Consider the following 144,179-nt stretch of genomic DNA (forward strand, 5'->3'; position numbering starts at 1 on the left):
TTGGCCTAGTCCTGGAAGCTTCGACTGTTATGCCCAGATCTCTTGGACCCCAAAAGCCACCAGGAGTCTGAAGTCATATGTAAAAGCAAAGAGCCTTTATTCCAGCATGCTGTGGTCAACGGCGCAAACAAAATGGCGACGATCTCGAGAGTAACATGCAGGCTCTTTTAACGGCCAGAAAGGGGAGTTCCCAGGTGGGTTAGGTAACCTTCACTCCTGTTGGCACAGATCAAGGGCAGCAGTACAAGTGTATCCGGGCTCTGGTCCAGGGCTAGGTGCTCTCTGAGCTGGTTAAACCTGCCCAAACTGGTGGGTGTTCTTGAGGCTGCGTGTCTCTGGTCAGGAATTATGGACTCTTCAACCTGGTGGATAAGCAACCCTGTCTTCCTCAGGGCAGGCTGTCCCCGATTGGCCGTCTGTTGTTACGGGTGATGGTCACACATTATCAGAGGTGAGTTGATGGAAGCACTTTCTTGTGGGCTGTCTGGAACTGGAGTTCATGCCCAGGCCACTCTCCCTTAAAAATGGAGTTTCCTTTTCAGAAATAGGGTTTCACAGGCCTCCTCACATTGCCTTCTGCACAATCTAATCTAGTCCTGGAGCGTTTTCAGCCTCTGAGACTTGCTGCTGAATAAACTCGCTCTTTCAGCACTTTCTGAACTCTGAATTCAAAGTTGTCATTCAAAAAATGACAACGCAATAACTTCGCATTCTGTACCTGTACCTGTATGCTTGATTGCTCACAGACTTCCTTGAATCTGCTCTGTGGGAAAATGTAACCAAACACCCACCCGGTGTTTAATGTATATAATGCTAGACTGCTTGGCTGAAAAATACACCAAGATGAAGACTTGTCTGTGTGCCTTATTCCTGTTCACATGAGAATCCACGGAAGAACTCGGCTGTCTGGTTCAACTCAGCTGTTCTGGCTCAAACTCCTCTCCAAGCAGACTGATTCGATCTGGCCTCTCTCAGCATCTGACTGAATTGCTCTGCTTGGCCTGGTACTAACTGGCAATCTGCTCTAATCTTCTGGCTCTTTCTCATTCTCTGGCTCATTCAGTCTTCACCTGTGTCCAGCTGGTTCTCTCTCTACAGCCTGTCTCTGCACAACTGTCCTGGTAAAACTGCCTCCTCTCTCTCCGTCTTCCTCGGCACTGCCTCTCTTAAGTCGCCTGTCTTTCCTCTCTTTCTCAGGAGAGTTGGGTGTATTCTATTCTGTCAATCTTTCTCTCATTCATCACCTTTTCTGCCTCTCAATTAGACATCACTTTCAAACATGGGTGCTTCCTTCTACAAACTAACTTTACTTTTCATTGTTTACGATTAAAGGTGTGTACTAAGGGTGTATCTGTATTCCAGCCAGAGGTATTAAAGGTGTGAAGTGTGGCACACACCTGTAATCCCAGCACTCTGGAGGCAGAGGCAGGTGGATCGCTGTGAATTCAAGGCCAGCCAGGTCTGCAAAGCAAGTTCAGGACAGCCAAGGCTACACAGAGAAACCCTGTCTCAAAAAACAAATGAACAAGCAAAGAAAAAAAAACAGGTATGAGGTGTGTCTGCATTCCATTCAGATAACACAGACCTAGGTCTTTGGATGTGATCCCTTGCCAGAGCAGCGATATTCCTGGATTAAAATTCCTCTACACCACTTCCTTGCTGAAAAAAAAAATAAAAAGAAAAACAACAAAACAACAACAAAATCCAGTTAGATTACACTCCTTAAACTCGGCCCTAAAGTCTATCCCCTTATTTGGCCAATGACTCATTCCTGAGACAAAACACCAAGATCCAAAAATTTAAACTCATTGACCAATATGTCTAATCAGAATTTACCAACTCCCCCTTCTTAAAAACTCACTGCTGCAAAAGCAAACAAAAAACAAAACAGAACAACCCCCCACTACTTTCTGTCTTCCTTTGCAGCCCCCACCCCTTGGCTTGCCCCATCTAGGGTAATAAATCTTTGTACTGAAAACTTGGTTTCTGGGTGTGTTCAGTACTGACTCTAAGGAGGCCACCCTCCCTTTCAGCACATGCCTTTAAACACAATATTTTGGAGGCAGTGGCAGGTAGAATTCTGTGAGTTCCAGACCAGCCAGGGTTGCATAATGATACTCTATCAAAAAGCAAAAACAAAAAGCCTAACAAGCCAAAGCAATAACAAACTAGCGCCTGCCCCCCCTCCACCCCCTACCCACCCCACACCCACACACACACACACACACACACACACACACTGGTTTTAATTAATAAAATTAAACTTTTTGCCGACCTGGCATCAGATCTTCTCTCTAAAGTGTTTCAATTCACCGCAAAATTCACAAACATTATTTTTATCCCAGAATAAGGCAAAATAGAGGGAAAAATCACTTTACTTCTTCTCCAGATACATTAACTGGAAGTGTAGATATTATGGGATAGCTGAATTTGTCTTCATTGTTTCTTCACAGTTCCTTAGAGCTATTCTTTCTCACAATGCCCTCTCATGCTCACATGTTCTTCCTAATGATGCCTCTTTGCCTAATGATCCCAGTCAAAGGATCCATTTACATTTTTACCACTCACGCAACAAATATTTGTCACAGCAATGATTACAAATACAGTATTCCCAGCAACAGAAGCACCAAGCTCTAGTTTTCTGAAGTAGCCAACATTTTCAACTCACAGGGCACTTTATGTAGCATTACACTTCAGACTGACTAAGATGCCTCTGTCTCTCTTTGCCCTGCCCCCCCCCCCCACACACACACCACCAAATCTCTCTTTTCTGCTACACTAATCGACATTCTTCCTTCTCTGGCTGTGTGGCGGTTTGGATAAAAACAGCCCCCATAGGCTCATAGATCTGAATGCTTGGTCATCAGGGCCTGGAACTACTTGAGAAGGGTTAGGAGGCGTGGCCCGATGGAGAGGTGTGGCCTCGCTGGAGGAAGTATGTCTCGGAGGTGGGCTTTAGGGTTCAAATGCTTAAGTCAGGCCAGTTCTCTCCCCCCCCCCCCCGGCCTGTGTGTGTGTGTGTGTGTGTGTGTGTGTGTGTGTGTGTGTGTGTGTGTACAACATTTTCCTGCCTCTATTTCTTGTTTTAATTTTCTTCATAGCAGCTCATGTCCCTGCTTAATGTTTAACATGGCACACCTCATCTGACATACTTTACTAAGCTTGTTTAACGTCTGGCTTCCTTTATTACAATGTAAGCTTCATGAGTGCAAGAATTCTTTGTTGACTACACAGTCCCTAGGGCCTGCAATAGCATAAGATGCAACACTTACATGTTGTACAAATGAACGAACGCACATGACAGCTCCCATAGAAACCTCTACAGAGGGAGGTTAGTGACAGTTTCCATGAGAGTAGAGTCATAATGTGTATGAGAAACGGTTTGTGTTATAAATGTAGCTTGCCACACTTGGGTTCAAATGCCTTTGTCTTTAGTGTGTGTGTGTGTGTGTGTGTGTGTGTGTGTGTGTGTGTGTGTGTAGTTTAAGAAAAGAGAACAAACTACTTGGTGCCACTTAGGAAGACCCTTTGGACCTGGATGTGGTGACACACCTTTAATCCCAGCACTCAAGAGGCAAAGGAAGTTAATTCTCTGTGAGTTACAGGCCAGCCTGGTCTACAGGGCGCGTTCCAAGCCTGTCAGGAATATACAGTGAGGCCCTGTGTAGTGGGGTATGAATGAGATATGTCCCTCACAGGTTCAGATGGGTGACTACCTGGTCCCCAGTTGGTGCCTGCTCAGGTAGCTTTGGGAAGTGTGGCCTTGCCGGAGGAAGGGTGTCACTGGAGACAAGCTTTGAGATTAAAAGCCTTGCATCACCCCCTAGATTCCACTCTTCTTCCTGCTTGTGTTGAAGATGTGAGCTCAGGCCTCCTGCCCCAGCCTGCTGCTTGCTACCCAGCTTCCGTGTGCAGACAGACCCTCATCTCTCTGGAACCCTAAGCGCAAGTGGCCCTCCTTCTATAAGTTGTCTTGGTTGTGTGTTTTGTCACAGCAACAGAAAAGTAACTAATACACCTGTCTCAAAAGAATACTAGAACAAATTAAAGTCTCTAACATTCTAAATAAATTGGGGTTTTTGTTTGTTCGTTCGTTTGTTTTGCCCTCAACTATCTATGTGCCGCCAACGGTTTATTTTGAGTAAGTCTCAAAAAGTCAACCAGACCCAAACGCACCCCTGAGTCTGCCGAGGTTCTGATTTCTGACCGACACCCAGGCCAGGGAAGCTCTTCCTCCCAAAGGCTCCACCGGTGTGCATCTTCACTCTCTCTCCTCTGGAGCCACAGACAACAGGGCACAGTGACCACTTTGAGGACTTTAATCAGAGTCTTCAAACTGAGACAGGAAGTTGCTCCTGGCAACTAGGAAGTCAAAGCTGAAGATGCTCAAATCTGTTTCACAGATACGAGAAAGGCAACATTTTTATAAAGTTCAGAGAAGAGCTGGCTGTATCTGTCCGTGTGTTTATGATTTCCATCGGGGAAGTAAAGAGAGCTGGAAAACTCTTAAAATCTTTGTTTCTGTCTATCCCAACATTGAAGAAAAACACAAGAAAACAGAAGAAATTCTGCTGTGAGCTGAGGGGATTAAAAAACATTTGAGAGCACTTTATAAGGTATAGATATGGGTAAGATTTTGATTTTCGTAATATTACTTTTGTAATTAGGAAATATAATTGTAATAAATAAAAGTTAAAATTAAGCAAAGAATGGTTTTACTTTAAAAGGAAAGAACCAGTGAGAAAAGCTAATACTATCAGGAGCCTCACAGACGTGTAGGAGTAAGGCCAAAAAAACCCTGACACCCAGTGATCCAGGAATGGGAAGAAATCCCAGAGATGTTCAAAGGAAACAAAAGGAAAGTTCTTAAAAAGATCAAGAAAGACATAGTTGTACTGTGTAAGATAAAGACAATGGGAGACGTGTCTTCTCCATCAAGAACGCCGAGGGGGGAAGTGGGAAGGGCCGGAGGGAAAATGTCCTAGAGGAAGAAGAGGCTGGAAATAATGTCTCCCGCTCTAACTGAGGCTAGAGTTCCTGGTGGAGAGAATTCTATGCTGAGGTGGAGGCCTATGGGAACTCAAGAGAGACACAGCTACACGGAACACACTCCGGTTGAGTATAGGCAATGTGCTGGCACTTAGCTTCTTCTGGGCATTTTTATAGACAAATCTCAGTAGAATAACTTGATAGCATAACTTCACTGCACCACCACCACCAACAGCAGCAGCAGCAGCAACACCACCACCACCATCACCATCACCATCACCACCACATCACCACCATCACCATCACCACCACCAACATCACATCACATCACTAGGCGGCCCGTGCCAGCAGGGTGGAGAGTCATGAAGCCTGCATCTGGGAACTTCCTGCTCAGCTGGTAGTCAGCAGGGTTTCAGAAAGTCTCCTCTGCTTGGCAACTGCTACTGCTTAGGTAACCTTGGGGAGAAGCCTTGCGGATCTTTATGTTTTAGAAGCTTCCTGGGTCTTGTAAGTTTCATTTACTTCCTGAATCTTATGAACTTTCCTCTGCTCTCTAGCATGGAATGTTTCAATTTGAAAAAAATAGCCACAAAACCATGATGATAATGATGGTGGTGGTGGTGGTGATGTGATGGCGGTGTTGATGGTGGTGGTGGTGGTATTTCCATTTTATAAGTGAGGAATGTGAACTTAAATGAGACTCATTTGACCCAAGGCACTTGACTAAAATAGAGTCAGCAGTACCTTGGGAGTCCCCAAAAGCAGTTCAGGCCAGATTAATAAGAAAGATTTGGGGTTCAGAAAAACCTCTAATACTCGTGGTTAAAGTTTGATGTTTTCAAAAGTACAGATCAACATGTGCAAGAGACAAAGCAGATGGTGGAATCTATCCCAGGCGTCCACTGTCGTCCTCTACTGCAAGCACAGAGGTAACTGTCCAAGCACTAAGGTGGAAGCACTGTCAGCCATGGGAACTCTCTAAGCCTTTGTGTCGGGTTTTCATTGGCAATTGGTCATGTACATAGGCTTCTGGATGGCTGACCTCAGATACTCAGTCTCCAGGCTCCAGAGGTCAAAACGATGCTGCAGTGGCCCAAGGCCTGAGACATATCATTATGTTCTTGTCAGTCAAAATATTCCAAGGCTCAGAGGTTGGTTCTCACACAGGCCAGTCTTTTTTTGGAATGTTCAACATTTGAGCTAACCAAGCTTGCTGAGCTAACACTTCCCTGAACAAAAGAAAGGTTGACACTAGACTAGAATCTCACTATAAATCATTGCCACAGAGCTAGGAAGGCTATGCTTACAACCCCAGCTCTGCAGAGACAGAGGCAGGAAAGTCACAAGTTCAAAGCCAGCCTTAACTACCATGTAAGACTGTCTAAAACACACACACACACACACACACACACACACACGCACACGCACACGCACACGCACACACACACACAACAAACTGCAGGAACATAATTTGAATAATATTTTAATGTCCAAAGGAATTGGAGATAGGTTCAGTAAACCCTAAATAAACATAAGTAATAATGCAGAAGTTCCCAGGAAAATAATTGTGTGTTAAAAAAAAAAAAAGAAAAAGAAGAAGAAGAAGAAGAAGCAGTGATTATAAAGATCCAGACCAGGGTTAATAATTCAGTGAGCACTTACACCCTGACTCTACAAGGCAGTGGGGATTTAGCAATAAGTAAATAGGTTCTCTCTCCACTTTGGAGTTTAGCAAACACGAAGTGAGCTTCCACTGCTAGATATAAATAAAAGGCAGCGTCCCTATATGCAGATCTCCTTTTAAATAAGTCATGGTACACTAACACACTTCTCATTCATGGGACTGGAAAGTGAAAGAAATCAGTAGCCATGGTTTATTTATGTTTAGGAAAGCTATGTGGAGTTTGCCATGATATTCTCAAGAGCAAGATGGTGAGTGAGGGCATTGTAAGAAGATGGAATAGTTTGAGGAAAAAGAAGATGCTTAATAGGTTAATGTTACCTAAGAGATATTTCTAGTGTTGTTTAACAGGTAGCATCAGGGATCCTGTCATGATGCAAATTTCAAGTGCTTGGACAAGAATGTAGAAGACTGTGTGTGTGTTGTTTGTCTCTGACAGGAAGGTAAGGAAACAGAAGAAAGACACTTGAAGACAGAAAGATAAACTCTGTGCACTGAGCATGTGTTACATACACAGTGATTCTCACAGCCAGCAAACCACTGAGAAATGGTGCCGCCAAGTAAAGACGGACACACTGATGTCTAAAAGCACTAGGCGGCTGCTGAAGGGCCAGCAGCTGAAAAACGGCAGCGGATAGAACCCAAGTCTCCTGAGTGCAAAGTCCATGGTGCTCCAAGCCCCATGCGGGCAGGGCAGCTGGGTTCAGTTCAGATGCAGTGCGGAGATGGCCACAGGGTCCTGGAACATGACAACTGAAAAATCATTTCCATGGGCAGGCCACACAAAGCATAGATTAGAATCAACTATAGAGTAAAAATCACGGAATTTCAGTCTAGAATGAGCCTCTCATGAGTGATTTATATGAATATAAAGGGGTCACCAGGGGTCACCAGGGGTCACCAGGGGTCACCAGGGGTCACCAGGGGTCACCAGATCAGCTAATGCCAGTTTGTTTTCTCTTTCTCCCTCTTCTTCTTGTTTTACCTTCCCCCTTTCCTTCCCTCATGGTTCTCTTCCATGCTCCTTTCCTCCTTCCTTCTCTTCCTCCCTCCCTTCTTCCCTCCCTCCCTCCCTCCCTCCCTCCCTCCCTCCCTCCTTCCCTCCCTTCCTCTCTCCCTCCCTCCCTCTCTCCCTTTCTTCCTCTCTCCCTCCCTCTCTCCCTCCCTCCCTCCCTCTCTCCCTTTCTTCCTCCCCCCTTCTCTCCCTCTCTCTTTCTTGCTCAGCTTTTAAGACAGAATTGTGCTACATATCCCAAGCTGGCCTTGAACTCAGAGCAGCCCCCTGCTTCAGCCGCTGGGTGCTATGGTTATATCTGTGAACCACTATGTCTGGCTATAATCTTGGCCACAAGAACAGAATTGTGTCTGTCTGGGAGGTGTTACGAGACCCTGAATATATGGGTGGCTCTAAGCAAACTTCTGTATTCTTTCCCTGTCTCAAAGGTTCATTGTCCTGTCTCCTTGGCCTGATAAGGCAGTGTGCTCTCCAGGAAAGAGTTTTGTGAGCCAATTAAAGTAAATAAAAACATTTTAATGTCAGCCAGGAGTGGTGGCACACATCTTTAATCCCAGCGCTTGGGAGGCAGAGGCAGACAGCCTGGTGTATAAAGCGAGCCCAGGACAGCAAGGCTACACAGAGAAAACCTGTCTCAAAACAAACAAACAAACAACGTGACTGCCAGTGAGCTCACACCTGTGACTACTGTGATTATCTCTCCGCTGAGGTTTTTGCATTTTAGCGAAGAACCCAATTGATGCTGGTCCAGACCAGCAGGGGCAGGGGATGCTTGTCGGCACAGCCGCGTCCTGCCACTTGCCAAGTCTCACCAGGCCTGACCTACATTTTCTTGACAATTTGTTCCATTAAGTTATAACAATACCACCTTACGGCTTTTCTGGTCCGTGTCCATTAAATGAATCCATGTTGCTGCCTCAGCCGACTCATTGGCACTAAAAGCTAATTCACTTAGCAGTGCACCAGCTGGCTTACACAACCAACCTGTCAGAAAGCACACAGCATGTTTCCATATTTTTGCCAGCCTTTGGAAAAATGCTCTGTATGTGCGCGCACACGCTCCCGTGTGGAGGTCACAGGTCAGCTCTAGCTGCTGGTCTTCCTGTGAACAGCCCCTTGTTGTAGGCTAGTGGACCCTGAGCCTCACAGGGAGGGGGGATGGTGGGGGGCTCTCCTTTCTCTGTCCCCATCTCACCGTAGAGCGCTGACCGGAACTGCAGATGTGGGCCGCCATGTCCAGCTTCATGTGAACTCCAAGAATCTGAACCCAGGTGCTCTTGTGTGAGCCCGGAGTGCTTTTCCCCACCCCACCCCCCACTGAGCATCTCCCCTCTCTGAGCTGGTTAGGGTTAAACCTGCCACTCCCCCACCCACCCCCCACCCCTCCCAGGCCCCCACCCCACCCACCCCACCCACCCCCGTCCTTATGAAACAAGACCTAAGCAGCTTTGGGAAGGAAAGATTTGTTTGGCTCACGGTTTCAGGTAACTCAGTTCGGAGTCTCCTGGCACCATGGACCGGGCAGAACATGGTGGTGAGAGTTAGGAGTCTGTCACCAAGAGTAGTTCACTTCCCGGAAGACCAGAAGGAGAGAGGGCAGGGACTCAATGACCCACTTCCAGGGACCTGCTTCCTCATGTTAGGTCCTTCCTTATAATGTTTCCAGAACACCTGCCAGCTAGGGATCAAGCCTGAGCCTCTGGGGACAATGCTTCTTACCCAAACCATAAGTATAACCTCCTTCACTTAAAACAGACATGTAAACTCTAAAGAGCACAGGAGGAGAAAGGAGGGCACAAAACACAGAGACACCTGGGGCCAAAAAGCTTCTTATAATGTATAAACTAAGTCCACTTAAAGTTTTAGCTTTTGGGGCCCTGGAAGAAATACCTACAATTACTCCCAGGCTCCCAAACTGTCCATTCCAGCCCATAGTAAGTTCAGAGCCAGCACAACTCACTATCAAAGGATGTGAGAGGAAACAGAAACATCTCAGACTGACCAAATAAACAGAACAGCTGCATTCAAAGGGGTGCAGTAAGGACACCTCAGATCCAACAGCTCGGTGTTATTAATTGATCAAGGTTTTTATTGTAGATATGAGAAGAGAAGAGATAGAGGCATCTGGAAAAGTCCAGAGCAGAGAAAGAAAGCCGACTGAACACAGCTCACAGGCTGGATGTGGCCAGGGAGGCGAGAAGGAATAGTGGAGGCAGAGAGATCGCTGGAGACAGAGAAGAGAGCGCAGCTGTACAGCCATGGCGAAGGGAGTAAGAGACTATGAGGGAGTGAGTGGGAGGGAGGAGAGGGAGGGGGGGAGGGAAGGAGGGGGAGAGAGGGAGGGAGGGAGGGAGGGAGGGAGGGAGGGAGGGAGGGAGGGAGGGAAGGAGGGGGAGAGAGGGAGGGAGGGAGGGGGCATTGTGACAGTTTCCAGGGCAGGGGAAAGGCTTTACCTTTAAAAAGAGAACAAACGAAAGGGTGTGTGGGAGAAGGGAAGCCAGAGCCAGCGCAGAGACTTTGAGATATGTAACAGTCCTTGGGATGCTGAGGGAGCTGGAGGCCAGCGTGGCTTTTGATATGCTGATCGGTGCTACAAGTGTTCTTTCTGTCAGAGCTAAGGACAATGACTCCTTTTGGCAGATGGGAGTCAGTTTCACAACTTCCTGAGGATTGCAGGCTTTTATCTAGCCACCAGGAACCCATTAGTTCCCATTCGTAGTATATACGCCTATTTTTTGAAAATTGAGTTTTATTCATGTTTATGCGTGTCTCTTCGTGTGTGCTACACATGTGTGCCTGGCTGGTGAAGTCAGAGAAGGGCATCAGAACCCCTGGACATGGAGTTCCGGGTTCTGCCAACAGCCTGGGTCCTCGGGGAACACTGAGCTGTCCGTGCATCCCCGACACAGTTTACAACATAAACCACACATACCTATTGGATTACAGATACCACAGGTTAGGCTAATCGGGCTGGTAGCATCTCTTACTTTTGACGGCTTCTATGTGAATATTCTTTTGTCTTCTCGTTTGCATATGTTTATTATGTGGCGGCTTGCTGATGGGCACATAAAACAACTCGCATATGGACCACTCCTGTGAGCCTACAGGGCCGGTTTGATAAAGGCCTTGGAGAAAGTGCTTTGAGTGTTATTTTTAAGCAGGCTCTGAGGACTCGCGCTGTTTAAAGCCACTCCATACTCACACTCTGAAGACAATGTACAATTGTCTCCGTTGATTAATCTACGTTATCACGAGCCAGGGAAATGTCCCTCTGTGACTTCAGTTTTCTTTAAGCGTTTGATGATACTCTCCACTTGAGGAAGAGTTTAAGGCCGGCCTCAGAGACACGCATGATGGATGCATCCCATTACCAGGCTGGATGAAAGCCTCTGATTTAGCATGGACTGCCCCTGTCATTCATCACCTCAGCTCCTGAAGCCTTCAGCCTCCCATATTACTACTTAATTGAATTTATAAAAAGCATAATCTGCCTTTTTAATATTCTACGTGTTTTAAAGTGTGAGGTTGATTTAGGGGAAAGCCAAGACAGCTGGATGTCCCTCCTGGTCTGTTATTTGGTGTATATGCCATCTGAGTGTTTCAGGCAATTCGGAAGATAAGAAAGTATTCTTGTGTTTGGAGACAGAGCATGTCTAAGTTTCTAGATTCCTGCAGTTAGCGGTTAAGTATGGACACTTTTAATTTTAAAAAGAGGCTTGCATATGGATACTAAAATTAGGTTTTATAATTTAACATTGAATTGTGTACATTTACTTTATGGACTGTACAAGAGGATTCATAAAAATAAGATCTAATTTATAGCCACAGTTTATGTCTACAATAAATGTCGTTTCTCCCTTTTCTATTTTAAATGTGGACTGATTAGCCATAATTAGCCATTGCTACCCTGTCATTGTTCTTTCATTCCAGAATTAAAATTACTTCTATGTCACTATTTCCAAAGGGAAAATGTGGGACCCTGCTATGAAGACCAAAGCTTGCCATTTCCAGCCTCTGGGCTTGGCAGGAGACTGTGGACTGAGCTGGTTCTGAGCTGGGCCCCCTCCACCTAATCTGGGGAACCCTGGGTCCTCTAGGCAACCCTTTCTTGATAAACCTGTTCAGCAAGCACTTGGGGATTCCTGAAAAGACCCACCTTGTGCTAATAAGATGTCTTGGTGTCTTGGCTCTCAGCCAATGACCTTTGACTATATCTGGAGTTCTTCGTCCACCCATAGGAGAATTAAGTACTGCTTTCCCCCTCCTAGGACCAGGCTGTTTTGTTACAAGTAGATCAAGTCTCCGGGCACCCCTAACACCAGAAAATGAAACACATTTGACCTCAGAACCCCTCCCACTGCCCAAGGTTTATCTGTCTCTGACTCACAAAAATAAACGGCTCTCTCACTCCATTCCTCCACCACAACTGTCTGAGAGTCGTCATTTATTCTGGAGACGGAAGGCTGCAGAGAGTTTCTGGACACACAAGTCCCGCCCCTATCCCACTCCGCACCCCGACCTTGGCTTGGCACGAAGTGCTGATACTGCCAACATCTTTCTAGCTCCACTCTGCCCACTGCAGTGCCGCCCCAATAAAACTGGACTTCTGCCTCTGCCTCTGCCTCTGCCTCTGCCTCTGCCTCTCTCGGTTTTGGAGATCTGGGAGAGCCCCGCCTCCCACCCACCCCCATCCCCGACACCCCGACTCCCACACCCCATCTGGTTACTGGCTGTTCATGCTCAAATCAAGCCAGGCCCTCCATGCTGCCTGGCTTCCACAGCCCTGAACTCCTTTGACTCCACACTTCACCTTTTTCTGCCCTGGAGCATGCACTTCTGATTTCATGCTCGAAGAGTCGCGAGCTTTCCTGGAGAGTACCAACAAAACCCAGGCTCCTACCAGACATGGACCGAAACTCTCCTGGTTCTTTTAAGAACATATACCAGCCCTGAGCTTCCCAACCTCTCTCTCTCTCTCTCTCTCTCTCTCTCTCTCTCTCTCTCTCTCTCTCTCTCTCTCTCTTCCCCCCATCTCTCTCTGTCCCTTCCTCCCTCCCTCCCTTTCCCCCCCCCCCTCTCTTTTCTTGGTTTATAGATACAGGGTATCTGTGTAGCCTTGGCTGTCCTGGACTTACTTTGTAGACCAGGCTGGCCTCGAACTCAGGGAGATCGGCCTGCCTCTGCCTCCCAAGTCCTAGGATTAAAGGTGTGCGCCACCACTCCCCTGTTGTGCCCCAGTTGTCAGTCTATTTCTTTTCTTTCTTTCAAGATTTTTATTTATTTATTATGTATACAGTGTTTCACCTGCAAGTACACCTGAAGGCCAGAAGAGGGCACCAGTATTGCTGGTTGTGAACCTCCATGTAGTTGCTGGAAATTGAACTCAGGACCTTTGGAAGAGCAGCCAGTGCCCTTAACCGCAGAGCCATCTCTCCAGCCCTGTCAGTCTGTTTCTCAGTCTGTAACATAGAGACTTAAAGTCCTGTCTGGTCTGTAGATTGGCTATGACTCCTCAGCCAATGGCTGATCTGATTTATTTTAGCCTATTATGCTACACCGTCCACTCAACAAATCTGTGAGAATAATCTAGGGGGAATCCCCCCCCCCTCTTTCTGGACACTGAGGACTTATTATCTGTATTATAACATATGTGTTGCATACTTTATTAGAAACTAGCATAGCTATGTTACTTATAAAATTTCCCATCTGTGTATTTCCTCAACAGAAAGGCAAGCTCAGACATGAACTCCTGCCTTAGTACACTTGAGTATATGGCCAGCTTGCTTTGTTAACGTGTACCTAATATTTACGTATTTCACACGCATACTAGGAAGGCCCATTTCACGCACATGCCAACACATCATAGACACAGTGTCATTTCATCCAGTGGTGCTTTCCCCCTGATAAATGGCTTTGGAAGCAGTCACACATGCCTTCCAGCTCTTCGTCTCCCACACCTTGTGGAGTCCATCAGTGGACTTTTATAACCTGCCTAGGGGGAGTTGTCATCTGCAATGTGACATCACCAGCCATTCATCTTCCTCCCGTTCAGATCTCTGAAAGAAGACACCCCGGGAGCGTGCTCTCCCCTGGCCTCTGAGCCGTCCTGTTAACTCCTGTAGTCGCACATAAAAGAGCCATCTTGTGCTCTCATGGCTGCTCTCTGGAGACAAGGCCAGCAGCAAGATGCCGTTCTCTCAGCTTTTGCCACAGAGGATTCATGCTTGCCGCCAGCCGGCAGAAAATCAACTCTGTCAGCTCCAGTAAAGGTGCTGCTGTCCCCGGATGTTTCTGCAGCCAGGACACAACTCTGGAAATGAGGAAATGGCATGTGCATTTGCAACCTTAAACATATTATCATCCAGGGGGTGGGGAAAGAAATCTCTTAAAAGCGTTTGTAAAATAGCATTTTTCTGCCAGCAGCAGCATTTTATCACCAGTTGAAGGAATTGTCTCTTTAAATGCCTGCTTCCTTGAGAAGTCATGAATAAGCCAGTCCTGATGCCTGAGTGCATAAATTGCCCAGGATGTCTCTTCCAACTACCAGATTATTTGTCTGTACCTTGCCCTAAGAGGAGCCCTGGAAAAAGCACTCGCATTATTCTCTGAAATGCTCTGCCGCGGTAAGCTGAAAGACACAACACTCGATCAATGTGCAGCGGATAAACTACAGTGCCTACCAGTATCTTCAACATTTGCCGCTAAGTCCTGTTGCGACCAGAGCTGCTGACGGGTTTGCTGCCCACACTTCATTTCTTTCCTTCCCTGAAGGAAAATGTAAATTAAAACTCAGGAAACATTTCTTTTTCTAACACATGGGTCACTATTGACTATTTCACTGAGCATCCCTGAGACGGACTTTGTTCTGCATTTATAGTCCTGGGACCAGGTTCTTCCAGTGTGCCCCACGGTGCTCACAGGTACAGCAAAGGCCTGGAAGAAAGATGGGATATATTCTGGGATACAGAGTAGTGTGTCTGGAAAACCACACTGACAACCTAGTAACATGACTTTAAAGTATATACGAACATATATACATGTATATATGTACATATATACCTCCATAAGACTAAACAGGGTCCTTCTGAGACTGTGTGGAGAAGGGCATGGTGGAGCACACCAGAGGACAACACAAGGCAGCGTTTCTCTCAGGGCAGGACATAGAGGTAAAATCTAGGACGTGGATGAGACACCCTGGGCAACTTATGTACCCATGAGTGCTTTCTAGAAAGCCTAATATGGTGAGATAATGACTCCTCCTTCTTTATGTATGTATATGTACATGTTTCTGTGCACATAGGCACAGGTGACCTCAGGGGCTATCAGACAGCATTAGGTCCCCTGGAGCCGGAGGCACAGGCACTCGTGAGCCCCCTGATGTGGGCGCTGGGAACGGAACTCCGGTCCTCTGCAAGAGTAAGCAGTGTGTGCTCTTAACTGCTGTGCCATCTCTGGACCCCTCAGAATGATAATTTATAAGGATACTACATGTGAACTAGCAGAAAAAAATTTTACATTTTAAAGGCCCAAATGCAATACTGTATTTATTGCCATCATTCTCTGTCATGTTGCTTTAACAGTTCTCAAGTGCTCACGCTCAGAGTCTACGCTCATTGCATCACAGCCTGGCACCTCTGACGTCATAGAGTGACACCATTCTGCAGATCAGCTCTGGGCATCATTGGCTAAACCAAGCCAGCGTCTTTCTGCTTTACGCACTCAGTGTATCTCAATCCCTCGGCCAGCATCCAATGAGGGACTAAGGTGGGGTCACTCCCTCTCATTTGGCCTTGGACAACACAGGATGGCTACTGGACCCCAGTCAGCAGGTCCTTAGTAGCCATCATTATGAGGCAGCAAGACTCAGGGGGACACCTCCATTTAGTTTGGGTGAAAAAACAATTCTATGGCTTGATACAATCTTTAAAAACTAGAAGCTGCCCATGACTTCTAAAAGAGACCTCCTTAGCAGGTCTATATGAATAAAGAGCATCTTGGGGCAGGAGAGATGGCTCAGTGGTTAAAACCCAAATAGCTCTTGTAGAGGACCCGAGTTCCGTTCCCAGCATGCACCTTATGCAATTACAACAGCCTGCAACTCCAGCTGCAGTGGATCCAAAGCCCTCTTCTGGCCTCCCAGGCAGCTGCACTCGTGTGCACACAGCCTTAGACACACATGCATATACACGATTAAAAGTGCAAATTTTATTTTATTTTTTTCGTCAATGACCTCACACTAGGTCAGACTACAGGGCCACACTACACTGAGGATTGAAGTGGCCATGTGGGCTGACCAGGGCTATCTATGTGTGTTCCAGAGGCTCTGACGGACACAGCCGAGCACTAGCTTCTTCACTGTCAGGTGACATCAACCATGTGGTGTGCATTCTTGGGACATGGTCTCTTCTCAAAGCCTGCTAACTGGTTACAGATGTGACAGGAAGTGAAACTGGGCTCTGGCCTTTACGATCACAGAAGTAAAACCATGGCTGGGCTTTCGTGTCCAGGGACTGGTTTCACAACAGTGGCCTTCTGTCCACTTGCCCTTGGTAGGAGGGAACGGCTCCCAGACAAGCCGTTTTAGAGTCTAACGAGACAGGCTTGGCCACACTCAATATTCCCTGGATGTTACAATGCTCCCCTCCTCCTTTTTTCTTGCACTTACACAGAAAGCTTTTCTGTGGTTTTTAAGGAGCTACTTAACCCAGCACTTTCCAGTAAGAGAACAATTTCATCTTTTTGCTGAGGTTGAGGTGAAAAACATTCTCACAACCGCAAGACCTCGCTCTACGCCGTGCGTAAAGATGCTCAGTGCGGTAATTACTTCTCTAGATGGTGTGATAATGACCGCTGCTCTCTGAAGTAATTCTCTTTTATTCCTAGGCATGGGTTTAAAAAATATATATATGACGTCTTGCCACCGCACTGAGGAATCTGGCCTCATTTCTATAAGAAAGTCTAATTCCCATCATATCGAATTCTAGAAGTTTCTTAACACCCTTTAATTGGGAGTTTTGAAAAATTAATTCTTTGATGGGATACAACTTTCTAAGATGTTCAATCCTGGATGCTGATAAACTCTAAGGAGTTTAATAAAGATCTCCCCCACAAGACATTAAATATTTGTGAGCATTGGCGTTGCACGTGTCGTTAGCAATGTGCGTGCAGTGCAGTGCTTCATCTTGCCCATCTGCAGAGCTCAGGCCATTATGACAAGAGTACAGGCAGAGGCTGACAGCGGAGGAGTCAGACTGCCCAGGGGGAAATGAAGGAGAGAGATTTTATAGTCCTTTGATTTCCTCCCAACTCAGTGGGGCTTTGATTCCTAGTTTAAATTTATAAGATTTATTGTAATTCCCCTTGCAATAAAAACATGCTCATTTTTCAAGTAGTAATCCCTCTAATTAAGAATGGGGGAAGAAAGTCCTGAGATACAATGAAATGTAGCACTTTAAGAACTTTCAAAGAGTTATCAACGTAAACTGGCTGTTCTGGGCAGGCGATGATGAGTCCTCCTATGATTTGGCAAGACATGAGAAAAGAAAATGTCCCCCAGAGTTATCTTCCTTTGTCAGTGCCAAAGATAGAGAGTAGGGCCCGTATGGACATACAGTCCCAAGCTCATCCTGAGTCAACTACAAAAACCTTAGGCAGAACTTGGCTCTGCGTGGAAACTGATGCGCCCCAGATGTGTTGCTTAAATTGCTGAGGTAAGCAATGCCCTATAATTAAGGTCATTTTGCATTTTTTTAATCACTGGAGATGTCCAGGTCACTCCGAGTGTGTCTCTGGTGACCTTCTCCTGACCTCTGGCTCTGATGCCAGATTTCCAAACAAGGCATATTCAGTAGGACTTCACACTGTCCATCAGATAATGAGCCGCACGCCGTTTTCCTCTACAACATGCTCTGCACAGGTGCTCACATGCTCTGTGCAGGTGCTCGCCATCGGCTCAGTGTTGTAGCAAACTGATCCAGCACCACAAGAGAACTGAAAGTAAAGGTTCATAGCTCATCTCCATCAACTTTAAACATCAATCTAGACCTCAAATCATCTTGACTCTAAACAACTAAGCTTAATTGTAAGACTAAACTATCTGGTCTTCAACCCCATCAGAGACTTGGGGAGGAATAAACTGTAATTACCTGAGTAAACAGGAAGTGCAGGTTAGCAGCTTCCAAAATTGAAAAAAAAAAAAAAAAAAGACAGAGACAGTTTGCTGTCTGAACAGTTACCCAACACTCTCTATAATGTTGTGACATCATCTTCAGCCTTCTGGCCCAATATCTCTGACAGTCATATTTGTGAGGCAGGAACTATTGAGGATTTGCTTACCCTGTCGTGGCAGAGTTTGGCTGTCGACTCTGCCTGCATCCAAGCTTGCCCATTTTTAGGAAGAATTCTGTCTGTGGTAGAAATGAGGACATTTTGCCCAGTGGCTTGTTTGCCACGTCTAAAGCCATCTCCTTAAGGATGATATGATAGATATTGATTTTCAGTCAGAATTTTAGGCTCTCCAAGATAGAAAAGATGTTTTCTTCAAGGATCCCAAATACAAATAGTGAAATCACTGTGAATGTAATATTTATATAATTCCTGAATGTTTCATGGTTCTTCTTGCTATATGTAGTTTATTGTCAATATGTGTAATAAATACAAATGTATATGTAAAAAAAGAAATATAAATTTAAAAAGAGGGAAGAAAGAAAGTCAGGGCTCACAAGATTTCCAAAGAGGCAAGATAAATGGAACAAAGGGATAGAGCCGCTTAAAGAGGGAAGCTGTGAGGACGGCAGCAGGCAGTGAGCATGAGGGTGCCCAGGCGGCGCGTGAGGGTGTCCTGGAGGCGCGCGTAAGGGTGTCCAGGCGGCACGGGTGAGAGTGTCCAGGAGGCACGTATGAGGGTGTCCAGGAGGCACACGTGAGGGTGTCCAGGCGGCGTGCGTGAGGGTGCCCAGGCGGCGCGCGTGAGGGTGTTCAGGAGGCACACGTGAAGGTGTCCAGGAGGCGCGCGTGAGGGTGTCCAGGCGCACGCGTGAGGGTGCCTAGGCGGCGTGCATGAGGGTGTCCAGGCAGCGCGCCTGAGGGTGTCCAGGCGGCACGTGTGAGGGTGTGCAAGAGGTGCTGGCTGCTGCCTGGAGCTGCCTTTCATTGGTGCCAGAGACAGAGGGATCAGTTACTGAAAAGCTAACATCGGTGGTTTTCTATTTTAACTGAAAGATTAGGCTACATAATCGTTTTTCAGCTTTACACATCCCTTCCCATGATGCATCTGGTTTTAATCACATGCACACCCAATTTTGCACAGGCATAAGTAGTCATCCAAGACGACAAGAGGACACACGTTTACCTTACTGCACACACTGAACTCTGCCTTCTTAGTCTTCATGCCTTAATATGCTGGGATGGACTTGAAGGGAAACTAAGTCTGATTGTTGCCAGGGAGGGGACATACATTCTGACTCTGAGAGACGGTGCCTGTGGCCTGACACTGGCGTGAAGAGAGTGACTCCGAGGCTGCTAGGCGCCTTGTTTGGAGAGAGATGTCTGTGCAGAGTAAGGGGCAGGTGAAAGAACTGGGCTGCCAAGTGCTTACTACAAAGGGGTGTGTGTGTGTGTGTGTGTGTGCACGTGTGTGCATGTGTGGGTGTGTGTTTGTGCAAAACAAACCAAACGGAAGTCTCCACTTACTGAACTATGCCCTATGTCTGTCTGCCTCATAAAGGGTGTGTTTTAATGCAGGCCTGGCCCTCAGCATATGGTGAGGTTTGGCTGCATGCCTCAATTTTAGGGGTGTTTGTGCTTTTATTTCTTGTCTCCTCTCATAACATTTCTTGTTTGAACTTTCAGGTTTTGAATTTTAAAAGTATTTCTTATCATTATAGGGTGTGTGTGTCTGTGCATGCAATAGCACGTGTGGAGATTGGATCACTCCTACTTTTACATGTGTTCAGGGAAAACAAGCTTGCTAGCATGTCACACGTCACAACACTGGTTCTCAACTTGTGGGTCGTGACCCCTGTATGGTCGAATGGCTGGTTCATGGGGGTCGCCTAAGACCATCCTACATATCAGACACTTACATAAAAATTCATAACAGTAACAAATTACAGTTAAGAAGTAGCAACTGAAATAATTTTATCGTTGGGGGTCAGCACAACACGAGGAGCTATATTACAGGGTCGCAGCGTTAGGAAGGTTGAGAACCGCGGCTTCAGCCATCTCAATAAAACCCTGTATCCTCATTCACACTGAGGTCCAAGTGGCTGACGTCACCCAGATCAGTGGTTCTTGCTTATGATGGACATCAGGGGCCACATGAGGGCTAAGGCTCCCGTGGATGAGTCCCAAACCTGACCTCAGTCTGACTGGGAGGAAGTTCTTGACTAAGAACTGTTGACCTGTGACCTGTCATTAGAATTTGTGCTGAAGGCTCAGACCTGGGACAGGAGCTATAGGACCAATGGAAAACTCCTTAGTAGTCAGAGAAAGAGCTGCAGAAAGCTGGGCATCCCAGCCGCTGCTCTAGACTCTGTGCTACAACAATTGCTTCTTCAATAAAAGAAAAAGTAGAGTGATTTTTCCAGACTAGAAACTGTATTGGAAGTATGAAAAATATGAAGAAGAAAATAAAAACTGCATAGGATTAGAATTCAATATCTTAGCCAGCTTCCCCCTGGTAGATTATTTGTATTTTATATTTTTGTTTTGTTGGATTTATCTTTTTTATGACATTTTCTGCTAATAAATATCATTTTATTCTACAAATGTAGAGTATGGAAGGACCTGTATCTTGTCTGTCTCTATTCCCCTTCTCTCTGCACACACATACACACACATGCATGTACACACACATACACACATGCACACATGCATGCACACACACACATGCGCATGCACACAGTGACAACTGTCATGGTGGGTTTTATTTCTTGCTTTTTCAGTCACCTCCAAAAATATCTTAGGATAATTATGGCAAAAATAAAGTTGAATTATTAAATACAATTTGAATATTTCTTTGATGTTTCAAAATAGCTAAATGGGGTGAGGAGGTTGGAGACACGGCTCAGCAGTTAGGAGAACTGGCTGTGCTTGTAGAGAAGCCAGGTTCAGGCACCAGCTCCTACATGGCAGCTCATAACTGCCTGTAACCCCAGATTCAGGGAAGCCGCCACCATCTTCTGACCTCTGCAGGCACCAGGCAGGCATGTGGTGCACATACATACACACAGGCAAACACTCATGCATATGAAATAAACATAATTAAATACTTAAAATAGCTAAATGGCAATTTTAACTTAAAAATAGCTGTTTTCTAATAAACAAAATTTCTCTTACCATCTTATTTTCTTTTAGAAAAATATGCAACAAATTCAATGTGGGAGCAATCACAGTGGGTTAGGTTGTATATATTAGTATATATTGGATTAACCAAGAAAAAGTACAGGAACAGGCAGATAGGTGTTTGAGAGGCTTCGCCTTCCCTTTTACTGATATTTTTATTTTTCCCTCCCTCCCTCCCTCTTTTCATTCTTCCTTGTCTCCCACTCTCCTTTCTTTTTTTCTTTTCTCCTTCCTTCCTTCCATCCTTCCTTCCTTCTTTTCATCCCTCCCTTCTTCCCTCCCTCCTGCCTTAGCAATGTGTTTTGCTAAGATAGGGTCTCATTAGCTCAGGTATACCTTGAAAGCACTATGGCATCAAAGCTGGTCTTGAACTGGAATCCTCCTGCCTCCACCCGGCAGGTGTTGGCATCGTAGGCACTGTCACTGTGCCCAGGTGCCTTGCCTACTTTGCCTTGCATGCAGTTTCCATTCCTAGAGTCACATAGACTCAAGTGTGATGGCTGAGTTCCACCATTTACACCATATTTGGGGTAGGAGCGGGTAGAGGAACGGATAAGAGGGCTCCCTGGGGGAAAAAAAAAGAGGGCTCCCTGGCTGAGTGGCTGGCTGAGCGGGTGAGTGATCTTCAGAGAGAATCCCAACGCCCTGACTCATCCCTTTTTATTTCCGTCTCAAATGAGCCAGCTGTAGCTTCAGAGGAAGCTATAAAATGAGATCAATTGCCACCAAAGATATAACCAAAAATTTTAGAAAGAGAGGACAATAAATGTTGTAGAGGCAGCTAACAGTCTCTTCTCCCACTGGAATGTCTGACTTCATTTGAAATTAAGACTCGTTTGGCAGCAGACAGCAGGATACTTAATGATAAACGGCTTGCTCTGGTGTTATCAAGGTATCTTTATGATCTGTACATCAGTTTGTTTGTTCGAGACAGACTCTCATATAGCCTAGGCTGACCCTGAACTCACTATGCAGTTGAGGGTGGTTTTGAACTCCTGGTCCCAGTTCCTCCCTCTCCTGAGTGCTCCAGACTAACGTGTGCAGCACCTAGCTCGGCACTGAATACGAAAACCCCTGCAGCAAGCACTCTGCACCGAGAGCAGCTCAGCCCTGCTTTGGATTTTAAAGTACTTGCACTACCTGTTACTCTCATGCGCGTGCCCCCCCCCCCCGACCGCGTGAGGGAGGAGGTGATACATGCAGAGTCTGAGCTTAAGCTTTATCTGGCCCCAAAGCACAACACTCTTCATCATCAAGTGAAGCCTCAAAAGGAGACTCACACTGAGGGAAAGTGAAAAGAGGCGTGTCCATCAGAGCCAGCAGGAAGAAGCCTTGAAGTGTGTGTGTGTGTGTGTGTGTGTGTGTGTGTGTGTGTGTCCTCTCAGAAAGCACCATAAGGCAGATGAAACTGCTCCGTCTGTTTCTTCAGGCCCGACTATTGCAATTGAGGTACTTCTGAACTTGAAACCTCAAGTTAGAGTTTAAAAGCCTCCTAGCAGTTAGCTCACTAATTGAGTTAATTTAGATGCCAGTCCTGATAAGTCAAATCCCAAAGAAGAAATTTTGATCTGAATTAACCGGTTTAATTGTCTGCGAAGTCTAAATTGACCAAATAATTGCAAGTTAATCCTTGTATTTTATGTTGTGGACCGGTCCTTCGTCTGACTGACAATGGGCTGTTGTAGCCTCACGGTACTTGTTACGATGGTGGGTAACACCTTCCAACAGCGTGGGTGGAAAGGCCAGGAGACACTGGGTAGTGTATGGAGACACTGTTGCCCACCACTACCAGGCAGTGTGACTAGCATCCAGTGGGTGCCAGCTGCTAAGCATCCTGGGATGCCCAGAAGACCCCACCCCCAGCACCAGCTATTGAGAGGCAGGGCTCTCCTCAAACAGAACTTAAGGAAGGATGAGCTGGCTGTTTGTTTGTGACAGCCCAATCACTTCTTCGAGGTCTCTAGGTCGTATTTAAGATAGTCTCACTGACCCCGAAGACGAGCTGGGAACTGACCCTCTGCCACTTCACGCTTGCAGTGTGCACAGAGTCAAAGCGTGTCGTGGATAGGTCTGGGAGCACCTTTAACAGTTCTGTTTCCAGCCCATGTTTACTGGAAGGTTACTAAGGGGCTTTGTTTCTGAAGCCCATTTATTTCTTGTGGAATTGCAGCAGCCTTGGTTTTTCCTAAGTACTGTGCATTAGTTCCTGCTGCTGCCGTCTAGTGAAACATTAACGGGACACGCACGCACATTCTCCGAGATCGCCTGATTACTTCATTCATTTTTAACGAGCTTGCTGCGTACGCTTCAGGATAGCAAAGCAGAAATTGGATAACGTAATTCTTTCTGGGTGGGATGCCACTAAGTTTGGTTCTCAGGTGGGCTGAGGGCCGTTCAAAAGCCTTTTGCCCATATTTAACTCTTTAACTTCATCATTTCTATCAATGGGTTCCCTTCTCAGAATTTCTCTTTAATCAATTTTTGTGGCTGGAAACAACTATGTTTCCCTCAGCACTAAAGACTTTAGTAACTCAGCCTCGCTATAAAACTCCAACCTGAGGCTCCTGACAGGAAACATTGTATTCACATCAGTTTTTGAAGTGTAAAGGCGAACTGCTACATGAAATATTAATTTATGGCTCCTAGAATCAAGGTAATATCTTTAATTCAATCTATGTGCACACCTAAGTCATATAAATATATTATATTATTTTAAAATTCTCATCATATGGATTTTGAGCACATATTTTCATAAATATTCCACTAGTTTTTCCAGCTGTTGAGCAGTCTAAGCCCCGTGGCAGCAATGGTTATAGAATCACTCAACTAGAATGTTCCTTTTGCAGTGGGACGTGCCTCGGAACAAAGGAAAGTTAAATATCTCTTTGTTCGTGGTTGAGAAAGAACCTCAGCATCTGAGCGTTTTCTCCTAGCAGCTCTGCCCACAGAATTGAGGCCTCAGTGAAGACAGCAGTAAAATAATATCATGACTCCCGCATAACTCTTAATTGCACCGGAGCAAACCGTCCCTTGTCAGGTAGCGAACCAGTCTCTGTCAAGTTCTGGGAGCCCTCAACCAACTCAGCTTGCTCTCACGTGCTTAGCCTCTCATCCTTCTAAAACACAGCAAAGGCAGCAGTCCGCTGAATCAGCTGGCTCGGCTCATCAGCTTGGGAGCGGGAGTAGGATGATTGACAGCTGTTGTGTGCAGGATGATTGACAGCTGTCGTGCCCTGCTCAACTAGCCACACCGTTGCTCTCAGCCCAAGTGAACGGGTTGAAAACGAACGGGATGAAGTTACAGCAGCGAGTTGGTCTGTGGCCACTATTTTGCAGCTTGGCTTTTTTTTTTTTTTTTTTGTAAACGTGTGACAGGTAAGATGGTCTGGTCAGGCTGGCCACTTTGATTGCTTTAAGGTTTAAGGGCGCTCAATGCTACACCCTTCCACTAAGTCTCTAGAGGTGGAGGTTCAGAACTCAAACGGAAATAACAGATTTGTGTGAGTGAAGCTGGAATAGGGCGAACTGCCTGTGCCCACGACCAAGCCGGGTCCCCTGTCCTTTCCTGAGTTTTCCTAGACAGGTGCACTCTGCCTAGACAGGTGCACGGGCTTGCCAACCGTACCAGCTAGTTTTGTGACGACTTGACACGAGCTATAGCCATCAAAGAAGAGGGAGCTTCAACAGCAAATGCCTCCACAAGATCCCGCTGCAGGCAGGCCTGTAGGTCAGTTTCTTAGTTAGCAATTGATGAAGGAGGGCCCCGCCCACTGTGGGTGGTGCTAGCCCTGTGCTGGTGATCCTGGGTTCTACAAGAAATCAGGATGAGCAAACCATGGGGAGCAAGCCAGTAAGCAGCACCCCTCCATGGCCTAGGCCAAATAAACCCTTTCCTCCCCAACTTGCTTTTGGTCATGGTGTTGCATTGCAGCAATAGAAATCCTGGCTTACAAGTCTTGATCACAGTTCATCATGAAGGGAAGTTAGGCAGGACTCTGGAGGCAGGAGCTAAAGCAGACGCCATGGAGAGAGAGCTGTACAAAGGGTTCTTCCATGGCTTGCTTACTCTCCATGCCTGGCTCAGCCCACCCACCCAGCACCGGCACCACCCCTAGTGGGCTGGGCCCCTCCTGCATCAATCAATCACTAATAAGAAGATGCCCTACGGAATTGCTTATAGGCAATCTGATCGTAGCATTTTCTCAACTGACGCTCCTCTTCCCAGATGACCCTACTTCATGTCAGAGTTGACAAAAATACTAACGAGGGGATGTATCAAATAATTCCCAGACGGAGCTTTCTCTCTAGCCTTTCCACAGCATTGTCTACTGTGTGGGAGGAAGGATTGAAGGCAGGAAAAATTCAAGGGTGGTGATCGATCTCTGCCTTGAGTAATACAACGGTTACATAGTTTATGTGCCTGCGGTAAGACTTGGGAAACGAGGAAACATTATGGCCTGGGGAGGTGGCTCAGTGGGCAAAGCAGTTTGCATCCAAGTGCGATCTGAGTTTGGATCCTCAAAGCCTACGGTAACCTGGGCACATTAACTTGCCTGCGATCCCAGTACTCCTATGGGAGATGGAAGTGGAGCCAGGAGTCCCTGGAAAATTCTGACAGGCAGCTAGCTTGCTCCACCCAGAGGCCCTACTTCAAATAAGGTGGAAGGCAGGAGCCATCATCCAAAATTGTCCTCGTAGTGCTCCAGGCATGCCAGGTCACGCATGTGCCCCATACACACATAAGAACATGTACACGCATAACGTATAAACATCCTCTCTGGGTTGCGTCAGCACTTAAAAACCCAGTTTGCATGCTCGTCGGTCACTCAGATCAGCAGAGCCTTTTCTGCCTCACAGAGGTCATGTCCCACCATGGGACAAAGTTCTTATACCAGCCCCAAAGGTTCTTCCAAAACAACGTCTTTTTTAGTCCTCCAGTCCTCAGGCCCAGTAACCTGGCATCAGGCATCGCCTTTCACATGTGTAGTTTCCTCTCTGATGCACGCGCCGCCTCTCCTGTCCTCCAGTCCCTGACACTGACGGGGACCTCAGCCATGATGACCAAGCTTCCCTACAGCTACCGTGAGTCAGTCCATCATGGACAGATTTCTCTCATGTCGCCTCAAATGTAGCAGGTCTTGTGTCAAGGAGGGGAGGGTTATAGTACCCATTTGCTCCAAGTTTTTGACAGCACTCAGACTGATCCCAGCCAACGCCACAGCCCGCAGATGTATAAGCCAGGCAGTGAGAGGCTCTTTATGTCTTATTTAAACTCCTCTGATGGGCCAGTGACATGGCTCAGTGGGTAATGGTGACTGCTGCCAAGCCCAACATCCTGAGCTCAATCCCCGGGACTCACACGGTGGAAAGAGAGACCCAACTTTCACAAGTTGTCCTCTGACCTTCACACATATCACTGCTCACAGCTCTCTCTCTCTCTCTCTCTCTCTCTCTCTCTCTCTCTCTCTCTCTCTCTCTCTGTGTGTGTGTATGTGTGTGTGTGTGTGTGTGTGTGTGTACGTGTGCCCGAGCACATGCGAGCATGTGCATGTACACATAATTTTAAATAAAGCCTTGCCTGCTGGGTGTGGTGGCATACGCCTTTAGTCCCATCACTCAAACTGGCTTCTCTCAGCTTTTGACTGCATTGCTCCTTTGGGCCTCAAACTAACTCTCTTCTAATCTTCTGGCTTCTTCTCATTATCTGGCTCATTCTGTCTTCACCTGTGTCTAGCTTGTTCTCTCTTCAACCTGTCTCTGTAAAACTCTCCCGGTAAAACCACCTGTGCTCTCTCTGTCTCTGTCTCTCTGTCTCTCTCTCTGTGTCTGTTTCTGTGGGATAGGTGGCCACTTAGGGGCACCTCTGTGTGGTGGTGGTGGGCCACTCAGTGGCACCTCTGTGGGACAGGTGGCCACCCAGTGGCACCTCTGTGGGATGGATGGCCACTCAGTGGTACCTCTGTGGGAAGGGTGGCCATTCAGTGGCACTTCTAAAGAATGCTGTCAGATGGGTCTCCACCTTCACTCAGCAATATGTGGATATGTGGCTGTGTTACTTTATGTCTGACAAGAAATTGCCCAGCCCCGTCCTATAGATATGTAATTGTACCTCGCATCTGGTCTGTCCATTCTTACCACCCAAAAAGCCATCCGAGCGCATGGCATATGAGCTAATCTTCCGTCTGATCCATTAGAAATTCACTTTCAGTTAAGCCCTGAGATCAGCTTCATTCCTGAGGCTCAAAGGCTGGTGACATAGTTACATTAAAGGATTGAAAGTGTCCTCACCTCCCAAAGAGAAGAAATGGTACAGAGAAAAGGGAGGTGGAGGTGCCAGACCATAAGCCGCCATCGTGAGACAATGCTCTGTACTCTCTCAGAAATGCGCGATGACAACAGAAAGGAAATGAAAGGCTCAGAGCGAGGGATCCAGGAGTGAGCATTCATGTTTTCATGTATGCAGACATGTGTGTGCATGTGTGCTGATGTGTGCACGCATGTTGAGGTCAGAGGTCGATGCCAATTGCTGTCTACTTCACATACTGAGGTAGGAGTCTCACTTGACCCCACAGCTTGCCTATTCATGGAGTCACCCTGGTGGTCTTTGCCTCATGAGCCCTGGGACTGTAAGGGGGACTGCCCCATCGGTGCAGAGGTTGACAGCTGAACTCAGGCCCTCATGTCTGTGCGCAGAAAATGTTTCATCCACTAAGTCATCTCCCCAGCTTTCCTTGCTGAAGCTGGGCTCAATTTGAGGCAGAATATTAATGGCAAAGGACTCATTCGCTACCTCATCCTCAGTCCCCATGGGCAAGTCATCTCCTGAAAAGATAATATTTGAATAGATAATGACAATAAGTGAGCACTGGTCACCACACCACATGCATCTTCAGAAAATCTTTAATTTTAAACTAGTGCTTCAGAATCTGCAATAATCGTGCATAACCACATATTTGTGTCAATTCAATACTCAGATTTCAGGATCATTAGGTCCCCACAAGCCCTTCAAAAGAGAGCAGCTGCCATTTTGATTAACCCAGGCCAGGCAACACAGTGTCTAGATTCCCTCCCCCACTCTCTTTAAATTCATTGAGTAAAAAATAGATTGACGCGTACACCAGTTTTCTCAGGAACGTGCTTGAAGGTGAACTTGAGGTCACCTTAATGACTATGAAAACCACTTCTGACTGCCAGACGGGAAAACTTTCCCCAACTCTTTGTTTGAAACCGTGTCTTTGGGGGGAACTTTAACCTCTTTCTGACTCCTAATTAGCTTTTCCTCAGTGGTGGAAGTTCAGAGGAAGTGAAAATAGCAGGAGAGGTTGCCTGGGGCACAGGTTACAACAATAATGGGACGGTTTTCAGCTCATCCTCTGAGGCGATTCTGGGGATCAATGCAATTGTCTTTTAAGTATCCCTTAGATCTAGGCCTCCCTGGGAAGATGTTGATGTGTACCACAGCCTCGATTCCTGAGGTAGTTGGTTGATTTACACTGGCCCTGGCATCCCCACTCACAGGTGTGTCTTCAATGTCAAATTTCACAGGGTGAATCACTCTTCCCAGAACCTTCCTGGACAGCCTGCTGCAGACCTCTCAGACCTCAGGACCTTCTTGCAGTCAAGTATTTTTCCCCTCAGGCAGGGACATCTTCTGAGGTAGAAAAATAATCTATTCATTTGGAAAGCGACAGAAGGGTGACAGGCAGGAGACTTGTGTCTCAGAAGATCCCGTTCCGACGGGACTTCTTGCAGTGTTTTTCTCATTACTGAAATACCAACTCAGGTGGGTTCTTTCATTGAAGAATCAGTCTGTTCCCCAAGGTGAGTTTACGCTTTGATTCACTCATCAAGCGTTTACACAGGGCCTGCTCCGGACCAGGGAAGGGTAGTCGGCTTAAAGGATAATTTTATCTTTTGAAGAGTTGGCATTCTAGTCAGAGAGATGAATAAAACAAGAACAAAGCCAAGTCTGTTTTCCAGTAGTGAGGAAGCTGTGTGCGTGTGTTTGCTCGGCTGTTTGGTTGTTTGATTAACTGGTGAGTTGGTTGATCAGTTGGTTTGGGGTACCGGGGCCTTACCATGTTATGCAAGCTGGCCTCAAATTCCTCAAATCTATACCAGCGACAACGTGAGCGGTTGGGACTTGTAGTGCATGCTTCACTGTCAAGGACAGTTTATGTTTGGCCTCCCTGGTAAAGTAACAGTGACCTAAAGTAAGAGTGTAGGCACAGTCCTGAGAATGAAGGGGAGTAAGGAGGTCCTTCTCACAGGGAGGTCACTGAAAGGAAGTCTAAAAACCAGCAAGGGGAAAACTCCAAAACTTAATTTTTAGACCATAAAGAAGCCAGCATCCCTGCCTGAGAGTAAGAAGAGAACAGAGGACTAGGTGGCTGTTGTACTGGTTTTTCCTCCAGACTCCAAGCTCCTGAAATAATGACTCATGAGACTCAATTGCTATTTTACAAATACCTAGGCCATATAGCTAGGCTCGTCTCTGAGTAGTTCACAACTTAAAATAACCCATTTATTCTGCCACGTGGCTGGTTACCTCTGCTCAGGTACCATGTGTCTGTCCTCCTCACATCTTGCCTGGAGAACATCCTATCTGGCACTATCCCAGAATCCTCTCTGCCTGCCGGATGTCCCACCTTCTATTTTTCTGCCTCAGTTGTAGGCCATTAGCTTCTTACTGACAGGTGATACTTTTATACAAACACAAGAGATTCCTTCTACAGGTAAACATTTTAGCTGGGGAGGACCTACCTGGAAGACCACAGTCAAGAATTTTCTACAGTAACGAGGAGGCACTGAGTGATGTCAATCACATGAGTCAGGTGACAATACTGGTCAGTGAGTTTGAATACCTACTGCAACCTTTTTCTTTTATTCACCTGTAAAGTTCAGAGTGATATACAGTGGGGTTCAGCATCTTGGTTTTGTTCTGGTTTCCTTTCTGTTGCTGTGATAATAACTCTGGTCAAAAGCAACTTACAGGAGGAAAAAATTTAGTTGGCTTATCCTTCCAGGTCACAGCCCATCACTGAAGAATGTTATGAAGAAAACTTGACCAGGCGTTCAAACACAGAGAAACGCAGCTTGCTGGCCGGTTCAGGTAGGGTTGTGTTTAACTAGCTTTCTGATACAGCCTTAGATCACTTGATTAGGGATGGCACCCACAGTGACTCGGCCCTCACACAGCAATTAACAATCAGGACAGTTCCTCCACAGATATAACCAGTCCAAGGTAAACATCACCTAGCAAGGCTCCAGATTGTGTCAGTTGGCGATGCCCATGAGGCTAATGTTGGAGCAGCTCACACTGGACATAGTTTTTCCCTTAGAATCTGGATATGCCTCTCAAGTGTCTGATGACCAAGTCTGATTTTTGTTCTCATAGCAACAAATTAAAGGATGGCTGGAAAATTAATGGCCACGGCTTATGATGGTTTTATGATCTGATTAATACATTTAATATCAAAATACAAACTCAACCTACACCTTAGTATTTCAGAGGGGAACTTTTGTGTCTATAGGGCTTTCTTTCTGATCTTTTATTGTTGTGTTAAAATATAATTTTCTATTTATTTACTTTTAGCATTTAAAAAGTATTTATTGGTGTGTGCATTTGTGCATGCATGTGTGTGTGTGTGTGAGAGAGAGAGAGACAGTGACAGAGAGACAGAGACACAGAGAGAGACAGAGAGAGACAGAGACAGAGAGAGACAGAGACAGAGACAGAGAGACAGAGACAGAGAGAGACAGAGAGAGAGAGAGAGAGAGACAGAGAGACAGAGAGACAGAGAGACAGAGAGACAGAGAGACAGAGAGACAGAGAGACAGAGAGAGAGAGAGAGAGAGAGACGTGAACATGCCTGTGGAGAGCAGAACAGGGTGTTGGGTCTCCTGGACCTAGAGTTAGAGGCAGCTGTGAGCTGACTGAGATGAACTTTAGGAATTGAATTTGGCCTCACACAAGAGCAGCAATGCTTTCAGCCACTCCACCATCTCTCCAGTCCATGATTAAATGTTTAAGACTCTTTCTCCTGTTGTTTCAAACACAAATCAGTGTGTGTGTGTGTGTGTGTGTGTGTGTGTGTGTTTGCTATTTTTGAGTCATACCCCTTGTTTCTTGGGTGATATGGTTACTCTTGTCTCTTTTTGTCTCTTGGTGCATCCTTTTAGATTTTTCAAATCCTCCCAAATTCTTCCTTAATAGTTTTAGGCTGTGGCTGAGGTAACTTTGAGCTGCCATGCTCCGGACTGTTGTGCTGTTCCTTTAGAGGTACACTGTCACTCAGTAACTTTCTTTCTTCACTCTGAGTCTATGAATTTTAATTGGTAAATTGTCTCTTGGTAAAATAGTTTCAAGAAGTAACTTGGCATTTGGTGGCTTCATTGTAAGATTATTTACCAAAAAATGATTAAATTCCTTTATTGAAAAAGGAAACCTGTCAAGGAAGGAAAATGCATACAGAACTCAAACCACTACTTTTGAGGAAGGTACAAATCTGCTTAGGAACTTAACGTGACACTTTTGAGAGATTCCAATAATGAAAGTTGCAGAAAAATCTCAAAGTGAACTCAGCCTGCCCGTCTCTAGATGCAGTTCTAGCAAGCGTATAAAATGTTTTCTACCCCCAGGGAAGACTCTCCTCTTACACTCTTAGGGTGACAACCTTCCTGAAGGATGAAAACAGTCACTGAGGCGGGTGGCTGGTCTCATTGCTGCAGACTCTTGCACTCACAGAGCTTTCCACTTAATCTCTTCCTGAATTATTTTTTTCTCTACGGAAGTACCTGCTAGACAGCCAGATAACCATCCAAAATGTTGTTACACTTGTGGGACGCGTTTTATGACTTAAAAGTAATTTAAAAATCAATTCCCTTCACCATTTGCTCTGTGTTGCTCTGAGATGTGGTCAAATGGAAGAGCTTTCCTTGGCATTCAGTCTCCTCCAGCTGGGCCACCTTCCGCTCAAGCCTGGCTTTCAGGAGCATGGCTAATGCCTCTGGTATGCCTGTCTCTGCTCCCTACTCCCAAGCCTGTTTTGAACAATGTTAAAACTGTATTCTAAATTTCCCATTTTATATTCTTCCCAGGGTGTTTCTATCTTCTCTTATAGTTGTCTGTATTTTATGTTTCCTCACAAATATAAACTTAATGTATATATCATTTTTAAAAAATAGGAAAAGAATCCATTCTGCAAATTCCACTTGAGGTTTTAACCCAGAATGAAACAAATCCCCATTTACTTGAAATAGACCTCTTTTATTAGGAAACTCACTATTTCCTCTAAGTGAATGGCTTGAATTTTTCCTATATTGTTATTACAACATCTTAAAGGTGATTTGGATGCTGTATGTGTTTGGTTTTTTGAGGCAGGGCCTCTTATTTTCTAGCCACTACGAGCCTCACGTTCCGGGTGAATCCTTCTGCTTCAGCCTCTGCTGGTGCTGGGATCGTAGATGTGACCCGCGCCTGAAATGAGTAGCTTTCAATTTAATAAAAAAGAATGCGCTTGGCTCATTGTGAGGCTTTAGGTGAGACACACATGGAGTCGGAGCCCCAGCTTGCTCAGCGGTGGAACTGGGATGTCAGTCCACAGCTGGCAGGCTGGAAATGGAGACACAAGTGGTTCCAGGGCTGAGGAACACAATAAACTAGCGGGTTACTCCAAGCTGAGACGCGACCGCTGATTTTACAAGCTCCATCTACTGCTTGCCCACCCCAGAGTCTGGTTGACCCCTTGCATGGCTTAGGTTTACAAAAAATACCCTCTGCTAGGAGAAGGTGCTGCCATGGGGCCACCCCTGCAGGAAAGAACGGGCACGGTCTGGTGGTGGAACTGAGAGAAGTCCCAAACCAGAAGCCTCCAAACCGCAATAGTCTGTCTGTCTGTCTGACTATCTATCATCTATCCATCTGTCTATCTATCTCTGTCTTACCAAATCATTCTTTAAAGCCATTTTGGGAGTTGGCTTTTTTTTTCTTTCTTTCTTAAATCTAAGGACCTCATTAAGCCAAACGCCAGCAGTGTGTTGGCAGCAGGAAGAAAGTGGGGAAAACCTCTCGGTGTTTGATCATGAAAACCTTCCCAACAAAATCAAGACAAACACAGTCCCCTCGCACCACCCGTCCGCCTGAGAGTAACCGTGTGCCCGTTCACAGCATCCAGTCAAGAGCTATTTGCATGAATTCGGAAGCAGAGAGCAGCACCCTCCAGGAAGCTGGTCCACATCCACAGCTCTAGAACTATGACTTAATTAAATGCAATTAAGACACTGACACTATTTTATTAGAAAAGGAAAATGCTAACGCTGTCTCCCCTACAAATTAAAGAAAGAGACATAAGGACAAAGTCAAGTGTCTTTTCTAGTCTCAATGTCCATTTGTTTGCATGTGCACACGTGCGTTTGTGTGCACATGTGTGCAAATGTGTGTGTGCACGTGTGTGCAAATGTGCCACAGCACATATATGGAGCTCTGAAGAAAACTGCAGGAGTCCGCTCTCTCCTTCCGCTATGTGGGTCTTGGGGATCCAACTCAGGCTGTCAGGCTTGGACTGAGACATCTTGACAACCCTGAAACAGAAATTGTAACGAGTGTATACCGTCTACTAGTATGTTTATGTATGTGTTGACCCTTGAGTGTGTATCCCCACCCAGTAAGTCTGAGTCTTGTCTGGCCCGTGGCACCAATCTGAGACCCAAAAGGTGAGAAGCTGGACGCAGCAAAACTCCTAAGGTCAGAGGGTGTCGGGAGACGTCCGCTTCCTCTCTCGTTCCCGCCACAGGGACACCTGGCTCTGGGTCCCGATGGTGGGACGTCTGGGTCTCCATCCTCTCCTTCCCAACTCTGCCGGCTGTGCTCAGCACATCAGTCTGTCCGTGTCTGTAGTTTCATTTAGTTGCTTGACTTTTGCTCTGTTTCATATTTGGGGGGAAGGGCCAAACTTTATCTGCTGGCTGTTCACCCCTTGACTTAGCTTTTAACTCATTTCAAGGATTTTCAGGGGAGGAAAGGTGGCTGAATTGGAACAGCAAAAACTGCTTAAAATGGTGCTTGGAGCTATGCGCCTTCAGCTAGAAGCCTAGCACTCCTGGGAAAGCCCCTCCTCCTGGGAAAGCCCCGCCTCCTGGGAAAGCCCCGCCTCCTGGGAAAGCCCCGCCTCCTGGGAAAGCCCCGCCTCCTGGGAAAGCCCCGCCTCCTGCCCGGATGGAGGCTGCCTGATCTGTGTGAACAGCTTCGTGCCCATGAGGCGGATTCGGCTTGTTTAGCAAGACGCGCCCCCCTCATACTTACAGCTGGAGGATGCAAGGAAAGTTTTATCTGTCTTAAATATACAAATGTATGTGGCCACTACATTTTTGCTTCTGACTGGCCTTAAACATATGAATTTACAGTGTTCTGTTTATCTTGGATACAGATTATTGGCGTATAAATTGTTGGATATGGTTAAAAATCTATAATATCTGTAAAGTTAACTTAAACTCGTAACTTAGGGCTAGAACCATTATGGGCAGCAACAAATTAAACCAACCAAAGAAACAGGTCTCCAAAAACACTTTAAATTGGGATAAGAGTTTACATAATTTTTGTCCTATCTTAAAAATCAGGTTTATAGGCCAGACATGGTAGCACACACCTTTAATCCCAGCACTCGGAAGGCAGAGGCCAGCCTGGTCTACTAAGCAAGTCCAGGGCAGCCAAGGCTACACAGAGAAACCCTGCATCGAATCCCCCCCCCCAAAAAAAAACAGGTTTATAAATAAAGGGGAGTTTTAAAACTATGCTTGGTTAATGAGCTGTTAAAGCTACACCTCCATGTGTTCATATGTAAGAGCTTTTCTTTCTGGCAGCCAAACTTTATAACATCAAAATAATTCACTTGGAATTCGCTTGGAATTGTCATAAAGACACTGAATGGTTTACACTGTTAAAACTTGGTTTTGTCTTCTAAAAATTATGGTTATGTTCTGTGACTTCACTCTTAGAAGGGTACTTTATTTTAATACTGCAAAAACACACAACTCTGCAATTTTTCTTTAAGGAAAATTTTTGAAGTTTTACAGAAAATTAAAAACTGGATTTTTGTTTTCAAAATAGTTTTTTTTTAATATTTAAATTTATAAGGCTATAGGACATTTTAAAGCTTATCAGGTAATTTATCACAATGTCTTTATTAATTGTCGGAGGTTGGCCTGGTGTATTTTGACGCTAATTACTGCTTACTGTCTTTTAATGTGCCCCAAGAATTGCTATGTAACCTTGCTTAAAAGCTTATTCCTATTAGACCAATAAAAAGCCGACAGGTCTGGGAAGGCACACGGGATAGGCATGGCTAAGGCCTCAGGCCTTTGAGGACAGAGAGGATCTTGGGAAAAGAGACGGGATGGAGGAAGAAGAAAAAGGAGGGTTGCCATGGGATGGGAAGAGAGCCCCGTGGGCCCAGAGGAGGAGCTCTGAAGTTCCTCATGGAAAGAGATGGGGAACATTGGCAGGTATTCTGGGATCATGGATGGGAAGGTATCTGAGGTGGGGAGGTAAAGTTAGTTCAGAAGGTTAATATCGGCCCTGCTCTGGGTAAAGGCTTGCTCTGTGTTTTCATTGATTGTTATCGGGCTAGAAAATACAGCCGTATTAATAATAATTAGCCTAACAATAAACATTTATTGGGCCATATTTTTAAATTAACCACAACAATTAATATATGATCTTGACGAATAGATAAAATTTAAAAAACAATAATAACAACAACTAAAAATTAGGGTTACAGCTTAGCGCCAGAGACTAAAGAATTCCTATCTTACGGTGCAAAAGGGCGATGGCCTTGGGCATCTGACAAAGAACTTGAAACAGTTTCTCAACCAATGGGTCATACCACTTTGGCAGTCAAATGACCTTTTTACAGAGGTATCCTAAGATTGCCTACAAACTGGATTTTCATTTTATGATGGATGCCACAGCAGTTATCACAGCCCCACTTAGTGTCTTCCATGCCTCCACTCTCCTCTTGACTGTAGCTTACTCTACAGAAACGGCCAAGCGTCGAATAACCTCACCAGTGGTGGGCACTGTGGAGCGTCTTGATTTCTTTTCTATTGCTATTTACTCTTTCTGGAACATTCTTCCCAGCCCACGCTCTCCAGACTGGATAATTCTTGTGGCAGTTTGAGATGTCTCCTATATTTTTTGAGTGTTTGAATGTTCTTGTTCCTTGTTGGGCTGCTGTTTGGGGAGGCTGAGAAGGCCTTGCTGGGAGAGGTTTGTCACCGGAGGTGGCCTTTGAGGGTTTGAAGATGTGTGCCATTTTGAATTTCCTCTCTCTTCTCTGTCTTTGCAGCTCAGGTTGTTAGCCCTGGGAGTCTGCTCCACCTTCCGTGTGTGCGGATTGCTGCCGCCCCCCCCCCCCACACACACCACGACACACCCTCGCTCTTCTGGAACCACAAGCTCGAATTAACTCTTCCTGTATATGCTGCCTCAGACATCGTGTTTTATCACAGCACAGAAAAGGGACAAATATAATTCCTGCTCACCTTTGGGCATCACTGTGGGTTTCCTGTCTTCTCAGCCCCCCACCTCCTCTCCAAGTCTAGACAGGTGCTCTGTTGTTTGTGTCTACTGTAATTGCTGCTTACTCCTCGGTTCAGCAGGCATCAGGCGGGCAGGAAGGCATGCGTGAGAAGCCCTCTGCAGACTTCTGCGTTTCAGGCAACAGTTAGGATGTCCATATACCTGGTCAGCATCCTATGGCACAAACCCCACAGTCAGTGGTTAGCAAGACTCTTCTAGGTATCAGAGTCAATGAGGAAATCCTCCTTACAATCCAAGGAAGGCTGGCTAAGCCAACGATGAAAAAATCGTCTTACTTGAGGACAAGATAAGGAAAGGAAGGAATAAGTGTCCCCTGAACGATGACATATGTATTTCTGTCCCCACAAAGCTCAGCCTCCAGGCAGGAGTTCTAAGGCTTTCATAGCAGGGCCTGCCTGCTTGGCTTTCTTCTCAGGAAAAGTCTAACATTTTCTGTCTCCTCCTCTTTGTATCACCCTCTAGGCTGTGGGAGGGCAGGCTTCGCCTATCTTGTTATACACTTGCTGTTCTCCCACTCCTCTCTCCGTCCCCAATAAACTGCCTCCACGTTCCCTTCTGTACCTTCTTAAAATCTCTCTTTTTCTCTGTGTCTGTCTGTCTGTCCGTCTGTCCGTCTGCCTGTCTGTCTCTGTCTCTGTCTCTGTGTGTGTGTGTGTGTGTGTGTGTGTGTGTGTGTGTGTGTGTGTATGCCCTAGGAGACCCGAAAAGGGTGTGAGATTCCCTGAAGAGGGAGTCACAGGCACTTGTGCACCGTGAGTCCTACACCCCAAACTCAGGTCCTCTGGAAAAGCAGCAAATACTCAACCTCTGAGCAACCTCTCTGCCCACCACCCCATGTCCATTTTTAAAGTTATCAATAAGACGGGAGCCGACAAAGGGGGCTGTGTCCTCCAATAACAATAGGTGTCTCTACCTGTCTCCTCCCTCTCAACTGTTTCCTCACCCTCGGGGATCAGGGGACATTTGTCATACGTGTAAGCAGCACGTACCCACCGGGCTCTCTTGTCCCTGCTCTGAGAGCGGCACATGCTGTGCATGGAGTTTGCTCATGATTTGCTTGGCAGCATCTGCTTGAGGCTGCTGCTACCTCTGCTCTGAAAAAGCCCAGGAGTCTCACTGTGGTCCCCACCCACACAGAGCAGTACAGGCATGGCTGCTCTGGCTCAGGGAGCCCTGGCTTCTGACTCCATGCACAGGCCCTTTAAGCAGGAAGACACAGGATCAGCCTGGGGTAAACCAAAGCCATCGCACATGATCAAAGCGTGCACATTGTCATGCGTGCACATTGTCACAGGAGCAACTTTATGACGGGGCTTCAGCAGATTGAAAACAGATTGGCTATCAGGGTTTCTAAATACACAAATAAGTGGGCCATATTTAGGTTTTTCTATGAAGGCAGAGGGACGGAGGGAGGGAGGGAGGGAACTCGAGAGAGCGCACAGAGCCTTGTGGTGTCCTAGAACAGGCATTTGGGGAGAATGGCTGAGCTAGTGAACCTTGAAATGCTGAGATCTTCCTCTTTCTCCTGCTGCCGAGGCTCTGCAGGCAGCCAGGCACTGAGGCACTGTCAGAGTGAGTGAGTAGCTCCATAAACCAGGCCTCTGTGGCTGAACGGCTGGGGCATAGCATTCTGAAACTCCTTAGAGCGCAGCAGGCTTCTCTAAAATATTTATGGCAAGCAGCAACATGGCAAGCCAGGGCTTGGAAATCTGGAATGAAGGCTAAGAAAGCGGCTGCAAAGGGGCCAGCCAGCCCCATCATCTCTGGTACTCGTCTTAATGACTCAGAATTTCCCTTCTTTATGTGCAGAGAGCAGCCAGGGGTGGTGGGGTTTGGGAGAGGAGGTGAGACACCTGGCTGGCCACTGACAGAGTAAACCCTTGGGCTTGGGGGCAGGGCTTTCCGAAGGCTCTGCGAGAAGGTGCCCTTCCAGCGTCTCACTGGTCTGAAGTGCCTATAATGAAGCCTACCTGGAGACTCAGCTAAAAGAAGCTTGTCTGGTGGCGCACTCCTTTAATCCCAGCACTCGGGAGGCAGAGGCAGGCGCAGGCGGATCACTGTGAGTTCGAGGCCAGCCTGGTCTACAAAGCGAGTCCAGTATAGCCAAGGCTACTCAGAGAAACCTTGTCTCAAAAAAAAAAAAAAAAAAAAAAAAGTCCATCTATAAAAAAAAGAAGCTTGTCTGGTCCCGGGGATAGCCCACTTTCAGGCCCCCGGAGGGGAGCAGGGGAGCCCACGATGAAGCTCCCCAAACACTCTCACAGGTAAGTTCAGCCGCCAGAGGTCGGAAGCAGCTTCTGGGACTTCTGTTACTTTGGCTGTTATTTTGGTACTGAAAGCTTTCCTTCCGTCTCCTCCTCTCCTCCGTTATAGCGGGAGGCCCACATAGTTACTGGGATGGCCTGGTGGAAGTCCTGGTGAGCCCACTCCTGCCGCCTGGATTGCCTGGATCCTGGTGAGCAAGGGTACTTGTGCCGTGGGTCCCAGAGCCTTTCTTTCGTGGATGCTCTCACTCACAATACCCAGCTGAAATACAGTTGCCAGTGTGCAAAGCATGCAGACCCCAGCTGTGCCCGGGAGAACCAGATATGGGTTCACTGTAGGGTGTTCAATCTTTGAAGAACCCTCAGAGCTTGGTGTGATCCAGACCTGGGCCAACGGACGGCCTGGGAAAGGCGGAGCCGTCGGCTTCCCTCAAGACAGCATTTCCCACTCAACACTTACTTAGAGGGCAGACTAAAGTTGTTTCCTGATGTTGTGTGGCAGCTTTTCCCAAGACTGAAACATTCCTTCCTTCACGGAGGCTCCTTTGATAGAAATAAATAACCCAAAATTGTCTCAGGAAGTCCCGGAAGTGAACAGATTCACCAGGGCTTCTTCCCCAAGAGTAAACAGTTGAGACAGCTGGGAATCATTCCCAGACAAGACAAGCAGTTGGCCAAAGCCAACTGAGCCACCGGGAAAGGCTGCTCTCCCACCTGTTGAGCAGGCCATGCATGCAGCACGTCCCGGTGCCCAGCGTTGGGCAGGTGAAGAGCTATCCATTGTCACCGGGGTTGAGATGCCACTTGACCCAGATCCAACACCCAGTAACCTGTTTTTATTATCATTTGGTTTTGTGTGGTTTAAGATAGCGTCTCTTCCAGCTCAGGCTGGCCTCCAACTCACTATGTAGTTAAAAAGAGACTTTGAACAGGTGCGAGCCACCACACCTGGCAGAAACCTGCATTTAAATTTGGGGAGCAGACAGGCGATTTGAAACTATTGTAAAATGTTCCATTTCCTGCCTGGCACATGCGTGTGACCCCAACACACAGAGGGCTGGGGCTAGAAGATGGGTAATTAAAAGACCCTGTCTCAAAAACAAAACCTAACAAACAGGCTTTCAAATGCTCTATTTCAGACACAGTTTTTCTGACCTTGTTTTGGGGGTTTTGTGTTTTGTTCTGCTTTTGAAATAGGATCTCATGTAGCCTGAGCCGTGCTCAACCGTGCTACGTAGTCAGAGATGACCTTGAACTTCTGATCCTCCAGTCTACCTCTCCACGCTGAGATCGCAGGCATGTGGGGGGTGGGGTAAGCAACACCTACCTCTCCTCTAAGGTCACAGTGACAAGCTGGGCACAATGCCACCAAGGTTTATTCTGGGGAGCCAGTGAGTCGACTGGGGCCTCCTTAATTCTGTCCGCACTCACAGGTGAGGGGTTACTTACGGAAGTGTAGGTACTCCTCAGCCAGGCTGAAACTGAAAAGTCCCTGCCAAGGCTAAGCCCCCTCCCCCTCCCCCCCCCATATACTCTAGCCCTCCCAGGGACTCCGAGGCCATGTGCAACAGGGCAGAATTACACACAGCTGCTGAGCACAGCTGGGTCTGGGTACTCGGATGAAGGCCCCTCCTTCCGAGCATCAGCATCACCGGTCAGCAAACCCAGACGTGATCTTCTTTGTCGAGCAGCTGGACCCTTGAAGATGTCAGACATTGGGCTATGAGGATCGTCCAAACCGACAGCCATCATGCCTGGCTTTTGCTGCCTTGAAACACATCAGCATGCATATGTGCAAGTGTACGTGTATGTGTGTGTATGAGTGAGTGTATGTGTGTATGAGTGTTGGTGGGAGTGTGCATGTGGGTGCACATGTGTGTGAGTACAAGTGTGTGTGTGTGTGCCTTTGTGTATGTGTGCATGTGTGAGTGTAAGTATGTATGTGTGTATGTGTGTGTATGTGTGTGATGTGCCTGTGTATGTGAGTACATATGTGAGTGTATGTGTATTGTATGTGTGCATATGTAAGTATATGTGTATTGTGTGTGAGTGTATGTGTATTGTATATGTTTGCATTTGTGAGTGTATGTGTATTGTATATGTATGCATGTGTGAGGGTATGTGTGTGGATGTGCATGTATGAGTATGTGGGTACTCTTGTGCAACTGCATGTGAGTGTACACATGTCTACGTATGTGTACACATGTATGTGTGAGTGTGTGAACACATGTGTTTGCATGTGACTTTATGTATGCACGTGTCTTGTGTGTGAGTGCATGTGTGTGCACATGTGTGTACGTGTGTATATTCACATGTGTGAGTCTGTGTGTGTGTGTGTGTGTGTGTGTGTGTAATTTGTATCAGATTCCACACAGCTCTTCTGTCTTTCAGTTCTGTCCAGCTGTAGAATAGCTGTACTTTGTAAGAATGAATTCCCGCCTCTCATGCCTCTTTTTGGTTTACATATGTCCCCCAGGGGCAGAAAATTTGATTTTAAAGGCACTTTAGTGACCTAATCCAGTCCCTCACCAGGAGCTATGGCAGGTGCCCAGTGCTATGTAACAGGGCCTTGGCTCCCTGAGTTTACATTCTGACTCCGCCATTTAACGGCTGCTCCTTTGCCTCCTGCCCTGGCTCTGTTGTTTGTAAGCTTGGAGTGTGGGTGCCTTGATCATGGGTTGTTTCTGGAGAGCTAATAAAAATCAGTGCATAGAGCCTGGCCCATAACAGCTGCTCAGTAAAAAGGAGGCTAATGTGACTGGATTTCTCATGCCCTGTGTGCTGTTTCCAAGACAGCCTGCCGCCCCCACAGCTTGCAGGACAATTCTCATGTGCACACAAAGAGGGACTGAAGGAGGGACAGGTAGACCACAGGCTGGAAAGGGAGGGGCACACATGCCACAATACACACATGGAGGTCAGAGGTCAACTTGGTGGGGCTGATGACCTCCTCTGTCTTTATGTGAGTCCTGGGGAACAGACTCAAGCTGCCAGGTTCAGTCTTGCAGCAAAGGCCTTCATGGTCACTTTCCTAGATCCAGCTTTCCGTACACCCACACCCACCACCCACGGGATTATGGAAATAATCTCCTTGAAATGTTTTGAGTGGTGTCACCCAGTTACTGTTGTCCCCAGCCACATATGAGTGGGCTTGGTGAAGACGTTGACAGTGAGTGTGCGTCTGTGCATGTGTGCCGGCACCCCTGTGTGCCCAACAGCAAGTGTGCGTCTGTGCGTGTGTGCTGGCACCCCTGTGTGCTGCATTGTGAGTGTGCGTCTGTGTGTGGGTGCCGGCACCCCTGTGTGCTGGACAGTGAGTGTGTGTCTGTGCATGGGTGCCAGCACCCCTGTGTGCCGGACAGTGAGTGTGCGTCTGTGCATCTGTGCCGGCACCCCTGTGTGCTGGACAGTGAGTGTGCGTCTGTGCGTGGGTGCCGGCACCCTTGTGTGCTGGACAGTGAGTGTGTATCTGTGTGTGTGGGTGCTGGCACCCCTGTGTGCCGGACAGTGAGTGTGCGTCTGTGCGTGGGTGCCGGCACCCCTGTGTGCTGGACAGTGAGTGTGTATCTGTGTGTGTGGGTGCCGGCACCCCTGTGTGCCGGACAGTGAGTGTGCGTCTGTGGGTGTGTGCTGGCACCCCTGTGTGCTGGACAGTGAGTGTGTATCTGTGTGTGTGTGTGTGTGCTGGCACCCCTGTGTGCTGGACAGTGAGTGTGTATCTGTGTGTGTGTGTGTGCTGGCACCCCTGTGTGCTGGACAGTGAGTGTGTATGTGTGCGTGGGCGCTGGCACCCCTGTGAGCTCATTGTTTTGTTTTCCTGGGGACTTGAAGTGGCGAGCATGAGCTTCTAGCCTGTGAGAGTCCACACCTCTTAGAAAAGATACAAGTCACCAACCGCAGCGGACAGCTGCTTTACTAGAGGGCACCAAACACAGCCTGAACCAGACAATGGTGGCACAGGGCTTGTATGCCAACACTCTAGAGTCAGGAAGGTGGCAAGTCAGAGACCAGCTTGGGCTACTGAATGCTCTCCATTGACAGCCTGAGCTTCACAGTGAGATCCTGACACACACACACACACACACACACACACACACACACACACACACACACACTAAAATATAAAATAAATACAAGTTTACTGCTGTAGATGCAGACACAGACCAGCCTGTGTGTGGCCACAGTGCATTCCCAGACAGCCACTCATGTGTTCCTGTAGAATTTTCCAATGTAAAAAAAGTTCATATTATATTAAGCTATAAAAGGATAGGACAAAATTATGTATAGCTCACAGAAATTTTTAAATGCATAAAATGTGAGAGGAAAAATAAGTCTCAGTAGCAATAAAAGAATCATAGCCGCTGTTATTTAATTTTTAATATTTTGGCATCATTCAGGTAAAGTCTGTATCAGGGAGCAACATACATAGACCCCCTTCCTTTCAAACATGTGTCTCCTCTGGCCCTGGTTTTCTCCAACCCTATTTTGATATCTGATCTATTAATTCATACACACATGGTAATAGCTTAGCTGACAGCTAGTGAATGCCATTGTAAGGTATTGTTATCTTAAAAATGGGTTTCTGTGGGGGCAATGACTTCAAGAAAGTTCCCAACGCCAGGCTCTTCCAGAACTAGACAAAAGAGTTTATTCTAAAACCAACCTCTGCAATGACTTGGAGAGTTACAAGGGAAATGGGACAGAATGAGCTAACATGGAAATTCTCTCACATGATTCCTATTGGCATCTGTTGCCCCTGTGTAACTAGATGCTTAGGGTCTGTGTTGGGATGACCAAGGAGCTCCAAAAATATGCAAATGGAGGGAGCGGGGCCTGGGAAGGTGTCTTAGGGGTGAGAGCGCTCACCCACCGCGCTTGCGCAGCACCACCGCTCAGTTCTGAGCATCCAGCCTCAGCCTCCCGCAGCTCCAGTTGCGGGCATCAGACTCTGACGACCTGAGTTCGACCGTGGACCTCACGTGGTGGAGGGAGAGAACAGATTGCCTCAAGTGGTCCTCTGACCGCCACACGTGCACAGTAGCATGCGAGCACCCCTCTTAATATAAAAATTAGTACCGAAATAAACAAACGCCTTCTGTGCGGGGAGAGAGACCCTTTGGCTGCATCGCCCCCTCGCGGCAGCATTCGGGAACTGTCTGGCAACCAAGGTTGACCTTGCTTCCAATTTTTTCAGGCACCAAGGCTGTTCTGGGCCTCCAGGAAATAGCATCAGCATCCTGCTGGGTCAGCACCGGCCCTGTTGTAGGTGCCCGGTTACCCTTGACTGCCATGTCAGCAAGAGACTTGGAACCGTAACCCTGGGGCGAAGTTTACAGACCCGTTCCTGTCGGCAGTAAAGAGCTGAAGATAGTATGCTACAGGGTAGCTTATCTCTGGGACTGCTGAGTGAAGCTGGACTCATTCCAGAAACTTTAAAGGAAAAAAAAAATGCAGGACAAGGTTGATTGACTCTCAGTTACCATGCAGGAAGGGATGGCTGAGACCAGGGTAGACTGGGATCGAAGGCCACCCTGAGAGCTGGCCTCCTGGAGCTAGCGTGTGGGGAGAGATGGTCTCTGTAAAGAACATCTGGTAATTCATGAGAAGCACCCGGCTGATGACAGAGTCTATTCCAGCCTTTATGAGCCAGGAGTCCTGGGAGGCTGGGAGCACATGGAGAAGCCTGGAACATGTGGAGAAGCTGGGAGTATGTGGAGAAGCTGGGAGTGTATGGAGAAGCCGGGAGCATGTGGAGAAGCTGGGGCACCAAGTCACTGCAGCAACCCACTGAGGTGGATGGCACTGGCTCCATTTTACAGCTCAGGAGAAGGTGGTGCATGCCCAAATCCTCACAGCTGGCCAGTGCGGGAACCTAGGATGACTCCCTAGGGTCAGGGTGAGGGTGGGGGCCTCGGAGTCACAGGAGGAAGTGAAAGCCTTCATTTTCAAGCTGAGCGCCAATGTCAAAGCAAGGCCTGCCTGACAGAGGAGGGAGCCCCATGCTGAGGCCGCACTGCTCCCTGGGAGTGGGGTTTGAGATGGGGAAGAAACAGAGGGTAAAGGAATATAGGGGCCCTACCACCAGGCTACACACACACAGAGCAAAGCATGGCTTAGATGGGAATTCTAGAGCTCAGCTTCCTGGTCCACTTGCATCATTTTCTCCTCTCTGGACCTTTCTGCTTGTCTCCTTCAGTGCTTCTCTTGCATCCTTCCTTCTTGCTTTTCCTCTTCGTTACAGGGCGTTTCTCTTCCTCCACAAAGCCAAGGTGTACTGCCACAGCTATCCCATGTTCTTCTTGGGGTGTTAGGGAAAAGCAATCTGTAAAGCACCCCCATTCTCTCCCCCTCAAAAACCTCTCAGGGGCTGGGCTATAGCTCAGTTGGCAAAGCACGTGCCAAGCATGCGTGAAGCCCCGAGTTCGATCCCCAGCACTGCATAAAATGAGTGTGGTGGTGTATTGCTCTAACCCCAGACTTGGGAGGCAGAGGCAAGAGGATCAAGAGTTCAAGGTCACCTCTGACTACTTATCTAGTCGAAGGCTAGCCTAGGGTGTGTGAGACCCCCTCTCACAAAAGTCTCAAAACCAGATCCATCAGTCAAAATCCATTCCAGGCTTTGCACAAGGCACACTGCCTCCCTCACTAGTCCCCAGCCCTCCTCAGCCCAGCAAGCTTACTTCACCCAGAGAGAAGCTCATCCTGGGCTGTGAGGAGCCGCCTGCTGTTCCCTGTGGCAGCCACACTGATCTGGTTTTCATGTTTAATGCAAGGGGGCTTCTGAGACAGCACAGCTTTCAGGACGCAGGCATTCTGCCCTTTGCAGAGCAAATGCAAGCACACAGAGCAGACACAGGCTCTCCCGCCTTGCAGTAATTGTGTTCGCATCTTTACAGATGTAAGCAAACCATTTCTGTCAGGAGTCAAGAAAAATCTATATACATGGGCCTCTGGCCTAGAAAGGCCTGGATCATCTCCACTATTTTTGTCTCTTGGTGATTTCAAAATGAAAGGATGTCAACATAAGTTAAGGAAAGTGCAGTTCATCACAATTGTTTATTATCAACAACTTAATATTTTAATACACAAAAGCTAGTGAAATAGCACCGTCCTAGCTTCAAAATAATTACAGAATTTTTAAGCTGTCATCCTTCATCATGAACATCAAGTAGCAAGATGCATTTAGTAACCGTGTGTGTGTGTTTGTGCGCGCGCGCGCCTTGTGGTATATGTGTGCATGCTATGGTGTGTGTATGTGTATGTGTATGCACACTGTGGTGTATGTGAGTATGTGCATGCAGTATGTATGAGTGTGTGTGTGTGCACCCACATGTATGTGTATGTACTCTGTGGTGTGTGTGTGTATGTATGAACTATGTGGTGTGTGTGTATGTGTGCTCTGTGGTGTGTGTGAATATGTGTGTAGTATGGTTTGTTTGTGTGCATGTGGTGTGTATGACTGTGTGTAGTGTTTGTGAGTATGTGTGTAGTGTGCTGTGGTATGTGTGTACTGTGGTGTGTGTGTGTGTGTGTGTGTGTGTGTGTGTGTGTGTGTGTCAGGGTGTGTGGTGTGTGTATAGTGTGGTGCTTGTGTGATATGTGTGTGTGTGTGTGTGTAGGCATGCTGTGGTGTGTGTGAGTGTGTGTAGTGTGGTGTGTGTTCACGTGTGGAGTGGGTGCAGGTGCAAATGAAAGTGTCTTCCTCTGTTGCACTCCAGCTTATTTGTTCAGACAGGGCCTATGTCTGACTCTGGAGCCGCCCTCCAAATCTCAGGGATCCTCCTGCCTCCAGACGTGACAATATGTTGTCCTTTGTGTGGGTGCTGGGGGTCCGTACACCATCACACACAGTGCCGACTGTGCCATCTCTCCAGCCTAGTGAACAACTTCTGTCAGACCTTTCTGTATCGCTCTTCTTTGGAAACGGAACCAAACGTCTGAAATGGAAGCCTGTGTGTTGCCAAGTGTGTAGCACTGGGGATTGTGGATCCACGCCTCCTGCAGACAGACATTCTTGTCTCTGCGCATGAGCAGCTCTTCCCGCTTTGCCATCTACTCCAGATGGCTCTGACGGACCACGGCGTCTGCTAGCCTAAGAACACTCAGGCCGGGACAGTTTTGTCCAGCGCTCATCCCAGGCTGTGAGTCAAGCACCGCTGTCATGTTGTTCCTACCTGGTCTCTGTGCTTCTTCAACTATCGCGGGAACATGTTAAGTGAGCCTGAAAGACCCCACAGTCATGGAATCAGAGAAACACTCAAAACATGCAAACAACCCACATGTGTCAAGAGCACCATGCGTGTAGCTGGAAAAAGCCAGAACAATTTTAGGAGCGGTGCTAGATTTCCACCACAGTTTAAAATAAATTTTTGTGAGTGCACACTGGTTAAAAAGTTGAGAGGGCGACAGAAAATGTATATGGATCCTTCACCATCAAGAGGAAAATACGTTTTGTTAACTGCATAAGCACAATCACTGTAGTTTGCTCCACGGAAGAAAGTTGTGGAAAGGGAAGAAGTGGGATGAGCAACTCCAGAAGGAAAGGCTTAGCAGCCATCGCCTCAGGAGGGGTCCTGATGTGCGACAGTGATGTGGGAGCTTCATGCTTGTGGCATCGGTTTGCAAACTGACAACTACACTTTCACTGTGAGGAAAACATCAGAGGAATTCCAGGATCGGGGAGCTCTACAAAGCGCTTGACCAGTGCACCTCAAAATGTCAAGGTCATTGAAAGCAAAGTTCAAGAGCTGCTGGTGACCTAAGTCTCCACAGCGATGCCCGAGTCCCCACTCTGCAGGGCTTTTCTCTCTGCCCTTCTAGGCCCTGTAACACCAGCTTCTTCTCTTTGAACCCTCAGGATGCGCTGAACTTGCTTTTTCTCTAGCTCTTGTTGCACTATTTTTTTGTCTTTTGAAAAGATAGTTATTCCTGTTTGTGTGTTTATGTGTATGTGTGGGTGTTTGTGTGTTTATGTGTATGCGTGTGTGCGCCTGAATGTGTACATGTGTATCACGTGCACGCAGGAGCCATTGAGGAGCAGGAGAGGGTGTTGGTGACAGAGGCAAGACTGAAGGTTTGGTTAATCTAACATGTTTAAAAAAAAGAAACAGTGAAGTGACTCTTGCAAAATGGAAGAAAGATAATGAAAGAAAAGAAGTAAGGGAGAGAGAGAGAGAGAGAGAGGGAGAGAGAGAGAGAGAGAGAGAGAGAGAGAGAGAGAGAGAGAGAGAGAGGTGTCTCCTGTGTGGTTTCTGTCCTGACTGAACTCACTGACACAGTGTGTTTCCAGGAAGACCCCCCCAGAGATGAGCTTGGGAATTGATTGGACACTGCTCACTGGGCCTTACATGTTGGGATGCTCTTTGTCAGGGGCAACACTACATTAAAGCTCCACAGAACAGAGAGGTGGTTCAATCAGTCTCATTGGTCCAGATGACACAGCTCCCGAGGGGATGTTCAGGGAGCTGGTACAGACTTTCCTACACAAACTGAGACTGAAAAGGGACAACAGGCATTCTCTGTTACTGTCCCTTGCTTAGCCCCAACTACACTATATCAGTAATTATGTGTAGGTGTCTGGTTTTTTGTTTTTGAGACAAGGTCTCCTGTCTGGCCTTGAACTCCTGATCCACCTGCCTCTGCTTTCCACGGGCTGGGATTACAGGTGTGCACCATCACACCCAGACTGTAGTAACTATAAGACCAGGCAGTGTGTGACAGCCAGCACAGCACTATCTACTTTGTAGGGTCTAGAACCACCAACGGCCTAAGCTTCTAGGCAAATCTATGAGGGAATTTAGATTAGGCTGAACTGGGAAGATTCACCCCTAGCTGTGGGAGGCAGCATTCTATGAAGGGGAGGCATGGATGGGGGTGGGGTGGGGGGGCTCAGATTACATAAAAAGGAGAAAGCCAGCTGAGCTGAGTGCAACATTCATTGTTTTCTCTCATTCCCGGCTGTAGATACAATAAGATCACACATCTGCTGCTCCTGCCTCCCTCAACACTACGGACTGTGTAGTCCTCAAACTGTGAGCCCAACACTATGGACTGTGAGCCCAACACTATGGACTGTGAGCCCAACACTATGGACTGTGAGCCCAACACTATGGACTGTGTGCCCTCAAACTGTGAGCCCAACACTATGGACTGTGTAGCCCTCAAACTGTGAGCCCAACACTATGGACTGTGAGCTCAACACTATGGACTATGAGCCCAACACTATGGACTGTGAGCCCAACACTATGGACTGTGAGCCCAACACTATGGACTGTGAGCCCAACACTATGGACTGTGTGCCCTCAAACTGTGAGCCCAACACTATGGACTGTGAGCCCAACACTATGGACTGTGTAGCCCTCAAACTGTGAGCCCAACACTATGGACTGTGTAGCCCTCAAACTGTGAGCCCAACACTATGGACTGTGTAGCCCTCAAACTGTGAGCCCAACACTATGGACTGTGAGCTCAACACTATGGACTGTGAGCCCAACACTATGGACTGTGTAGCCCTCAAACTGTGAGCCCAACACTATGGACTGTGAGCCCAACACTATGGACTGTGTAGCCCTCAAACTGTGAGCCCAACACTATGGACTGTGTAGCCCTCAAACTGTGAGCCCAACACTATGGACTGTGTAGCCCTCAAACTGTGAGCCCAACACTATGGACTGTGAGCTCAACACTATGGACTGTGAGCCCAACACTATGGACTGTGAGCCCAACACTATGGACTGTGAGCCCAACACTATGGACTGTGAGCCCAACACTATGGACTGTGTAGCCCTCAAACTGTGAGCCCAACACTATGGACTGTGAGCCCAACACTATGGACTGTGTAGCCCTCAAACTGTGAGCCCAACACTATGGACTGTGTAGCCCTCAAACTGTGAGCCCAACACTATGGACTGTGTAGCCCTCAAACTGTGACCCCAACACTATGGACTGTGAGCTCAACACTATGGACTGTGAGCCCAACACTATGGACTGTGAGCCCAACACTATGGACTGTGTGCCCTCAAACTGTGAGCCCAACACTATGGACTGTGAGCCCAACACTATGGACTGTGAGCCCAACACTATGGACTGTGAGCCCAACACTATGGACTGTGAGCCCAACACTATAGACTGTGAGCCCAACACTATGGACTGTGTAGCCCAACACTATGGACTGTGAGCCCAACACTATGGACTGTGAGCCCAACACTATGGACTGTGAGCCCAACACTATGGACTGTGAGCCCAACACTATGGACTGTGAGCCCAACACTATGGACTGTGAGCCCAACACTATAGACTGTGAGCCCAACACTATGGACTGTGTAGCCCAACACTATGGACTGTGTAGCCCAACACTATGGACTGTGAGCCCAACACTATGGACTGTGTGCCCTCAAACTGTGAGCCCAACACTATGGACTGTGTAGCCCTCAAACTGTGAGCCCAACACTATGGACTGTGTAGCCCTCAAACTGTGAGCCCAACACTATGGACTGTGTAGCCCTCAAACTGTGAGCCCAACACTATGGACTGTGTAGCCCTCAAACTGTGAGCCCAACACTATGGACTGTGAGCCCAACACTATGGACTGTGTAGCCCTCAAACTGTGAGCCCAACACTATGGACTGTGAGCCCAACACTATGGACTGTGTGCCCTCAAACTGGGAGCCAAAATGAGCCCTTTCTCCTTAAGTTGTCTCTCATCGTGAATTTGTTCACAGAGAGGCTTCTAAGATACAAAAGTGTAGGGCAGCCGTGACCAACTGGCCATTTACAGCTGCTACAGTTAAGCCCCAACAGAGAACCGGAGGCATTCTGTGGCAGCTCTTAGGTGACCTTATTTTTGTTTTTAGCAGTAAGAATCAATTTTACACAAAAACAGAAACAAGAGGCTTAGTCAGACTTTAACAATGTAAATTGAACTCAGCCTTGCTGTAACACTGACGTGGAAATGCATTGTTTGGAAGGGGTTCAGAGTGGCCACATCTGCGAATATTCAAATGAAGCTGAAACTCGTAAAGCCAATGAGTGCTTTTAGCTTTTAGAACTATAACTGGGTGCAGATCTCAGCTCCAGTGAGGAAAAGTATAGTCTAAGGGAGGGAAAAAAAATAGTTTATACTCAAAAGAATGGAGCACCCGATTAGTTTGTACAGGCAGCAACCTGAGGGGTACTTAGCAATGAAGTAATGATTTAAATGGAACGCGTGGACTTGGAGTCTGGATTTACAGCTGGCAGTGCCGCTACGGTTTGGTTGGTTTAATAAAATATACACTTACCGGTAACCACTGTCCAATGAGCAGAGATCCAAAGTACAGTAATGTAGGAAAATGGTCCACAGACGCAGGAGGGTAGGGCATGTTAGAAGTGCCCTACATACCTCCTGAGGGCCTGGTGGTCACCTCTGACCCTGTGCTGCGGTGGGTGAGGGGGCACTCTCCTCCAGAGCCTGACAGCCACAGAGGAAGGTGGCAGACATCAGAAGAGAGATTCCAGCAGGAGAGCTAACAGTGAGATTTGTGACCTCAGCCGCGAGGAGCTGAACCGAAGAACTATTTGCCGAAGGCATCAGAGTCACCCAGGAAGCCGTTGCCACCTCAGGGGCGCTACCGGGTTCTAGGTGGAGATGTTGGCCAGACGGGCTCTGGGAAGCTGCAAGCTGGTTCTCTCATAGAGTGCTGTCACTCTGCTGTTTTGGAGGCCTAGAGAACATGGAGGTTTTAAAAAACACCCTCTATGAGCCTGTTGCTGAGGTGTCCTTGACAGACAAACTCAAAGAAAGGCCCCCTTCCTTCCTGCCCAACCAAACCAAGCAGAAAGCACATCAGTAAAGGGACAAATCCCAGGCTGCATAGCAAGAATATCTCCCCTTCTCACCTTCTTCCTCCTCCTCCCCTCCTCCTCCTCACTCCTCCTCAGAGAGGGGGGGGGGGAGAGAGAGAGAGAGAGAGAGAGAGAGAGAGAGAGAGGGGTAGGTCATGTCTGGAGAATTTGCAGAAAAAGACAGAGGGTCTGAGGAACTGGTGAGGCTCAGGAGCCAGTAGGAAAACTGAGCATTTGTCTCTGGCATCTTTGCTTAACCAAGAGGCCCATGGTAGTTGAGTCACTGATGACACGTAGATCTAGAAAAAGGACCAGCGTGCAACAGCTTTGTATCAGAAAGGATAACAGGAGCAGGATGTACAAACGAGGACAAAGAACTCTTAATAATGCAGACACCTTAACCCAGTGTCGAGATGAAAACGCTCAAACCAGAATTATCTGTGTCAAATTAATTACACTTCCCTCATCTTTTCTTCCCACTGAAATAAAAATGGTAATGAGCAACACTGCTCTGCAAGATGATATCAGCTTCTCCTCAATGAATATCAATTATAGTACACGCTATGCATGAAAAGATGCCAGCCATTAAGGGTTTGTGAAAAAATATTTTTATTTCAACGTCAGACTTCAAAGAGAACCACCCAGAAATTGCTATGCAAATTTGGCTTACAGCTTTTATTTTTAGGATGTGGCTCGAACCCGGATTCCAATGAGTCTCACGTGCCCCTGCCAGCAGTGTGTTCAGGAGAAGATTCAGTTGATCTCAAGTGTGACACTGGATCGCTCTGTGGGAAACAAAAGTCTTTTATAGCATCAAACCCGCTTTTGTCAAGGAGTCCAAAGTCGGCGGACCGTGAGCCTGAGGGCAAGTGTTTGCTTTCCTCACTTCTGTTTATTGTTGGAAGCCAACCCCAAGGCCGCTAAAGGGAAGGATGGAAGGATGGTCTGCTTTCTAAGCATCAGTAAAGCAGACTGGCCTGCAATGGTCACAGAGCCACAGCAAAGGTCAAAGGTCACAGAGCCACAAAAAGGTCAAAGGTCACAGAGCCACAGAGCCACTGTCTGCCTCCCTATGCTGTCAGTAAAAACGATTCGATGGAGGAGTCAGCAGCAGACTGTGAAGCCACTGGGTTTCTTTGCGTCTAGAATGCCCCAGGTCAGGGTACTCTAGAAAAACCTAATCAGTGTGGCCCTCCATGCTGGCCTACTGGAGAATGGACGGAGGGACGCGTCGGACAATCTTTTCCTCCTGGCTTTGAAATGCAGCTCTGTCCTCACTAGTAATGTGTGTGTCCTTTCATTGTTCTGCGCTGCAGTGATATTGATTTTACGATTGCTCTTGCATCAGTTTCCGATCGGAACGGCAGCCTGGTAGTGCCTATGACGTCTTCCCTCCTCACAGGCTGAGCCCATCGTGTGTTCCTCTGAGGCACAACAACTCTGGGGATGGCTCTCAACCTCACCTCGGCGGGAATGGTCTGGTAGACACCGGACGTGCTCTTGGCTAGTTTGTACACTGGGCATCAGCCCCGGCATCTTTAGCACCTCTCTAGAAAGAATATATTAACACTCACATGGACAAGAGGTCGGGGGAGATGTGGGAGGTGCTGGGCGGTGGAGATGCGGGAGAAATGGAATAAAGATATACTGTATAAAGAATTCAAATAAAAATTTTAAAAAATACAAAGATTCTCATGGACGCCATATTTAGTGACTGTGCATCCCAACACGGGCACCATTATAAACTAACAACTATAAAGACCCAGGCATGCGTCCTCCCACCCAGCCCTCCCCTCCCGATGCAGAGCAGAGGCCTGAGCAGTGTTCGGAATATGAGAGCTGCTGTGTCCTCATGTTCTGCTTCCCAGTGGGAATTCGCTCACTCCATTGACAGAGCCAATACCTTAACGCTGTTTCTTTTTAGACTCCTAGCCAGTTCCCAAATATGCTGTCTATTCTAAGCACAGGAAGTTGTATGGTCGTCACATGACGTTATCAGGAGCACTATGTTTTCTTTCAGCCCGTAAATGTCATACTCGGGAAGGCAGGAAAGCCCTTGTCACACTCAAGAAGACTGGGACGAAAGAAACCTGAAGTTGTTCTCTCGATTGCTAACAGGTGCAAGTCCTGGCCTGGTGATCTGGCAGGCAGGGAGCTTTCTACCCGGCACCTGTCTGCAGACGCCCCTGCCTCCGGACTTTCCCATTAGCACCAATTGCTTTTTTAAATTGCATATGCCATCACTCCAACATTGAGAACACTGTTTTCAAGGCATACTTAGCTAAAAGGGGAAAGGAGGCAGTCCTGCAAACACGTGGCTAAAGGGGAAAGGAGGCAGTCCTGCAAACACGTGGCCTAAACCAAATCTTACCCCACAGAGCTGAGGGAAGGGCTCGGTCACTACTGTTTACCCCATTCTTGGCTTTTAAAGACAGTGTTTCACTTGGACTTTTGATCCCCCTGCCTCGGCTCCCTAAGTTCTGGGATCACAGGCTCTCATCACCATGTGAGCCTGAGTGCTCCACCCCCTCAAGTCCAGCTAAGTCTTTTTATTGTAATATTTTAATTAGCCCATTGTTTTTTTTGATGACAGACTCCCGAGGGTCCCAGAGAACAGGACATTCCTACCAGGAGAGAAAATACAGGGTCCGTAGCCGAGTTTCTTTATGCCAGTCTCAGAACGGAGCAGAAGAGCTTGTCCTGAGAACACTGCAGGGTGGAGAGGAACTTCAGCTCTTGCTGAGCTGGCTTTATCACAGTCATGACATCTCACACCACCTACGGGTCTCCAAATAACACAGACGCAAGAAGAGTTAGATGTGCAGAGTAGGGCAGGGAAGGGACTCAGCGGTGGAGAGCCAGCCTAGCCTGTGAGGTCCTGGGTGGATCTCCACACCACTGTGATATCCAGCCAATGGCTAGGCACGGAGGTGCAGCTAGGAGGAATGGATACATGAGATGCCATCTCACCCACTGCTACCAAAAAGAAAAAAGAAAAAAAAAAGTGCAGTCCAGACTTGAGTTTCAGATGTTCTCTTTCGTTACTTAAAGATTTTTAAATGTTTGTGGTTTTTGAGGCAGGTCTCATGTAAAGGCGCTCGGCTGTCCTTGAACTTTTTGGCAGGAGTGCCCTGGAACTCGAGACTGCCATGCCCAAGGTGGGGATAGCAGGCAGGAGTGGCCAGCTCTTCACGTGACTGCCACAGTACTCACCCACTTGCAGCGACTCTAAGAGTTCACAAGGTGTCTGTGCCAACACTAAGCTGCCACCAGGGCTGTGGCTTACTGAAGGCAGGAATTGCTAGCACCTTGATACCAGCTCTGTAGAAAGTTCTCAGTAAATACTCTGAGGGAGCAGATCTCGTGGGTGCATTTTCAAAGATGACAGAACACAGGGAAATCTCTAAAGATCTCAACATGCAAACCCTTTCCTGACGGACAGAACAGCGCTAGGATCCCAACTGCATGGAAGGCCACGATTGTGCGACTGGGCTAAAGGGCTGTCTGGGCTACAGACAAGGGTTGGATCTTAGCCACTTAGAGAGCACCTGTCTCAAAACGAAGAGCGATGTGAGATCTAGCTCAGTGGTAGGACATTTGCCTAGTGTAGACAATGCCCCACTTTCAATTCAGGTGGGGGATGGGCATGTATAGAGTGATGTTGAAAAGTAGGCTTGAGCTAGGCATGGTGGCGCATGCCTTTAATTCCAGCACTTGGGAGGCAGAGGCAGGCAGATGTCTGAGTTCGAGGCCAGCCTGGTCTACAAGTGAGTTCCAGGACAGCCAAGGCTAGACAGAGAAACCCTGTCTTGGAGGGGGGGGGGAAGGCAGCAGTGGGGGTGGGGGTGGGGGGTGGGGGGGAGTAGGCATGACCAAAGACCATCAAAGGCAGGCCACATCTCTGGATCCTTCCCACTTAGAAAACAAAACAAAACAATTGGCATGGGGCACCTTACTTGCTTGTTCTTCTATTCAGGAAAGAGTTACAGCTTTTCCACCCGCAAAAAGGCAACTTGTTTGTTACTCTTTAAATTCTCTTAGGATTAGTCATTTCTAGACAAAAGCCCTGCGAGACACTTCGCAGCATGCGGATGGTTTCCGGTTGGGGATCCAGTTCTGGCTTCCTCCTCACACTCCTCACACTCTGCTTTGGGTTCCCCCTCCCCTCGTCCCTCCCCGTGCTCCCCTCTCTCATTGGTACCCACTCCCTTCCTGTCTCCTTATACAGTGGGCATCTAAGGAATAATAATAAAATACAATAAGAAAAAAGACAAATTGGAATATGACAAAATAACCAAACAACAAAGAAAAATGCACAAGAAAGACACACAGATGCACACATGTTCTCACACACAGAAATCCCACAAAAACGGGAAAGTGGAAGCCATAGAACATGTATATACAGAGGGGCCTGTAGAGTAAACACGGCCCTAAGAGGCCAGTTTCCTGCTGGGCGTGCAGGCTGCCCTTATGAGTGGTTTGTTTCCTCAGTGAGACGCCCTTGGAAAACACTTAACTTTTCATTTGCAAGTGGCTGGCAACTGGAGGTGGCTTCTGGCTAGGGATGGGGCGCGTGCCCACTTCTCTGTTCAGCTCGAGAATCTCGTCTGGTGCAGACCGCTGCCGTGTCCCTGTGTGTCCCTCAGGCCTGCAGTGGCCCTGTGCGCGCTGCCACAGCTCTTGTGAGTCCGTGTGTCCCTCAGCCCTGCCGTGTCCCTGTGCGCGCTGCCACAGCCCCCGTGAGTCCGTGTGTGCCTCAGCCCTGCCGTGTCCCTGTGCGCGCTGCCACAGCCCCCGTGAGTCCGTGTGTCCCTCAGCCCTGCTGTGTCCCTGTGTGCGCTGCCAAAGCCCCTGTGAGTCCGTGTGTCCCTCAGCCCTGCTGTGTCCCTGTGCGCGCTGCCCCAGCCCCTGTGAGTCCGTGTGTGCCTCAGCCCTGCCGTGCCTAGGCCTTGACTCCTTGCTCCTTCTTCCCCTCCAACAGAGCCCCCTGGGCCCCAAGGGGAGAGATTTGATGGAGACATCCCACTGTCTGCTGAGTGTTCTCTGCATGTTGTCTGTGTTGCCATTTGCTGGAGGAAGCTTTTCTGGTGGCTGAAGAAGGTGCCAACCGCTATGGGTCATCTTGTTGCTGCATTCCTTTAACGCAACAGTAGTATTTGCTGTTACCCCAGCACCCTGGCCTATCTTGTCTCAGGTTCATGGCACCCAAGCAGCATCAGATATGGGTTCTAGTTCATGAAGAGGGGGTCTTAACTCAAACATTGGTTGGTTACCCCAAGCTTTGTGCCACTATTTCACAAGTGACTCTTGCCGGCAGCACCATTGTAGATCAAGGGTTTGCAGCTGGGTTGGTGCTTACCTCGCTCTGTTAACAATGTGCAGAGAAGCTTCCAATACCATACGTACTAGTCCATCGGTAGGGGGCGAAGGCTCTAGATGTGTCTTCAATGAGCTGTGTGGGTGTTGTCTTCGGCAGTAGGGCCTTACCATCTTTTTGTGAAAAGCCACCAACAGCTGTGGCAATAGCCTGGCTTGTTTGGGGTTCTAATGGGACCCCCGTGGCCAACAACTCAATTGACGTCCATCATTCTTGCTACTAGAAGCTTCATTTGATGAGAAATGCCCAGTCATGGCTTCATACACGCATGTGTTTTAGGAAGCTTCTACTGTACTAGGTTTCCATATGGGCATTCAAATGGCCCTTAGAGTTAGCAGCCCCTCCCTCCCCTCCATTTCCCCTCCTCGTTTGATGTTCCTGCGCCAGTCCCCACAACCCCCTGTCCAATTATAACTCTCTATTTCCCCCTCCTAGGGAGATCTCTCACTCCCCTTACTCTCCTCTACCCTCTGTGGTCAATGGAGTGTGGCTTATTTATCAATGACTTGACAGTTACTATCCACACATAAGTGGATTCACACTATACTTGTTTTTCTGAGGTAGCTCAGTCATGACTTTTGTTATTTCCATCCATTTACCTGAAGATCTCATTTTTAATGGCTGAGTAATACTCCATTGTGAAAATTGTAACAATTTTCATTACCCATTCATCTGTTGATGAACGTCTAGATTGTTCCCAGTTTCTGGGCATTCTGAATAGAGCAGCAATGCCCGCGCTTGAGCATCTCTGTGGTAGGGTAAGGCGTCCTTTGGCTGCACGTCCAGGGGTGGAGCCGCTGGGTGTTAAGATGGATCAGCTCCTATCTTTCTGAGAAACTGTCACATTGATTTCTATAGTGGCTGCACAGTCTGAAATGTGGGTTTCCTTTGAAATCTTTTGGAGCAAGTAAGGCTCTTGTTACTTAAGCAAACCTTGCCTCCTCGGCCCTTCTGATCTGATACTCCGTTTCCTTCCTGGGTAACAGTGACTGAGAAAACCAAGAGTAACACATTTTCCTTCTGGTGTGTATCTGTCCCCTGCCCCCCCACCCCCCCATTTCTAATTAAGGCACTTGGGCAAACACGTAAGTAAATGAGTAACACTAAGTCTGTTTTAAATATCGGCTAAAATGAAAGGTTCTTGTAAGGTTGGCAAACACAGTCAGAAACAGTATCTACATGAGCGCCCCCCTAGGATTCCCACAAACACCTTCTGTTAGAACAGCGGTTCTCAGCCCGTGGGTCATGATCCCTCTAGGGGTCAAACAACCCTTTAACATGGGGTCGCATGTCAGATATCCTACATATCAGATACTTACATTATGATTCATAACAGTGGCATTACAGTCATGAAGTAGCAATGAAATAATTTTATGGTTGGGGGGTCACCACACTGTGAGGAGCTGTATTAAAGGGTTGTGGCGTTAGCGGGGTTTGGGGACACTGACGTAAGGACATGACTGTCAAGAGGAGAAATGAAAGACGCACATGATCAGGGGGGTGATAAGGTGCCAAGTTCTCCCACGAATGACATGGCACTCAGACAGTCACTCATTCTCGGTGTATCCTCCCCCACGAAGCAGAACTCCATGGCTCCCCAGCATCTGTGTCCCTTTGTATGCTGGGGTGAAGAACATCATGGCTTCACAGCGTCTTCTGTATGGCGCTATGCTGTAGCTTCATGCACAAGCAGAGGCCTCCTCTCCCTGAGGAGCTTTGTGAGTGGCTGGCGGGGTCACTTTCTTCAGGGATGTAGCTGCAGCTGAGCTGCCCTATTCAGCAAAAAACCCGTCTACCTCAGTGGATCAAAACAAGACAAGACATGAGCGCAGGAGAGCCGTGCTGGGAAGAGGGTGCTTAGCCAGTGGGAGAGGGCTGAGGGGAGGTAACAGGGAATGAAAAACGCCCCAAATACGTCACCGTCATGCTCATGTGTGAAACTCTCAAAGAGTAAAAACAGATAAATGTAAAAAGAATCACAGTTTCAGAAGTAAGCAGTGGATAAAATGTTTTCAGTTACAATTCTACAAAAATATTAAGACAATATTTTGTTTAAGTTACATTGGTTTATTTTCTTGATTTCTCTCTTAGTCCTGCATGCACTGTTTGGGCAAAAGCTGAAGCTGACCTCCACCTGCCTGGAGGGGACAGTAGGCACACAGTCACCTGCGGAACGTCTCCACCCATGGCCCAGGAATCCAGACCTTCATAACACTGCTAGTGACACACACAGCGCTCACACAGAAATCTGCTAAATATCCTGTTTAATGTAAACAAAGCAGGAGGCCAACAGAGGGTCAGCGACAGCTTTTTACAGGGCCCAGAAGCAGGATTATCTGTCTTAACACAGCAAGGGTCAAAATGACATGCATATTTTACTTTATTGTACAACCCAAAATGTAAAATTACCATAGAGTTTGTGGGTTTGGCATTTCACCATAACTCCTTCTGTTACGTGGTGAACTTCATAGCAAACGGCAACTGTAGAGTAATGTAATAAGTTATGGAGATATTACCACGAAAAGTATGAAGTCTTTCTATAATTTGTGCCCTGTAAAATTAAATGTAACAATCTTTACACTAGCCAGAGTGTAAGCAAGCCAAGGATTTTGGTCCATTCATACACACACACACACACACACACACACACACACACACACACACACTTATATATATATATACATGTACACACACAACAATATACAGGTAAGCCCCAAAGCTGTGAATCCACTCACAGCTTCATATTGCACAGATACATTATGAGAACACTACTTAATTACAGAGTGAGCCACTATACTAGAAACTGTGGCGTGAAGAATGGCTCATTACTGAACATACACTCAAAAGCTACACTGTTACAAAGTAAAAAAATAGATGTGCAGACTGATTTCCTATTTATACAAGCATGAGGCTGGCTAGAATTCAGTTTGGAACTCACCATGGCAACCACTTGCTAAGGTGGTACTTTCCACCCAATACAGTCTGGAAAAAACCAGAAATAGCCAGTCTCTGAGACCGTGAGAAAAAGCCTTCGATGTGGTGGATGGTTCCCTTAACTAAGCAACTCAGAACTGCCTTGTGCTGGTTCCAGGTCTGAATTAAATATGAAAAGGAAATTAAGCTTAGAGGAGAAACAGGCGACCCTAAGGTGATTCAGGCCAGGTCATTACAACTTAGGAAACCCTAACCTTCAGAGGCAGCAACGCACCAGTGCGAGTTAAAGCTTTACTGTGCTCGCCAGCGGGGATTAGCCTCAGGTCCTCTGTAACGTGAAGGGCGAGCAGCCCTGGGGGGTAAGCTCACTGCCACCACACCCAGAGGGCAGGATGAAGCATCCAGAAACACCGCGCACCTCTCAAGGCCTTATTCCCAATGCACCTTCACCAACGTAGAGGTAGCGACATCTCAGAACAGGGGAGTGGTGGCTGTCACACAGACTGGCCAATAAATACAGCGAAAGGAGCATTTCCCAGACAGCCATGGGAGGAGAACCGCGCAGGGCCCCACTCCGTCTCACTCTTGCTCTCTTGCTCCTTCGTGAAAGAGCAAAGGAAGATCTGCATCATGTCCGAGGCATACAGTAGCTCTGGAACTGAGGCTATTCTTAATCTTTTGGTATTTCGTTCCTAAGTAGCAAAACTGAAGTATAAAACAGACCAAGCAAAGTGTCAAACACACTGAGTCTGCACGCACAGCCCACCTGGTGGCTGCCTCACTCCCGACCGTCTCATGCACCCGTAGTGGACACTGAGGAGGAAGGTGCCAAGGACATGAGCTTTGGCCACATCTGAGTGACCTGCATCAGTCACCTAAAGACTAGACAGGGGCGAGCTGCGTCCTGCACTCGGCACCTTGGCTAACCCTGTCATTCCTGCATCCACACCGCTCAAAACACGCCACTTCCTTAAATCTTTTAAGGTGTAAACTGAACATGAGAAGACTTTAAGAAGAAATCTCTTTAGACTCTTTATGACGAAAGGCTGAACAAAATGAAAAGCACATGTAAACTCGAAGAGGCCCTTGGCGTTCTGATTGCTGCTTGAGTTATTTCCACCTGACACTACCATGCATTCGGTAAGGAATTCAACTATAAAGCAGTTTCATAAAGCAATTTTCAGAGAGGGAATTGGGGGAGGGTCTCAACCCAGTATATGTTAATTAGCTTAAAAAAATACTATTTTAGCAAACACTGCCAACGATGAGCATAAATCCAATGCTGCTGCAAAAACATCAGTTTAAATAAACTGGGAGCCACACATGAAAATCAACCACGAACATGGCTATGTGCACAAAAGAGTAAAAGAACATTTCTTTAAAAATATATAATATATTAATTAAGAATTTCTTTATCATATTAAATTGTTATTCTTATAAAAGCTGAAGAAGTTGATGTTGCTCTGCATGTTTTCATCCCCTAGAGATTCTTTTATGGTTCCTCAACTACATTTTTTTCTCATTTACAAGTTTCCTAACATTTTGTATGATAAGAATCTTAACCTTAAAAAGTTATAAAATTAGTGATTTTTTTTTTGCTGCTGCTTATTAGTACAAAAGAATGTAAGCATCTGAGTCCCAGAGAATGTCAAAATGCCTTGCTGCTAAAAGGATATTAAAACAACAGAGGTATCAGCCAAGTCTAACATCAGAAGTCTTGCAGCTTTTCAGGCACTGGAAACACTGTCTGCTGAAGTTCGTCCGACTGTTTCCGGGGTTTCAACAACGTGCGATTATACAGAGAATCACAAGGGCAGAGTCAGCGGGAGCGGCTGCGCGGGGGGCTCATGCTCCGTCCGGGTGCGGGAAATGTACACAGCGCCTCGCTTCCTCAGGGCGTGGCGGATGCGTGGTACTTCACAAACGCGATTGCCGCCAGCTCCTTGCAGAACTCCTCCAGCACAATCACACCCTCCAGCAGCGTGATGTGGTCGACGCTGGACAAAGCAGACAGAAGAGTCAGGGGACCGCACAGCACCGAGGCGGGGAAATTTCCGCATAAAATCTATAAAACATGGACTCACATTGGGCCTTCAGGCTCCAAGCCAAGCAGTCTCTTTCTGACTAGGAGAAGCTTGGGGGTGAAGTCTTGAATGCGCTGAATTCGAACCATAAGGTCGCCGACAACCTGCACCAGGAGGGAGGAATTCAGCTCCCGAGCAACTCCACAGGAGGGGACTCTTCCTCAGACACGTCAGTCTCTGACCAGCCACCTCCTGCCTAATTAAGTGTCAGGGCCAACTGAGCAGGTGACTGCGTGGGTGACGCGCTTGCTGTGCCAGCACGGAGACCTGAGCTCAGATCCCCGGCACCCACACAGAAGCTGGGAGCCATTCCAGCACTGCTGGGGGACACAGGACAACCCCAGGGGCGCACTGGCTGGCCTGCCTGTCAGAGAGGGTGAGCTGTGGGTTCAGCCGAAGACCTCACCTCGAAGACTGAAGTGGAGGGTGACAGAGGGAAGACACGTGACAGCAACCTCTGGCCTACACAGAGACACGTATGGCCAAGCACACCAGAATACACACGTATGCAGCACGGGCCCATGCATGCATGCACACTCACACACATCTGCACAGGAGTGTTTTGCCTGCATGCATGTGTGTACACATATGTGCCTGTGGGGTTCAGAAGGTGGCAGATCCCCTGGACCTGGAGTTGGAGAAGGCTGTGAGCTGTGGTGCAGGTGCTGGGGACTGAACCTGGGTCCTTTGGGAAAGCCAGTGCTTGTTAACCCTGAAGCATCCCTCCGGCCCATTTGTTAACGATTTAGTTACTTCCCCTGACTCCGCAACGGTACAGAACGCACAGCGATTATCTGGCAGCTGTGTGTTACTTTACACTAGCTACACAGTGAGATGAGGATGTCGGTCATGTGGTTGACGTGAGAGAACTCACCCTGACGATCACGGAGAAGAGGGACCTGCAGCCAGAGGCCAGGTTCACATATGGATCCAGAAGGTACTCGTGTGTGTGCGGATGGGGGAAGAGGGAGAGTCTGGACAACACTGAGGTCACCTGCAGGTTCACATCGTAAGGCTGTGAGGGACCAAGAATGCAAATATTCATGTCCTGGGCTTCTAGGAACCAGATGCCACCACCCCACCTCCACCTCTGCAGGGAGCACGGGTGCCACCGCCCCACCTCCACCTCTGCAGGGAGCACGGGTGCCACCGCCCCACCCTGCCTGTGCAGGGAACACGGATGCCACCGCCCCACCTCCACCTCTGCAGGGAGCACGGGTGCCACCGCCCCACCTGGCCTCTGCAGGGGAAATGAGTGCCACCGCCCCACCCCGCCTCTGCAGGGGACACGGGCAGCTAAGTCAGCTCTCACCACGAAAGTCAATGCACTCCCTGCATGGTGCTGAAACCACCAGAGGACTGACGTTATGAGTGAGTGCAGCCATTAAAGCCCACTGTTGTGTGATTCAGTATTAACTACGAACCACAGAGGACACATTGAACCGAAGTCCAAACAGAAAAGTACGTAAGCTTTTAAACACAGGAATACAATTTTTTCCTACTCTCCATAACTCAATACATGCCCATTATTTACACATCTCTTATGTCACAGACGCCTTCGCCTTGGTTGTTCTCTGCTGCTCACTGGCCACAGAAGCCGCACTGGGGAGAGAGGCGCCTTTCAAGCTTCTGATGTAGCCCACACCGCTGCCCCTTCTTTTTCCCAGCAGCCAGAGGAAGCTGGGGGCTTAAAACTTACTACTGAGTGCAGTGGACTCTGCTCTAGAACCATCCATGGCCCCGGTGAACACTGACCTCTGAGTCTGCACTCACAGCTAAGGGCACGGCCACCCACAGGAGTATGAGCGCAGCATCTCCCGATACATCACCTGATCAAGAATTCTTCCCATTCTGTCAAATAAAACTTTCAAAAAATGTCCTTCAAAGAAGGCTGCGTCTAAATCACACTTTTCCAGAGGTTTGGGGGCTCCAGGCCACTCCCATCGTAAGCAGATAGCACAGTAGTCCCGGAACTAGGAGGAAAGCATCGGATCGTCAGAGAGCAGCCAAGGCACACATCAAAATGAAGCAGAAACAACTTCCTCGGACACCCTATAAAGAACCAGTGGCAAAGGTGATGTGTGCACGCATGCGTGTGTGTATGCTCGAGTGCATGTGCGTGTGTGTGTGTGCGTGTGTGTGTGTGTGTATGTTTGTGCACATACATGTGGGTGGATGTGTGTGTGCGTGCATGTGTATGCATGAATGTGCGTGTGTGTGCTCGTGCATGAAGACAAATATGGTGTGTGTACTGTATGTGTGTGCACGTACACGTGTGTGCATGCATGTGCATTAGTGCATTTGTGTGTGTGGGCATGTGCATGCACACACACGTGTGTGAAGGGACAGGGCGAATGGACTCAACTCCCGACCAATAGGTACAGGGGACATTACAATGGCCAGGAGCCCACCGAGGCGGCTGGGGAAAGAGGCCTCTTCGACTTCGAGGAGTCAGCCCTTCAGCACCTGCTGCGACTCCTCAGCCGTCACAGCAGACTTGGAGAGCGCTCGGTTCAGGGCCAGAGTCTCCTCTACGGTGTTACATGTAGCTCCTCACACTACGCGTATTTACATGTAATGGGTGCTGGTTGTTCTTTGGACAGACAGACACTGAGCATGTCACCACGACAGGATGGAACTGATCACCATCAGTGATAAGGATGGAACAGGGAGCCAGCACCCACAGCTCTCGGATCTGACGAGGCAGCTCCATGTCGGCCAGATCCAACAGTGAAACACTTAGGAGTTTTGTTTTAATTTTTCCAGTACTTCATTATTTGATGAACAGTCAGTGTATGACAGAGTGCAAGCAAAAGCTGGCGCTTGAAGGGCTGGGAGATGCTCAGTGGTTAGGAGCACCGGCTGCTCTTCCAGAGGTTCAGTTCCCGGCACCCACACAGCAGCTCACAGCTGTGTGTAACTCCTGTTCCAGGGGATCTGACACCTCACTCGGACACATGCAGTCAAAACATCAATGCACATAAAGATAAGTAATTAGTTAAACAAAATGAACAAAAACAACTAGCCCTTGAGAGCAGATACAGTGGCACACACCTGTAACCCTAGCCCTTGAGAGCAGATACAGTGGCACACACCTGTAACCCTAGCCCTTGAGAGCAGATACAGTGGCACACACCTGTAACCCTAGTCCCTGAGTCAGATACAGTGGCACACACCTGTAACCCTAGCCCTTGAGAGCAGATACAGTGGCACACATCTGTAACCCTAGCCCTTGAGAGCAGATACAGTGGCACACACCTGTAACCCTAGCCCTTGAGAGCAGATACAGTGGCACACACCTGTAACCCTAGCCCTTGAGAGCAGATACAGTGGCACACACCTGTAACCCTAGCCCTTGAGAGCAGATACAGTGGCACACACCTGTAACCCTAGCCCTTGAGAGCAGATACAGTGGCACACACCTGTAACCCTAGCCCCTGAGTCAGATACAGTGGCACACACCTGTAACCCTAGCCCTTGAGAGCAGAAACAGTGGCACACATCTGTAACCCTAGCCCTTGAGAGCAGATACAGTGGCACACACCTGTAACCCTAGCCCTTGAGAGCAGATACAGTGGCACACACCTGTAACCCTAGCCCTTGAGAGCAGATACAGTGGTACACACCTGTAACCCTAGCCCTTGAGAGCAGGTACAGTGGCACACACCTGTAATCCCAGCCCTTGAGAGCAGATACAGTGGCACACACCTGTAACCCTAGCCCTTGAGAGCAGATACAGTGGCACACACCTGTAACCCTAGCCCTTGAGAGCAGATACAGTGGCACACACCTGTAACCCTAGCCCTTGAGAGCAGATACAGTGGCACACACCTGTAACCCTAGCCCTTGAGAGCAGGTACAGTGGCACACACCTGTAATCCCAGCCCTTGGGAGCCAGAAACAAGAGCTCAAGGCCATAAGCAAATTCCAGGCCAGTACTGCTAACCTAAGACCTCAAAGCAAAGTCAGACGAATGAATGAATGAATGAATGAATGGTCCTAGCAGACTGAAGTCTCACTTCTCAGGTGGGTCGACTCCTTTCCTTGGAGCAAGAGTCACTGCCAATTAGGCAAGGTAGTGTGGAGGGTTCACACCCCCATCCCCAAATCAGTGGTGGTGCCACTTACCTGCCTATGAGCATCTCGGAGGTAGGTGTCGTAGCCGGTGCCTTCGACATGGTAGGAAGACTTGGCCTCGTCTGGCACTAGACAGAGGAAACTGAAAGGGAACGTCCTCGGTGAGCACAGCTGCGCACCACCATGGGGCCTTACACACCACACACAACTACACACAGGCACAGCCAGCTGTAAATGCAAATGGGAGCCTGAAAAACCAAAGTACACATCGTTCTGATGAATGGTAGCTCTGCCCTCAGATCATTAAGTAAAGGTTTTATTTAAAAATAACTAATTGTGTATGTAACACAGACAAACCCTAAAAAAAAAAAAAAAAAGACTTAAATTTTAGGTTGTGGTATAATAATGGGTTGCTTTATTAATCTCAAAGAACAGCTTTAGGTAGATAAATTTGAGATATTTTTACATTTGAAGCAGATGCATTTTTTAAAATGTCACCTGCCAGGGCCAGACATATCCTGGCAGCACTAAATCCAAAGACACAAGAAGAAATTGTCATGAAAAGACACTTTGAAAAAAATGTAACACCACAAATTGAAAAAAATAGTTCAATACTTTGCACATATGCCTAGCAAGCACATGTATCAAACTGGCAACTGGCAACACTGCTGTGTCTGGAATTATTTAATGCTAAGTCATTTATAGTAAGTCACTGTCGACTTAGTCAGTACTTTGTTCTTAGTTATCTTTTTGCTTTCTTCTTTTGCTGTACTAGCTGCTGATCTCTGTAGAATAGTCAGTGCTCTTAATAAAAGCTACTTTTCTATTAAGCTGGGCTTTGTCCCCAGCTGTCACCTGCTACATGATCAAGACACAGAAGCTGACAGCACCTGGAAAGACGACAGAATTCACAGTGCACTCCTGCGACAACCAAGGGCGGAGCTACCTGATTCAGAACCAGTGACAGGGAGTCCAGCCAGGCACACACAGTAGCTCACCTGTTGACGGTTTTATGGACTTCCGTCTTGCCATCATTTTTGGGGTGGTCTGGGCTGGTGTGGGGAGAACTGATCCACTCTTGGCTTGGCAGAGTGTTATCTGGTGAAATGTCAGTAAATAATGGATCTTCCTCCAGATCTCTACGTTTAATTTAATGATGTATAAAAAACAACATTTATTATGATGTTTTCTAAACCAAAAGATTCTCTGCTAGTTTCTGAGAAATATTATAAACTTTTTCTAGTACAAAGAAATGAGGGTTAGTATATTTAATATGGAAATTACCACCTTACACTAACAATCTCAAGGGCTCATTACTACTTTTGCTAAGAGCTCAAGGGATATTTAGCGCGTGCCATTTACAAGGAGGTGGCTAAGCTGTGGAGGCCTTTCCTAAGGCATCTGGGAGGGACCCCAAGCCCTGGCTGGGAGACGCCACCCACCGAGCTGACACTTACACAGCACCAGCTATCAGCCCGTTCTCTACCGCGTCCTTGTCTTCCGGGCACAGAGGCCGGTTTTCCGTGTAGTTTCTCTCCCCGAGGTTCCTCAGAACCAGGTTGTGGAGGATGTGCTCATTGGGCTTGTGCAGCAGATGCTCAAACAGCCTCAGCGTCATTATGCTTATCTGAAACCAAGGGGACAGGAGCTGAAGGGAGACACTTCCCTGTCAGCTGCCCTGCCTGCTGCTTCCCAAGTCAGGCTGTCAGGCGTTAAAGCTGCGTAAGAGAGGGCCAGTGACATGGCTCCTTGGGACAGTCCCTGACGCCAAGCCCGATGACCTGAGCTTAATCCTGGGGACGCGCATGGTGAAGGGAGAAAACCAGTTCCTGTGAGCTGCCCTCCGACCTCTACGTGTTCACTGCGATACATGTGCCACCACCGCAACCCTCAGCACCACCCCAACCTCAGCACCACCCCAACCCTCAGCACCACCCCAACCCTCAGCACCACCCCAACCCTCACCACCCCAACCCTCAGCACCACCCAAACCCTCAGCACCACCCCAACCCTCAGCACCACCCCAACCCTCAGTACCACCCCAACCCTCAGCACCACCCCAACCTCAGCACCACCCCAACCCTCAGCACCACCCCAACCCTCAGTACCACCCCAACCCTCAGCACCACCCCAACCCTCAGTACCACCCCAACCCTCAGCACCACCCCAACCTCAGCACCACCCCAACCCTCAGCACCACCCCAACCCTCAGCACCACCCCAACCCTCAGTACCACCCCAACCCTCAGCACCACCCCAACCCTCAGCACCACCGCAACCCTCAGCACCACCCCAACCTCAGCACCACCCCAACCCTCACCACCACCCCAACCCTCAGCACCACCGCAACCCTCAGTACCACCCCAACCTCACCACCACCCCAACCCTCACCACCACCCCAACCCTCAGCACCACCGCAACCCTCAGCACCACCCCAACCCTCAGCACCACCCCAACCCTCAGCACCACCCCAACCCTCACCATCACAAAATAAATCACAAGTTCTTTAACAACCAGCATTTCAGAGAATCTGAGTCGAGCACTGCTAAACATGGCTTACCTCATCAGATATGTGATCGCAATGTTCGATTAACCTATGTCTTAGGGGATGCCTGGTGATTTCAGACAGAGTTTCTGGCTCCCTCTGTTCTCCGAGGATAAAGACCACCATTTCCTGAAGCAGGACATCCGAGGTCACTTGCCGAACAATACGATGTAGCAGAGCCGTCGATGTCAGAATCCCCATCTCGGACCTAGGCAGAGCGGGCAGGCGGTCAGTGGCACCAACGGCAGGACAGCGGCTACCGTTGTGAAGAGGGCGGGCACAGCGGCTACCGCTGTGAGGAGAAAGGGCACTCACGTCTGCATCAGCTGAGGTTCCATGACGCCGACGAAGAACCTTTCGTGGATGGCTTTGGCGAGAGCAACAGCGGCAGTCTAGAAGACAGCGCGAACATCAGTCCATCAGGCTGGGCCTGAGGACCACGGGAGCTCACCAGATGTCAGTGCTCTGTGCCGCTCGGGCCACTGCATCCTCGGCAAGGGCAGCTATTTGCCTTTGTCCCACCCCACTCTCTCCCCCAAGCTAAGAAGATCAATGGAAAAAACCCCAATAACTTAACATCTCCCCAAGGGGGACCGACCGCTGAGAGGAGCCATCACGGTGGAGTGTTTGTGAAGCATGTGACACTTGCAGGAAGTAAGATACTTTTGGAATAGTGGTTCAAGTCTTAATAAACATATCTTAAAAGCATTAGTAAGCAACAAAGACTTTAAACCTTTTGTGCCTCCTTGATGAGCTGATCACAGTAATCAAACCAGGAAAGAAATGAGATCAAGGCTCGCTTTCCTGGGAACGCAGACGCGTCTTCTTTGTGACTGTACGAGTCCAGCCTGCACGACACAGAGAACAAAGTGAGCAGCGCACTCACTCAGCGGGAAGAAGCTAATGCAGAAAACGACCAGGGCTTTGACAAGACACTGGTGGCGAGACAGCGGAGGAGCAGGAAGGGACCGGAAGCTCTGCCAAGGCAGGATGCTCCTTCTGCCTCGAAATGCAGTGTGCACATGATGTCAGCAAGTGCCTGAAAGACGTAAGCAAAATGCAGCGTAGGAAGACAGGAGCAAAGGATAAACTTTGGAGGAAAATTGAAAAAGACAAATAGATGAAAATGTTAGGTTGTCATCAGTTGGACTTGATATGTTTAAAACAAAAGTGGCTACTGAGCTGGGTAGGGAGGAAGGCGGGAGTGGACCTCAAAGAAGCTGCAAAAGGGTACACATATGATCAAAACACAATGTATGAAATTCTCAAATAATTAATGTAAATATTTAATTTTTAAAGACAAAAATATTAGTCTGCTGATAGGTGGCAAGTTTATGAATAGTTTTAAATGTTACTTTTAGTTTTAAATAATTTATAAATGTTATGCAAAATTCGTATTTTCTTAAAGACTTGTTAGCGTGTGAGCGCAGGCCGCCATGGGGGCTAAAAGAGTGGATCCCTGGTGATAGAACAAACTATAGGTGGTTGGCAGCCGCCCTGTCAGAACCCCGCTCAGAACCCAGCTCATAACCCCAGCTCAGAACCCAGCTCAGAACCCTGCTCAGAACCCCCCGCAGGCGCAATGTGAGTTCTGAACTGCGAGTGGCCTCTCCGGGCCACAAGCCCGGAGAATAAAGTAGGTGGGATTGAGAAACAGAAAGGAGGGACAACAGCATGACGTGGACGAGTCTGAAGCATGGCCACAGGCAAGCAGATCTGAGTTCAAGGCCAGCCTGCTTTATAAAGCAAGTCCCAGGCTAGCCCAGGCTACAGAGTGAGACCCTGCCTCAAAACCAAACACAGTCCCTCTTAAAGTTTTCTGTTGTTAACAAAACAACCTGTTATTGGTCTTAACATAAACTCAACAACAGAAAACAAACAGAGGTGGACTCTGCAACCCCTCGGCTGCACAACTCTCACCACCAAGTGATAAATACGAGTCTCAAGAAAATACTGTACTTGATGATAACTGGTAGTGCTCGATCTTCAAAAGTAAACACTCCTTTCACTTTAAAGCAGAAGTGGACTTTGAAATGTGGCACACAGGCAGTCCCCTTCCTGAAAAAAGGGGTGCACCTGGACAGTCCCCATTGTGGGAAACACAGCGGTACACACAGGCAGTCCCCTTTGTAGAACACAGAGTGGTGCTTACCCCCAGTTAACCGCCTCCACAGTTTCAATATCTAAAGGATCCACGGACTGAGGTAGGGCCGTGTACAGGGAGGTGAGCCTGCCGGTCAGCAGCTCGCACAAGCAGGTGCTCTGAGCAAGGCTCTTGGCGGCCGCAGGCTCTGGCAGACTCACCAAGAGCATCAGGCCCTCGCACGCTTTCACGGCTATCCGGCCGTCCTGAGGAAGAACACACGCATTAATTGTAGAACTCTACATAAAAGGATTCTGTGTTTTTCACTAAAGGAAGACCAGATGTGATAAACTGTGATCATGTTGGGGTAGCAAGATGGCAACTCACAGGGCTCCTGGTCAGGTTTAACAAAGAATTCACTAAGTTGTAATCCTGGTTTGACCGGACGACGGAGGCCTCTGGCAGTGAGGTGACACTGAGGTCGTCCAAGCTCGCGGACAGGTCCTCCATCTGGTGAGGGGCTTCATCCTCTAACTCTGTGTGCCTGACCCCAGCAGCAGCTGGTGGCTCTTGGGGCTGGTGGCACTGGCTGGTGTCCGCTGATGTGGGGTCCCGACCTTTTGGGTCATCTTCTGAGATGACGCTCAGGGTTCCTCTGGACATCAGGGACTTCGACTTGTTCTGAAAAGGAGTGTGTGAGGGTCACACTCAGGACAGAAATCATACTATACAGTGAGCCCCCGTCTCCAACAAACAAAAAGCAGAAATCCCATCAGAACAGCCTCCTCCTCTCGGGCGAGCTGGGGACCACGGCCAGGGTGTCACCGAGGCTGGACACGCTCTCTATGCGCCTCGGAGCCTCATCTCCAGTGCCAATAGATTTTAGGGTCAGTGGCGACCCTGGATATTGGACGCGGGCATCACACATGCTTGTCGAGCACCGTTCCACTGAGCCACGTCTGCAGTCCTATCTCGAGTTTTTATTTTGAAATAGGGCCTTGTTTAGTTGCTCAGGCTAACCTTGAACCCATTTTGTAGCCCAGCCATGTCCTGAAATGGCAATCCCTCTGCCTCAGCCTTTTAAGTAGCTGCTATAGCAGACCCATGACACCAGGCCCAGCTTGGATTTTTCTATGATTAAATTCCAGATGCCTAATATAACTGGTAGGAAGTGTTATGTCCAGTGACAATATACAGCCTGAAACCCCATTTCACAGGTGATGTGACACACAGAAGTCACTACGCTGCACGCTAGTTACAAGCATTGCACCCTGGCCACGCACTGCACACGTTAGTGACAACTATTTGACTACCTATAAGCAAGTCCCAGGTGAGTTTTTAAGTTACTATTACCACAGACATATCACCTCAACATGAATCTTATTAGGATTGGGCTGGAGAGATGGCTCAAAGGTTACGAGCACTGGCTGCTCTTCTAAAGGCCCTGAGTTCAATTCCCAGCAACCACACGGTGGCTCACAACCATCTATAATGAGATCTTGTGCCTTCTTCTGGTGTGCAGGAGTGCATGCAGGCAGAACACTGATACATAATAATAAATAAATTGTATATTTTTTTTAATCCTATCAGGGTCATGAGGGAGGGTGCAAAAACCCTCAAAAGTTCAAAGGTCACCAGCACTGGACTTGAGGTTTTCAAGCAAGCCTCAAAGTACCACAAGGACATTTTTACTGGTATCTGAGTGTACAATTTACTTGCTGGATCCCCACATCCAAAGACAACGAAGATCTTAACTGGATCAAATCATTAGCTTCAAGGCAAATATGTCTTGCTTCCTATTTGACACAAGAGCAGAAATCAAACTATTTCACAAGTAAAAGTTGACCTGAAGCCGGCCTCTCCACAGGGCCCATCACTGTACTTACTCTGTGGAGGCACAGGGGAGGCTGAACCAATCTAAAGGCCTGCTCCCCTAGCACAGTACTTAGAAACACTGCCACTGCTGTACAAGCGTCACTAGCCCCATCTTGAGACAGACAAGCTCATGGCACACAATTCAAACAACTCCATGTAGCGAACAACTTGCCAATTTCCTGCAAAATCCACAGCATAGCAGACTTTACAAAAGAACAACACTTGGTTGGGCCTGTGAGACGGCTCAGAGTAAAGGGGTTTGCTGCCACGCCTTATGATCTGAGTTTGAGCCCCAAGGTGCACAGAGTGGAAGGAACCAGCTCCCCCAAGTTATCCTCTGATCACCACACGCATCCCGTGATGCACGCCACACAATGCACAAAATACAGTTTAATCGAAAAGAAAGCAAGCGCAGCATTTTCCTTCCTCTCAGTTTCCAAGTCTGTCAGAACTGCTGTCTGCAAGGAGAGTCGGAGAGGAAGGACCACACCTTAGGCTGGTCTTGGGCTTCTGTGAGGCCTGACAGGGCAGACTCCTCGGACTGCTGGTGTGAACCTCCATTCAGAGGGCTCCTCGGTGAGGAGGAGCTGCGGCCGTAAAGCTTCTGCTCCCCTTTCCTCTGAGGGTGGATCTGATTGCCACAACACACTTGTGCAGATAGCTCTTGACTCTCTTCAACCTGGACTTCTCTCCAAATCACAGACCTGCCGTACCAAGTACCAGCTCCTGTGTCCGTATGCCCGTAAGGGCGCCAGGGCGGCTGGTGGTCAGAGCTGAGCTTCCACCATCCTGTCAAACCAGCTCCTCCCCCTGCAGTGTCACGTCTCTGAGATTCTACAATGCGAGTGGTCTTTCCCTGCACCCTGCACTCAGCGCCCACAGCATGGGCCACCTCAGCTCCACCCACCGTCACTTCCTCACGCTTCTCCCTCCTTTCAGGGACTCAGGCACAGCCTTGGCCGCAAAATAACATCTCTGCTCAGAACTCATTAGAGGCTCCAAGGAAAAAGAATGCACATCCCGCCATTCAGAGCCGTACAGTTTCCGGCGTATCTGTCCACACTTTCCTTGCACACCCTACTTACACTGCTGCCCGAGCGTAATCACTCCTTATGCTCACTCATTACCAGCCAAGCATTTTCTGTGGCTGGTCTCAAAGATGGCCTCTTCCAGGAAGTCCTTCTGATAACCCTGAGCGGAAGTGATCTTTCCAGCCTAAAGACACTTCCTGTGTTTCTCTTGCATCCTTCCTCTGACTCTCAGGTGCGTGCGCCACCTTACATCACCTGCCTGGCCCAGGAGGCAAAGCCGACTCAACCTTCTACTGCATGGCCTGACACACAGCAGGTGCGTGTGGCGGCTGCTTACAGGGGTGCGACGCTGGGGAGCTGGAAGGCAGCAGGGGCTAGTGGTAACGGTTACGTCCACATTACAGCGGTAAGGCTCCATCTCCCTGAAGGCTCAGGGAGGCGGTTTAAGCTTCATGTTAGTTGTGCGAAGCCGTGGACACAGTATGCCTGGTGACGATGCCTAGTGAAGCCAGAATCACAGACCTCAAGAAGCAAACTGACCAGCAGGAGGAAACAAGAGCCTGCACCGAGTCCGTCCATGTCGTAGTATGTGAAGTTTCAGGTAAGTATGTGTTTAAATCCATGCATCTAAAGTACACCAAGTGTCTAAGAAAACAGTAGGAAAAAAAAGAACTTTGAAAAAAAAAATCTCAGCGGGGAGAAGTGGCTCTCCCTTATAATCTGAGCTCTCAAAAGGCTGAAGCAGGATTTCTGCACATTCAAGGGCAGCCTAGGCTACACTGAGAATACTAGGCCAGCCTGGGCAACAGAGTGAAATCGTGTCTCAAAAAACAACAAACAAACAAACAAACAAACAACCCAGCCAGGCATGGAGGCAGAAGAAGAAAGATCACCCCCAAGCTAAATGCCAGCTTGATCTACACAGCAAATTCTGGGTCAGCCTGGCCTACATACAAAATAACTAATTTGGCCTAGCAACACGTCTTCAGACATGCACATTCCTGACTAACAGAACTATTTTGACGCACACTTGAAAAGCAAGGTAACACGGGGACATGTTAACAGAAACAGGTGTTTCATAGCCAGAGCAGCACAGGCAGAATTAAACTCATGGAACTCCACAGCTGAGCTGCCTGCCGGCCTCCAGGAGTGTTGCAGATAGGACGCAAATTTATTTATTCAATAACAGAAGATAATCCAATATATTAAAATGGCAAACTCTTAAAAAAGAACTTAATAACTTCACAATCCACTGAAACCCTAGGCACCCACATACATTGCTGATGGGAGACCTGAAACAAATCTACTTTTACCAAAATGTTTCTCCATGATTTCACTGCTAAGCAAAAAGAAAGGGGCTGAGGTCTGGCTGACTGCTCACCTCAGGGCTCCAGCTGAGATTCCCAGCGCCCCTCACAGGGACCCATGCTGAGCCCCTGTACAGAGGAGATGGAGTCGGGGAGCTCCCTCGGGCTTGCTGGCCAGCCAGGCTATCCCTATTGGTGAACTCCAGGGACACACACACACACACACACACACACACACACGATATGTAGACATACACTTAAAAACTCGAAAAAAATTAAAGGGGAAAAGTGAACAAAAGCAGAAAGTAAGCACAATCTGTTTTTCTCTTTAAAGTTGAAAGTAAAATTTAAAATATCAATTAAAAGAGACCATGTCTTTGATTTTGGCTATAAAAATAGTACAGAATACTGCTGCCATCCAAAAGGAAAAGCTGTTGGCACACCGGGATGCTGGACAGCTTGCCCACCTCTGCACCTGCTGTCCTTCCCCACTACAGCGTCTCCCTTCTGCGCGTCAGGCTCAGCCGTGGCCTCGCATCCCGGGCTCTCGGTCCCACCCGAGCATCAGGCTCAGCTGCATCCCTTGACATTCTTCTTCCATGGGGATTTCAAGTTGAAATAAAGATTGATCTTAAATGAAAACTACTTCTGGTAGGCGGAGCCTGCAGGCCTGACCGTGGTAGGCGGAGCCTGCAGGAGGAGCTGCAAGTCTGGGGCCCCAGCATGTACCTCCAGAAAGAAGTTAACCAAGTAGGGGTCCTGCTTCAGCTTCGCACAGACGATGCACAGGAACTGAATCTCCTCGTTCTCCGTCGGGGTGGCAAGGACCTCGCCGCAGAGTCGGATTAGTTTCTGTCAGAAAAAGTTTTAAGTTTAAAGCTTGCTTCGTGATGTTACGGAGGCAAAGGAAAAAGGAAAAAAAAATTAATGTGTAGAACTTTACAGAGAAATATAAACATGATGAGATATAAGGAAAAATCCAAACATTTGTTCATTTTTATGCTATGATAGGATAATTTCCTCCATTATTTTTACTCTTAGACAAACAACACAATTACTTGTATACCGAGTTCAATGCTTTAACTAGAAGGAGGAGAGAAGTACCTGCACAGGCCTGTGCACGTTGACGTGTGGGAGCAGCGGCTGTCGGATTCTCCCCAGAAGCTTGGTGTAGAACAGTAAGACCTGTTGCTTCATTCCTGGAGGACACTGGGCACAGGACAGACGACAGACACACGTCAACACCCCCCCCCCCCCCTCAGAGACCATGCCACTGGCCAGCTAATGACTTTGCCAGAATTAAATTTTCCATTAATATTCACGACTAGCAGCCAGGTGTAGTGGTGAACACATGTAATCCCAGCACTCTGAAAGGCAGAGGCAGGGAGATCTCTGAGTTTGAGACCAGCCTGGCCTACAAAGCGAGTCCAGGACAGCCAGGGCTACACAGAGAAACTCTGTCTTGAAAAAACAAAACAAAACAGAGAATTCATGACTGGCATTCTAGAAATACAATTATACACCTGAGACTATAACACAGCAGGTGTGATCGCAGCCTCAGGTGAGCATGCGCTGTGGAGACTGGCTTTTGCTTCAGGCACCATCAGGGTGGTGACTGCTGGGACAGATCTTATTACTAGTGGATGGCACTGCATGCACATAGTCAACCAAGTTCCCAGCTCTGTAATAGAGGGGATGGCACTGCGTGCACACAGTCAGCCAAGGCCCCTGCTCTGTAATAGAGTGGACGGCACAGCGTGCACACAGATAAAGCAGCCATGAGCTGTGCGCGTCCCAGGACCGTCAGAGACATGCTGTCTGGAAACAGTCTGGAGCACAATCCTTAGCACAATGGTATTTTTAGGGTAACAACTTCCTTAAGTTATTTAGATAAAATGCTAACAATATTAATAATCAATTCTATCAGAAATAAATTAACTAGCAGTATGATTGCTATCGTTTTGTTAAAACATCAAAGTAATTCAATTCAGTGTCTTCAAATCGCTCACTGCCCAGGATGGGGAGAAGGGAGGGTGAGTCTATGAGCCCGGTTCCTAGGGACGGTTCATTCCTTGGAAAGAGTGCATTTAACGGACTGTACCTCAAAATAAACTGAGGTGTGACAGGCTTCGTTAAAAAGAAATTGTCTTTAATACAATTTATACTCATGTAGTATTAAAATGTCTACCACTTCACATTGGTTTTTTATGTTACAGAAACTCACAGAACCGCTGAGTTTTCAGCTGGAGGAGGGTCCCACAATCACTTCTAACTCCAGCTCAAACAACGCAGCTCACAGCACAATGTGTAGTGTAGTCGGTAGCACCCTGGCACTTGCTCACACTGTGGGGTCCAGAGCACAGGCTCTGCTCTCTCTGTGGATGTTGTAGCTGCACAGGGCACCCAACCTCATCTCCCCACTCACACCTCTACGCTTGAGCTGGGCGCCTGCAGCTTTGTGTCTGTCCGTCGCAGAGTGGGCCAGGCACTTACGTCGGCTTTCCCCAAGGTGTACAGTGTCTCCAGGATCTTGTGATGGAGCAGGTACTCCATGCACGGCCCTGTCTCTCCTGATTCTCGCTCGTTTTCTTCTTGGACCAGTATGTCTAACATCTGCTCCAGGTGGGATGGGATGTTCGTGTCAGTCACTGGGGCTTTATCATCTAAACAACAGAAAAGCTCATTGGACAAATACGCAGAGGCCTTTCTAGACTTCCTATGCGCCACTACATCACTCTCCCTCCCCTCATTCCGACTGAGACGACAGAGTAGGGACCACACAGGTCAGGTTTGCTCAGTGTGGCAGAATTGTTAGGAAGGACACGGCGCTTCCGCCACAGTCAAACTGTGATCCACATCCTAGAAGGTATCTTGTCGTGAATATTCCCCATTATCAGTTAGGAATCGTCTCTGAAAGGCAAGATCCAGCTCCTGTCTCCTCTTCTCCATTGTTGTTCCTAACCGATCACGTCCCTGTGCCCTGCACACACTTGTGCCTGTCATATCTCCTCCTCAGCAGCTCAGTCACTGAGAGCCCACGCTGGTCTGCTCGCCGCCTCCCCTTGTCTCCGTCCTCTCTCTCCTGGGACTCTACCTGACTCAGGCCACACTCGTCCCACACACGGCTGACATGCACACTCATCCCACATGGCTGACATGCACACTCGTCCCACACACGACTGATATGCACACTCATCCCATACATGACTGATATGCACACTCATCCCACACACGACTGATATGCACACTCATCCCACATGGCTGATATGCACACTCATCCCACATGGCTGATATACACACTCATCCCACATGGCTGACATGCACACTCATCCCACATGGCTGATATGCACACTCATCCCACATGGCTGATATACACACTCATCCCACATGGCTGATATGCACACTTATCCCACTTGGCTGACATGCACACTCATCCCACATGGCTGACATGCACACTCGTCCCACACATGACTGATATGCACACTCATCCCACACACGACTGATATGCACACTCATCCCACACACGACTGATATGCACACTCATCCCACACACGACTGATATGCACACTCATCCCACATGGCTGACATGCACACTCATCCCACATGGCTGACATGCACACTCGTCCCACACACGACTGACATGCACACTCATCCCACATGGCTGACATGCACACTCGTCCCACACACGACTGATATGCACACTCATCCCACACACGACTGATATGCACACTCATCCCACACACGACTGATATGCACACTCATCCCACACACGACTGATATGCACACTCATCCCACTTGGCTGATATGCACACTCATCCCACATGGCTGATATACACACTCATCCCACATGGCTGACATGCACACTCGTCCCACACACGACTGATATGCACACTCATCCCAATGGCTGATATGCACACTCATCCCACATGGCTGATATACACACTCATCCCACATGGCTGACATGCACACTCATCCCACATGGCTGATATGCACACTCATCCCACATGGCTGACATGCACACTCATCCCACATGGCTGATATGCACACTCATCCCACATGGCTGATATGCACACTCATCCCACATGACTGACATGCATACTCATCCCACATGGCTGACATGCACACTCATCCCACTTGGCTGATATGCACACTCATCCCACTTGGCTGATAGGCACACTCATCCCACTTGGCTGATATGCACACTCATCCCACATGACTGACATGCACACTCATCCCACATGGCTGACATGCACACTCATCCCACTTGGCTGACATGCACACTCATCCCACTTGGCTGACATGCACACTCATCCCACATGGCTGATATGCACACTCATCCCACATGGCTGACATGCACACTCATCCCACTTGGCTGACATGCACACTCATCCCACATGGCTGACATGCACACTCATCCCACTTGGCTGACATGCACACTCATCCCACATGACTGACATGCATACTCATCCCATGCATGACTGACACGCACACTCGTCCCACACACGACTGACATGCACACTCATTCCACTCATGACTGTCATGCACACTTGTTCCCCACACGACTGACATGCACACCCGTCCCACTCATGACTGACATGCACACTCGTCCCACTCATGACTGACATGCACACTCATTCCACTCATGACTGACATGCACACTTGTTCCCCACACGACTGACATGCACACATGTCCCACTCATGACTGACATGCACACTCATCCCACATGGCTGACATGCACACTCATCCCACTTGGCTGACATGCACACTCATCCCACATGACTGACATGCACACTCATCCCATGCATGACTGACACGCACACTCGTCCCACACACGACTGACATGCACACTCATTCCACTCATGACTGACATGCACACTTGTTCCCCACACGACTGACATGCACACTCATTCCACTCATGACTGACATGCACACTGGTCCCACTCATGACTGACATGCACACTGGTCCCACTCATGACTGTCATGCACACTCGTCCCACTCATGACTGACACGCACACCCGTCCCACTCATGACTGACATGCACACTTGTCCCACTCATTACTGACACACACACTCGTCCCACTCATGACTGACACACACACCCGTCCCACTCATGACTGACATGCACACTTGTCCCACTCATTACTGACACACACACTCGTCCCACTCATGACTGTCATGCACACCCGTCCCACTCATGACTGACACGCACACTGGTCCCACTCATGACTGACATGCTCACTTGTCCCACACATGACTGATATGTACACTCGTCCCCCACACAACTGACATGCACTGGTCCCCCACACAACTGACATGCACACTTACTTCTGCTACCAAATAGGGAAAAAAATCCTTCAAAGCAAGACTGTGTCTCTGCGTAAAGCCCCAGGGAAGGGGGAAAAATGGTAAAAAGCTAATAGTAAAAGGCAGCTTGTCTCAAACACACCCATCCCTCTGCAGGTCAGCTGCTACCATGAAATGTGCTCAGTGAACGCAAATGACCTCTGACCTCGTCAGCTTGCCAACAGCCGTTCCCACGTTCTCACTCTGCCTTTGTTAGAGGAGTGTGTCTGACCTGCACGTTTACTACTGTAACTGCACAGCCCTGAAGAGAGCTTAGCACACGGGCAGGTAAGGCCACGCCTCCGCTCTGACGACGCCAGCCCAGCAAGGCCATTGCTGAGCTCTGCAGGAGGCTGCCTTGTGCTTCTGGAGCACAGATGACACATGCAAAGGACACTGAGTGGCCTAGAAGGGCCACAGCAGGTACAGTTCGCTAATCTTTAACCTACCCACATCTCCCATATTTACCCTTTTTCCTCACTGATTAAAACAGAACCCCCTCCAAGGCCTGTCTAGTTTCCCTGGGCAAACCGTCCGCAGGTCTCCTGAAGCCCAAGTCCTCACTTGCACACTCGCTCTCTCTTCCCTTCTTGATGGCGATGTTCGTGAACAGCCTCACTCTGTCTGGTGTCTGCCCTTTCCTCCACTGGAATCTGTGAAGCTGACTTACACCCCCCACCACCTTTTGTTTCTTTTTTTTTAATGCCCGTGCTGGGACCCAGCAGCTAACTCATGCCAGGCAAGCGGTCGACCACTGAGCTGCACCCCATCACACCTCCTTACTTTTTTTTTTTTTAAATTCATTTGGGGGCTGTTGGGGAGATGGCTCGGTGGGTAGAGTGCTTGTCATCCGAGCACGAGGGCCTGAATTCAGAGTCCTGACCCCCATGTAAAGGCAGGTGTGGTGGCTGTGCCTGTGACTCCAGGACTGTGGGGAGGGAGAAGACAGGCAGATCTCAGGAACTCCCCGGCCAGTCCATCTAGTGAAGCAGTCAGCCCCAGTGAGAGACAGTGTCGCAAAAAGTAAGGTGGAGAGAAGTGACTCCACAGAGTTGTACTCTGACGTCTACATATGCGTGCTTATTCATACACATCACACACACACACACACACACACACACACACACATGCACACATGTCTACATATGCGTGCTTATTCATACACATCACACACACACACACGTCTACATATGCGTGCTTATTCATACACATCACACACACATGCACACACACACACATGTCTACATATGTGTGCTTATTCATATACATCACACACACACATATACACATGCACGTGCACACACACACACACACACACACCCACATATACACCACTTGAGAGAGGGATAGAAAGGGAGAAGGAAAGGGAAAGAGGGGGTGAGAGGACAGAAAGAGAGAGAGAGAGAGAGAGAGAGAGAGAGAGACAGAGAGAGAGAGAGAGAGAAGTGGGAGTGTGTGAGTGTGTAAGAGAGCAAGAGGGATTTTAAAAAAGCAAAAAGGTGGTGTGCTTGGGGAAGACACGCAGGATGGTCTTCTGTCCCTCTCCCCGCACCCTGTCCGTCTACCTAAAGAAGTTATAAAACCTCTTTTGCCGCCACATTTCCCTCTCATGCCTCTTTATACAACAATCCTCAGGAGAGCAATCGGACACTGTCTATACATGCTTTCTACCCGTGTGCTACTAAACTTAATCACTGATCATCTTTCCTCGGTGCCATTCAAACAGGCTTCCCCGAGAACACGGATGAGAGGCTGGAGGGATGGCGCAGTGGTAGGAACACTCCAGATGAATGTGGCCAAAGGGACAACGTGGTCTTCTCTGGTCTAAAGCAGCCGTCTGCTCACCCCACAATCCTGCCTGCTTCTCTTCCCTTAGCGCTTGTCTGACACGCCGTAAGCATGTTCCATGTTCCTACCCACTGTGTGCCGGCGCCCCCCCCCCCCCAGTCAATACAAAGGCTCTAGCAGGCCAGGGCTGCTGTGTGAGACACGGAACACTCAATCCCCAGAGCACAGAACAATGCCCAAAGGCTACATTTTAAATGACCAAAAAGAGGAATCAACAGTAAAATTGTTTAAAGTTAAAGCTCATCGTGAAGCAGATCTTAGGCACGGAGTCCTTACCTGAGGTTTCTATGTAATAATGGGTAATTGCCTTCCAGTGATAAACAAAGTCCTCTTGTAATGGAAGAGATGGTGCAAGCTACACAAAACACAAAAACCAGGTATTAAAAGACCCCACAGGCTTTAATCTTACACTTGTCCATGACGCAAGAGAAGCATCAGGATAACGGGTAAACTTGATTTTATGTCAAATATCAAGTAAAACCAAAGTGAGCTGAACTCAAGGAAGTAGGATGATTTATTACAAAGAAAACCACCTTTATCAAAACCATTATTACACCACACATTCAACTTTCCCCTTCTCTGCTATCAAAAGTGACTAAACCAAAACAACACGATTCTACATCTGTGGTATCTGTAAAATAAAACTACTGATAACCAGAGGTCTTTGTACCTGGGACCTGGAAGGGGACCGGGTGAAGAGTAGCAAGCTTACACATCAGCACTGCAAACACACAGCAGGGCCGGCAGCATAATCTGATTAAAGTGCTCCCTCCTTCCCACGGCATTCTGATGTAAATCTTTTCCTTTGTAAGCCTGGGTCAGGCAGTGGATATTTTTATCAAAATAACTACATGAACAAGACCTACCCATTTAAATCTACAAAATGTGTTACAGTGCGCGCTTTGAGATGCACTTCATAAGTTTTAAGGACAGAGTGGCAGCCCTCAGCCATCTTGCTGCAAGCTGACCAGCTTTAGGGAATGCTGTGGTAAGTGGGAGGAAGTCAGATGTGGTCACTTCTCCCGCTGTTTCCTTAAAAGAGTGAGAGTGAGAGCCCAGGGCAGCCTAGAGCTGTCATCAACCGTTGTCAGAAAGTACTGTGCTGACCCACAGTAGTGCAGAGCTCGGGGTTTCTGTCCCGAGAACTGACGTCCAACTGCGTAAACTGCTGTTTCATCCTCTTCTAAGTGTCCACCCGTCAACATTGTGACCCGATGCTGTCATCTACAAAGCTCACTCTCGAGAAAGCAGCAATCAGGGTACGTACACACACACACACACACACACACACACACACACACACACAAACACACACACGCCCTCAGCATGTTGCAGGCTGGGGACACTTGCCAGGTGACCTCTCCTACACTTCCAACGTGTCCGTGTGTTGACCTTTGGTTTCCCAGCTGGTGACCCTAGAGTTGACAGCTCTGTCAACACAATTTCTCAACTGTTGTGCAAGTTGTGGGTTCAGTCACAGACACGTTAAGTGTCTCAACTCATGAGGTGTAACACATTTATGAAAAGAAATTGGAACTGAAGAATTTTGAACCGTCGTTATTTTCTTAAAGCTGATTCTCCCTGCACGTGCCTTTGTGCACAGAACTTAATGAAGAAAACAGAATTATTCACTGGAGATGTGAACGACTTAGCAGGCAGTTTAGCTTTGGGAGGACTTGGCTTTGCCGAGTTAAATTTTCTCACAAAAGAGGAAATGATTGTTTCAAAGAAAGGATGTAGCTTTGATGTAGTAACAATTTCACCTTTTAGGTGGTTACACAGTATCCTTCCTCCAGCGTTTCCCCCTTTGCTTTTAGTATCTACAAAAATGCACAGTGGACCACAAGGCTAGAGTCTTTGCAGGATATGTGCCATAGAATGCCACCAGTCCCAAGCAGGAGGAGGCCATTACTTCAGTATAGGAGAGACACACGGGACTGCCAATAGCTCAGAGCAACAATCCCATTCAAAAAAGAATAAATTCTCTTACTTTGTGAGACTCCAGTAAACTTGACTTTTTTGTTACTAACATGCAAATGACATATTTTACCATTGCATAAAAACATTGGTCCTCTGAAAGGGATGTGTGAATTAACAGCAGGAGACTATAATTTAATTTTTTAGCATATGGAAATTAAATTCTCAACATTTTCATCTCTATAGCTACCCCCAAATCTCCAGGACACCTATTTGCAACTTCTTGTTTGCCTATCTTGGACCTGGGACCCCTATTCTCCTACCTGGGACCCCCTGTTCCCTCGGGGGAAGTGTTCCCTTCTCCACTCTGAGGCTTCCTCCTACTTGTGACTCCATCCATCTTTTCCCATTGCTTAGCTGTCTTTCCCCTTAGGCCGTAACTGGATAGGGTGGGTGGGGCCATCTTTTCACCTAGAGCACTCCTGTTTTTAACTTGGTGCTGGAGCTGAGCCAGCTCATTTCTCAAAGAAACGAATGGACCACCAGTTACTGTCACATGATAGACAGATGTGCAGGCCAGCACTGCACAGGTCACACACACTAGTGATTATTTAATGGCAGAATGGAAGATGAAACCTAGAACCCTGCAGAAGCAAATGCTGCCCCAGAACTTTCTACTTTTTATACTGCAGCAGGTCTCACTATATGTTCCAGGGAGGCCTTGAACTTGAGATCTTCTTGCCTCAGCTGCACATCTCAGCACACCCAGCCTAAAACAGAGTCACGTTCTTCCGAGGAGTTCCTCCTTTGCTCAAACTCCCACCAAAGACCGCAGCACCAGCTGACTTGCCTTAGGAACAATGCTTTTTGCTAGAAACCTGGACTTTGTCCAACATGTCCAACAGAAAAAAAAAATCCTCCATCAACATTTTGGACAAAACTTCCTAGCCACCACCTTTGCTTTAAATGTCTACAAAAATGCACATTCTAAAAGATTGTTTGAAGTGTCTTATTTTATCTTTGTTTTGTAGTTTGTTTTTGTTTGAGACAGGGTCTCCTGTAGTCCCAGCTGGCTTCAAAGTCACTATGTAGCTGGCCTTGAATTCTAGTTCCTGAGGGCTGGGATTACAGACATGCACAACCACATCTGGCTTTGTCTTGCTTTTCTTAAGGTTTTATGGTATGGCCCAGCCTTGCCTGAATCTCACCCAGGAAGGTCTCAGAGATACAAGTGTGAGGTACCACATCTGCTTCCTCAAGTGCTTAGTATTCTTCCTAACTTTTCTGTTTCTCTACTACCTGATTCTAGTCTTACCTCCAGAGAACTTTCTCCAATTACCCCTAAGATCTGCTCCCAGCACCCCTCCTGCCCCCCCCCCCCCCGCCCACATACACAGATTGCTGCCTTAACCTCTGCAGCAATCCTGGGCATCGACTTCCTCTACTGCACGATGGAGGAGCTGCTGTGCACAAATTCAGTGAATTCCACGGCACTACAGGAGGGCGGGAGGCTGGTCTGGCCCCTGCTGTCTGTCTGTCTCTCTCCACATCCTTGTGCATCCCTTACACTATGACTTCCCAGGTGTGCTCAGCCAGTGGGCACTGCGACCCAAGCCGAAGACACATCACGCTTCCTTGGTGCTTTCACTCAAGCACCTAAAACACTTGCTGGGTGAGAAAGGGACCCAAGCCGGGCTTGAAAACTAAGTGCCAGGACGGAGTAGTTTTCAGGAATTGGTAGACGCTAAGGAAAACTGCTGAAGAGAGGTAGAGGATGAAGGCCAGCCTGGGTGACAGCTGGGAAACGGCTCGGAGGGAGAGGTCTGGCCTGGCAGACAGGAGGCTCAAGCTCAGTGCCCGGTATGGTGGATGGGTGGGATGCTGGGCGCTGTTAGTACACAGGTGATTCTGCTGGGCTGCCCTCGGGGCCCTAGCAATTGCTTATGTTATCACCTGTCACCGCCAGGTGTGCCAGGTGTGTGTGGGCTATAAGGACCCCCCACCCCCACCCCAGCCTCTCTCTGTTCCAGCTCTCTCCCTCTTTGTCCTTCTCTGAGGCCCCTTCTCTCTCCCCCTTTGTCCTTCTCTGAGGCCCCTTCTCTTCTCTGCCCTCATGGCTCTGGCTCACTCGCTGTCTCTACCCCTCCTCCAGGCCCTCCTCGCCCTCCCCCCAACAAACTTCCTTACACCACATCTGTCGTGTGGTGTGGTTTCTCAGGGGGCACACGCTGGCATGGGCCCTCCATGGTACCCCTCGCCGCCACCTCATCATTACATAGCCTTACAGTCCCAATAACTGGAAACACTGCACTCACGTTCTAAAGGATGACTCCCAATGACTTGGCAAAACCAGATAAAAGCTCAGGGGCTTGCCCTTGCTCCTCTTGGGCACAGGGGACGAGCTACTGTGGTACCTCTGCAGGACGTGGCCCTCGGCAAACACTCGGCCCACCTAACCCTCGGACTAACTTAGGGCCGGCCTCCTCAGAGCTGAGATGGGAGGCGACTGGCTAACAGGACACAACCATTCCTAAGATTCTTACTAACCCGGTGGTCCTACGTGAGGGGAGGGTCGTCTTTTCCAAAACGGGAGGCAAGAATTCCATTACAGGCCTTGGCTTTTCATCAGGTGTAAGTTTTTCTCCTATCCTCAAATTCCATCTATCCGCTTAAAACACAATTACAAATGTGAGGCTTTGAAAACATCTTCTGTCTCCTCCCCTCTTTGTAAGCAGTTAACGGGGAATGAGGAAAAGCCCTCTAAATAACACATGCCAGGTGTGGTAGCTCACTCCGGCAATCCTGGCTACTTGGGAGCTGAGGCAGGAGGACCACAAGTTTGAGGCCAGCCTGACAGCTGAGTAAGACCCTACCTCAGAATCCAAGTTTAAAGGCTGGATTCAGTCAACCTAAAGGGAGGCTTGGCTCAGCTGTTTAGAGCACCTGCTGCTCCTGCAGAGGACCAGGTTTGGTTCCAGGGAATTCAGCACTCAGGGAATTTCCTGACCTCCACAGGCACCAAACACACACTCCGATCTCATACTTAGAAGCAAGCAAAAACACTCATACAAATAAAATGAAGTTAATCTAAAGTGATTTTTTTAAGGGGTAGGTACTGAGATGGCCCAGCGGTCAGAGACAGCTGCTGGTGTCTGATCACCTGACTTTGATTGTCCGGGAGCCACATGGTGAGAGGGGATAACCAATTCCATGGAGAAGCCCTCAGACCTCTACCTGATCGAGCGCATGTGGTCACGGACGCACGCGCACCACACACACACACACAAGGTCATAATAAAAAGTTCTGAAATGGCTGTGGTACCAAGGTCTGGGTTAAATCCTCGGGACCAGAAACTATAAACAGCAAGCAAAGCAGAGGCCTACAATCCCAGCCGATGGGCTGAGGGGCGGGAAGATCGGTCCAGTCATCTTTGCTGCAGAGCAAGCTTCGGGCCTGTCAGAGACCTTGACTCAAAAACAAAACAAAACAACCCAAAAACCCGATCCAACCTCATCTAGACGAATATACATCTGATCAACATTAAAAACAAAAAGCCGAGGGCTTCCTGGATTGATATGGACACCTGGGCACTGACAATACCAAAAGCCTAGAACAGCACAGCTGTGAAGCTGTGATAATGACTGAGGAGACGTCCAGTCACCTCAGGCCTGGGGTTTCCTCCCAAGTGTGCAGAACCCTGATGATTCTGTTCTTTGGAATGCCGCGTTAGAACGTAAAAGGAGAGAGAAAGGGCCAAGAAATTAAGGAGTGGGAAGACTTGTTCACGGACAAAAACAAGCAAAACAGTCAGTGAGACCCAGTAACCAGGAAGTAATCTTGGATTATGAACAACACTCTTCAACTACCAGCCGATGGCTGACTTATCTAAGAGTCCTTCCCCAGGAGTATGTTGAAGGGGGCATAAAAATATTCAAGGGACGAGGGACCAAATCCATAATCCCAGCCCCTGGGAGACGGAGGCAGGAAGATGGTAAGTTTGGGGCCAGCCTGGGCTACATGAGACCCTCTCCCAAAGCAAAGCAGGGCCCATCAGATCTCAGGAGCTGTACTTTCTCTTGGTGAACTGTGTGGGTGGTAGCACAGCTAAGAAACCAGCGCTGAGCAAACGCACTTGACATTTCCACAGGCCAGACACGTCTCCTAGGACGAGGTGAAACACACACACACACACACACACACACACACACACACACACACACACACACACACAGAGATTACAAAAACAGAAACACAAGCCTTGGAACAAAAATTAGTCTATAAACCAAAAACCCTAGCCAGGTTTGGTGACATGCCTAAAACTAAAGGTCCCATAGGCAGAAGGCCAGCCTGGGGTCATGGTGAGTTCAAGGCCACCTTTGGGAATTTGGTAACACTTTATCACAAAATATAAAATATAATAAGATAAAATTTGGTGGCAGAGCTTTTGCCTAGGACATGACAGGCCCCCAGGGTTGGACCCACCTAATGGATTCCTAATTGTTTTTATTTATCATTTTATTAAGCTATGCTCAGTATGAAAAGTTTGATGACTTTATAGTCCGAATAAAATACAAAGTATCACTATAACTGTTCTTACATTTCTAATTATTTTTCGAATGCTGTTGCAGGCTGCTCCATATTAAACAAGGAAAGTAGAAGCAGTCTTGAAGCCCTGTTCTCTCCCACATGTGTCAACGCTGCTCCTCACGACACCCCCATTCTTTCTTGGTTTGATGTGTCACCAAAAGAAACAAAACCCAAATTCCACATACAGCGTAAGTAGCAACTGTATTAAAGTTTTGTCCCCATAGGTGGTATTTACAACTCTAATTTTTCTAGCTGACGATAAAAATCACCACGGTGTCTGATTTCTTTTCTTCCTTTCTTTTCCTTAAAAAGTCATGTCAATTTGAAAGTGCTATTATTAGGTCATTCTCGACATGTAAAGAAAATGCCATTTTTAAACATGAGCAGAGTAACTTTCTTCGCATAAGGTAACGCTCGGTCAAAATAAGCAACGGGCTGTGTCTAGCACTGACAGGGCATTCTCTTCCTGGGTTCTTGGGGGCACCGGTCTGTTGGGAGGTCTGAGTAATGTCCCTCTGTGCTGTTTAGGACCAGCCTGCGGTCCAGGAAGCGCATTACAAGGCAAGAAGGGGGAAACAGATGGTGTGAGCTTGGCGATCGCCCGGGTCAATCATTAGGCGAGCAAGCAAGCAAGCACCGGCCCCGGCCCCGGCCCCGGCGTGAACCGGGCCCCGCCGCTCCTCTCCCCCCGCACCAAGGCAAATGCAAGCTCGGCCCACCGGCGCCGCCGTTCTTTTGTCTTGCGCCGCGCTGGCCCTCTTGGCCCCGGAGGCTAACGGCCAGGAGGCCCCGGGAGCCGCCCGGTCCCCGGCAGGAGAGCTGAGGCCCCCGGGGGGCGCCCAGGCCTTCGCCGCAACAGCCTCCCCGCGCCCCGCAGCCCCGGGCCGCCGCCGTCCCCGTCCCTCCCTCCCCACGCCCCGCGCGGCCTCACCGCCTCCACAGCGTGCTGCAGGATGGACGTGAGCTTGGAGAACATCTTGTCCCGGGACTGCAGCAGCTTCTCCCGGGACGACCTGGAGAGCTCCTCGATGCGCCGCCGCCGCCCCTGCTGCGGCTGCCCGGGCCGCTCCAGAGTGAAGGCCGGTGCGGGCGGACGGACCGGCTGGCTGGCGGGCGGGGAGCGGAGGGAGGGCGCAGGCCGAGCGGGAAGGCACGGCGGCTCGGCTCGGAGGGCGCGGGGCCGCGGCGGGCGGCTCCGAGGACGTTCGGCTGGAACCCGGGGCCCGCGGAGCTCGGCGGCGGCGGCGGCGGCGGCGGCGGCGGCGGCGGCGGCGGCAGACACGGTGGCAGGAGCCCGGGCTCTTCCGGCTGCGGTGCCCGCCGCGGCCTTCAGGGGGCGACGGCGCGTCCCGGGGAAGCCCAGGCCTACGGCGCGGGACGCGGGGCGGGGCGCGCAGAGACCGCGGCGGGGAGGGCGGGGCCGCGCGGTGCACCGGGGGATGGGGGCGGGGATGGGGCGGAGGCGCTCGCTCCCGGCGCTCGGTGACCTGCGCACTGCGCGGATTTGGCAGCCACACGTTGGCGCGGCGCTTACGTACCGTACCGGGCACGGCTGGAAGGCCGCTAGGGAAACACCAGCATCCCCAACGCGAAAACGGACGGCGGGTTCTCGTGCTTCGGAATTCGAACGCGTGAAATGCAGGTGGAAAGAGGAAAGACTGCGAAATAGCTTATTCTTATCAAAGATCGGAAGTGCCAAGTGGACAAGCAGGGCGAGCTTTCGGTTAAATAGCTCAGGACAGTGACTTACAAGGCTTCAGTGTGTTTCTGGAGAAGAAAAGAGTATTCAGGATGCATAAGGCTGATGAGCGAAGCCACAACGTAAGGAGCACTTAGCTGGAGGTGTCCTAAAACACTGTGAAGCTGCGTACTAATCAAGCCTAGAGGAAACAAGGATCGACAGGACAATTTTAAGTTGGTTGATAACTTCTGAAAGAACCGGGGTTACTTTGTTTAAAGCTAGTATTAGCATTTCAGCTGTTGGATTGGGGGATTCTGGATTAAAGTGATTAAAAGATTTCTCATTGGTTAAAATGCCTACGTGTAGTACATTTCGTTGAACAGCGGCGGAAAGGGGGCGGAAGATGTCGTTGCAGGTCTGAGCAGGGTTAGGAGGGCAGGCCCTGGACCTGGGGTGCCTGCTTGGCTCCGGCTTGCCCACCCCTGGATGTGGGGTTAACCTGATGCAAACAAGAGAAGAAAGCCAGGAACCCCCCACAGTCACAGTATTAGTAACAACGCAAGAGGGCAGGAAACCAAGATCTAAGGGGAGACTTGCGTCCTGCCCGATTTTCCCATACTTTGGTTGTTTACTTCTGTGCTCAAAGGCAGGTAAACATGACCTTAATTTCTGTAAACTAAATGGCTGGAGACATCATCTGTTTCTTGTTAAGTATTGATATGTGCTCCTTACCAAATAAAGTCTCCTTGTTCCTGCTCCAACTTAGAGCACATCATGGTTGTTGTTATTATTAGTCAGACTAGGTAAGAGGTTTGATCATTTTATTAACCACAATAATTTCCCTGGCCTAATTATATGGCATCTTGTATTTCCATAATGCCTTACAACCACAACTTGTGTGAGGAGATGTGTTTAAACAGGCTGGGAGTTGTGTCTGATGAACACTCAACTTTGCATACTTATTATAAGCACAATAAAATATGTATTTGGCTCTAGGTTCATATCACTACTCAATGATTTATCTACCTGGTACCTAATTTCTAAGACGCACAAGTTAGCTTGAACCATAGCTGAACCAGTGGTTACACCTTCCTTCTCTCATCCTGGAACGCTTGGGGTGACACTAACTATGCCCTGTCTACTGCGTAGATGCGGTTGGACTCACCTTAACAACTGACTGGAGAAGACAGGACGAGGCTTCCTTACTCTAGAGAAAACCCCTGGGTGCCTGAAAGTCTTCAGCTGGAACCTTGTGTATTTATTCTGTTAGCTTAAAGCAAATAGTAAATGTAGTCCCTTTTGGAAACTGAGCTAGGGCTAGGGCGTTGGCGTGGTGCCTAAGAACGCTTGCTGCCCAGTTCCTGTCAGCTGTGTCAGGCGGCTCACAACCTCCTGCAGCTGCAGTGGCAGAGGATCCAACACCCTCTTCTGTCTTTCATGGATGTGGGTGAACTTAGAAGAAACATATGTACAAACACAAAAAGCCTGGAAACTGGAAATGGACGCCCAAGTAGGATGGAGCTGAGGGGAAAAAATGTTAAATGATGTTTATTTTGGTGTTTGGTACAGTAGGTGGACGGGAAACAAACATTTAGCAGCATTCCTCTCACGAGCCCTGGTAAACGGAAAGTAAAGGACTTTCTATGAACCCAAAGAACAGGTCAGTCGGGAGAAGAGACCGGAACAGAGCTGGGAGAGCTGGAAGAGAGCTGAAAGGAGTCAATGTAACAATGTAATCCAGGAACCAACACAGTGTATCAATTCCAGGCTCTTTTCATGGTTTAGGAATTAGTAACAGTGTGCCCTCGTAGGCTCTTGCGTTTGAACACTGGGGCCCCCTGGTGGCGCTGCCTGGGAAAGGTCTAGAACCTTCAGGAGGTGGTGGCTTGCTGGAGGAAGAGCATGCTGGGAACCTAGCTTGTGTGCTCCCAATGTGGGGGAAAATTGGGTCACCCGGCTTCCTGACTGCTAGGCTGGCCTCAAGCTCCTGCTGGTGTGCCTTCTCTGGCGCGGTGGGCATGTCCTCTACCCTACATTGCTTTCAGTTGTGTTTGTCACAGCAACTGAAGGCAACAGAAGGGCAGGTCCCCGGGCAAACGGCGCAGTCAGGATCCAAAATGGCGGGGTATGTCAGGTTTGTTCGGACTTCCGTAGCCTCCTTGCTCTGTGTGACCCTTCAGTGCCATTCTGCAGTTCTAGCATAAGATGACAACTCAGGAAAGGTAGAAATGCCATATAGGGATAGCGGAGGAAAAAAGAATAAAATGAAAATGGATGCACACACCCCTTAACCCTCCTACTCTTCATGTCTCCTAGAATATTAGTCTGATCCCGCCAGATGGAAGAAAGGAAAGGTTTCCCGTGGAGAATCTGAAAAGACTGGAAGATTACTGACAGGGAGTTCAGTGCACAGCTGAGCTCTTGCTGCGAGCTCAGTCAGGCTTGTGTGCCACTCCTAATGGGATCAGGCACCGTGAGGTTATCAGAAGTGTGAGCAGTGTTGTGTATGGCCCATAATCAAGACCAAAGAAGGATGGAAGACAGTGGGGGGCTCAGACGAGGTGAAATTGTTTGTGTTGAACAGATGGAGACTAAAGCTCAAGGAAAAACAGTGCCAGCACCACTGTCCGGGGACACAGGAAGATACTTCGTCCATAGCCAGAATGATCTGCTATTTCTACAATAGCTGCGTTAGAGAACAGGGAAGGTCAGAAACTGTGAGTACATTTCCCAGTGTTTGCTAAAGGCCAGTGAAAAGCCAGCTGTGGTGGTGCACATCCATAGTCCCAGCTCTCAGGGTCAGGAGTTCAAAGCCAGTATTCCAGGCCCGCCTGGGCTACACAAGGCCCTATCTATCTTGGGTAGGCTTTTCTACTGCTCTGCTAGAACACTGAGCAAAAACACCTTGGAAAGTGAAGTAACCCTCAGGTCAAGCTACGTTGCTGAGGGAAGCCAAGGCAGGAGCTGATGCAGAGGCCATGGAGGAGTGCTGCTCATTGGCTCGCTCACGTGGCTTGCCAGCCTGCTCTCTTATCACACCCAGGACCCCCAGCCACCCTAACGGAGCTGGGTGTTCCACATCAATCACTAACCAGGAGACTGCACCACAGGCTTGCCCACAGGCCAGTCTGGTGGGGACGTCAAGTTGACGTAAAACTAGCCAGCACGCTACTGTAGAAGAGCAAAGACAAACAGCAACAGTCCACAGGTATAGGCGAGAGAACGTGTTTTAATTAGAGGGCCTATCTAGTGGTGCGGTGGTTTGAAGAGGAATGGCCCCTTGTGAGCTAGAATGCTTGGCCCATAGGGAGTGGCACTACGTGGAGGCGTGGCCTTGTTGGAGGAGGTGTGGCCTTGTTGGAGGGGGTGTGGCCTAGTTGGAGGAGGTGTGTCATAAAGGAAATTCCTGGGACAGACCAAGCTGTAAATTGTGTCTGAGGATGACAACAGCTGGGAGAATGACAAAGTGGTCCAGATAAGAATGGTAAGATTTCCAGAAAGTTTGTGTGTGTGTGTGTGTGTGTGTGTGTGTGTGTGTGTGTGTGTGTAGTAGATAAATGTCATATGTGTGTGTTTGAACAGAGAGAACAGCAACGTTTGATATTGAAGTTGTAATGAATTAAAAACAAAAAGCCAAGTAGGGGTGACAGCAGGAGGAAGAGTTAACTGTCACCACCAGAAGTGAGCAGTCAGTCAGTCTACTGATGCAAACACGGTTCCATTTCCAGCAGTCAGTCAGTCTACTGATGCAAACGCGTTTCCATTTCCAAAGCCGGCTACCATGAGCACTGGTCCAGTAGGGCAGTGGCATGGCTGTGTTGGGAAGATGTAAGGGTGCCTAGGTGGTAGGATGGGGGAGGGGAGGCTGACTCCTCATCAGCTCAGCTGGGGAAACGTTAGCAATTGCTGAAGAAATGGCTTGGCACTCAAGACCACATATTGCTCTTGCAGAGGACCCAGGTTTGGTTCTCAGAACTCCCATGGCTGCTCACATTAAAACCTGTCACTCCCACTCCTGGGGAGCTGATGCTTTTGGATGCTGCTGGCATCTGCATAACTGTGTGCACACACATGCACATGCAAAACTTGTAACAATAAAATAAAGCCTGGAGAAACAGCTCACAAGGGCACTGGTTGCTCTCCCAGAGGACCCAGGTTTGACTCCCAGCACCCACACAATGGCTCACAACTGTCTAACTCTTTCCATGAGATCTGTAGCCTCCTCTTGTCCTCCTCCCGCAGCAGATGGCGCTGGGTACAAAGACACACACACAGGCAAAAGGTACATACACCTAAAAGCAAACACGTCATTTAAAAGGACCATATGCTTGTTTTTCAAAGGAAGGAAATAAATACTGAAAGCATCCTCTCCCAGTGTTGAAAGAAGGCGCCCCTCTGTGAAACAGGAAACTGGAAATGGTTTGGAGTTTGGAGGATGGATGGGGCCCTTTATAACAAACCTTGTAAAAAAAAATCTCTGGAATAAAGTGTATGCTGGCACAATGCAAAATTTGTTTGCCAAGGACAGATACTAGAGGCAGGGAATCATTTGCAATTTTTAATGTTTCTTACAAAAGTTCAGGGGAGATTATAACCTGCGGGAGTTCGCAGCCTGCCAGATAGGAAGCGCGTGGCAGACGTGAAAGCCAAGGTAAGCGCAACCCAAACCTTCAGGTCACAGGAAACACGTTGAATGAGGAGGAGAAGCCAGATACAGCTAAGTTTCTGGCTTGGATGAAGCTAGTGAAAATGTCACCGTGTGACTATGGAGACTCAGACAATGAGGGGCTTGGCGGACCCTCAGTAAAGTGCCTGCCACTCAACCAGGAGGCCTGAGTTCAATCCCCAGGAAACAGCAGCCCCGTGCTGCTCAGCCCCCAGCAGTCCCGGCAGTGGGAAGTGGAGGCTGGGGAGTCCCTGGAGCTTGCTGGCCAGTCAGTGAGCTGGAAGCCGATGAGAGGCCCTGTGTGGGAAAACAAAGTTCCTCTTCTACACACACACACACACACACACACACACACACACACACACAACACACACACACACACACACATACACACACACACAACACACACACACACACACATACACACACACACAACACACACACACACACACACACACACACACACACACACACGAGCTCATGGGCACCACCCACAAGCAATCCGTATGCACAGGGGGAGAAATGGAAGGAAAGAGAGGACAGTGGGGGTTTTAGTAAGTAGGATTGGTTAGCTATACGGTGCTTCCCTGTAGAGAGGTTTGGTTTGAGATAATACATTTGAGTTAAGAAGTTAAAAGAGAGATCTGGGCTTGGGACAAAAGATTTGAGGATAATTTTTTAAAAGGCAGCAATCAAAATACAAGAACAAAGACACATCAATAAGAGGGCTAGGGTATAGCCAGCGAAAAAGACAAGTGAACACAAACTAGAGACCTCCCACCCCACCTCCTGTAACAAAGGGCTGGGAAGTAGTTGGTTTTTTAAAAAAATGAGCAGTCAGAGACAGGAAGTCCAGAAGGAAGAGAGTGTCAGATTTTGAGAGGACAGCCCAAATGGTAATGGTGACTTTGGTACTGGCTTCAGGCTTGGTCTACGGAAGGCAGTTCTACGGTTGTAATGTGTAATTTGTATATAAACTATCCCTCTGAAGGATTGTGTAAGGTGTGGTCCTCTGCTGGTGCATCTAGTGACTAGATCATGAGAGCTTTAACTTCTTCAGTGGGTTAATTCCTTGATTGGGTCACTTTATGGTAGCACTATCCAGAAGTGGGGCCTAGTTAGAAGAAGTCGGTCTTGGGGGCCATGCCCTGGGAAAATATTTCCTGTACACTGTCCCCAGTGTTCCGCCCTGTTTCTCTCTCTCTCTCTCTCTCTCTCTCTCTCTCTCTCTCTCTCTCTCTCTCTTTTTTTAAAGGTTTATTTATTTATTATTATGTATACAGTCCTCTGCCTGCATGTACACCTGCACACCAGAAGAGGGCATCAGATCACATTGTAGATGGTTGTGAGGCACCATGTGGTTGCTGGGAGTTGAACTCATGACCTCTGGAGGAGCAGCCAGTGCTCTTAGCGATTGAGCCATCTCTCCAGCCCCACCCTGCTTCTCTCTCTCTCTCTCTCTCTCTCTCTCTCTCTCTCTCTCTTTGCATCTCTCTGTCTCTCTCTCTCTGTCTCTGCATCTCTCTGTCTGTCTGTCTCGTTGTCTGTCTGTCTGTCTCTCTCTCTCCCTGTTTCCTAGCTGCCTGCTCCATATGTCCCCTCCTGAGTGATGTTCTGGTTCACCACAGACCCACAGTGGTGGCACCAAGTGACCTTAGACCAGAGCCTCTGTGACTGTGAGCTAAGATTAACCCCCCCCCTTTAAGTTGTTCGTGCCAGATGTTATGTCGCAGTGATGAAAGAACTGACACATCACAGAAACAAGAAGAACCAGCTTGATATCAGAAACATGCATTAAAAACGGAAAACCCTGCTGCTCAGTGCCATGGTCCCTTGCTCTGCTTCTGAGGGCAGTCTGCAAGCGCCGACCCAGCTGTCCGTGTGACAGTGTCAAACCTCATCCCATGCACCTCTGTACAGGACGATGCTTCAAACCAGACTGCCGCCATCTTCAGGCTGGGCCTGCTTGCCAGTGGCCATCCCAGCTGGCCTTGCTGACCGCTGATGCTCTCTCATGGAAGGAGGGGACAGGGGAATCGTAGCTCGGAGAAGTCAGCCACCCTTCTCAGGTCGTGGTATGCAAGTCTGTCCCAAATGCCCATGGCCTCAGAGTCTCTGAGAAGGGTGCAGCTGTTCTCGCACATGGGCTGTGACCCCCTGGGTGTCACATATGAAATGTCCTGCTTATCAGATGTTCACATTATGATTCACGACAGTATCAAAATTACAGTTCTGAAGTAGCAGTTAAGTACTTTTATGCTTGGGGGAGGTCACCACAACTTAAGGAACTGTATTGTCACAGCATTAAAAAAAGTTGAGAACCACTGGACTAGAGGATATGTGGGGGCAGAGCTGGGGGGCTCCAACTACACAGCCACTGGGGGAGGGGTCATCCTCCATGCCAGTGCAGAACTTCCTGTGAGACAGTCCTAAGGTCACCCATTGGTCTGTAAACAAACCTAATAAATTAACTGGTTTCCCAGAGTTAACCCTGTTAGAATTGCACCTTGGTTTGCTGTAGGATTGTAGGAGGAAAAGACATTGTTTATAGCTCCCAAGGGAAGGAATTTAAGCATCGTCTCTCTTAAGCATTTTATCCATGGGGAATTCTCTATGTGAGAAAATCTAAAGAGATGGCAGAGAAGACCCGATGAGGAGAGACCCCGGTGGCTGATCGTTGCATAGGCCTGTTTTTCATGGATGATTCTAGGAGAAATTCTGAGAAAAACTGTAAACATTTTTCATGAAGTCCCAGTGACTGCCCCGGGGACCTCAGTGTCCCTCTTTTGCTTTTCTTGTTTTTCCCTTATTTTCCCCATGTATGCGTTTCCGATGACCCGCAGTAAACTACTAAAGTCACATCCTTATTTCAAGTTCCAGTTTTAAGAAAGCTCACTTGGAGGTGTGGCCAGCTGCCACACATGGTGGAGGCAGAGGAAGATGCTCCTTTGCCACCTCCCTTCCCCCCAGCCTACAATTAACGAATCGGCTCCCAGAAATGAGCAGCTGCACAGACCAGCAAAACCACGCGTAGAGAAGTTTTTGTTTTGTTTTAAGTAAAAGAAACCTGGGTTGAATGGAAAAGGTAACTCAGCACTTAGGGCGCTTGCTGCTTTTCAGTTCCGAGCTCCCACGTTGGGTGGGTTACGACTCCAGCACTGGGGATCCAGCGCCCTCTTTTGGCCTCTGCAGGTACTGCACATGCATGGGATACATTGACATCGACATACACACCTGTATAAATAAAAATAAAAAATTAAAACATTTTAAGTTATTTTTGATTATTTAAATTTTTTGGGGTGTTTTGCCTTTAAGTAAGTGTGTGCCTATTGTCTAAGGGGCCAGATGAGCGCATCGGATCTCCTGGATGGTTGTGAGTTCCATATGGGTGCTGGAAATTGAACCTGGGTCTTCTGCAAGAAGAGCAGCTAGTGCTCCTAACCACAGAACCAAAGGGCCCCTAAAGAGGGACCAAAATGGTGGATGCTATATAACTACAAACTCTAAACAGTTCTAAATCATCACCTGGCATGGCCACACCCAGGTCACCTCCTGGTCCCATAAAGGTTCTAAAGCCCTGATTTCCAGTGTAGGCAGGGCTGGGAGGAAGAGCACTTCCATTCTCTCCTCGGGAGTCCTTCCTCACACCCCACACTTCCGCTTACACTCACTCTGTCAACCAGAACTTACTTTTATAACCACAACTAAAGATTAGGAAAGAAGATTAGGAAATGAAATGTTTGACTCTGAGTAACCACCAGAAAGTGATCTTGCAAGGTATAGCCATCAAATTCAGTACAGATGTTCCCTCAGGCCAACGAAATACAGGAGGGAAGAAAAAAAATGCACCCCCAGCCCAACGTAACACAGGAAAGAAGAAAAAAATGAAGAACGGAACACAACACAGAGAGAAGCCTGAAACAACGGAGAAGACATAAAATAGGCATTTCTATGACGGAAACTGAATGGCTTAAGTCACCAATGAAAAGACAGAGGAGTTTACTGTAGCACTGTGGTTTTGTTTTTGTTTTTGCTGTGATTTGAGATTTATTATTTTTTATTAGCACACTGAGTTTAGCCATGGCATTTTCATTCACACTTTGCTCTAATTCATCTCCATTTCCCACTCCGCCTCCCCACCCTCCTCCCATTCCTCCCTCCACTCCTCCCCCGACTTCTCCCCACTCCTCCCCTCCATTCCTCCCTCACTCCTCCCCCCACCCCTCAACCCCCCCCCCCTGTTTCCTGTCCCTTCTACCTCCAGGTCACAGGCCTTTACTCTTTCCCCATCACACCTGCCCTTAAGATCTATCCTCCCCTCTTATGTTCCATCTGCTACATGTTGTGAACACTGTACCATTGTGTACACACTGCACACCCTCACACCTACTCATATGTTACACACTGTGAACACTGTAGCATTGTGTACACACTGCACACCCTCACACCTACTCATATGTTACACACTGTGAACACTGTAGCATTGTGTATACACTGCACAGCCTACACCCACTCATATGTTACACACTGTGAGCACTGTAGCATTGTGTACACACTGCACACCCTCACACTTACTCATATGTTACACGCTGTGAACACTGTAGCATTGTGTACACACTGCACAGCCTACACCCACTCATATGTTACATGCTGTGAGCACTGTAGCATTGTGTATACACTGCACACCCTCACACCATTCATATGTTACATGTTGTAAACACTGTACCATTGTGTACACACTGCACACCCTCGCACCTACTCATATGTTACACGCTGTGAACACTGTAGCATTGTGTATACACTGCACAGCCTACACCCACTCATATGTTACATGCTGTGAGCACTGTAGCATTGTGTACACACTGCACACCCTCACACCCACTCATATGTTACACACTGTGAACACTGTAGCATTGTGTACACACTGCACACCCTCACACCTACTAATATGTTACACGCTGTGAACACTGTAGGATTGTGTCCACACTGCACACCCTCACACCCACTCATATGTTACATGTTGTGAAGACTGTAGCATTGTGTACACACTGCACACCCTCACACCCACTCATATGTTACACGCTGTGAACACTGTAGCATTGTGTATACACTGCACATCCTACACCCACTCATATGTTACACACTGTGAACACTGTAGCATTGTGTACACACTGCACACCCTCACACCCACTCATATGTTACACACTGTGAACACTGTAGCATTGTGTGCACACTGCACACGCTCACACCTACTCATATGTTACACGCTGTGAACACTGTAGCATTGTGTATACACTGCACACCCTCACACCTACTCATATGTTACACGCTGTGAACACTGTAGCATTGTGTCCACACTGCACACCCTCACACCCACTCATATGTTACACACTGCGAACACTGTAGCATTGTGTACACACTGCACACCCTCACACCTGCTAATATGTTACACACTGTGAACACTGTAGCATTGTGTACACACTGCACACCCTCACACCCACTCATATGTTACACTGTGTGAACACTGTAGCATTGTGTACACACTGCACACCCTCACACCCACTCATATGTTACACACTGTGAGCACTGTAGCATTGTGTACACACTGCACACCCTCACACTTACTCATATGTTACACGCTGTGAACACTGTAGCATTGTGTACACACTGCACAGCCTACACCCACTCATATGTTACATGCTGTGAGCACTGTAGCATTGTGTATACACTGCACACCCTCACACCATTCATATGTTACATGTTGTAAACACTGTACCATTGTGTACACACTGCACACCCTCGCACCTACTCATATGTTACACGCTGTGAACACTGTAGCATTGTGTATACACTGCACAGCCTACACCCACTCATATGTTACATGCTGTGAGCACTGTAGCATTGTGTACACACTGCACACCCTCACACCCACTCATATGTTACACACTGTGAACACTGTAGCATTGTGTACACACTGCACACCCTCACACCTACTAATATGTTACACGCTGTGAACACTGTAGGATTGTGTCCACACTGCACACCCTCACACCCACTCATATGTTACATGTTGTGAAGACTGTAGCATTGTGTACACACTGCACACCCTCACACCCACTCATATGTTACACGCTGTGAACACTGTAGCATTGTGTATACACTGCACATCCTACACCCACTCATATGTTACACACTGTGAACACTGTAGCATTGTGTACACACTGCACACCCTCACACCCACTCATATGTTACACACTGTGAACACTGTAGCATTGTGTGCACACTGCACACGCTCACACCTACTCATATGTTACACGCTGTGAACACTGTAGCATTGTGTATACACTGCACACCCTCACACCTACTCATATGTTACACGCTGTGAACACTGTAGCATTGTGTCCACACTGCACACCCTCACACCCACTCATATGTTACACACTGCGAACACTGTAGCATTGTGTACACACTGCACACCCTCACACCTGCTAATATGTTACACACTGTGAACACTGTAGCATTGTGTACACACTGCACACCCTCACACCCACTCATATGTTACACACTGCGAACACTGTAGCATTGTATACACACTGCACACCCTCACACCTACTAATATGTTACACACTGTGAACACTGTAGCATTGTGTACACACTGCACACCTCACACCCACTCATATGTTACACGCTGTGAACACTGTAGCATTGTGTACACATTGAACACCTCACACCTACTCATATGTTACACACTGTGAACACTGTAGCATTGTGTACACACTGCACACCCTCACACCCACTCATATGTTACACTGTGTGAACACTGTAGCATTGTGTACACACTGCACACCCTCACACCCACTCATATGTTACACACTGTGAACACTGTAGCATTGTGTACACACTGCACACCCTCACACCTACTCACGTGTTACACACTGTGAACACTGTACCATTGTGTCCACACTGCACACCCTCACACCCACTCATATGTTACATGCTGTGAGCACTGTAGCATTGTGTACACACTGCACACCTCACACCCACTCATATGTTACACACTGTGAACACTGTAGCATTGTGTACACACTGCACACCCTCACACCCACTCATATGTTACATGCTGTGAACACTGTAGCATTGTGCACACAATGCACACCTCACACCCACTCATATGTCACACGCTGTGAACACTGTAGCATTGTGTACACACTACACACCCTCACACCCACTCATATATTACACGCTGTGAACACTGTAGCATTGTGCACACACTGCACACCCTCACGCGCATTCATATGTTACACGCTGTGAACACTGTAGCATTGTGTACACACTGCACACCTCACACCCACTCATATGTTAAACGCTGTGAACACTGTAGCATTGTGTACACACTGAACACCTCACACCTACTCATATGTTACACACTGTGAACACTGTAGCATTGTGTACACACTGCACACCCTCACACCCACTCATATGTTACACACTGTGAACACTGTAGCATTGTGTACACACTGCACACCTCACACCCACTCATATGTTACACACTGTGAACACTGTAGCATTGTGTACACACTGAACACCTCACACCTACTCATATGTTAAACACTGTGAACACTGTAGCATTGTGTACACACTTCACACCCTCACACCCACTCATATGTTACATGCTGTGAACACTATAGCATTGTGTACACAGTGCACACCCTCACACGCATTCATATGTTACACACTGTGAACACTGTAGCATTGTGTCCACACTGCACACCCACACACGCACTCATATGTTACACGCTGTGAACACTGTAGCATTGTGTCCACACTGCACACCCTCACACCCACTCATATGTCACATACTGTGAACACTGTAGCATTGTGTACACCCTGCACACCTCACACCCATTCATATGTTACATGCTGTGAACACTGTAGCATTATGTATACACTGCACAGCCTACACCAACTCTTATGTTACACGCTGTGAACACTGTAGCATTGTGTACACACTGCACACCCTCACATGCACTCATATGTTACACGCTGTGAACACTGTAGCATTGTGTCCACACTGCACACCCTCACACCCACTCATATGTCACATACTGTGAACACTGTAGCATTGTGTACACACTGCACACCCTCACACCCACTCATATGTTACACACTGTGAACACTGTAGCATTGTGTACACACTGCACATCCTCACACCTACTCATATGTTACATGCGGTTAACACTGTAGCATTGTGTACACACTGCACATCTCACACCCACTCATATGTTACATGCTGTGAACACTGTAGCATTGTGTACACACTGAACACCTCACACCTACTCATATGTTACACGCTGTGAACACTGTAGCATTGTGTACACACTTGACACCCTCACACCCACTCATATGTTACATGCTGTGAACACTATAGCATTGTGTACACAGTGCACACCCTCACACGCATTCATATGTTACACGCTGTGAACACTGTAGCATTGTGTCCACACTGCACACCCTCACACCCACTCATATGTTACACGCTGTGAACACTGTAACATTGTGTCCACTCTGCACACCCTCACACCCACTCATATGTCACATACTGTGAACACTGTAGCATTGTGTACACACTGTACACCTCACACCCAATCATATGTTACATGCTGTGAACACTGTAGCATTATGTATACACTGCACAGCCTACACCCACTCATATGTTACACGCTGTGAACACTGTAGCATTGTGTACACACTGCACACCCTCACACCCACTCATATGTCACATACTGTGAACACTGTAGCATTGTGTACACCCTGCACACCTCACACCCATTCATATGTTACATGCTGTGAACACTGTAGCATTATGTATACACTGCACAGCCTACACCAACTCTTATGTTACACGCTGTGAACACTGTAGCATTGTGTAGACACTGCACACCTCACACCCACTCATATGTTACACGCTGTGAACACTGTAGCATTGTGTACACACTACACACCCTCACACCCACTCATATATTACACGCTGTGAACACTGTAGCATTGTGTACACACTGCACACCCTCACAGCCACTCATATGTTACACGCTGTGAACACTGTAGCATTGTGTCCACACTGCACACCCTCACACCCACTCATATGTTACATGCTGTGAATACTGTAGCATTGTGTACACAATGCACACCCTCACACCCATTCATATGTCACAGCAAACTTGCATGTGCACATATCTGTGTGGCATTAGAGTCTTTGGGTGTAAATCCAGGATTTTAACTTCAAAGCTTGGTCCTATGGTATATATATATATATATATATATATATGTACTTTCTTTTCTAAAAGAGATAAGTTTAGAAGGGAAGAGACAGACAAATATAAAGAAAAGAAAATCAGACTCTTTAAACAGCCAGGATAATAATTTTGTCATATAAAATAGGACCAAAGATGCAGAATATCATATGGGATAAAGACAGGAGATAGAATAAAATAATCACATCTAAGAAATTCATTGTTTGTGCCCATAACATACTTAATGGGATAGACACAAAATACATCAGGCAGTAATGACAACATTAACATATAAATTTAAATCTAGATTGTGTATGAGAGAAAACATGGAATACTTATTTTTCTTAAGTTTATCTTACTTAACATAATGATCTCCAGTTTCGTCCATTTTCCTACAAGTGTCAAAACTTAATTTTTCTTTACAGCTGAATAAAACTCTCCCGCATTATGCGGCACAATCCCGTCACCTGTTAAGATGCTGGTGGACTCCAGCTGATCCCACAGGCCGACTATTGAAATCTACAGCCGTAGCCGCGAATGGGTCCCTCTGCTTTTGCTGATAGCAATGGCACACCTTGGGTTCACAGCCAGGAGGGGTCTAGCTGGATCAAGTGCTAGCTCTATTGTTTTTAACTAGCATTCATTCTTTAACCAAATTTCTTACATAACACACACACACACACACACACACACACACACACACACACACACTTGACGCTTCTATGTATCTGAGAAAGACCAATATTGAATATACATTGCAATTTCATTTTTTGTTTGTTTGTTTGGTTTGTTTTTTATTTTTGAGACAGGGTTTCTCTGTGTAGCCTTGGCTGTCCTGGACTCGCTTTGTAGACCAGCCTGGCCTCGAACTCACAGTGATCTGCCTGCCTCTGCCTCCCAGGTGCTGGCATTAAAAGTGTGCGACACAACACTCTCACATTGCAATTTCATGCTATAAAAAGAATAAATTTGAGTAAGGGGATGGAAGATAATGTGGGAAGTTATTATTCAGATCAGGTGTCCAGGACTGTGGGTGTAGTATGGTGGTAGAGTGTTGGCCGAATGCAGTCGTGTGAGAATTCTAAGTGCTTGTGAGAAAACGCCAAGGAAAACAACACAGGAGCCTTGTAACCTCAGGTTCTTCAAACTACAGAATTGCTCTTGGAATATATTTTCATGGCCCCCCCACCCCACCCCGGTGCCCCCCACCCCACCCCCAGGTGTAGTAGATAGGAGTGAGCTTACTTCAGCCGCTGTCATCTTCGTGCCTCTATGCAAAAGGATGCTTTCCCCACCTGCAGCCTGTTCTTGTAATTATACACCCACTCAGGTGACTCCTCTTAACCTCAGAGTAGGATCGGCCCGGTGCTCTGAATAGAGCTGGCTACCGCATGAGGCTTTAGTCGGCCTCATGTTCTGGCCTCGCTGTCCCAGCCCTGAAAGGCCATGGCTCTCGGTATGGTATTGCAAAAATAAGCCAGTAGCCAAGACAGGCAAGTGAGAAGAGGTCGGATGAGCAAATCAAGGGTAGCGGAGCACCTCTGGTGGAGAGCACAGGGAGTACAGATGTCTGATGATGGGAAAGCACTGGGCAGGGCTGAGGAAGGAGGCGTCAGCACAGAGCCCTCAGGAAGGGAAGAGGTCAAGAGTGCAACGGCAAGGGCAGCCAGAAGTCAGACTGCACAGAACAGTAGCTGAGTCCTTTCAGACCCCTCTATACGCCACGTAAAAAGGCTGATAGAAGTACAACCCACGCAAGCGTTCTGGGGAACACTTGGAGGTTTACTGTGTATTTGTGTCATTATTATTAGTCTTTCCTCAAGAGGACATGGTCATTCCATCAAATGAGGCCAAGCGCTTGTGAACTGCCCAATTTTAGATGGCTCAGTAAGAGATTTACCTGCATGCTCTATCAATACAGCCTGATCCAGCTCTTCAGCTCCCAGACCAAGAGATGCTGTAATATGCTATCCCCCATCCCATCCCACCCCAAGAGCTTCCTGATCAATAACCTGCCAGATCGAGACATTGCTTATTTGAAGTAACCTCTGCTGCCATTACAGCAGCCTCTCATGGCTTGACCTTGGTGCTTGGGTGCCGCTGCCAGGATCGTCCTCAGCACCATAACCCAAGTAATCCCGGTGGGTGAGCAGCAGCGCCTGCTCTCCCACCGACCGAGAGCCTTCAAGGATGCTGGGCCTGCCTCGCTCTTCCATCGTGTCCACAGATGACAAATGAGCTTCAGACTCCTCCACACCTGTGCCAAGAATGTTCTGACGTCAATTTCATGGAATGCTGCACCCAAAAGTTCAATCAATCAAGAAAGGAAGGCATCAAACCCGCCCGGCTCACTAGCGCTCGCATGTTAAATCTAGACTCACTTTTAAATGCATCCATATGAGCACATTTGGGCTGATCTAATTTTGACTTATTTCCTCCCTGGAGTAGCACTCTCCAGATTCATTGACAACATGTTCCTCGGGCTTTCATCTCTCTAGATGCTAGAAAAATATGGAAATTCTTTCAAAACATAAGCCATATGCTCCTCGGCTGAACTTGGCACTGGTCTCCTTGGATCTCACTGAGCTCTGACTGTAGGCATGGACCTGCCGTCATCCCTGAGGTCAGAAAGGGACTTGAAAGGCACAGACAAGGGGAACTGGTGCCCCATCAACCAGGAGGCCACGAATCCTTCAGTGAGCCGAGTTTAGGAGAGTACATTTGGAACTGATTGAATGCAATTTTGTGCGTTTTAACACATTCAGAGACTTTATTACAATAAAAGACATGGTGAGAGAGCTATAAATGGAGTCAGCATGAAAGTGGTGGCTATAAATGTGTTCAGACAAGACTGTGTGTGCTCAGGGGAGGTATGGCCATAGAATTTAAATATATTCAGATGTAGGGTAGTCCTGCAGATGTGCCAAGAATAAAGTGACTTGCCAAATCGGTGAAGCAACTTTTGATACTATTCAAAACAAAATAATGCATTATTCCTCTTAAAGAGCAGTGTAGACTTGATATTTTGTTGCATACTGAATACTCAGTCAAGGGTAAATATTTTATCTATGTGACTATCTGTCCAGAAGTGGAAAGCTTATGTAGGAAAGAGGCGATTGGCACTTTATGGTTGTGCACTGTGTATTGCAAGACTAGCCCTCCACAAGATCCCAAAAGAACTGCCAGGAGACGTGTTGGGGGCTGGGCTGGTGATGTGTATTCTGATGCTAGTTGCTGCCCAGATTAGCACAATCTCAGGTATACCTGTCCTTGTGTTGTAAACCTCGCCTAAGAAATTATTCCTGTTTGACCAATAAAAAGCGGATACCTAGGCAGGGTCTGGGGTCGGGGGAAGGTAGGCGGGGTGAAGGTTCTTGGGCTTTGGGAAGGATCTTGGGAGAAGGAGAGAGGCATCAGAAGGGGCATGAAGAAAAAAGCCGCGATGGGTTAGCATGGAGAGGATCAGCATGGGTGGAGGGAAGCAGCCCAGAATTAGCAGGTATTTATGGAACTGTAGATGGGAGGAGCCCAGATAGAAATGATTAGAGCAGATGCCGTGCTATGGGGGCCTGGGAGGTGAGGGTAGTTCAGGAGGTGACATTGGCCATGTCCCAAGTGAGAGGAAGCTATTCTAAAATCTATCCGGTGTCTGGGTCTCTATTGATTGTGATGGTGAATTACCTAATACAAATGTGGTCATTGTTAGGCTAATAATAAACCAAAATTTATATTCACTGCAACAGACATGGTAGTTCATCTTCTTGAACACAAACCAGGCAGATGTCTTCCTGCCGAGCACGGTGTGTGGCTTCCGAATCTCACCGTGAGTGAGACTGGAAGTCGGGTGGACCTCTGTTGTTGCTGTGTTTGTTTGTTTGCCTGGGGTTTTGTGTTTTGTTTTGGTTGTTTGTTGTTTTTCGATAGGCTGGCCTTGAATTCTGGGTTCTCCCCCTTAGCCTACCTAATGCTGAGATGGCAGGCGTGTGCCACTGGGCCCAGCTCACCCCGGTGGCTTCTGTGTGGAGAACAGACTGTGCGGAAAGCAAGAAGAGCAGTGGGAAGCCTAGACTACAAGCCCCAGAAGTCCGGAGACATTGACAGCTGTAGTGACTTTCCTGAAAGACCTCAAGGAAAGGAACAGTTATTTTGCTTTTTGGCTTCTAGGATCCAGTGCCGGGTTGCTTGGGCGATATGGTGGTTGTTCTTTCTTTAGAGTGAGCAGAAAATGGAGAAACAACATTGAGGGAAGAACTGGGGTAAGCAGAGCCTCCAAGGTCAAGGCCCACGGAGAGCTACTTTCCTCCAACCAGGCCCCACCTCTTGCCTTCACCACCAATGCCCTTAGATTATGAATGCATCAACGGATTGACCCATCCATTAGACTGGAGCCCTAGGGACTGACTTGCCTCGTGAGGTACCATCACAGGTGCCCCCAAACGGTACTCACCTAACTTGCCAATGTTTCTGAACCAATTAGATTTAAAGTAAACTTAACAGAGGGGACAGGTGGCTCCAGCAAGGGGCAGTGGTGACAAGTGTAAGGTTCCGGGTGTGTTTCTCAGGCAGCGTAGGCAGAGTTTGCTGAGAACTGTTCTTGAACAAGCAAGAGAGCAAGGACAGTGCTAACAGCACCTGTGCTGCTTACAAGCATGGAAAATACACGTGGGGCGGTTTTTAGAGGTGGCAACCAAAGGTCCTGTTGTCAGGCTTGGAGAAGCCAGTTAGGAATCTGGCGGGGATGACGCAGGAGCAGGTGAAGATCATGGCTGGAGTTATAAGTCAGAGCGTGGACCAAGCTTGAGTGGAATTTTAAAGGCCTGAGCCTGGATGTGATTCCCAGTAGGTAGGAGGGGGCAGGGCTGAAAGGATGCACGCGGAAGCGCTCTAAGAATCAGGGGCCGGAGCAGCCAGAGTCAAGCCGTGTGGTCTGTATTTTCTGAACATAAAACTATTGGCGAGTTCTATTTCCCAGCGGTGCCCGGAAGTGAACTGAGGGCGTTGTGCTTACTCAGCAAGTTCCCCACCGCGGAGCTACACTCCCAACCTCCACGGTGATGCCATTTAATACCAGTAATCTCTTTGCATTTGCTTTGTTCATGGTGGATAAACCGGAAGCAGAGGAGAGTGCCTCCAACCAGGCATTCAGGCCGACTGCAGATGTGCAGAGCCAGACAGACGCCATTGCTGAGTACGACTGAGCAAGGGCTGGCGGCACCGCACGGTCATGTGTGTCACCGCAGTGGCTACTCGTCATGTGAGCTCCATCTCGACAAGAAGTAAGAGAGCAACTGTGAGACCGAGGCAATGGGGCTGGAGAGATCGCCCGGTGCCAGAGCACTGCCAGAGGATCCTGGTTCGATTCCCAGCACCTACGTGGCTGCTCCCAACCTTCTGTAACTCCACTTCTAGAGGATCTGGCACATTCTTCTGGACTCATGTCACCAGGCACACATGTGTACACATACATACATGCGGGCAAAACACCATACACATGAAGGAAAAAACCCAAACCCTGCAAGGTAACTAAACATTGACGTTGTGATGAGAAGTTCAGGTACCAAGATGGAGCAACTGGGCAGGGATGGAGAGAGGTCAAGGAGCAGAAAGCTCTGGGGTAGGAAGGGTACCTCACAAGGACTCGATTGGCAAGGCATACATGGAGTGAGAAGTCACAGGGAGCTGGTGGGAGGATGTGGCCCGGCAGTGCGTAAATGGCAACATTTAGGAGGGCAGTGGCTGGAACAGGCAAATGGCTCAAAGGTAAAAGTTGTAGGGACTTTGACATGGGAGCAGCAAGGCCGGTCTAGCGGTGGCACTGGGGAGAGACGTCACCAACCCAAAGGTCACAGGGCCCAGACTTTACAGATGAGAAAAAGAGGAAGAAAGTGCGTTAGCCGGCATCTGTGATGTCCTCCATGTCCTGCCTGCCGGTGCTCACACTCTCCTGCAGAGCACCGGGCCTGCGTGTAGAAGGCAGGAGCACAGCAGACTGATGCTATGTTGCACATAAGACGAGGCTATCACGGCTGTTGCAGCCTCTAGCTAGTTGTTCCCATGTTTTCTTTCTTTTTAATATTTTATTAATTTACTCATATTACATCTCAGTGGTTATCCCATCCCTTGCATCCTCCCATTCCTCCCTCCCTCCCATTTTCCCCTTATTCCCCTCCCCTATGACTGTGACTGAGGGGGACCTCCTCCCCCTGTATATGCTCATAGGGTATCAAGTCTCTTCTTGGTAGCCTGCTCTGCTTCCTCTGAGTGCCACCAGGCCTCCCTATCCAGGGGACGTGGTCAAATATGGGGCACCAGAGTAGGGTCTGACTTCCCATGTTTTCTTTAGGGGAAGACAGCTGCCACAGCTTACGCCGTGCTATGGAGAGGCCCTTAGGGTCAGGAACCGCAGTTCTTGATGATGGATTTGTGAGTGACCTTAGCAGCAGTCCCCAGCCCAAGTCAGCCTTCAGAGGACAGAACGCTAGCTCCCATCTCTGCTGCCATCGCTTGAGGCTCCCTGCGTAGACTGGCTTAGACCCTCCTGAAGTAGCCTATAGAGACTGGGGGGTTATACATGCTCCGTGTTATAACCTGTTACATTTGGAGCGGTTTGTCAGGCTGCAATGGATAAATAAGAGTGTTTGCCATTTATACAAACCCACAAAGCTAGCCAGCAGCCAATTTGAAGTGAGAGCACAGGGCTCCTAACTCTCACATTAGTGTTCTGTGAAAACACACTGTGTGCCAGAGTATCTGGGATTTCACTGGAGACAGTGACAGAGGTGGACTGGTGTCAGCCGCCAACTCCACACAATCTAAATCACCTGGGAAGAAAGCCTCAAGGAGGGCTTGTCTGGATAAGATGTTGGCTACGTCTGCGGGAGGCGGGGTTATCGTGGTTGTGTTAACTGATGTGGGAAGACCTGCCCCCTCTGGGCAGCACCGGTTCCTAGGCAGGCAATCCTAAACTGTGTAAGTGTAGAAGTGGGCTGAGTGTACAATGACATGCATCCATTCCTTCTCTGCTCTTGACAGTGAACGTGACCAGATGCTTCAAGGTTCTGCCCTCTGTCTTCTCTGCTGTGGTTGTGAACGAAGACAAACCCTTCCTTGCCTGCTTTCTGTCAGGGTGTTGTATCCCAGCAAAGGGAAAAAAGTAAAACTAAGAACTAAGACTCCATCCCCCACAGAAAACCCTTTTCCCTTAGGGATATCCATTCATGGCCTGGCTGAACCTCAGGGTAAGCCAAGGTGAGGCAGCGCTGACACTTTATTAAGAGACATGTATTTATAACATAGTTCTTAAGCACAAGGGTTAATAGAAACAGGCCAAGGATAAGGCATGCCCAAGTGTGTATGGACTTCTCAAGGAGAGTTACACTTCTCTCTCTCTCTCTCTCTCTCTCTCTCTCTCTCTCTCTCTCTCACATTCCTTCCTTCCTTCCTTTGTTTTTAAATTTATTTATTTTTAAGTTTATTGTGTATTTTGCTTGTGTGTGTGTGTGTGTGTGTGTGTGTGTGTGTGTCCGTGCGCGCACGCATGCACGAGAGTGTGCCTGGTGCTCTTGGAGGTAAGAAGAGGATGCCAGATCCCCTGGGGCTGGCATTACAGACTGTTGTGATAGCTCTGTGATTCCTACAAAACTTCCCTCTGTCCCCTCCCCCCCCCCCCCCATTTCAACATTGCTCCAAGTCTACTGCTTAGAACAAGGTTAACAATTTTTTTCTGTAAACAAAGAGTTATGTAAGGTGGGTTTGGGGTATTTGTGATCTTGTTTGGATTTAGGAGTGAAAGCGGAGTGAAGGCTATACACGCATTATTTAGGCTGGAAGTAAGTATAGTTTATTTATCGACAATTGGAAAATAGGCGCTGTCTCTGTGGCAATTTGGGCTTTATCAATGGTACCTGAAGTTCCCTGCCTTCCTCAGCAGAGAGGGCAGGTCAGAGCTGGGGTGAAGGGCTTATGGCAACCCACACGGTTTCCTCGCCATGTCACCATAATCTTCCAGTCTTTCATCTTCCTCATTTGGGCTTCACATCTGTGATTCAGAAAGTATTGCCAGCACCCAGGAAATGGCTCGTGGATCATGACTTTGCTTTTTCATGGGCAAAGAAAAGAAAATCCTGTGTTGTGCTTCCTCCAGGGATACAGAGGGAAACTCAGCACCACAAATATCTCCTGTGTCCCCACTGGATGGTCACAGGCAAGTGTTTCTAAGGATTCTACGGCTTTGGGGTTCTGGAAGGGTTGGTTTTAATGAAAATATGTGCAATTGCTTATTGGTAAAACCAGAAAAGCTTTTCTACTTGGCTTTTACCCACTGGGAGGAAATGGGTTCATGTACCCTGGTATTCTTCATGCCTTTAAAATTCTTCAGTTACGTCTGACCTTCCTGAGCGGTTAATCAATGATGGGAACCTATGTCTGCATTTCTGCCTGTGACCTCTAAATGCAGTCCTCAGAGAAGGGCAGCTTGCCAAAGAGGCACTTTGTGGCTTCTGTTTCTGTGTCGTGGCATCCACAATCTGTATGGAGAGATCGTTATGTCAGAGAAAGGTCTTTAGTTTCTGTGACCCTTTGACTTGCTATTTGGATCTCAGGTTTTAAAATACCGTATTTGTTGGACTATAAGATGCACCCGACCATAAGACACACCCAGTTTTTAGAGCAGTAAAACAAGAAAAACAGTAAAAACAGCAATCGGACCATAAGGTACACCCTAATTTCACACACACACACACACACACACACACACACACACACACACACACACACTTTTGGGACGAGGAGGTGCATATTATGGTCTGAAAAATGCTGTTAAAAATGCAGTTAAACCACATTTGTTTTTCCTGCCTTTAAAATATAACTAGAGTCAAATTGCCTTTAAAATGCTTATCTTGTTTCCACAGAGAAGGGCGGCTCTCAGCCCCCGTCGGAGAAGCTTCTTTTAGAAGCGGATGGTGGTGGACGTGAAGGCCCACAGCTGGTCCTAGAGGCGAGCGCAGGCGACTGTGGAGTGCTTAAGCCTAAGCGGGAAGAAATCTACACCGCACAGGCCAAGGCTAAAGGAACGGTGTTGATGAGGGGGGGATGGAAAGATGGGGAGCCAGAGGCTGGAGAGGACTTCGGAGAAACAGTGCCCTCGGGACCCAAACGGCCTTTGTACTCGTGGATCCACTTTCATGAGCTAGAGCAAAGCAATGAGCATGGGTGGGGGAGGGGTGCCCCCAGCTGATGGTTGCTGGGGGAGCAAGCGGCACCCTTCTTCAGGGAGGTGGCCCCTGGTAGGTAGCCAACAGGTGACTCTACACTCCTGTGTGTGCAGGAAGCACTAACTGGGCCCTGTGGTTGTGACGGTTCCCCACACTCTCAGGCGTTTGGAGAGTTGGTCCCCAGCTGGTGGGACTTTGGGCTACTTTGGGTGGTGAGGCGGTGCCGGACGAAATATGGCGCTGAGGGCGGCCTTCTTTGCTTTGTGCCTGTGGTTGGGGAAGCTCTCAGCTTACAGCTCCTGCAACTGTGCCTGCCTGCTGCCACGCCTCCCCATCACTGGACTCGTAGCAGTGATGGAGTCAGGAAAGAGGAGCTGTAGGGCAAAGGGCTCTGGACCTAGGAATCGACCTGCTGTGCCTAGTTACAAGTTGGGGCGGCTATGAAGAAATTCGGTCTCAGGGAAAATATGATGATGGTTTTAGAGTGCAGCCGCTGAGGCCTCTGGGCCAGCACACATGCTCCCTCGGAGACCTGAGGGTGCGTTCTCTCAGCCATCACAGAGACCATTGCTCTGATGCAGGCGCAGAGGATGCTGGTCTCCTGGGCTAGGGCGGCGGCAGGCTGACCTTTGACCTGTGTGGTTATTCTGACTCCGTTTGCCAACAGATGTGGCATGGAATATGACGGAAGGACAAGAGGTACAAATGCATCCGCGTGTTTCTGTTGTATCAGAAATATGGGCTGTTATTTACTGAGGCACCGAAGACAGAATATTTAATCTCATTTGCCAACCAAATATACAGGCCTGGCTTCAAGGAAGATAGCGAACCTTCCTTGACACAAATTTGAAAATCATCCGTGCACACGCACTGTTTAGAGACATGGGGCCTATCTTAGTTTTTAAAAAGTGTGTATGTGGGTGTGCCTCTATGTGGTGTATGTATGCACAGGTGTGAGTGTGGGCGCCCACGGAGTCCAGAAGAGGATGTCAGATCCCCTGGGTCTGGAGTTAGAGATGACTCAGGTCCTCCACGCTCTCCCCACCCCTGGGCCTTCTTTCCAGCCCTGGCCTGGTTCACCTGTGTGTGTCACAGAGAAGGGTTTTGGGTAATGCCTGACATGGGGAAGACTTCGTGAAAGATGGCGGGAGAAGCCCTCAGTGGGGTCTGGGGTGGGGCACAGAGGAGCAGGAGCCCGAATAAAAACCGTTTCTGGAACAGTAAATGCCCATGATCTAACCTACTAACCTATTGGATGAGAGTTCTACTAATACCTCAATGAGTGAATTGCCTCTAAATAATTGAGAAGAACACACAGCCTATAAACACGGCTGACTTTTTTTTTTCCTGAGTCCTAAACCTACTGCGCTGCTCACTGTGTGTCCCTGGGCTCATTTCTTAGCTTCCCTTTGCTTCTGCATCCTCCTTTCCATAAGAGGAATTGCAGAATTCTCACTGGCACTGAGTGAAGAATTGCCAGCTGTGGCTGAGAAGAGACCCAGTCAGCGGTGCACAGGCAGACCACGCCCCCTGTCTCGCTATTAGTGGGAGAAACTATGGTGGAAGGCTTCACTGCTGGTGCTGTCAGGCTCCACTGCTGACAGACCCCGCCTGTTCTGCCTGGTACATACACACACACACACACACACACACACACACACACACACACGCTGCCCTCCCAAACCATGGGATTGCAGGTGTGTTTCACAAAACCCTGGTGCCTAAGCCTTTGTGAATTACCTCAAAGGGTTGAAAGATAACAGTTCTTCCCCAAAACTGAACGTGCAAATACACATGCACACATATATACATGCACATGCAAACCCATGTCACACTTGGGGGTTGCATACCCCCATGTGACACTTATGTGTACACAAAGCAAGAGCATGTACATGCATACACATGTCCCATATACACATATATACCTACACACACATGGACATACATATACACACAAGGATATACTCACACAACCACACACTTATACACATATGCACATGTGTGTATATACACAATCATAATGCACATATACACATGCACACATGTTTACATGCAGACATGTATACACACAAAAGCATGCATAAAGCATACATTTGTATACATACACAGGACACCTGATGGTTGGTAAATATACTTGGTGACCGCCTCTGTGTTTCCCGGCACCCGTAGGTGGCAGTCCGATCAAGTGGTACTATACAAGTCATAAGTCTACGAAGACACGAAGTACACAGACACGGACTTTTCAAAAAAGAAAGACACATTTTGAAAGTGCACCAAACTCAGTATAGTTCCCATCTTTTCATCTAACCTATCATTAAACAAATTCAAACACACATGTACAAGCTGTAGTGCTCTCTGCATTTCTCTGTATTTTTAAAGGTGCAGTATAGGGGCTGGAGAGATGGCTCAGTAGTTAAGAGCACCATCTGCTCCTCCAGAGGTCGTGAGTTCTGTTCCCAGCAACCACATGGTGGCTCACAACCATCTATAATGAGATTTGGTGCCCTCTTCTGGCCTGTAGGTATAAAGCAGTCATATACAATAAATAAATAAATCTTAAAAAAAAAAAAAAAGATAAGGTGAAGTTCCTCCATGATGCTGTAAAGGAGCCTCTGTTCCTTAGACTGTTTTTGTTCAGTGAGGTGGCAGTTGGTCTTGCACGCCTCTGGGGTTTGTGTTTTGCTCTGCCAGTCCCCTCTAGCACTACTAGAAATACTCAGATATTCTGTCAAAGCATCCAAATCACAGACCCTCCTCCTCTCTTTTTCCAAATAACAATACCACTTTTGCCCTCTGACCTCCACCCATGCCCTTTGGAATTCCCTCCCCCACCCCTGACACACACACACACACACACACACAACAAGACTCCGGGGGCTAAGGACGTGGATCAGTGCTTCCGAGCACTGATGGCTCTTCCAGAGGAGCTGGGTTTAGTTCCGGTGTCCACATGATGGCTCCCTACTGTCTACTGTCTGTGACTCCAGTTTTAAGGGGTCTTACATCCTCTTCCGGCCTCCGAAGGTGCCAGGCATGCACGAGGTACAGACCGTGCAGGCAAATACCCATACCACAGACATAAAAATATCTCTAAAAACAAACACCTATGATTCTACTTAGTGCAAAGAGAAATACGTAGACAGATGGTCTTAAATCTATGCTTGTTACGCTCTCCTGGCAAAGGGGAGGCCATGATCACAGAGGTGGTTTTCCCAGCAGAGGCTGGTCCTTTGTAGCTGGGTGTGCTGACCACATGTAAAGTTTGGAAACGGCAGCTGCACAATTTGTGACAGTTTGCACCTGATGCACAAGAAAAAGCTGCTCCTATTAATATAGGATTTTACAGTCACTTAAAACAATTATTATATGTGATTTAATGCTAGAGCTCAAAAGACGTGCATAAATTTACAGTTGTGTTTATACACAGATGATACAGATTGTAGAAACAGGTTCTCTATTGTGTAGTGCATCTACACCTTACCTCACATTAAAATCTTTCTTTTGTTCTTTCCCTGTCCCCTTCCTTCCTTCCTTCCTTCTCCCCTCCTTCCCTCCTTCCCTCCCTCCCTTCCTCCCTCCCTCCCTTCTTTTGAGACAGAGTGTCACTATATATGGCTAACCTAAAATTTGAAATGAGGGCCAGGCTGGCCTTGAACCCCCAGGAACGTCCTGCCTCTGTCTCCTAAGTGCAGCGCTACACCCAGGTCTAAACTGATCGTGTTTACTCTTATCCCAGAGCCCTGTCTTTGTACGGAGCCAGAGACACCCCCCTACAGATGAAATCTAAGACTCGTCTCCCCATTACTATATTCAGAAGTATAAACATAACTTCTTCTTATTTACTTTTTAAAGTGTAATTCATTTTAAGTTTCCGTACAGTAGCTTTCAGATTTCACCCAAAACTGACATCACCACAGCCTGGTTCCTTGTCACCATCAGTCCTAAGCATCAGCTCAGTGCCAGCCTGTACCCACGGCAGTGAGCCAAGGAAGAACTGGACTCTATGAAAATGAGTTTACATGGCAGCACCTTTAGGTGTTTAGGTTCACAGTTATTTTAATGTGTGCTGATTCATAAGCTGTAAATGCAATGCAAGTCAAAGTATTTATTTGAGATATAGACGTGACACTAGGTGGCGCTACTTGGCAATGTGATATCATACAACTGTATGAATTGTATCCTGGTGTTACGGTGTTCTGTGAGGCAGGGTCTCTCTTTGTAGCGCTACTGATCGAAACTCACAGTGCCCAACAGTCTGCTCTCGAATGTGAGCCCTTCTCCTGCCCTTGTGTCTGGTTGGCATTGCCGGTGTGAGCCACCACATTCGGTCAGACAGTGGCTGTCGTATGTTGCCATATCCCACCATTATTCTGAAGGTACACAAAGAAAATTCAGTATTTATGATGTTAAAGTCATAAGCTCTTAGCTTAAAAAAAAAACAGGAGTCATCAGAAGACTGTAAGTAGAAAACCCACCTGTAGCTCTGTGTTGCAGTAGCTTTCGAACTTAATTTCTCTGTGGTGCAGGAGATGAGGCAGGAGCCTCTCGGTGAGGCAAGCCTGGATCCCACGCCACCCTCCGCTCCACGGTGCACATCACAGTCAGACTCATAATCTCACTGAGGTGTAGTGAGTTGTGTTTTTTCTCAATTTTGACTCTTCTTCTGCCCCCGGGCACAATTCTTTTTATATTATTGTTTTAGTTAGCACGCAAATTATATATGAAGTTGTGTTTTGTTTGTGTTCACCTACAACCTCTTCTGCTCTTCTGTCCTTCCTCTCCTCCCCTCTCTTACTGGCCACCTTCCCCCCACCCTGGGACAACGCTTCTTCCTCTTTTATGCCATAGCTATAGATTCAGATACAGATTTTACAAGAAAAATGGGCAATATTTTGTCTTTCCTTCTCCGTTACCCTTTCTTATCACATTTCTTTCTATTCACTTAGGCCCTGCCCTTTGTAGCCCCTTCCTCCTTCTCTCAGTCATACGTACAGATTCTTCCTATATGAAAAACTGGGCTATCTCTCTTTCCATGTCTGGTTTATTTCACTTAACATGATGGTTTTCAGTTCCATTCATTTCCCCTGAAAAAAAAAATCACATATTTCATTCACAATCACAGCTGAATAACACTCCGCTGTGTATAAATGCCACAGTCCACTGTGTGTAAATGCCACACCCCACTGTGCATAAATGCCACATTATTTTACCCATCATTTATTGATGGTTTCTTTCTAACTTGTGAATAATTCAGCAATAAACACGCACACACAGTATCTCCACGCTCTGCTGACTGAGCTTCCTCTTCCTGTGGAGAGGCTTATCAGGTGATTCTGGTTTTAGTTCGTTGAGAAACCTCCACACCTTTGAGAAACCACTGTGAACCAGTCTGTACTCTCTTCAGCACTAATAAAGGCCCCTCTTTCCCCACAGCCCTGCCAGCGTCTGCTATTTTCTGCTGATGTGGGTGAGATGAAATCTCAAGATAGTTATAATCTTCTTCTTCTTCTTCTTCTCCTCCTCCTCCTCCTCCTCCTCTTCCTCTTCCTCCTCCTCTTCCTCCTCTCCCTCCTCCTTCTTCTTTCTCTTTTCTTCTGGCTTTCCAAGACAGGCTTTCTTTGAGTACCACTGGAGGTCCTGGAACTTACTCTGTAGACAAGGCTGGCCTTGAACCCAGAGATCTGCCTGCTTCTGTCTCCTGAGTTCAGGGATTAAAAGCCAGTGGCACCATGCCTGGCTGAACACTTTTGATGTATTTATTGAACAATCTGGCTGCTCCATAATCCAGAAACAACCCTTGTTAATGTAGCAAGCAACGTGCCAAATTCAGCGTCCCTGCCTCTATCCCATGCTCCTCTCTGCAGTGGTTGCTGCCCTGAGCCCTGCACCCATGAGAAGTGATAGATCACAGGGTGCACTTCCTCCCAACTCCAGCTTCTGCAGGCTCAGCACCCCGAAATTAGGTAGGGGAAAGTATTTATGCCACGCAAATCAGCTGATACTTCAAATTGGGGTCTCTCTTCCTGGTAGCCACTTGCTCTGAGTTTCCCTGCACTCTGAGGATGGTGGGCACCGCCTTTGCCTTCACAGGCTCTTTCCCATCTTAGTGTCTTCGCGCCTCCATCTTAGCCATTGCTATTTGTTAGCATTCTTCAGGAGTCAGTCCCTGTCTCTCCTTTCACTTTCAAATGCTAGCTAGCTTCAAAAACAGTCCTACTAATTCCCTTGTGTTTAAACACTAACATTATAGGAAACACCACATTCACATCACCGTCTCTTTCCCACAGACTCCTTCACCACTCAGCGCAGACCTGTCCTGTAAGGGTCTAACATCAAACCAAAACCACGAATTTGAAATTGTGTCTCACAGACAGACGGCTCAAATGCCTGAGCAGAGCAGAGCTGCAGACTTGACTGCACAAGGCTCAATCTTTCCTCTTCTCCGTCCCACTGCTCTCTGGTTCAGTGAGAGAACACCACATACTGCTCGGGTTGAAGCCGGAACCCGGAGAATCATCTGTGGTTCTCCTCAACTCTCATCTGTTAACAGATCTTGCCAACTTTAACTCCCAACACTCTCTCTCCCTCCTTCCCTCTGTCTGTCTCTGTCTGTCTGTCTGTCTGTCTGTCTGTCTGTCTGTCTGTCTCTCTCTCTGTCTGTCTCTCTCTGTCTCTCTCTCTTTCCCTCTGCCTGCACCTCAGCATCAGCCTCCCAGAGTACTTGGATTACATTCATACACCACCACATCTGGCGGTCAAATAAGCATACTCTTTCCATTGATGTTTATTTGATACCTTTGTTTATTTCTTGGTGGAATCAACGAATGTCCATAAATTAGGATTTTCCTAGTAGCAATAAGTAGTGAAAAAGCATTCAAATTATCTTAGCCTGGGACTGGGGAGGTGGCTCAGTCAGTAAAGTACTTGCTGCACAAGTGTGAGAACTCCGGGTTTGGAGTCCCCGGCACCCACATGGGAGCTGAGCACAGAGGCAACGCCTGCAATTCCCCTCTGTGGGCAGAGAGAGAGGAGACCAGGACTGAAGAAGACACTCAATATCAACACCCGTGTTCACATGTATACACATGTGAATATATACATAACACACACACACACACACACACACACACACACACACACACACACACACACACTTCTTAGCCTGAGACACAATGTAAAGTGCTAAATAAATGATAACTTTATTTATTGTTATTTATTTCTCAGCTTAATTTAGTTTGACTTTAGCATTTCAGAGGGCCTGAATGAAGACCTGAGGCCTGAAGGAGGCAGCATCAAAGCTCATAATGTTGTCTGCACCTTGATTTCACACACACAGGCCGACCTAGCTAAGCAGACCTGCAAGGCTGAGAGGCATTGATGCATTTGTGGTGATCTGCCCAGGGCAGGACAGAAGAACAAGTAAACTGCGCGGACCCTGGATTTCCTGAGCAAACCCACAGGGGACGGCACATTTGAATTCAGCAGTCTGAGTGGTCAGAGCTTGCTCCTGAGGCTTTGGTCAGATGCTTCTAATTTCAGTCCCAACTTTGAATCAGGGAGTTCTGCATTGCATTAAAAATGCAGCTGCTTGTTCAGAGCAGCAGGAGCTTGTTCAGTGCAGAATAGGGAAGTGCAGGGAGAAGGAAGTTCAGGGCTGGGGAAGTACAGGGCCAGGGAAGGGCAGGGAGAAGGAAGTGCAGGGAGAAGGAAGTGCAGGGCCAGGGAAGGGCAGGGAGAAGGAAGTGCAGGGCCAGGGAAGGGCAGGGAGAAGGAAGTACAGTGACAGGGAAGTGCAGGGCCAGGGAAGGGCAGGGCCAGGGAAGGGCAGGGACAGAGGTGCTTGTGTTTTACAAAAAGAAAGGAAAAAGAGGGCAGCTGGACAGAGAGTGTCAGCTTGCTGTACAGAGAGGAGCACAGCCAAGTCCATTGAAGTCTAAGTAACAGGAAGCTAGCATCACATTAAAGCCTTTGCCTTAAAGGAAAGATAGATGTTTATTCAACTATGCATGAGCAGTGGCTGTGATGCCCTTAACCAAAAGTACTTATCTACCATTGTGACGTGAAGGATGTCTGCCCAGGGGCCTCCAGACGGTTATTACATCCTGCTAAATCTTCAGGCTGTACCCTCTCTGTTCTCCTGATCTTCCATAAGGATTAGGACAGAACTTTCTGGAACTGGCTGCATCACTTTTGCAACTTCCACCCAAACATCCCTTTCCTAGAGAGGCAGTGGTGCAGAGTGATGCTTTCCGCTCAGAGTTGGTTCCCAGGACCCTTGCTCTCATAATTACTTTAATCTGTGATATAAAAGAGTAAGAGACTAATTCTTTTTTTACATATACATTTATATTATTGCACATATATATGATAAACTACATACAGCAAGAAGAACCATGGAATAATCAGGAATTATATAAATGTTACATTCATAGTGTTTTGGTTATTAAAAAAGGATTAATTTAAAAATAACAAAAATTGAAATTCTGGTTGCTCCATAGGATGCTATTCTTCCCATCCAAAAAAAAAAAAATTACTCATCATTAATAAATGTGTTTATACTGTAACTAGGAAGAGGCCTAGCTTCGCTAGAGGGAGCCCCGGAGCCACCATGAAAGAATAAATCACACCCTATCTCCAAGATGTTCTCTCTCTCTCTCTCTCTCTCTCTCTCTCTCTCTCTCTCTCTCTCTCTCTCTTTCTCAGGCAGGTTGGGATTACAGGCGTGAGCCACAAATCCACCCATTCAAGAATATTCAACGCAGGATTTTCAGTAACCGTGAAGTTAGAAAACTTCAATGACTGGCAAATGAAAACTGGTTATAGTAGCTGAAATAAACACAATGGGCCATACCACTGAGGCAGCACCTGGGACTCAGGTAGAAAATTTGTCAGGATAAATTGATAAATGAAAATGTGCTGTGTACAAACAGATCACGTGTGTCAAGGAGGGAGGGTGTGCAGGATATCAGACAGCTATAGATCTTAACACTCCGAGGTCCATGGGTTAAAGGCTTGCAGGTAGCCACCTGCAAGCTTTAGTTTACTGAAGATGTACCCCAAAGGGGCCGTGAAATTCAGGTCTCTTTTTCCTCTCAGTTCTACTCTGCCACCCACTCCTGCTAGGCCATTTTGCCTTATCTCAGCCTCCAAACAACAGGGCCGATTGGCCATGGCCTGGCTCCTGCAAAGCTGTGAGCTAAAACAGGTGTTTCACCTTGTAACACCTCCACCGATGTGTTTCTGTAGGGATGGCCAGCTGACCAACAGCCTGTTGAACACTGATTTCTCCCAAGGAAGAAGCCTAGAAAGTGGATTAAAGTTGGATTTTGTTGTTTCTGAATGTTTGGTTCCAATTACTGGGATTACAGGCTTATACCGTCATGCCTGGCTTCTCTAGCATCTTTTAGCGTATGCTGTCTGCAGCTTTCTGCAGCAGGAACAACTGACCTGCCATGGCACTCTCTGTCCACCTAGAAGCAAAGGTCAGAAATCAGCCCGAAATACTTTTTGAAGAGTCGGTTCTTAAATTTGAGTCCTTTTGCATAAAATCCCCTCGAGACAAAATTAAACCCCTCCTTAAAAAAAAAAAATCTCAAGGAGTAGCTCAGGGGCACAGGCACAGGCCTGATGCCCCACAAGGGGTTCAGGCCTCAGTAATTTGTCCCCAACCCTGGAACGGAATTGTTCCTGGCACTTTCAGAGGCTGGACTTGGTGTCGAGCAGCAAAGAAGAAAATACAAATAAATATATGGAGGCTCCTGGGTGGCACAGGAGCCAGAGAGTGACACCTGTGGGGACACAGGAGCCAGAGAGTGATATCTGTGGGTCACTCTGCCCTGATTTCCCATGTATCATGGCTCTTTATTTTCTTGTTCTTTATTTTCAACAGTCTGGAGGCTGGAAGTCTATACCCAAAGTGCCCGGGGCACAGACCTGTGCTGGGAGGAACCAGTTCTGGATTGCAGGTGGCTACCTTCTTGCCGGGCTCTCCCGTGGCCAGGAGTCAGCGTGAGCAGGAGTGCCCATGTCTTCTTCATGCCGTGGTAGGGACTGGACCCAGGGCTCGTTTGTGCCCCGTGGGCACTCCACCCTCTGAGCTCCACCCCAGCCTGTTATCTCCTAGTGCCATCGGACTTTTCGGTTTCCCTCTTCCCCAACATAGTTTTTATTAATTATTTGGGAATTTCTTACACTGTACCCTGGTTACACTTGCTTCCTAGTCCTCCCAGGCCTACCATCTCACCCTTGTGCCCCCCCCCCCCCAAAAAAGAAAAAAAAAACCTCAGCCAAGTCCAATTAGTGTTGCCCGTATACTCACTGGAGCATCGTCAAATTCCCAGTGGCTGCCCCTTAGAGATGACTACGTTTACCCCCACCTCCCTCAGAAGCCGTGACTGTGAAGAGCTACACTTCAGTATCCTCATCACAGGTTTAAAGGCCCCTTTTCAGGAGTTTCGTGTCTGGACTGTTTATTTTGGCAGGGGGCTGGGGGAAGGAGAGGTTGCCACAGAAACCTTCAAAATCCTTCATTCTCAGTTGTGAGTCTGCGGTCTACTACAAAGGAGCTTCTGTCGGGCTCAGGGGTGTACACACCTGATTACAGCACCAGGGGTGGGTGGGGGTGGGGGGAGCAGAGGCAGGTGGATCGCTGCAGGTTCGAGGCCAGCCTGGTCTCCAGAGCGAGGCCGGGACAGCCAGTGCTACACAGAGAAACCAAATCAAACAAAGGAAGCTCCTCTGCTGATCGCAGCAGGGAGGATGGACATGTCACCATGGTCTCTGACTGGCAGCATGGATGACGGATGACGGACTTCAGTGTGGATTCTGAGGCAGCTCCGACCACCGACATCAACATGGCCTCCGGCGGTAGCACTGACCACGGAAGTCTTTCAAGGGGGGCAGCTCAGAAGATGAATCATTCTTCATCTTAGATACCTTGTTGTTGCTTAGAGTCAGGGTGGTCATGTGGTTGGGCCGTGCGTGCGTGCTCGTGTGCCTGCATGAGTGAGTGCGTTCGTGGGTGCGTGTGTGCATGTGTGTGTGCATGCATGCGTGTGTGTATACTATGTGCACCTGTGGGTAGAGGAGAACGTCTAGCGCCCTGCTCTATCACTCCCACCTTATTTCTTTGAGCCAAGGTCTTTCCCTGGATCTGAAGTTCTCCAGTTTTTTTGTTTGTTTGCTTGTTTTTGTTTTTGTTTTTGTTTTCCACAAGGCTAATATCCAGCAAGCTCCAGTGGCCTTCTTATCTCCATCGTTCTGAGTGATGGGGTCACAAGTATATTCATAGCCATGACCAGCTTGTGCTGTGCGTGCCGGGATCCACACTCTGGCCCTCGCAGTCCCAAAGCAAGCACTCAGCACTTGCTGGTCCATTGTTCCAAACTAAGAGAGTTTTCCATGTTATCGAATGGCTCGGCTGGTAAGGTGTGTGGAGTTGCCCAGACATGGGCTCTTGAGTTATGGTCCCTGGCACCCGTGTAAATCTGGGCGTAGCGTTGCATCTGACCCCAGTGCTGGGTCAGAGGTCATGACAGGGGCATCCCTGAAGCCCCTTATCCAGCCAGCCTAGCCAAGGAGATGAGTTTGGGTTGAGTAATGTAGCACGTGTTGAGTAAGACTTCTGGCCTTCAGACGTGTGCACACACTGACATCCACACGCAAGTAAGTAATTCCCAGACACACAGTCAAATATGCACACACTAAAACTCAAGTGCCTTTGCCTGCTGTGCCATCCCACATTCTGTTCGTTACTTTTATGTATTTTTATTGCTTTGTTTTCAGTAGGTTTTGTTGGTTACTGCATCTTATTGCTGTCTTTTGTCTTGTTCACATCTGCTCCCAAGCCTGGGGAATAGCACATGACCGTAATCCCAACACTTGAGGGTCAGGAAGTGAAGGCCATCTTTGACTACACAGTGAATTTGAGTTTAAGGCCAGCCTTTGCTACCCAAGACCTCCCAAGTCCACCCTTGTGCCCCTCAAAAGAAACACACACAGACACACAGACACACAGACAGACAGACACACAGAAACACACACACACAGACACAGACAGACACACAGACACACACACAGACAGACACACACACACATACACACACACACACACACACAGAGACACACACACACAGACACACAGACAGACAGACACACAGAAACATACACACACAGACACAGACAGACACACAGACACACACACAGACAGACACACACAGACAGACACACACACAGACAGACACACACACACATACACACACACACACACACACACACACACACACACACACACACACACACGGAACTAAGCATTGTAATATGTTAGAGTGTTTTTATGTTTTATTTTTATTGTTTGGTATATTGAGTATGTGCGTGTTCCGCAGAGGCCAGGCGTATGGGTGTCACATCCCCTGGAGCTGGAGTTGCGTGTGGTTCTCAGCGGCCTCATGTGGCTGCAGAACCCAGACTGGTCCTCAGGATCTGTATAGTCTCGAACCACTGAGCCATCTCCTGTGTTAGACTGGGCTTATTGTCGAAGAACTGGTTATCATCCCTCTCCTTAGTATTTTAACTTAAAATTGCATTTACTTATGTGTTGTTTGTGTGGAGGGGTGGGGCACCGGAGTGGGAGACAGAAGACAGTCTGTGGAGTCTCAACTCTCCTTCCATCGTGTGGGGCCCGGGGACTGATCTCAGATCATCGGGCTTGGCAGCAGATGCCTTTACCTACTGAGTCATCTCACCAGATTCTGTTTGTTACTTTTAAGTATTTTTGTTCTTTTCCTTCAGAAGATTTTACTGATTACTTCAGATTTGCTGGTCTTTTTCTATTCAAGAATGTGATTTGATACTTGCTCCACTTGTTGAAATTTTTTTTTGAGATACTATGTTTTCATTTCTAAACCCTTAGTTTGGTTCATTTCCTTGTTGTTTAATCTTTAGTTTCTGTTATAATTAGGATGTTGCATGTTCTCAGGACTCACTGAAGGCTTGGCCTCAGGCTGCTGGCAACTCCTAAGAGACAGTTAGACCATGGCTGTGCTAACTTCATCAGTGAGCCTACTGACTAGATCTTAGTTCAATGGGCTCACCAGGGGCTGGCTAACTGGGCAGGGGCTGAGAGGGGGTGACTTGAAGGTCTGCTGTGGCACCATCCTCTTTCTCTCACACTTGTCTTTTCTCAGTGGAGCCAATTAGCCATGGACGGAAGCCTCTGGAAGCATGGGTCAGGATAAATGTGACATCTTCTAAGCTGTCTTCCTCAGGCTGTAGCTCAGTTTTCTGTCTGCTTGACACATTTGGGAAGGGCGAGTCTCCACTGAGAGGCCTCTACAGAACTGGCCTGTAGGCGAGTCTTGATTGATGATGGGTGGGAAAGGGCCCAGCGCATTGCAGGTGGTGCCAATCCTGGGCTGGTGGTCCTGGGTTCTGTAAGAAGCAGGCTGAGCAAGCCATGGGGAGCAAGCCAGTAAGCAGCGCCCTCCACGGCCTCTGCCTCCGCTCCTGCCTCCAGGTTCCTGCCTTGAGTTCCAGCCTGGCTTCCGCTGATGACTGCCTGTAATGTGAAGTGTAAGGCAAATAAACCCCTTTTCCTCCAAGTTGCTTTTGGTCATGGTGTTTATCACAGCCATGGGAAGCGAATTAGGACACAAGCCTTTTGTCACAGCTGTATAATATAGAGAGAGCCAGAACAATTTATTTCTTCATCATATCCTTTGCCGTCTTTCTTTTCAATGTGTGGACGTAGATGACCCACATTATCATGGTTGTCTGCTAGTTAGAGTCTGTCTGTCTGCCCTTCTGAGCCTGTGCTAACGTCTGTGTTTGGCTTTGAGGTAGACTCTCCTTGGCGTGTTCAGCCATTTCTGACAGGACACTGAGTGCTGTGGCCTTTACTTTATTGAATGTGGATTTTACTTGTTATTGTTCATCATTCCCGTCAGCTGTTAAGGTCTTTCCAGACCAATTTGCTCTTTTTGAGGCCTTTTAAAAAGCATGAGAGTGGATAGAGCACATCCTTCACTCTGGCAATATTTGAGCTTTCCTAGTCAAGTGCGACTCTTGTCGGTCCTCCACCAAATACCTTAGATTAATCACCAGCAATGGCCTCCTTAGAGAGTGTGTGAGCCCAACAAGCTGCTTAGTTTTCAAGTGTTTGTCCACTTCTCCCTCTGGATCTCTAAGTGATGTGCCCAGAGGTCAGTAAGGCCTCAGGAGGATGCCTGTGAACATTGAGAGTTCTTTCTCTATACCTGCCCCTCCCCTGCCCCTCCCTCTCTCCCCTCCCCCACCCCACCCCCTCCCCTTCCCCCACCCCTCCCCCTTCCCCCTCCACACACACCTGTGAGCTCTGTCCTCCCCACCCTCTTGGGAATATGAACACTTCTAAACTCAGTGAAATGAGTGAGATCTGCTGCCTGAGTTTCTCTTCCCTCCGCCAGTGTTCTGGGAATTTCTTCTGGTCAGGACCTCGAGCATTCTGCACCAATCATCTACTTTTCCTCTTTTCTTAGGAACCATCCATCATCCCGAGATGCCTTGTGCTCAACAGCTAAAATAGCTGCTTCACTTATTTAATTCAAGTTTTTAGTTGGGGAACACAAGTCCAGCAGCTGCTTCGCGTGGCTAGGAGCACGGGTGTAGGACTGTCTCCTCCGCAGATTCTAAAGGGACTTTGGTAACACCCTTGCCTCTCACCCTCCCAGCTGCCATCAACTGCCAACCGCTCCTCAGCTAGGGATGCGACCTCATGGTCACCTCCCTCCTCCATGTTGAGATTTTATGTGGCTTGATTCTTCACAGGTCTCGTGCGTGCCATCACAATGGCGGTCAGCTTGTGTGTGTGTGTGTGTGTGTGTGTGTGTGTGTGTGTGTGCGCGCACCTTGTGAAGTCAGGGCCACCCTGCTCTCCTGGAGTCACCTACAGCTCTTATTGTCTTTCTGTTTTCTGTGATGAGCCCTGAGCCTTGGGGGGAGAGGTGTGAGACCGATGCCCATCTAGGGCGACCCCCATGCCCTCACGCCACTGTTGTATCAGCACAACATCTCACTAGGCTGGTCATTATTTTACCTCACAGGATTCATAGTGAGGGAGGACTGATGATTTACTGTACCCACAGTTGGCCTGACTAGCACCGTCTAACAGCCCTACACCACCAAAGCTACCTGCTAGGGATGATGTTTCCATGTATGTATATATTTTATTATTATTTTTTTTTACATCTGTCTGGTATTGTTCAGTTTTTCAGTGAAATTTATGTTTTTAACTCATTCTAATTGGTATATTTGTAATTCCTTAGTTTATTGACATATGCAATATTCTCAGCTGTTAAGTGTTGGCTCTCCTACATGTTTTTAATTTTCTTGGGATTTTTATTATTTGTACATCAATCCTTCTCCTATCTTTCATCTATCCTTTAAAAATGTTTTAATTAACTTTCAAGACAGAGTTTCTCTTTGTAGCCTTAACTCTTCTGGACTCATTTTGTAGATTGGGCTGGCCTCAAACTCACAGAGATCCACCTGTCTCTGCCTCCCGAGTGCTAGGATGAATTAAAATATTTTCCATACAGTATATTTTAATCATATTCTTTCCTTTCCTCCAACTCCTCCCAGATGCTACCGTCTTCTCTACCCACCCAATTTCATGTTCTTTCTCTCAAAAAGAAAAACAAACAAAAAATGAAAACCAAGACAGACAAACTAAAAGAAAAAAGAAAATCAATAAAACAACATATAAAAAAGGGAGGAAGAAAGGAAAGAAGAGAAAAGGAAAGAAAAGAAAGGAAAAGAAAAGACCACACAAATCCCATGGAGTCTGTTTTGTGTTGGCCAACTGCTCCTGGTCATGGAGCTCACCCTGGAGTGTGGCTGAGACCCCAGTGACACTCCATTTGAGAAACCGCCCTTCCCTTTCCCAGCAGGCATCAGTTACAAATAGCTTCTTGGTCATGGGCGGGACTTTGTGCCCACTTCCCTTCTCAGTGCTGGGACTTTGTCTGGTTTGATCTGTGCAGTCAGGTGCGTGCTGTCACAGCCTCACTGAGTTCATAGGGGCATCAGTCCTGCTGTGTCTGGAGGACGCTGTTTCCTTGGAGTCACGCGTTGCCTCAGGCTGTCACAGTCCTTCGCCTCCTCTCCCACATAGACCCCTGAGCCTGAAGGGTGAGCGCTCTGAAGTGCCTCAGCTCTGCACATCGCCCAGCTGTGGGTCCCCGTGTTACCATCCTCTGCAGGAAGCAGCTTCGCTGATGCGGGTGGCGCGGTGCTCTGGCCTGAGTCCCAGCCTGGGGTCTCCTCCATCTGTCCTGACCATTGTGTGTGTGCGTGTGCGTGTGCGTGTGCGTGTGCGTGTGCGTGTGTGTGTGTGTGTGTGTGCGCGTGAGTGTGATCTGCCTCCTACATTTTTAAAGCTTTCTTCCCTGTAATTTTAACTTACCTCCAATGCTACTTCATTTCTTCTTGTTTTAGTCTACCTAGCCACTGAATTAAAAAAAGAAAATCCTGACAGTAGTTTTGTTTCCTTTTTTTTTTTTTTGAGTTTACTTGATCATTTTTAATAGTCTACCAAGTTGGTGATATTATTATTATTATTATTATTATTATTATTATTATTATTATTATTATTCAGGCTTTTCGAGACAGAGTTCTCTGCGTAACAGTCCTGGCTGTCCTGGACTTGTTTTTGTAGACCAGGCTGGCCTTCAACTCACAGCAGTCCTCCTGCCTCTGCCTCCCAAGTTCTGGCATTAAAGGCGTGTGCCACCACATTGTATCTATTATTTTATTACTTTATATATTTTACCCCTAATTTATATTTGCTGATTGGGGATCTAACCATGGTTAGTGTCTACACCTGTTGGTGCAACTTATCCTTTCCCAGGGTCAACTATTTTCTTGTATGTTGATGGCCTTTGAAGCTTGCATCATTTTTGGTGGATTTTATTCCATGGGAAATTTTGAGGTTTACTTTGGGGACAATTTAAAAATATTTATTCTAATCTCCCTCCCAGCCCCTGCAGTTTGTGTGTGCATGTGTGTGCACACACACACGTGCGTGTGTATCCACAGGGGCCAGAAGAGGGGGCCAGAGCCCCTGGAGCTGGAGTTAGGGGTCATTGACGTGGGTGCTGGGCCTGAACTCAGGTCCCCTGACAGAGCAGCCCTAGCCCCCAGGGAGCTTCTATAACAGAATTTTGCTTTGTTTTCTAGAAAGTCTGAGGCTCCACTAACCTGAGGCCACTTAACCTTCTATAGAAGCCTGGCTTACAAGGAGCCCGAGTCATCCTCTCTCTGAGGTCTGGTCTTGCTTGCCCAATGTCCTTGTGCTCCACTGCCGGGAGGGCACCCGAGAGGTGTTCGATGCAACAGGACTAGGCGTCCTTTTGAACCTGAAGCCACGTATTAGGCAGAACTATTCTCACGCTGCTTGTAAGAAGTTCAGGTTAAGAATGAGAAGCGATAGGAGCAAGAGCCGAAAGCTGTGGGAGTGAAATCAATACGCAGCCATTTAAAAACGGAAGCAGGGCCACGCACACTAGCTCCCTCCAGCCTAACTCGAAAGCGTATTCTTTGCAAGAGTCAAAAGTAACTAAGCATTTTGTTTTCTTTCAGGCAGACTCGAATACATTTCTTCTTTTGGTCAATCCAAATTCCGCCTTCCAATTTATAGTAGAGAATTTATAGCCTGGCATCTCTTAATCTTTAAGATGGTCCTCAGCTTGCTCTGGAGGCCCCTGGTTCTTTTCCGCTTGCCTGTGGTGATTATTATTGTGGGAGAGTCTGTGTTGATCCTTACAGGTTGGAAGAATTAGTTCTTAGATTCTAATGCTCTGGAGATTCCTGAATGTGGCCAGCTCTGAAGGCATTTCCCTGGAGCCTCTGGGGCTGGTGGGGGTGGGGGTAGTGGAGTGCAGTGGGAGGAGGGGGTGCCTCTGGTCAAGCGCTCACCCCCCAGAAGCATCAGGACTTCTGGTCAGGTCCCCAGAGCCCACAAAGCAGCTGGTATGGTGCCAGGTGCCTGAACCCAGCACTGGGGGTGGGGAGCAGACAGGTGGGGCAGGACATGTGAGAGGGGACGGGCGGGGAGGGGACAGGTAGATCCCACTCACCAACCTGGAGACAGTAAGCTCCAGGTTCAGTGAAGAGACCCTGTCTCAAAAAATAAGGTAGAGGGTGACGAAGAAAGACACCTATCTCTGGGACCCATCCACGCACATCCATGCACATATATTCGAGCACATGTGCACACACAGACACATACACAAAACATACACATCAACAAGTAAAGATATATAAATTAACCATACATACGTTAAAACTCAGAACTGACGCTAAACCTGAAGATAAAATTCAATCCATAGGAAAACCTTTTAGCCGAAGATGAGCTTTGATAGTAAGCTTTTTTTTTTTTTAAGCTGCCAGGGCCTGAGTAGACATATCCTTCAGTGTCCATGGGCGACTAGTTTCAGTGCCCTTGGAGTGGATAGTCAAAATTCTAATATAAAATGTTGTCATATTTGCATGTAAACTATACATTTCTGACTGTATTCTTGAAATCATTTCCAGCTTAGTTAAAATAACTAATGCAATGGAAATGCAATATAAAATGATGTATTAGGTCATTTAAGAAACCAGGGCAAAAACATATACTCATGTGTAAAAGTAACTTTTATTCTCCTGGCTCAATTGTTGTCTGGGAGGCTTACTGCCCCCTTCTGCTGGCCTTGGCTTAGAATGTTTTCAGCCTCTGAGACTCACTGCTTAATGAGCTCACCCTTACTTTCTCTTTCTGAGCTCTGGGCTGGCTGGTTCAACTCAGCTGTTCTGGCTCAAACTCTTCTCCCTGCTGACTTATTCAATCTCTCTAGGCCTGGAATTGCTCTGCTCGGCCTCAAACTAACTCGGCCATCTGCTCCAATCTTCTGGCTTTTTCTCATTTTCTGGCCTGTTCCATCTTCACCTGAGTTCTCTCTTTGCAACCCATCTCTCTATTACTGTCCTGGTACAAACTGCCTCCTCTCTCTGGAAAACTGCCTCTTAAGTAGCTTCCCTTTCCTCTCTCTTCTCCTGAGAGATTGGCGTATCCTATTCTGTCAAATCTTCTGATTCGTCACCTTTTCTGCCATTCAATTAGACATCACCTTCAAACATGGGTGCTTCCTTCTGCAAACTAACTTTGCCTTCCTTTGGGATTAAAGGCATGTACCACCACGCCTGGACCTAAGCTTTTCTTTACCTGATACTTGTTCTGGCCCAGGCTGGCCTTGAACTCAGGTCTGTTTGCCTCTGCCTCCTGGATTAAAGCCAGGTCACACAGACCTAGAAGGCCTTGGATATGATCTCTTGCCAGAACAGCCATGTTCTGAATTAACATTCCTCTACATCCAGGATCAATATAAACACAACTTAGTCTGTTCAGACAGGCGTTGCTATGTAACCCGGGCTGGCCTTGAACTCAGATCCCCTTGCCTTGGCCCCCTGAGTGCTGGGATTGTAGGCATGTACCATCATGTCTGATGAGATACAGTTATTCTATTCAATGGTTTTGGCCCACAGTTGGTTAAATGTGTAGATGTGAAACCCACAGCTAAGTTGAGGGCTGATGACAGTCTCTTTCTGCCTAAAACACTCCGTACACTGCTTTATCCAGACACAGTTAGGAGCATATTTTATGACCATCTGTGTGGTCTATTGTAAGCATCTTGAGGACACGAGGGTAAGATCTGCTTGTACTGTATCCGTGGTGGTACAATGAGGTGACAAGATGGCTGTGGCAGATGAGGAAGGGACTGTCCCTGTAGGACACCTGCGGTCATGCACATGCTGGAGCACACTTGCGGAATGGGTCAACAGGATTGCCAATGTCCAAGAAGTCCTTAACAGTGTTTTGGAGGAAGAGAAAACACACAGTGCGGTCATTACACAGCAATGTGAAGCAACGCTTTAAGCAGCCGTGTGCCAGGAGATTCTAAAAAGCGCATGGAAGTTGAGAGGCCAGAGGGCATGGAAGTAGCGGGGAACATTTTGCAAGATGGTTTATGGGTTAATTTGGGTGGAAGGAAGGCATCTGCCAAGGATAGTGAGAAGGAAGAAAGGCACGGATGGAAAACACATCATTATAGAGAAATGTTAGCTGGGAAAGCAGTCATGCAGCGCGTTTGGGGGGTAGCGGGAGTGGAGGTGAACGGGAGGGGCAAGGGGTGCACAACGCGTCCAGCGCATGGGCCACGCTCGCTCACTATTGTGGACCTCCTACCTGCCACAAAGACTGGCACATAGCATATGCTCACTAAATCTTTTTTGGAGGGATTCATTGCTTAGCTGAAACACTGAGACTATCTGGAGATCAGCAAGGGTACCTTGTAGGTATCCCTGAAACAGCAACAACAACAACAAAAAGCAATAAAATAAACTAAAATAATCTCAAGGCAACATTAAAGTGAAGGAGGAAGAGGCTGGGGGCAAGCCGAGCGTGGGGGGGGGGGCTAGCCTGTACTCTCTCAGTGAGCAGGGTTAAGAGTGATCTTAGGGTAGAGGGAAAGAAGTCATTTTGAGCCTGAAGCACTGGACTGAGGCCCGTTGGCTACTTTTCTGTCTAAAACGCAGGGGAAGGGATGTTGTCAAGGCGACAGAGAGAGAGAGAGAGTGGCTCTTCATTGCTGAGTTTAGCTGTTGCTGTTGAAGTTTACAATTTTCTTTTCTCAGTATGTCTTCCTCACACTTCCCTGACGACAACGACGGGATCATATGGTTGGGCTTTCTCCAATTATCTGCTAATTAGTTTTCCTAGACTGTGTACACCTGTTCTTTGAATGTCTCTCAATTGCGGGACCTATTTTGTGATCCCGTTTTATAAGGAGACTTTGGAGGAGCTTTCGTAGAAAATAACTAGACCTTTCTGGAGTGTAGAGGAAGCGAGGCCTGAAAGGGGCTTAGGGCGTTTCCAGCTCAGGGCTAGCTGTTCTTTGCTCGCCTTAGCAGTACCACACCAGTCCACACACCTCTAGAGCAGCAGACTTTCCCCCGTGTCTTCCAGAAAGGGATTTCCTTGCCTTCACTGCACCCTCTCTCCCCTCACCCCGTCCCATCCCACCCACCACGTTTTCTAGAGCTGGGCTGGCCTTGATGGGGGTCATGGCTGCCCTGCTTATGGACAGCAAGGACAGCTCCCTAGTCAGGGTCAACTCCCCCACCCCACCCCCAGGTGACCCATCACTCCTGTCTCTTTGGGACTAAGGCTGGAAGCTGGAAAACATTCACTGACAGAAATGCCCCCACCCCCACCCCGCATCATCATCATGTGGGACAGAGTGTGGACGACACAGACCCCTATCACACGCCGCCCCACCTTGCTCAGAAACAAAGCTCCGCTTGGCGCCTTAGCCAAGCGGGCAGTGCGTCCCCAGCCACCGCAGGACCCGAGTGGGCCCAGCCCGCGGGCACGGGGCGGGGGAGCCGGCCCCGCCCAGCCGGCCGTAGCTGTCACAGCGCCGCGCCCTGCAGATCCCCGGCTGCCCGCCCGACTGCCGGGAGCGGAGCAGGTGTCCTGCGGGAGGCGTCCGCCCGGGGCCCCGGAGACGCGCGACCCCGTGTGCGCGTCTCGGGATCCTCTCCTCCCCACGCCCTGCGGGTTTCTCCTCCCCTCCTGCATCGGCTGTGGCTGCTTGAGCCATGTCCACCCGAGGTGAGTGGGGCTCAGATGGCGTGGTGTACCAACCCGGCGCGGGGTCCCGGGCAGGGCGCGCTGGGCGGGTGCCCGAGGGCAAGGGGCTTCGTGAGCCGAGCCGGCGCCAGCCCAGCCTGAAACTTTGGCAGCAGCCCCCTGGGCTCCTAGGCTGGGAAAGGAAGCGCTCGCCCTTGACCTTGGTCGCCGGATGTGGGCGAAGCCTGAGGGCCAAGGTCCAATGCCCAGCCCACCTGTGTTGGCTGCGCTTCTGCCCTGGGAAGGTGTGGGGGATGGGCTGGCCACTGCCATGCCTGCTGAAGAGCTATGGGAAGGCTGGCTGGGAAGAAGAGCATTTTTTTTTTCCTCCTTTCTTGTTACCATTTTGAAGCTCAGTTATGGAAGAAATCCAGGGCTTGATGCAGCAGGATTTAAAGCTGCAGGGTTTATACTCCATTAAAAAAAAGTAATTTTACCTGTACTAACCTTTGACTGGGGTCCCATTTCTCTGCCCACCTGTCTTGATCTGGAGCGGAAACAATTGCTTGCAGGTGAAATGGAAGGATGAAAAAGAAAGAAAAAAATCGGAATTGCTTTTCAGGCAGGAGTGAAGGGAATGAATTTCTTGCCATCTGGAGATAGCAGTGGTGCTGGGAGAGTGAGTTAGTCATAGCTCAGTGGCTGCTACTATGAGTGAAATATTAAAGAGATCAAGTCATTGTGCAGCTTGCGAGCAATTAAAATGAAGTGGCTTGGTTGCTTTGTCATAAGCATTGGAGGAAAATATTGATTATTTTTAGAAAGTGTACTTGCAAAGCAGTAACTTCTGCATCCTTGACTCCCCTTGAAACAGCGTGTGTGACAGGTTGCAGTTTTGGCTGGTTTTCGTAAGGGAGAAGCTTAGGTATTCGATTACATTGTTAGATAATTAAGCATAGCTTTTCAGGGTCATGCTGGGCATTATAAATAATCTCTTTTCAGAATGCTTAAAATCCATTTTGAGGAATCTGCTCTTGGTTGATGCCTGCTCTAGCCACGTGCTTGTTCAGCACATAGCTAGAAACAGGACAGGAAGCTGGAATATACTGTTTTGATGATCGGGCTATGGAGACCCTGAGTTGTGACCTGCCGATCACGGCCGATAATCTGTGCGAGTTAGGGTTGGAGGAGGGGATGGGTGAAGCCGGTGTGGAAGGCTCTCCTCCAGCTCTGCAGCCCAGGCCTTCAGCCCTGACCCTTGTACTCACTACAGATGGCAAGGAACGTGTGGGGGAAATGTGTCAGGAGGTGTACGACTCTCTTGGGTAAAGGTCCACGTGACGTGGCTTTATCTACCACTGAAATCCCTTCCTGCAGCCTTCTGACTATTGCTGCCTGCTAGCCACTGGGAAGCGTGGCATGTCTTCAGTGTCACGTGGTCTCTGTGGCTTACCTGGAGTGTCAGATGGAGATAGCCCTCTGACTAAAAGGGGCTAATGTTCTGCATGGAACCTGCTTTCCCAAGAACCTCAGAGCCTACAGAAAGCAGGATGATTGTCTGTTTCCCATTCAAGCCCAGGCTGGTAAATGTGCTGGTCAGTTTCAACTGCCAATTGGCGTAAGCTGGGTCATCTGGGGAGTGCATCTTTAGGAGTTATCCAGGTGTGGTTGGCCTGTGGCATGTCCGGGGGGAGCGTTTTGGTTATTAGTTGGTATAAGAAGACACTCCTGAAGTAAGCCATGGCTGTGCCCTGAGCTGTGCATGAGTGAAGAGGGCCAGCTAAGCCCGGGAGAGCGTGCTGCCACACATTTGTTCCCTCTGATCTTGCCTGTGGATGTGGAACTTTAAGTTCCTGCCTTGATTTCCCCCCAATAATGGAGTGTGTCCTGTGATCAGAAGTCAAAAACACAAAGACAAAAATCCTTCCTCCCATAAGCTGCTTTGGCTGAGGTGCATTATAGCAGAGACAGCAATGACACAAGAGCAACAGTCGTGGGTCTAGTAGCTTAGAGCCTGACTGACATTGCAGGAAGAAGACATCACACCAAATACTAGTTACTGAAGCCTTTTTTTTTTTTTTGTCAGACACTCCGTATCCGTTATGTAACCAAATCCTTCCAATAACACAAGGAGTGGGCGCTAGCTTTACCTGCCATTTGCAGAAGGAACTGAGGTTTTGTGGACACTGCCCACACGTCACTGGTTGGTAACTGGGAGGCCCTGCTCTCCATCCAACGCTGTCTCATTCAGGTCCTTTCACCAGAACGTTCAGAGACATCTCCACAGGTGCTTTGTGACGTCACAGGGCGTGGGGGAACATGACTTCCTGTGTTTCATGACAGCCACCTGCCACTCCCATTCGGCCTCCTCCTTGTCCAGCCTGAGGACCAATCCCTGGGTGTTATCAAAGACCTTCTGTTGTTTCCATGTCCTTCTGGAGTATTTTTATTTACACAAATTGGAACAGAATTAGAAATGATGAGTAGAGTGTGCTTGGGGAGGTATGTCCTCTGAGATCTCAGAACGCATCAAAACTGAGCATCACTATGTTTGGTCCATTCCAGCTCTCTCTCCTCCCTCCCCCCCTTCTTCTCTGTGTTTGGCTCTGCTCCCCATCTGAAAGTAGAGAAAGTAGAGAGTAAATCCCCTTGATCAGAAAGTTAATGTGTCTGTTTCAGTATACAGATTATAAGTAAGAAAGTCTTTAGACTCTAGGAAATATATATAAATCTCAAGGATAAAAAAAAAATGGTCTGTGTATTTTTAGTATTCAGCATTGCAGGTCATGGTGAGAGTAAAACTGTTTTTAAAAACCAGACACACTGAAATAAGTTGGGTTTGGATTTCAATAGGAAAACTTCATTAAACATTTTTTTTAGAGAAAAAATACACACTTGTTTGCTATTTAAGGCATATGGAGTATGCATTAAAGTTAAATGCACTATTAAACTAACAATTAAAAGTATTTTTAACTTTCATGGCAGTGCAAGTTAAGCTGCTACCATCCACAGTTTCTTCAAATAGTCTTATCAGACTTTGGTGGTGTGTTTTCACCGCTAGAGACCAAGGTGGAGCCATCGTGTTCTGGGTTTTGACTCACCTTAGAAAAAGTGGTCACACGAAGTAGAGTTTCTAGGTGTGGGGAGGATCCTCTAGTCGGTAGACGTTCCAGACCTCATGGATGTGGACAGTGTCCTGCAAAGGCAAGGCCCTTGCGCCACGTATGTGAGAGGAGTTCCAGGTGCTTCTAAGTGTCGTTAGAGCGAGACTCCCACATTTCAGGATTCTCAGGCATCTGGAAATCAAATTCACAGAAACTAGTACTTTGCGCTGGAGACACCAAAGGAAGATAACCAGGATGGTGCGGACCAGGGGCATCTCGGCCAGTTCAGTGCTTGCCACGCAAGCAGAGAGCCCTAGTTCATGTAAACAGCGAGGCCTGGTGTCCAGCAGTTTGCTGTCCTAGCCCTGGACACTGAGGCAGGAGAACCCCTGGGCTCATTGACTGGTTGCTTCCTGTGCTCCAGGCTCAGTGAGAGACTGTCTCAGTGAGGAGCAGTGGGGAAAACACGGCATACCTGCCTCTGGTCTCCCTGTGCTCCTGCACACATGTGCGCTCACATACAGAGGTATGCGGACATACGCAGACGCTCAGAGTCAGTGGGGGGTGGGGTGGGGAGAGAGAGAGAAGGAGAAAGATGGAGGAAGTGAGGAAGGGGAGAGGAGGGGAGGGGAGAAGGGGGAGGGAATTTTCAGGGTAGGGGTGAGGAGAGCTCACTCTGTGGTTTAGAACACCTGTTGCTCTTCCAAAGAACTTGAGTTCAGTTCCCAGCACCCACATCAGATACCTCAAAACTGCTCATCACTCCAGCCTCAGGAGGTCTCACACTGTCCTCTGCCCTTCACAGACTCTTGCATGAATGTACATTACACACACACACACACACACACACACACACACACACACACACTAAATCATTTAAAGAGCATTCAGGGTTGATTTTGAAGTCCGGGTCAGGCTCCACTTCGCTGTGTGTGGGCCAGCATAGCAGCCATAGAGTGAAGGGCCTGTCATCTTGCACTGCAGGGCCTGCGTTCTCACAGGTTCTCAAGGGAGCACACGTCACAACAGCAGTGCTAAAACCCACCCATAGGATAAAACACATCCTAGCGCACCAATCTAAGTTATGGAGCAAGTGCTTAAACTCAAGCACAGTACACGCGGATATGAAGTTAGAAGAGTGATTTTCCTATTTTTATTTACTATCCAAATAATAAAACACAGCGGGCCCCATGGTCGGAAATCTTCCAGCTGGCTTCTGACCTCGCAGTTTCTGGTCCAATTAAATAGTTGTTAAATGTTTATCCATGTGAGACATATGTGGCAGGTAATGAGCAAAGAGATGGCTGCCTGGGTGCACAGACCTTTCAGGACCCTGCCTGGGTGCACAGACCTTTCAGGACCCTGCCTGGGTGAATAGACCTTTCAGGACCCTGCCTGGGTGAATAGACCTTTCAGGACCCTGCCTCAGGTGAAAGGCCGTGGTGGGCGTGGTGGGTGTGGTGGGTGTGGCTGCGCTCAGAGCATCTCTGGAAGCAGAGCAGTCTTTGTACCTTGATTTTCAGAACTCCCCACTGAATCAGTGGGAATGCTCATCTGTAGGGGATGCCTTTGAATTACGGCGCATGCGCACTACGGACTCTTAGAATGAGTTTGGTCTGTACGCCCTGGTTTGGACAGTGTCCATCAAACGCTGTTAAACGAAAGGGCAAGTTTTAGAACGGTGCATGTCAAACCCACGTTTTGTCCTGAGTGTAGATTTGACGCCACGGAGGAGGGCATCCACCAGCATTCATGACTGGCCGCCTCACAGCCCACAGCTGGGCCGAGGAGGGAGAGACCCGGCCCTCTTCCTTAGTGGGTTTCTACAGGCCAACCTGGCTAGGACTTTTCCTCGGTTGAGGTTCCCGCTTCTAAAATGATGTTAGCTTGTGTCAAGTTGACATAAAACTAGCCAGCACGATATCTTGTGAGGTTTTGGGGGGGGGGTAGGGGAAGCAAATAGAAATGGTTGTAATAGATTGAGACAAATGCGCAATAAAGGAAAAATGTCTACTTTATCATACTCACTTCATCTATTTTAGTTGAGGTCATAGGTTTTTAGCTATGAAGTAATGGCCGTCCATCCTTTCCTATAGACAGGGCGTCAGGTACTCCCGGTTGGCTGGAACTCCGACGTAGCCTAAGCTGACCTTGACTTTCCGATTGGCCTGCCTCTACCTCCTCAATGCTGTCCCCAGGCATGGTTTTACCCAGTGATGAGTATCAGACCCACCGCCTGGTGCTTGTTAAGCAAGCGGTCTACACATTGAGCCTGTCAACACATGTGCATTGAACACCTATTTTGTTCATTAGCAGTTGGTTAATTAACAGACCCCAGATGTTTGCGACCAGCATATGTTTCTTGAGGTTATAGAAACCTTGACAAAAGGTTCTGCTTTTGTGTCTTCTGAACGGCTGTGTTCTCCAAATAGCCCCCGGAGCACTGACTCGTTACATGTTTTTGTCTTTGATGTCTACAGTATTTTTATTGATTTTTAAAAAAAAGTTTAATGTTATCTGTTGTTGGACATTCAATGAATTTGTTTCTGACTATTGATTTTCTTCAGAAAATAACAACAAAAAACACAGCCCCCTTATCTACTTTCAAGGAACTCACAGTGTTTTACAGAGTGATAGGAATACAAGTATGTAGAAAAGGATTTGCCAGGTGAAGGTGCATAGCACGGGATGAGGGGTTGCTATGGCCACAATGGGGAGCAGCCTTGTTTAGCTGTTAAGGGGGAGGACCACAAGGTCAGTGAGGCCTCTTCAGCAGGATTGTGTTCTTGGAGAACACGATGGAGAAAGCAAGATAAGATGGCAGAAAGGGCAGCAGCAGGAGAGAGAAACGGATGGGCCTCAGAGTGTGGGGTGCAGCGATGTCGAGCCAGATCTCAGTGGCCCCCTCTCCGCAGGCGGGAGGCATCGTGGAACGCCAGGGGCCAAGGGATTCCACCGACAAGGAACCGTGGCGTTGGAGCACAGTAGAAGCATTGCACTGTATTTAAACAAGAAACCTCAGAGAGTTGAGTTACCCCTAGATCTGTGGACAGCACTAATTTTAGGAACTATCGGGGACGTTCTGGGAAAAGTTGAGAGAGGGGAAGAATACCATCAAAAGTTATTTTATGAGAAAATTTTAAAAGAAAAATATATGTTGGGCTATAACTTCCTTGTGGCTACCATCACGATCTGCTGGCCATCACTTCCCAGTGTGCTTCAGAGGAAAAGGAATTGTATCCAGGTTAAAACAACATTATCTAGAACTATCCATCCATCCATCCATCCATTAGGTAGGCCATCTATTGATCACACCTAGAGTGGTTGCATTGGAAGTGCAGGCGTTAGTGTTGATTAACGGATGCCTGTAAGGAGTCGACAGGTGTGGTTCACTCTCTGGCTTGTGCTCAGCTAGCTTTCTCATACGACCCAGGTCCACCTGCCCAGGGATGCTGTTGCCCACAGTGGAACATCCCACACCAGTCACCAGCCAAGACAATTTCTCACAGACATGGCCAGCCACAAGCCAGTCTGATAGAGACAGCTCTTCAACTGAAGTCCCCCCCCCCCAAGAGACTCTAGATAGTATCAAGTTGACAATGAAACTTAACCAGGACAGATACCAAATAGAATCCACAATGAAAAAAAAATGTTAAGTTTTCCTCTTCCCTCCTTCAGAGAGCAGAGCCGCCATCATTCGCGAAGCATTTCTTGAGGGAGTGTAACGCATGGCTTGGCGCTTTTAGGCGGTCAAACCTTAGCCTTCAGTCAGTGCTGTTACTGAACCTTTCTTCCTCATTCCCAGGATGTGGATGCTGGTTAAGAAGTCTTCCCGAGTCAAACAGGGCCAGTCTCTGTGTGTATCTCAGCCCTTGGGCAGTGAAACAGGAACTCAGGGCCAAGTTGTTCTGTAGTGAGTTCAAGGCCAGTCTGGGGTGCCTGAGACTCTGCTTCAAATAAACAAACAAAAACCAAGCCCCAATCCAAAATAACAAAAAGAAACAGCAACAAGTGGAAACAAAAGACAGAATCTTGGACAATGGCTGCATACCTGATTGCACATTAGATATATTACATTTTAAGCTTAAACTCTGGGTTATCTATTTGTTCCTTTCAACCCAGGGCAACCCTCAGCTGTTGTATGCTCAGGGATTGCAAGTAATACAGAGTCACAACCGTATCTCCAACCACGGTCCAACTCATATAATGCTTGGGATACACTTTCTCTTGGCAGCATCTTACATGGCGCTTTTCTATCGAGGCAGACAAGCTATTGTAGGGAGTTCATGCCTGGTGCTGTGTTCTTTCAGTTGCCATTTAATTAATAATTAATTTGCAGTGCACATGCTAGGCAAATACTATGCCACTGAGCCATGCCTCAGATTCATAATTATTTTGATGTGGAGTTTTATTTCTCTAATTAATGCATTTTAAAGGTAGCTTTAAATATATAGTTTAGTGTGCCTATGGCCAAGACCACCACTACCACAACCACCACCACCATCATCAGTGTTTAGGGACAGTCTCATTGTGTAGCCAAGCCTGGCTTGAAGTCCAGTGTGTTGCTCAGGCTGCCCTCCTAGCCAGGCTACGTTTGCCTGGCCAGGCACTGAGATCACAAGCATGCACCACCATATGACTTACTTGATTTTCTGCCAATGTGTTAGGGTTTTATTTGCTAGCATGTTGTATTATGGAGGGAATTATCTACCATGCACTTACCAACATATGAGCATTGCCCATTAAAGATAATTAGTGGCTGAGAAAGTCCTTATTTAGTAGATGAATCTATAAAATCCCTTGTGTAATTGAATCTTTTGTATAATTACTAAAATCAAATAAAAGCCAGTGTTGTGAGTCGAGCATTCAAATATTATTTGTCGACTGGCTGGAGATCACATGACTCCAGCCTTTTGCTTAGCTCTTTTTTTCTTTTTCTTTTTTTTTTTTAAGGATTGAAAAGAAAGTTATTTAGGCTTTCGGTAAATTAAAAGACATTAGTCCTTTACTCTGTACAGCATGTTCTTTCTCCGGCTCTTTAGCAGCGGCACACACTAGACAAATCTTTAGTGGTGTGTCTGGAGCTGCAGTGGAGTAAACTCTCAAGTATTTTCCCCTGAAGAGAAGATCCTGCAGTGTGTTTTCAGTTTAGGCAGCATCTACCATCTTTATTCAACATATTGGGAATTCACATAAAAACATCCACAACCGGGAAGACTCCAGAGAACTGGGTGGTAACAATGCAGGGAAGTGAGGACAGTGAGGCAAACAGCTATTTCTGGCTTTCAGCTCTGAGGAGGAGTGAACAGCGGGAGAGGAGTCCCAGCATCTGGGCAAGGAGGAGGGAAGACTGCCATCACTTCAGAAAGTAAAACAAACCAAAACCACCACCACCACCAACAACAAAACCCAAACCCCCAAAAACAAAAACAAAAAACAACCCTCCCCGCAACAAACAACGTTGAAGAGAGAAACAGTTGGCAGCTTCTAATGGACGCGGTGTCTCCCTGCACTGTGTAAAACAAGGAGCTGCTTTTAGTCCTCCAACCATCCCAGTGATCAAGGCACACAGGCGCCAGGGAGGGTTTGGCTACCCACCCACCGTTCCTTTAGACCATTGCTTTTGGGAGAGTCTGTTCTGTGGCCGGGTACTTTTATAGAGCATAGGATTACAGTCAGGAAGAACCTGCTCATGTATTGGGCTGTCCAGCGCGTGTCAGTCGAACATGTGGTGGGTGTTGCAGGTGTTGAGGGGAGACAGCCACTGCTAAAATGTCTGAAGTAGCTGTGGGTCGAAGAAACGGAGATGAGTGAGGCAGATGGGAGTACTGGAGAGGCGAGGACGTGGGAAGCCATCATC

General features: G+C 48.0%; 2 protein-coding genes and 2 long non-coding RNA genes across 5 annotated transcripts in view; 2 read left to right on the top strand and 2 right to left on the bottom strand.

Annotated features, from left to right (window-relative positions):
* The first annotated feature begins 28,807 nt into the window (after positions 1-28,807).
* On the top strand, positions 28,808-34,053 carry LOC311590449. Its single transcript, XR_014776883.1, has 3 exons — positions 28,808-28,850; positions 30,056-30,141; positions 34,034-34,053. It is a non-coding gene; the product is annotated as an uncharacterized lncRNA (long non-coding RNA).
* Positions 34,054-59,136: 25,083 nt separating this feature from the next.
* On the bottom strand, positions 59,137-91,083 carry FHIP2A (FHF complex subunit HOOK interacting protein 2A; the record flags this gene model as incomplete). 2 transcript variants are annotated; one of them, XM_084762839.1, is made up of 17 exons in its annotated part: positions 89,655-91,083; positions 82,495-82,573; positions 77,519-77,688; positions 76,130-76,234; positions 75,755-75,877; positions 71,200-71,493; positions 70,882-71,078; positions 69,463-69,577; positions 69,045-69,121; positions 68,745-68,937; positions 67,643-67,812; positions 67,184-67,324; positions 66,237-66,327; positions 63,938-64,081; positions 62,983-63,123; positions 62,109-62,212; positions 59,137-62,021 (listed from the first exon to the last, which is right to left on the bottom strand). In XM_084762839.1, exons 1-17 carry the CDS (start codon positions 89,697-89,699, stop codon positions 61,916-61,918), a joined length of 2,295 nt encoding a protein of 764 aa, XP_084618965.1. In that variant the 5' UTR covers positions 89,700-91,083. The 2 variants fall into 2 exon arrangements, with proteins under 2 accessions (XP_084618965.1, XP_084618964.1); XM_084762838.1 differs by lacking the exon at positions 59,137-62,021 and having other exon boundaries at positions 62,105-62,212; positions 89,655-90,472.
* Positions 91,084-112,214: 21,131 nt separating this feature from the next.
* LOC311586722 lies at positions 112,215-113,467 on the bottom strand. The gene is made up of 3 exons (XR_014775634.1): positions 113,242-113,467; positions 112,705-112,885; positions 112,215-112,455 (listed from the first exon to the last, which is right to left on the bottom strand). It is a non-coding gene; the product is annotated as an uncharacterized lncRNA (long non-coding RNA).
* Positions 113,468-135,014: 21,547 nt separating this feature from the next.
* The window catches only part of ABLIM1 (actin binding LIM protein 1), a 275,685-nt gene continuing 266,520 nt past the window's right edge, over positions 135,015-144,179 (top strand). The window contains exon 1 of the mRNA XM_084762924.1: positions 135,015-135,257. Coding sequence (XP_084619050.1) covers positions 135,245-135,257 — 13 coding nt within the window. The 5' untranslated portion in view covers positions 135,015-135,244. The remainder of the gene's footprint in view (positions 135,258-144,179) is intronic.

The sequence above is a fragment of the Acomys minous genome, assembly GCF_964271855.1.
Source record: "Acomys minous genome assembly, chromosome: 2".
In the NCBI taxonomy this organism is placed as follows: Eukaryota; Metazoa; Chordata; class Mammalia; order Rodentia; family Muridae; genus Acomys; species Acomys minous.